Source organism: Mesoplodon mirus (assembly GCF_964341445.2).
Source record: "Mesoplodon mirus genome assembly, chromosome: 3".
Classification (NCBI taxonomy): domain Eukaryota; kingdom Metazoa; phylum Chordata; class Mammalia; order Artiodactyla; family Ziphiidae; genus Mesoplodon; species Mesoplodon mirus.
The window spans coordinates 166,829,315-166,973,493 of NC_138978.1; the positions used below are offsets into that span (position 1 = coordinate 166,829,315).

At 44.4% G+C, this 144,179-nt stretch overlaps 1 protein-coding gene across 1 annotated transcript; it reads left to right on the forward strand.

The window, feature by feature from the left end:
• Positions 1 to 14,474: 14,474 nt before the first annotated feature.
• TNR (tenascin R) lies at positions 14,475 to 92,344 on the forward strand (the record flags this gene model as incomplete). Its single annotated transcript, XM_082614388.1, has 21 exons — positions 14,475 to 14,973; positions 16,870 to 17,346; positions 25,114 to 25,377; positions 28,670 to 28,785; positions 31,000 to 31,150; positions 36,413 to 36,682; positions 42,089 to 42,274; positions 54,818 to 54,907; positions 55,989 to 56,252; positions 56,865 to 57,134; positions 58,324 to 58,443; positions 59,356 to 59,502; positions 62,053 to 62,172; positions 64,973 to 65,116; positions 65,665 to 65,795; positions 66,698 to 66,830; positions 80,093 to 80,244; positions 81,675 to 81,771; positions 86,377 to 86,538; positions 91,147 to 91,310; positions 92,225 to 92,344. 21 exons carry the CDS (start codon positions 14,475 to 14,477, stop codon positions 92,342 to 92,344), a joined length of 4,077 nt encoding a protein of 1,358 aa, XP_082470514.1.
• Positions 92,345 to 144,179: the final 51,835 nt, after the last annotated feature.

A 144,179-nucleotide genomic window follows, 5' to 3' on the forward strand; every position in this document is an offset into this window, starting at 1 on the left:
TGTATGGTTGCTGTGGGGATTGAGTTACTATGTAATGCCCTTGGATGAGTGCCTGGAGTGTCCCTGGGGTATGTAGGTATCAGTCAGAAAAAGCCACTCCTTTCCTTCATAGAACAATCCTGCACACATATTGCAATGCGGTCAATTGCACAAATCCTGGGTCATGCAGTTATGTGTGAAGGTGAAGGTGGTGGGGATTTTACCTTCCTAATCAAATGCAGCGGGTTTGGACAAACCCAGCCACCAGTCCCACATGCTCAGTCTTCAAAGAAAAGCCCAGCGATCTTGCTATTTTGGAGAAAGGCAATACATACTCATTGTTGATTTATGAAAAGACAACACTCAGAATGGGAGAAAATATTTGCAAACGAGTCAATGGACAAAGGATTAATCTCCATATATATAAACAGCTCATGCAGCTGAATATTAAAAAAACAAACAACCCAATCAAAAATGGGCAGAAGACCTAAACAGACATTTCTCCGAAGAAGACATACAGATGGCCAAGAAGTACATGAAAAGCTGCTCATCATCACTAGTTATTAGGGAAATGCAAATCAAAACTACAATGAGGTATCACCTCACACCAGTTAGAATGGGCATCATCAGAAAATCTACAAACAACAAATGCTGGAGAGGGTATGGAGAAAAGGAAACCCTCTTGCACTGTTGGTGGGAATGTAAATTGATACAGCCACTGTGGAGAACAGTATGGAGGTTCCTTAAAAAACTAAAAACAGAACTACCATACAACCCAGCAATCCCACTACTGGGCATATACCCAGAGAAAACCATAATTCAAAAAGAGTCATGTAACACAATGTTCATCACAGCTCTATTTACCATAGCCAGGAGATGGAAAGAACCTAAATGCCCATCAACAGACGAATGGATAAAGAAGATGTGGTACATATATACAATGGAATATTGCTCAGCCATAAAAAGGAACGAAATTGGGTCATTTGTAGAGACGTGGATGGACCTAGAGGCTATCATACAGAGTGAAGTAAGTCAGAAAGAGAAAAACGAATATCGTATATTAATGGCATCTATGTGGAACCTAGAAAAATGGTACAGATGAACCAGTTTGCAAGGCAGAAACAGAGACACAGATGTAGAGAACAAACGTATGGACACCAAGGGGGGAAAGCGGGGTGGGGGGTGGTGGTGGGATGAATTGGGAGATTGCGATTGACATATATACACTAATATGTATTAAATAGATAACTAATAAGAACCTGCTGTATAAAAAAATAAAATAATAAAAGAAACTTTTAAAGTTAAAAAAAAATGTGGATTCGTCTTATTGATCAAAAGTTTCATTCTAGACATTAGGCTCTAGACTAATGAAGGTATAATATTCCAGAACAGTAGGAAGGCACGTCACTGCCTACTTCAAAATTATCTTCAAATACAGGATAAAGCATGGAAAATTCTCAGAGCTGGCTTGGGAAACATGTCACCTGTGTTGGGCTTCTCATTCAGTGAATCAGGCTGGTGTCTGGCTCAGCAGGGGGAACTCTTTCATAATGATTTCCCTGCAGGAATCCTGTTTGATAATGCAAACTAGGATCAAAGGGATAGGCTTTCCCATTACAAACTCCAGAGAAAGGATTCACTCTTGAGTTGTTACTGGGGAATCTGAGAGCCCCTTGGGGTATAGTCCTCCAACCCTCAAGCAGGAGAGTTGTTGAGTAAATCCAGAGAGAAACAGAAAGGTTCCCTGTGCCCTGACCACCTTGGGCTCCTCCCTCTCTCTCCTCTGACCCTCGGCTGCCAGACCCCATCCCACCCCCAGCCCTGCAGCCAAGAGTCAATCGCTGCACCCCCAAACCCCTACTCCAGCCAAGTGCTCGTTAAAGCCCCTATATATGGCCAAAGAGTTGAAAAAGTATAAGGCTGGAACTATTTTTTAACTCAGAGAAACACATTCTTGCTGAGGAATAAATAAACCCGTGCCTTTATCATTATTATTTTTTAATGTCACCGTACTTTTCCAGTTTCCCCATCAGAAAAACAAACTCAAGAAGATGTGAGTCAAATTCCTTTTAACACTGTAAAGTTCTCAGAGACAAATTTCTCAAGTTTTCCTCAGAAAATCTGATTTCTTTAATACCAGCTTTATGGCATGTTATTCATAGGAATAAGCCTCAGTTTACTCATCTGTAATGTGGGGCAGTATACCCACCTTACATACTTTACAAAATTCATAGATCAATCGAGATTATGTTTATGAAAACGTCTTGAAAACTATAATGAGCTCTGCAGGTGCCAGGTGCTCTGTTACTCTGACTCATTTTAGTGCTTTTCAACAGGGGAAAGGTAGAAAGATCAATGTGAGAAAAAAATGTTGAAACCTTTTACAGGCAATGAATCTTATTCTCTGCTACAGCATGAAACCACACTGAACCATGTCCACCGTTAGGTTAGTTGAAGGCTGTTGTTAAAATGAAAATGTGACTGTTATTTATGGTTTAAGGCCTACCTGTTTCCAAATAGGTTTTCAGAAGGTGTTAATTTATTGCCAACACTGCATCTTGTATTACTTTGGCATTTGACTACTGAGGGAATGAGGCACAGAGGACCGGTACGTTTTAAGCAGAGTTGGGGCCAGGAGGAAATGTCTGGGGTAAACAGCCCTTCCCAGGAAGGCAGGTCCCTGTGGAGACCTGCAGGGATGAGCACTAGACAGCCACGGGTCACTCAGTGAGGACACTGCACCCAGACCATCTGGGGTTAGTAGAAGCTGAGCTGTTGCCATCCTTAAGCCCCAAAGGAGGTGAAGGGAGTTGGCAGAGAGGTTACCAAAACCTGGAAAGAGAGTCAGTCCTGTCGAGAAGGTCACCTTGAGAGAAACTACGCCCTTCAGCTGAGGGACACAATCAGTGGGTGACCTCCCAGGAAGGAAGTCAGGACCCCACTCCCCTCTGGCTGGAGCTGCAGCTCCCCTCCTGGGTATCTCCTTTAGCTGAATGGGAAGCGCGCTAGGAAGAGAGATCAGGTCCAAGAAGAAAAGGGTGGAGAGAGGGTCTGGAGGGGCAAAGGGAAAACTCCAACTGTGTGTGCAGGAGAGGAAGGCAGGCCCAGGCAGTGCGCACAGAGGCTGCGGAGGGAGGAGAGTTGCTCTGGGGAAGGAGAACTCCCATCAAAGAGAAGAGGGCGCCATGCACAAGTTATTTCAGGCATCAACCCCAGCCCAACGGGGACATTCTGAATCCTCTTTTGGGCTGTTTTGTACCCTAAACGGATCATACGTGGACTTGGGAACCCTCAAAACCGTGCTTTGCTCACCAAAGCCTGGCTATATTCAGAGCCAACTCAGTGCTGTCTGCATTCTCAATTTGTCAGAAAGGCAGCTGCTTGGAGCTAAATGGTCAATTCTTACCTTTATTCAGATTGAAAACATTTAAAAAGCCCAAAATTGTATAATACATATCCTGGATTTAGCAGTTAATAAAACAACATTTGAATTCTACTGGAGCCCCCTTTTAGCAACAATGAACAAAGATGATGCAGTATAACTTAATGGAGAGCAAAATGCATTTTGTCAAGACAGAGAGCGAGAGAAAAGGAATTTAAGAAATTATGTACCCTGAAAAACCACTCTCTAAAGTAATGAGCAAGGCTAATCCAGGCCTTACTGACTGAATAACTACAAAATAAGATAAACGACAAGCAAAAAAAAAAAAATCCTTTGAGTTTTTCAGATTAGAATTCATCTCTGGGGCCAACTGCAACTGCAGATATTAAAGGATTTCTTTAATCATGTCACGCCCTGCTTAAAAAACACTGAGGCTCCACCAGCCCACAGAATACAGAGGAAATTTCTAAAGATGCCAATCAAGGCTCTCTGACGTCTTCTTAGTCCCCTCAACCCTGAATACACACAAACACCCCAGGAACTGTGCCCTTCGTCCTCACTCACTTTACTGCCCTTTTCCCTGTCTCCTCCTTTCAAAATCTTTCTAATTCTTCAAGACCCAGCTCAAAGGCTACATCGATGGAAAACATCACAATTTCTCTAGAGAGTCTTGCAGTTGAAATGATTCCTTCTGCTAGGCTCCCAGAAGAATTTCTCCATACCTGGGATATGCTACTTATCATGGTTTGCTATTTATCCTTGTTATGTAAATACCTTCCTCCTAGTTATACAGGGAGTTACCTGAGATTTCTCTAGCTCACCCCTGACATCTCGAATGGAACCTAGCCCAGTTCCTGGCATGCAATCAGTGTGCATCTGCATTTAATTAAACAGGCTGTGCTCCATATACCAGTACCCTTGGAGCTTCCTCAAATTTCAAAATGCTATTTCATGCACTAGAAAATAGAATTCATCTGTGTGTAGTCTTTGGGTCAGAGTGGTGCTCTTTCATGCTCGAAAACACATATTGATAATTTGCACAATAAAGTAAATAACTCCTCTAGACCTCTAGAGCTAAACGTTCATAAGTTGCCACCTCCAACATACATGTTATCTGGAGAAGTTAATGGATATCAGATATTAAAGCAATTATTCAGTTCCTGATAGAAGGACCAAATCCAATGTAGTTATGTCATATAATTGGAAACAGCATGAATCTGATATTTGAACCTGTCATTAGGTATTTTTTAGAGCAGATGAATTATCTGGTCTTCTGGATGTGGGTGAATATAATTTCTACAGGTAACTACACCCAAGATTTGTTTGTTTCTAAAGAGTTTCAATGTCCAAGTAATCAAGCAAACAGTTCCTACATTTATAGTTATAATTAATTAGAAGTTCTGAGCCCAGGTTTATAAATTGTCCTGGCCCCGAGTCGGCCTCCTGGACATAAAGCCCTGGAAGCACTACTAAGACATGACCAGCTCCCTTACCTTAGGCACACACAGGGCATGTAGGGATTATTTTCATACATTTTCATAACATAGTTTTAATTGATTTTAAACCTTCGTGAAGACTGAAGATAGTCCCTTCAGAGGCAGAACTTCCTTGCACTTGGCCTTGATACTTCAATCAACCCTGCTTATGCTGTGCCCTTTTCCCCCCTCCTCACCCACTCCTCACAACTCATATCCACCTTTCCAACACCACCCCTCCATGCGGACTGGGACGCCACCTCTTCAGGAAGCCTCTTCTGGTCACCTGTCCCACACTGTGAGGGGCATCTATTAAACTTAAAGTAAGTGACTAATAATACAAAAGGACAGCCTTGCCTTGTCGTTCAGTTTCACGTGTATGAGTCTAGTCTTCTCAGCTAGATTATAAGCCCCATGAGGGCAGAGACCATTTTTTATATTCTAAAGCAATTTCTCCGTCTGTTCTAATGAGTATCGTGGGCAAGGAAAAAAAAAAAAAGCATCGATTTGGGCTGCAGTCTGAGTGGTCATCTTTCTTAGAAGAGACTTTGCTTTGCAGTTGTATTAAATGTAAAGAAAAGAAAGATGAAAAGCAGGATGATGACTGTTCAAGAAGAGTGATTGAACAGCAAACGGTGACATGCTGTTCTCCCAGCTTGAGAAACACAGATGAAAAATAGATATTAATGATAGCAAAAGGTCAGGCTCTTAGAAGAATTTGTGAACCAAAATGGTGGAGATTAATTAGGAATTCATTTTTTATATCCTACCTACTTCCAAAGGACAAAGGTGGCTGATGGAGGGAGGTTGTGGCATCTACGAATGAACTGAGAGTCTGGAAATATGACTCAGGATTTAGTTTGGCTCTAACTCACTGTGTGTAACTGGGCAAATCACTCCCGTACTTTGAGCCTTGTCTATAAAACTGGAATAATCCCATTGCCCATTATGAGGATTAAATAGGGCTTTGTATATATGACTCCCCCACCTCTGTCTCTCTCTCTCTCTCTCTCTATATATATATATATATATACACACACACACACACATATATAACTATATATATATATATATATATATATATACGTGGTTATATATATATGTATGTATATAGTCAAATGCTCTACAGATGTTAAGAATTCTCTGGGATCTATAGACATTGGATAAATTCTCACCTAAATGGGATCTCTATTTACCAAAAATCATGGGGAAACCTGGAGGTAGACTGTCAACCTTAGCTGCCGCAAAAGGAAGCGGAGGCCCCCAGCAGTAACACTTGCCCAGCCTCTCCCCTTAGACTGTAAAGCAGGAATTCAAACCTGGATGGCCTCACACTCACTTCCAATAGAAAGATTTTATTACTCCTTTGGTATTATTCTCTTGATGGATCTTGAGGACCCCACTTTTCAGATGAAGAAGGAACTGCTCTGAGAGGCCAGGTCAGTTGGAATTCTCGCAGACAGCACACGACAGAGCCAGAGGACAAGACCAGGAGCCAGATTCCTCCACCCAGCCAATGCGGTTTCTCTATCCTGCAGGGACACACACACAAATATACTGGGCTGACCCACTTGTGCCAAAAAATGAGTGTGGCTCCATCACATTCTGAACCAAAGACCCTTCCTGCAGATCCCACCTGGAGGCACGTCAAGGGATGTGGTCCCGGAGTGGGGGTGAGGCGGCCAGTCCTTGGGGGAGGCGACTCCCCAGCCTGGCCTTGCATCTCCTCTGACACTACGCCGCATGTCCCTCTTGACAGCTCTGGGCCAGCCACCGAGTCCTGTCTGCAGGGAGTTTTCTGCCCTCGGGTTCTTTTCAGAAACCTGACATGCCCAATAAAGGCCTGGGGCTGATGGAGACAAGCGGGCCCTGAGTCCTCCCAGCAGCCCTGACGCTGCCTCCGCTGACACAATGGGGCCGGCAGTGATCACATTACACCCTCGTCTTTCATAATTACCCTCTTTCTCCAAGTGACAGAGCATCCCAACGGCAGGCGGGGAACTATTTTTAAACTAATTCTAACTAAAAAAAAAAAAAAAGAGTGTCATTTTTTTCACAGATATGGTTCTGGTTTATAAATCAGCCCCAGGGACAGTGTGGGGTGTAAGGTTGGCAGAAGCTAGAAAATCTAAACAAAGCACTGGCTGCTCACCTCTCCTTGCCCGCACGACAACCTAGACACTCATTTTTTTCTTTCTTTTTCTTTTTTTTTTCTGAAGCTCCTCTACCTGTGTTTGTCTCTTTCACTCCCTCTCTGGCTCTAAGAGAAAATAAAAAGGAGAAAACACAAAGGCAGAGCTTCAACGTGAGTGACTTGTGGCTCTTTCTGTCCCTCGTCGTCCCCCTCCTCCCTCCCGCCCCACATCCCACCTTCCTGAGACCACTCCTCCCCTCCTCCCAGCCTGTGTAAAGGTGATGGCTCCCAGAACATTTTTCTGTAACAGTAGCAAAGCCCTTCAACGTGAAGAAACAAAGCCAGGAGAAGGCATGTGGAGGCGGGCAAGGGAAAGAAAAGCCACTGAAGGACAACTTTAGCTGGGGCAAGACTTGGCCGAGCCCGGGTGACCCGCACTCTGCCCGCAGGCCACCCGGGGGACGAGCACAGACCCCAGCAGCACGGCACCACCCGTCCAGCTGTCCACTCGCCTCTTACACATGACCCGGAGACCCCTGTGGTGCCCGCCATGATAATTATATTGATAAGGAGCCTGGAGTGGAGGAAATGACTCAATGGTACTGCACGGATTTCCTGAGGATCGATCTATCGAATTGCTGCAACTTGCTTGCACTCTCATTTGGAGGGTCATTAGCTAATACCTGTCTTGCTTACAACTGTTAGTGTATCATCGAACCCTGAGTGTATTATCTGTCCCTCAGGTTTATGTTTTCTCCCTCTACCTGTAGAACTCTGTCTGTTGCTCTCGCCAGCCTGGCACTCTGGCATATTTTTCTTCTCCATCTTAGCTTTCTCCTCCTCTTCCCCTCTCTCACCACCACTTCATCCTCTGACTGGCCTGTTTTGCTTCTATCCTGGAGTCTTACAGCTCTGGTCGGATGACTCATCTGAGAAACAGGAAGAGAGTGAGGGAGGAGAGGGCTCTGCTGGTCCCCTCCAGCCTCCAACGTTGCTTTTGGTGACAGAGATTTTGCATCTAGCTTAGAGGTGCAGCCACCACTTCACACCAAAGCCAGACCACGGGTCTCAGAGCAAGCAGGACCCCTCTAAAGGCGACAAACACATCAATGTAGCGTTCTAGGATATGCCACAGGATTAGAACAGGCCTTCCTCATAGGAAGTTGCAAAAATCTGCCCAGCAGCATCGCTGAAGAGTGCCACGGAAAGGGGCCACCTGCAGAACAGTCGGTATTCTTTGTGATCCAGAGGAACAGGTGGTGGAGGTAGAGAATGAAGCCCGAAAGGGAAGCTTCCAGGGACACAAGAAAGAAAAGCCACTTTGAAATAATTATTAAGTGACATGAGCTTAGCAAAACTAACAGCACATTTATGAAGTAGGCATTAAATAAGCATGAGTTTCATTCCCCTCCCCCCTCCAGCAGGCTTCAGATGAAATGAGAAAAATGAAGCCTCCCATGCCATTCATCCCACCCCCTCTCACTGCCTGCCTTCAGAAAGCAACCTCAGCCATATGCAAATGGAGAGAAGCAGAGAGGTCAGCGGTGTGGTTAACAATGGCTTGTGACTGAGCCTGCTGGGGACCAGCCAAAGGGAGCTCAGGGAAGTGAATGAAGCTGGCAGGGGCCAGGGCAAGCCCTGGTTTTCTGTAGCTGCTGGCTGGAGGGGAACTGTCCTAGGAAAGGACAAGTGTAAAAAATGTCTCCTGACCCCTCTAGGATCAAAGTTTACTTGCTGAGCGTTGTTCTCGACTCTCTGGGACACAGTGGAGGCTGGGCACTTTTAAATAAAAAGCCAGCAGACAAGCCTTTCCTCCAGGGTAAGAGGCTAAAGCAATATCTGGGGTAGTAGCCGGGATTGGTGGAGAAAACATTAAGGGAAAAGTCATCGCTGTCAGGAAGTCCTAAATCTGATCCAGGGGGAGGAGAGTGTTGATTTGTAAGAGCTCTAAGTCTTTTCATGAGAGTGCTATGTGGCTGCTAATTAAAGCTGGCTGAAAAGCAGCAGTTAAGAGGACAGACTATGGTCAGCAAGATCTGGGTTCAGTCCTGGCTCCTGTGCTCATTAGCTGTGCAATCTTGGTCACGTTCCTTGGCCTTTCCTGAAGCTCATTTGCCTTGTCTCCAATAATGGAACTTGAAAGAGGACCTACCATCATGGTGAAATCACCACAGAGCCCTGCTGGTTGTCTACAGCAGGTCTGATTGAAGGATGCCCCCTTCTGATTGGTTGCTGCCTGAGCCATACCAGTTGCTAAATATCTTGACTCCTAAATATCACTCCTCTTAGCTTATAGGGTTGCTGTCAGGAATGAACGAAGTACTATAAGGAAAATGCTTAGCTTGGTACCTGGCAAATACTCAGTTTGCTATTGGTAAGTATTGTGGATTGAATTGTGTCCCACAAAGAAGATAATGTTGACGTTCTAACCCCCGGTACCTCAGAATGTGACCTTATTTGGAAATAAGGTCATCGTAGATGTAATTAGTTAAGATGAGGTCATATTGGCGTGATGGGCCCCTAATCCAAGATGACTGATGTCCTTGAAGGAAGATGGCCCCGTGAAGACACAGAGACACAGGCAGAGTGCAATGTGAGGATGGAGGCAGAGACTGGAGTGATGCATCTACTAGCCAAGGAATGCCAAGCATTGCCCGCCATCACCAGAAGCTAGGAGAGAGGTATGAAATAGATTTTCCTTTAGAGCCTCAGAAGGGATTAACCCTGATGACATCTTGGTTTTGGCCTTCTATTACACTCTCCAGAACTGTGAGAATAGAATTCTATAGTTTTAAGCTACCCAGTTTGTGGTAACTTGTTATGGCAGCCCTAGGAAACTAATACAATATTATAGTGGGTAGACTCCTCAAAGGACACATAAGACCCTGAATTCATAAAGTAACAGGAAAGAGAAAACCTTAATGTTCATTTTAATCCACTCTCTGAGGTGACGCTTGAAAGCCCATCTTCAACATTCTCACTAAGTAGTCTTGTGGCTTGTGCTTGAACACCTCCAGCGACCAGGAACTCAGTACCTACCATGACAACCCAATAGCTCTATTATAAACGCTGTTCTTTACATGGAGCCAAAATCTGTTTCCCTGTAGATTCCCCCATTTGGGGGAAATTCCCTCCCTTGGACCTTTTGCTGTATAAAAGTCCAATCCCATAGCATTTAACAGCCCTTCAAATACTTGAATTCCTTGAATAAGCCATATTCGTGCACATGTCAGAGTTTTAGCAAATGCAATTTCTTTTGTCTATAATGAACTTCTGTCTTCTCTACTTAAAGAGTCATCTATTAAAACCTAGTTCAGTATTATCTTCTGATAGACTAGGTTATGCTGTAGGAAAAAGCAATACCAACATCTGTGCTTCAAAACCAAAAGTTTATTTCTCTCTCATGCACTACACACCTACTGTACACAGCCAGGGCACCCTTTATCATGGTCACTCAGGGACCCAGACTGAGAAAGCAGCCACCATCTTGAACATTGCCAGTCACCATCGATGGGAAAGAGAAAGCTCTGGGGGTTCTCCCGTCAGCAATGAATGCCCCCTCCCAGAAGTCACCCACATCACTTCCTCTCACAACCATCGGCCAGTACTAGTGACATGGCCTCACCTAACCAACAGGGGGCCGGAAAACACAGCCCTGGAAAATGTAGTCCTACCACACGTCTGGAAAGCCAGGCCAGAAATACTTGGCAAACAGCACTGACGATTACCCCACACTCTCTGCGTAGCTTCCCCCTGCTGCCCCAGGCAAAGTTGCTGGGTCACCTCCAGCCCTCTAGGGACATTTTGTGTGTTTTTTGGTTATGATAATGATCACATTGCATTGTCATTATATTTACTTTTGTTTCCATCTCTTTCATGAGGTGAGAGTTTCTCAATGACAAGAACTAGATCATCATAAACATTTAATATGTGGATGCATTTGAGAGCAATGACTGTAGAGCCACAGTAAGAGCCCAAGTCCTTACAGTGGTTCACAGGCCTTCTCTGACCTGGCCCCCACTCCTTCTCTGCCCTCATCTCCCCACATCTGCTCCCTCATTCACTCGCCTCCAGTCTCACTGTCACTCAAACTCACCAGGCCGGCTCCTGCCTCAGAGCCCTCACCCTTGCCATTCCCTGTGCCTGGAATGCACTTCCTCAGCTGTCTGCTAAGCTCACTCCTCACTTCCTTCAGGTCTCTGCTTAGTGGTCACCTCATTAGACAAGCTTTCCCCGGCTGGGCTCTACAAAATATCCATGTGACTTCCCTGTCCTGGTACCTCCTCCGCTCCCTTCTTTTCTTTTCCTCCACAGCAGTTACCACCTGCTGACACAACACACACAAATGAATGTTACATCGTCATATATTAAATACCATATAATATGCATTATATCATACATTATATATGACATACAGAATTATTGCGGGTATTTATGTATTGTATGTCCTCCCCCTCCCACCCTCTCCCCCCACACACACACACTTAAATATAACTTCTGTGAATAAAGGAACCAGCATATAGTAGGTACTCAATAAATATCTGTCAAAGGAATGAATGATAAAGGAACGATAGCTCTGGGGTTGTCACTTCTCTGGACAAAAATGCTAAGTTCCTCCCTCTCCTACAACAAGATTTTGAGTACCTTCAGCATCCTCTCCACCCAGAAGTAATCAATGACAAGTGCAGTACAGAGCAAAACAGTCCCCTGCGCATCCTAGGCTATGATTTCAATTAATAAAGCCTGAGTCTGTAAATCAACTATACTTCAATCAATCAATCAGTCAATCAGTCAATAAATCCTGAGTCTAAATAAGGCTTTGGAGGTTACAAAAATCTCACTGTTGACTAATTCATAGTCAGTCTGGTTATTGACTAAAATCTTGTGTTTTTCACACATAAAGCTATACTTTTCTCTCCACATATAATTTTATAGTTGTTGCTTTGGACTGGTGTGGAACCTAACATTATTCCCTTTTAAGTTTCCTGTCACTTGTCTTCCTTTTCATTTATAATGTCATTTATTCTTTTACTTATTTATTGAGTGCCTTTTCTGTGCAAAAAGTTCTGTTAAGTACTATGGGTGCTACATGATAATTTTATGATTCCCAGAAAAAAAAAACAACTATTCAGCAATATCAACATGGATCAGACAAACCAACTTTAGTTTAGCAAATGAGATGGCTAAGGCTCCTTAGCCTTCAATGTAAATGTAAGTGTAAATGACTTATGTCAGAGCCATTCCTGGGAAACTTTCAATGATATAAGGGCAGCGTGCCACTCCAAGGATGAAATGCCTAGAGCAGCTGAAAATGGGAAGGCAAGTAATACCTCAGATAGAGGGGCTTGGAAAGAGCTTACAGTCATGAGAGAACTTTGGTTCAGACATGTCACTCCCTGTGTCCCCAAGGTTGATTTACCTCATCTGATGTAGCCAGTGGATCACCACCTCTCCCATCACTCCATGAACCTCACCCTTCTTTGAATAAGGGTATGCTAAGGTAGGGCTTTCCGGCTGTCAAATGATGGAAGAGATGTCTCACATGTGCCAGTGATTTCAGGGTAGTCCTGGGATAGGGGAAGAACCAGGCAGTCTGGCTCCAGAGTCCAGAATCTTAATAGCTCTACTCTGTTCTGCTTCTTCTTCATATTGGAAACAAAGATTTTAGTCCAATATATAATATAAAGACTGAGTCATAAGGCATGGTTTCCAAAATAGTCACTAATATAGATTACTCCTAATAAAATCATCCCTCAGAAATTGTCGAATTGAACTGAAATTGAAGAAAATAGTGAATATCTTGAGGATAATGGAAAGAGATTAAATGAGTTGGAGAATGATTCAACCTTTTGCTCGCAGGGCATTTACTCATTAGTTCATCTGTTTATCCATCCTTCCATGTATCTACTCACTTATTCATTCAACAGCCACAGTCCAGAACACTTTTGCTGTCCTAGACACACATCAAATACTGTGAATAAGATGTGGTCTGACCTAAATTGACTTAGCAGTTCGGGGCCAGTGTGGGGGGGGATGGCAGGAGCAGACAAAGGAAACCCAGAGTCTAGTGTGGCAAATGCTGTCAGAGGGGCTTTATAAGGAGTGAGGGATAAACTTAGCCTGTGCTGGGGATGCTCCTTAGCCTCCTGAGGGAACAGGAAGAAAAAGATGAGAGGAGAATGCTTCGTGCAGGAAGGAACATTGGATCTGGCCCTAGCAAAATTTTCTAATCTCAGTATTCTTGGGAAGATCCTATAACTAACACAATTTCCATCAGAGACAACAGAACATTGAACATGCTTATCAAGACAAGCACTGGGGCATAGCAGTTAAGAACACAGGTTTTGGAGTCAGACCTGCATTCAAATCTTAAGTTTTCTATGCAGAATTCACTCCATTACAAGATAGGGATAATCATAACATCCCATCATAGGTTTGTTCTAAGGGTCAAGTAAGATCCCACATGAGGTGCACAGCACAGTCTGTACACAGTACACATTCAGTTGATGTTAGCTGTTGCTTATTGCCTTCTTCCCAAATTCACATTTACTCTCACTCTGTTCCTTTGTCCTTAATCTTCTTAGCTCTGACATTACCTTTAGAACCAAAATTTGTAAGCCTCTTTTCTCTTTTACACAGGGAATATAGAAGAAATATAATTTCTGTAAAACTGATTTGCATTACAGGAAATTTATCGTTCTCCATGGTTCTTGGTGACTAGGTAACCAGTAGAGGAGCTAATACCTTATTTTAGCAATTTAAACAGGACCTTGGAAGAAAGGCACCCTGTGATCACAAAGCACTGGGACTATACTAATGAGAACATTAAAAGAAAGTTCGGCTCACACAGTCCCAGATAATCACAAATGTACCTAAGGATTATTAACAACCTCAGTTACCTGGAACTATATTATCTGCCTGGTTGGTTATTCTAAAGTCAACTGGTATTTGAACAGATGAGCTTAGAGGAGTTAATAAGTTACTTTGAAGTGGCTGGTGGGACCCCTTCATTGTAAATATCTGGCGAAATATGAGGGTATGCCTAAGGCTCCATGGTACCCTTCATCCTAATTCTCACTCAGAAGTGAAAGGATGCTCTGAGTTCTCCTTGGAGGACTAGCCTAGCCACAGTGCCCCTTCCCCGAGTCCTCACATGTCTTCTTTGTTGGAACCATTTGTCCACTGTGGAGGCCAGACTCATGTATTCTAGATGAGCCTTTTGGGAAATCAAAATGCCCTTCTGCAGAAGCAGTGTCCATTTTCAGGGGTTCATTCCTCTAGGGAACAAAAAGCTCTGGGCTTTCATGACCCTGGTAGCCACTTCCCAACCTTCCCCTTGAAATCCTCACTGCTATCCTTTAGCTTTGCAGGACCATGCATAGCGTGGTGCCCAAGCACAGGTCTCAGAGGCCATCTCGTTCGTTCCTTGGTTTCTCTCGCAAATTTCCACAACTCCATGCTTTCTGCTGCAGGCCGGTCTTGAACCCAGCGCTCTGCTGAGAGGATGGGGGCAGACGGAGAAACGGTGGTCTTGAAGAACATGCTCATTGGCGTCAACCTGATCCTTCTGGGCTCCATGCTTAAGCCCTCAGAGTGCCAGCTGGAGGTCACCACGGAAAGGGTCCAGAGACAGCCGGTGGAGGAGGAAGGAGGTGCTGACAGCTACAACACATCTGGCAAAGAGCAGCCGGTGGTCTTCAACCACGTGTACAACATTAATGTGCCCCTGGACAGCCTCTGCTCCTCGGGGCTGGAGGCCTCGGCCGAGCAGGAGGTGAGTGCCGAAGATGAGGTGCTGACAGAGTACACGGGCCAGACCTCGGACCACGAGAGCCAGGTCACCTTCACCCACAGGATCAACCTCCCCAAAAAGGCCTGCCCATGCGCCAGCTCTGCCCAGCTGCTGCAGGAGCTGCTGAGCCGAATCGAGATGCTGGAGAGGGAGGTGTCAGTGCTTCGGGACCAGTGCACCAGCAACTGCTGCCAGGAAAGTGCGGCCACAGGTAGAGTCTGGGAGTTTGCAGCCGGTCTCAGGAGGGAGGGAGGGCGCTGAGCAGAGAGGGAGAGTGAATGAGGGTGAGCCACCACTCCCCTCAAAATCTGGCACCTCTTCACACAGAGGGAAAGAAGTACCCTAGTCTGTAGCTCTCTGTTCAGACGTCTCTAAGATCTAAATGTGGTCCTTCCCGGGGGATTTGGTGTAGGGATCCTCTACAGCACTTAGTCAGTTTGAAATACATTAACCCGATTTTGGGGGGATGAGTCAGGTAATGATACATCGGTTCAGCACAGCAGCTTCTGTGGTGAGCAGGGAATTTGAGGTCTGTCTTCATTCATCTTTGGTTTTCACAGGCTGTTGAATTGATATCTATCCATGTTAACCTGAGGGACTAGAGAATTCAGGCGCCCTGTTCACTCCATCTCAGTCTTTCTTCCATCTGAGTAAATGATAGCCATTATAGTCTCAGAGGACCTGGCCCCATCTTCTCCAGCAAGGTGGAAGTTTCAGCCCCTGCCCCCTCCACAAACGCACGTGGGTGTACATGCACGTGCACACACACACCCACTCACAGAGCTTATTACAACCCCCTCCCCTCCAAAGGCTGAGTATCCAGGACTTGTACCTCTAGTCTCACCCACCCCCTGACTAGTAACACTTACCAATGACTATCTTGTCCTCTCTGGGAGAAGTCAGAGCCAGACTTCCTGACTTCAAATCCTAGCTCTGCTACTTACTAGCTTGTGACTTAAGCAAGTTACATAACCCATGACTTCCTTTCTCCATTGACAAATGGTGACAGACTAGAACATCAGGAGTTATTAAATATAAAAATAAAAGCCTCCATTCAGATGAAAGCCTGGCTTCTACTAGGGACCCCATGTGCAATAGCTGTTATCAGCTGACCCCCAATGAGCAGAAAGTGTGTCCCTTTTTGTGCCCAGCTCCTCTCACCCAAAAGGTACCTTCAACCCATGAAATTCATTCTTTAACAAGAGGACTGTGTCTTCCTTACAATCTTGGGTTCAAGCTTTTACCTTTTATAGTGGTTTAAATGAACCACTATAGTTATAGCATGGTAAGGGCTAGGGCAGGAGATATGCATAGAATCCTAAAAAGATCACAGCAGACAGTCACCAAATGAGACAAGTTCTGGGAAGCCTTGGAAGTGACCATAGTGCTAAGCTGTGATGAATGAGCAGAGTTAGTTAGATGGCGGGAAGGAGAGGGAGTGGGATGTGGCTGCAGCGCATGTGACCTTGTCCTGTATCACAGGCCTGGCACTCAGCATACAAGCCCTCAGATCCCCTTCCGTCCCCATAGCCAGCACCTGGGCGTCTTGGTCAGGGGCTGTCCTTGGGCTGTAGGAACCTCTTTGGCCTGCCCCAGGGAGACAATGGACATTTACACCCTCCAAGGACAGCCTTTCATCCCAGTTGAGGTGTGGCTTACACTGTGTCCAGAAGTCCCTGCAGGACTGCACCCAAGTGACACCCCCAGGACTTTGCCTGATAATGTGTCTGGCTTGGGCTCCAACCTCCTGAGTCTCCCCTTCTCCCTGACCGGTTTTTCCCGGGAGCACTTCCCAGTAAGTCAGTCTCATCTGACTTCTCATCTAAAGTCTGCTTCTAGGGAACCCAAGCCAAGACACACAGAAGGTGAGCCCCTGAAGGACGAGGGACCCGATCTCACTCATCGTGGCCCCCAGTGCTGTGCCAGACACAGCCCCTATTAGATGAAAACATTCATGAAGTCGATGCTGTACCAAACTAGCTTGAGCTTAATTCTCAGCAACACAAATCTGATCAGAGAGTGAGGAGAGGTCTCTGCCCACCCCTCCCATACCCCATTTACAGGAGGTTCCACTGCTGCCCTTTGACCTTCTCCTTGGCCGTTCCAGGACAACTGGATTATATCCCTCACTGCAGTGGCCACGGCAACTTCAGCCTCGAGTCCTGTGGCTGCATCTGCGATCAAGGCTGGTTTGGCAAGAACTGTTCGGAGCCCTACTGCCCCCTAGGCTGCTCCAGTCGGGGCGTGTGTGTGGATGGTCAGTGCCTCTGTGACAGCGAGTACAGCGGCGACGACTGCTCAGAGCTCCGGTGCCCAACAGACTGCAGCTCCCGGGGGCTGTGCGTGGACGGGGAGTGTGTCTGTGAAGAGGCCTACACTGGCGAGGGTTGCAGCGAGCTGAGGTGCCCTGGGGACTGTTCGGGGAAGGGGAGATGTACCAACGGTACCTGCCTGTGCCAGGAGGGCTACGCTGGTGAGGACTGCGGCCAGCAGCGGTGTCTGAACGCCTGCAGTGGGCGAGGACACTGCCAGGAGGGGCTCTGCTTCTGTGAAGAGGGCTACCAGGGCCCTGACTGCTCGGCAGGTAGGGAGGGGAGCTCGGCGGGGCCTTTGTCAAGGGTGGTCCAGCAAACTGGCTGGAGGTGGGAAGAGAGATGGGAGGGAAGGTGAATTTTAGGCCGAAGAATTCCCAACTGGGTCATGCACACTTGCTTTCCAAGACAGCTGATTTCTTGAGTCAATCACAATTGACGAGGCAGATTTAAGCGGGGAAGGGTGGAAACCAGAAAAGGTCAAGTTCAGGATGAAAGCTGAATCTTACCCCAAGACTGGAACAAAGTCAATGGTAATAATGGTGACAGCATTTCACTGTCCTTGAGATGGAAGAAAGCAGAGAGTCAGACCATGGCACCACCTTAGGCAAGGGACCACTCTAACTCAGCGGGCTTCCCAGAGCTCCACCTGCTCCAAAATATCCCCCTTGCCTGTTGCCATATTCTGGGGACACTTCCTTTCACAGTGCGAGGGCATGCGATGGCGCTTAGTCTGTGATAACCAGACTGGCAGGGCACTCTGGCACTCTGGCTATTTTGGAGCTTACATATTGCAAAGTGTTATTAATTTTTGAAATGATCTAGTGTCCACATGGATAAAAGTATTTATAGGCAAGGAATTACTTGAAACCAGGAATAAACTACTAAAGGCATTGAGCAACAACTCACATTCTAACTATTAGTACAGCATATTAAAAGGTCACGAGTTGCTTTGTTCCAGATGACATAGCAAATTGGAACCAACCCCATATGTGTCTGCACCATGGAAACCAATACAAAGGTGATGTCCCAAAAGGCAGACCTAAATCTATCAGTGGGAAAACACCAATATCTCACTGGAGATCATTTTCTTTTGCCTAAAATCAGATTATTGTCATTATCTCACTGTTATTGCTCATCTTCTGACTAAATCAGTGACTCTCACTGATACATATGTGTTTTAAACAGTACAGATTGAGCGACTGATCTTGATCTTTTCCATTTGTAGTTCAGTCTGTAACAGTGGGCTCAGAGTGCTCATTGGGAAAAGTTAAAATAAAAATTAACAACAAACGAACATTTTTAAGCTTTCTGATGGGTTGATTCTAGGAATTTTCTGATCAACCTTCTGACCTTGGTTTAAGGGGGAAATCCTGGGAGGCCAGCTTCACCAGCCTTTTATTCTTGAGCATCATCAATGATTCCCACCTAGGTACCAGACCAGTCAGACAAGTCTCCTGCACCTGCAACTTCAACTTAAAAGTTTTTAAAAGGTCGATGGCAACAACTAAAAGATAAATGACAACCTGCTGCTTAGGAAAAAAAAAATTTCATGTTCTTCCATTTTTTTCCATAGTCGATGATTTCATTTAGCCTAATTTTGTGTACTGAATATCTTACTGAAAATATAAATAGTTGTTATACCAATTGTTCAGAAGGAAAAGTCAAGCAGAAGTTAAGCTTCATCATTTCTGAATCCAAAGTCCTAGGTAATTGCTGGGAAGAGGAGGCTGAAGCATGATCCTTGTTCCCACCCACAGGATGAGGCTCCATGAGGTCCCATCAGAGGATGCTAAGGGTCCATTTGGGCCCTTTTCTATGTACGGCTATTCTGTAGTTCACATTCTTCTTAATAAAATTGATCTCTGTTGGGTGGTACATACTTCTCATGTTCTTGACCCTCCTTTTCCACAGGGATGGGTTCATTTGCAAACAGAATCTTAATCTGATCCAGGGTCCAAACTGAACCAGAGATAAGCCCTTCTGGTCACTCAGGGAAGACTCAGCAGCTGCTAGCATAACTACAGCTGGGTTGAGCCCAAACCATAAGCACATGTTACCTCCAACACGTTACCTCTGTGCTGTTTGAGGAAGACTTCTGGACGCCCAGATAAATTACTTTACAGGTTCCCAAAGCATATGAGGAGGGACAGTTGCATAATCTCCATCTGTTTCTATAGCAACCATGGAGCCACCACTGATTGCAGCAGGTGCTGCTCTCAAGGCTTTCTTGTCTTTTAAACCAAATGCCATGGGTCTTTTCCAGAGAAGTAACTAGGTCATTATCTAAAGTGCTACTTCACTTGCTCTTTGTGAGAAGGCTCTAGGAGAGGGGCTGCTTATCCACTGTTTGACTTTTCTGGCCAGATGCACCCACTCCAGCATTACTGCTCCCCTCGCCAACAGCAGTGAGGAGAGGAAAGAAGAGAATGGGTAAGGTGAAAACATGGAGAGCCACAAAATGCACTTCTCCACAGGTCATTCTTTTCTCTCTGGCAAGGGCATGGAAAATGGCTGCCCATTGTGTGGACTTCATTCTGAGGCTCCTTAGGCCGCTAGAGCATAAATGCAATTGAATAGGGTTGACAAGGCCACTCTATTTGACTCCCAGCCTTGATCTTTCTCATAGTGGGCCATGGGACCAGATCTCAACCTTTCTGCCTCTGTTCTCTGGCCCGGTAAAGATAATAGAACAAAAAAAATTCATGAATATGAGCACTTAAAACAGGCTTTGAAAGAAGCTACTCTGGGCTTCTCATTTTACAAATTGTAAAAAGCAGCAGCCCTGAGAGACAGGAAGATTTTTCCACAGCCAGACAGCTAATTAATGGCAGAGCAAGAATAAGAACGCTGGTCTCCTACCAACTTCTAGCACTCTTTAATCCTCCCTGGGATGCTAAGTAGAGTGGAATCGGAAAATAAAAATTTTGAAAGCCACATACACAAAGAAATAGTCTTTTGATATGAAAGCTGAGCTCTGTCAAATGATAAAAAATATTAGGTGTTGGAGACGGGGTAAGGAAGCACATCCAACCATTTGTCCACGCCTGCCCCCAGGGAAGGAGGTTTGGCCACAACTCCCTGCAAAGCAACAGGATGAAAGAACAACCAGAGCAGGAGCTTGAAACAATCCAGAAAGCCGTTCCCTGGACTTCAGTCAGACCTGCAGAGATTCATCACCATCAGCCTCTGCGTCTGCCAGCACTGCGGCCAGCCCAACCTTTGGCACCTGAAATCACTCGCTCCTCCGAGCGAGACACTTCATGGAACTAATTCCAACTGCTCTCGCCACATATGTGCAAAATTGATGCGAGATCTAAAAAGTAAACAGCATGGCATCTTTGCAGATAAGCAACTCCAATTCCTCAAGCTGCAGTTTACTCCTTTTTAACTGCCTGCTCTTCCCCAAGTTCCCAAGTTGGAGCCCCAAAGAAAGTAAGACTAAGAATAATTCGCAGCCCACCACACACACTAAATTCCTTGAATCAAGGCATACGGCTCTTTTACGGTTTGCTTTCTAGCAATACCGTCTCATTTTATAAGAATTACTGACACCCAATGTACACAGCTGCTACTAAGTTATAGGGTGAAAGGTGATGGTCTCCTCCTTGGAGCCACCGCTCTCAAGAATGCTTCTTCCACAGTCGACACCATTGCTTCTTTCTCATCATTACCACCACCAGGCTCAGGTCTCAAGATAAAAAACTTGCCAAGTTAAGTTGTCAAGATGAAAAAATCCTTCTGTTTTTTACTTTAAAATCCCCAAATGCTCTGCTTGGATCATTCTCCTTCGTCGTGATTAGCTTTATTTTCTGGAGAAAGGCACTAAAAATGAATACACGGACTTGTCCCAAATGCCCTAAGAATTGTTGGTGACTTGAAATTTGGAATGGCTGTTTCTGTCACCATAACAGGAGGAGCCCCACACAGGAAACTTGGAATCAGCGTGTTGAATAACAAAAGGCAGGTCCTAGAGAATCTTTCTTTCTTTCTTTTTCTTGTTGTTGTGCTTTTGTTTTATTTTTTATTTTTTAACATCTTTATTGGAGTATAATTGCTTTACATCGTTGTGTTAGTTGCTGCTCTATAACAAAGTGAATCAGCTATATGTATACATATATCCCCATATCCACTCCCTCTTGCGCCTCTCTCCCACCCTCCCTATCCCACCCCTCTAGGTGGTCACATGCACCGACCTGATCTCCCTGTGCTATGTGGCTGCTTCCCACTAGCTATCTATTTTACATTTGGTAGTGTATATATGTCCATGCCACTCTCTCACTTCGTCCCAGCTTACCCTATCCCCTCCCCGTCCTCAGGTCCATTATTTACGTCTGTGTCTTTATTCCTGTCCTGCCCCTAGGTTCTTCAGAACCTTTTTTTTTTTTGTAGATTCCATATATGTGTGTTAGCAAACGGTATTTGTTTTTCTCTTTCTGACTTACTTCACTCTTTATGATAGACTCTAGGTCCATCCACCTCACTACAAATAATTCAATTTTGTTTCTTTTTATGGCTGAGTAATATTCCATTGTATATGTGTGCCACATCTTCTTTATCCATTCATCAGATGATGGACACTTAGGTTGTTTCCCTCTTCGGGCTATTGTAAATAGAGCTGCAATGAACATTTTGGTACATGTCTCTTTTTGAATGATGGTTTTCTCAGGGTATATGCCTAGTAGTGGGATTGCTGGGTCATATGGTAGTTCTATTTTTAGTTTTTTAAGGAACCTCCATACTGTTCTCCACAGTGGCTGTATCAATTTACATTCCCACCAACAGTGCAAGAGTGTTCCCTTTTCTCCCCACCCTCTCCAGCATTTATTGTTTCTAGATTTTTTGAGGATGGCCATTCTGACTGGTGTGAGATGACATCTCATTGTAGTTTTGATTTGTATTTCTCTAATGATTAGTGATGTTGAGCATCCTTTCATGTGTTTGTTGGCAATCTGTATATCTTCTTTGGAAAAATGTCTATTTAGGTCTTCTGCCCATTTTTGGATTGGGTTGTTTGTTTTTTGATATTGAGCTGCATGAGCTGCTTGTATATTTTGGAGATTAATCCTTTGTCAGTTGCTTCATTTGCAAATATTTTTTCCCATTCTGAGGGTTGTCTTTTCATCTTGTTTATGGTTTCCTTTGCTGTGCAAAAGCTTTTATGTTTCATTAGGTCCCCTTTGTTTATTTTTGTTTTTATTTCCATTTCTCTAAGAGGTGGGTCAAAAAGAATCTTGTTGTGATTTATGTCATAGAATGTTCTGCCTATGTTTTCCTCTAAGAGTTTTATAGTGTCTGCCCTTACATTTAGGTCTTTAATCCATTTTGAGTTTATTTTTGTGTATGGTGTTAGGGAGTGTTCTAATTTCATTCTTTTACATGTAGCTGTCCAGTTTTCCCAGCACCACTTATTGAAGAGGCTGTCTTTTCTCCATTGTATATTCTTGCTTCCTTTATCAGAGATAAGGTGACCGTATTTGCGTGGGTTTATCTCTGGGCTTTCTATCCTGTTCCATTGATCTATATTTCTGTTTTTGTGCCAGTACCATACTGTCTTGATTACTGTAGGTTTGTATACAGTCTGAGTCAGGGAGCCTGATTCCTCCAGCTCCGTTTTTCTTTCTCAAGATAGCTTTGGCTATTTGGAGTCTTTTGTGTTTCCATACAAGTTGTGAAATTTTAGAGAATCCTTCTTAAAAGAAGTTTCTTACCTCTAGGATAAGCACCAGTCTGGAATTGGCATCCTACATGATAGTCTGAATTATTCACTGATGTAGTTTATTTTTAAGGGCTGTGTATAAATGAAGGAAAGCATCTGGTACAATCAGTAACCCATCCTACAAATTGTAGGGGAAAGAACACACTACGTATAGATCTTGGTTTGATAATCAGTTCAGCTATGACCCAACTCCCTTACTTTTGGCAAGTCCTTTAGCCTGGGTCTCAGTTTCTCCATTTGTAAAGTTGGGATAATTATATCTACCCAATCTACCTCATAGAGCTGCTATTAAAGGATTTTTTTTAAAAGTCTAGTTAGATAGTTTATCTAAACATGTTTTATAGACTGAAATGCTATGCAAATGTAAAGTGGTATTGTACACTGGCTTAGAGATTCTAGAAGCATTGTGCCTGGGTTCAAATCCTAGCTTCTGTGTTTGCTGACTCTGTGACTCAGTTTTCTTCTCTATAAAACCGGGGTAAAAATAATACCAATTCCATAGTGTTGGTGAGAGGATGAAATAAAAAAATCTATGTCAGGATGTTTAGCATTGTCCTTGGTGCATAATAAATGCTCTATATAACCATGCAAAATACTGACAGGTTCTATATACCAACCCCTCTTTCCCTGGTCCAGGAGTCATTTGGTATGCATTATACAGGATACCCCAAAGATCTTAGTGCAATTCAAAGCTTTCATCATGCCAGGGTTAGAAATGATATATGCTTATAAACTATCATTTGAAAGTTTGATTATTTAAATTTCATTTACATTCATCTAGTTTTATAAATTTAAAAAAATTAAATTTAAAATATTTTTGTTTTGGTCAACATTTGCCATCTTTAATCAGAGGAAGCTCTGCTATCTAGATTGTTTTATACCATTCACAGTTTGGGGCAAAAGCAATTAAAGCAAATGCCCAGCATTGTAAATATATGTTCCTAATTTCCACCTTATGAGTCCTCATTTACACCTCTGCCAAGGATTTGAGGCTGAGCACCACAGGGAGCGCAGGCACCTTCTTTTCACATGGCCCTGTGACTAGCAGCTGCCTCAGTCCTCTGCTCTTGTAAAGGTGAAAGAGAATTCTCAGAGGAGAAATTCAACACCAATGACAACTTTTAAACTAACCAAAGCCTCCACTGCATATAAATTTATAAGTTAATTATGACTATTTAAATACTGGCCTGATCTTCGAGTTAATCTATGGGCAGGTCCAATTACAGGTATACTGGCGTTAACTTCCTAATTGATCTTAAAGTTTCAGTCATTTAATACCCCCACTACTGGAGAATCTTCACTTCCCAAGGGAACCATACATGAAAGGCTATTTCAATGAGGTTTAATTTTTGGTGATTCTCTGAATAGCATTTGAAAAGTAGAACAAGAGAGAAAAGCAAAGCCCTCAAGAATGCTCCTTTCTCATCATCCCCAAAATCAAGGCTAATAAAAATTTGTTTAACACGAGTTCCATTTCTTTCAAAACTTAAACAGTCTCCTTTTAACAGGGAAAATAAAGTGTTATTGAATGTCTTCATCAGTCCATGGTATCTAGGATTTACTGTTTTGGCTTGTATTTTGCAAGATAACCAGGAATAAGCCTTTATTTCCACTTGCCAAATCAAATACTGGCTCTCAGGGTAATCTGGTAACAATAATTTATTAAACTACCAAAAATATTAGCCAATGTATGCTGTTAAATATCTAACAACTAGATCTCTGAGGGAAAAAATAAAAAGCCCTGCTTTGTAGCATTTGCCAACTTCCATGGTGTAAATACTCCCTCTGTGGCCAATTTCAAACTACCAACATGAAGTCACTAAATGCATAGTTGGAAACAGCTGTGCATTAGCACACAATTACATAGTATTTCTACCAGAGAGATACAACACATGTAAATTGACCCAAGGGCATAGATAATAGTAAAATGTAGTGAAGTAATTTGCCAGTGATGAGTTTGGAGTATTCATAATTTTGTTTTTAAGATAATTTACTTAATTGTAAGTTAATATTGAATACAATTTAATCTTTAATAATGACTATTTAAAACTGTCTTGCAAAATTCGACAATCAACTTTCCTGAGCCAGTAGAAGCCGGCTCCAGCACACCACTAACTCATGGCCCTATAGGGATGGGAGTACTGAGCACAGAAAAGATAAGAACATGCTTGCAAAGGGAATTACCAATCACTCAAAGGCAATGAGCTGAGCAGAATATACAGACAGGGCATGTGGGGTGAGATGTGAGGAAGGAAGTTGGGTCCAGGATGGGGAAGGCAGTCCTCTGAGCTCATGCTATTTGTGTATTGCCTCCTGGTAGTTGCCCCTCCAGAGGACTTGCGAGTGGCTGGTATCAGCGACAGGTCCATTGAGCTGGAATGGGACGGGCCGATGGCAGTGACGGAATATGTGATCTCTTACCAGCCGACGGCCCCGGGGGGCCTCCAGCTCCAGCAGCGGGTGCCTGGAGATTGGAGTGGTGTCACCATCTCGGAGCTGGAGCCAGGTCTCACCTACAACATCAGCGTCTACGCTGTCATTAGCAACATCCTCAGCCTTCCCATCACGGCCAAGGTGGCCACCCGTACGTACCATTTCCCCATCCTGTTTCATTCTTCTTTTCTCCTACATGAGATCATGGGCATTCGTGATAGTAGTGTCTTTTCTTAATTCTTCAGGGATGCCTGCAATAATCATTGCTCTTGAGGGGAAGGGCTTCCAATGTGACCCACTTAGGAAAGGGTACCTCATTAAAAAGGCACTTCCAAAAAAGAGTTTCCAAATCCAGGCAAACCCTATCAATTATAGAACCAAAAGGACAAAGAGTATTTTAATTATTGAGTTCTGACTTGTTATAAGCTAGTCTGATTAGAAGTCAAGGAAAGTATGGGCCTTATATAGACTTCAAATCTAGTTAGAGACTAGAAACCAGGAGATATAAAATAGGATGTATAATAAGCAAGTGCTAAATGGTACGTTACAGATGGTAAGTGTATAACAGAGTGGAAAAAAAAATCTTATTTAAAACCACAACTGAAAACACCCACCTCTCCTCATAGCATTATTTCTTCGTGACTGTTTATTTAGTAAAATATCCTGATAGTCCATTTTGATGATAAACGTTGAGGCTCTAAAGCGTTGTCTAGAAAGACAACGGGGCAAAAGAGAGACAGTCAGACACAGAGAGCAAGCTAAACTCTTCTCCATGAGAAATGGAAGTGTTCTATTTATAACAGAGAAACTGCTATAGGTATGTATCTATATTTTGTATGTTTATTTAAGCACAGAAGATTTTTAAAAAATTGCATGCCAACTATTAACATTGACTACATCAAAGAACAGAATAAGAAAGAGATGGGAAGGGGCTGTTATTTAGTTTTCTTTATACACCTCCGAATTCTTCAATTATCTTTCTAACACCATTTGTCCAGCTCTCAAATGCCAGCTGGGTGTCCAACAATCCAGTTCAATTCAGTTCAATATCTATCCACCTGGAGTTAGCATCAGATCCCACAAGCTAAGTCCTCAGTCTCACAGGGCCTCCACGTCAGTTGCCATCACAAGTCCCAGGTTGACACCAGGACTTCTGACTGACCAGCTATAAATTTAAGGTTTTCCCACAACCCCTGCTTACTTTTGGTAATTCCTTAGAACTCACAGAGCTTTACTCTCTATTACCAGTTTCTTATAAAGGATACAACTCAGGAACAACGAAATGGAAGACATGCATAGCGTGAAGTATGGGGTGTGGAGTTTCCACGTTCTTTCTGGACAAGCACCCTTCTCAGTACTTCCATGTGTTCACCAACCCGGCAGCCCTCTGAACCCCGTCGTTTAGGGGTTTTTTTTATAGAGGTTTCATTACACAGGCATGATTGACGAAACCACTAGCCATTGGTGATTAACTCAAGTCAGCCCCTTTCCCCTCCCTGGAGGTTGGGAGGTAGGGCTGAATGTTCCAACCCTCTCTCTAAATCATGCCTGGGTTTTTCTGCAGACCAGCTATCTAGGAGGTCCCAGCTACCAGTTATCTCATAATCATACAAAAGATACTCTTATCATTCTGGGAATTCCTAGGGTTTTGGGAGCTGTGTGCCAGGACAAAGACCAAATACTTATTTTTTATTATATAATGCAGAGAATTTAGCAGTAGCAGGAAACGGGAACAAGACGTGACAATGAAACATAAGCCCCTGGGTTGGTAAATGGGACTTATCACCAAATATGGGATGAGAGATCTGAGCCCATTTTATGTAGCTCTTAAATGACAAGATGGTATCTGGGTAACAAATGTCATGAAAGTTCAGAATAAGAAGAGGTTGAAGTAGGAAGAGTTGGCTTTGAAGTCTTCATGGAGGCCCAAGGACTTGAGTTGTGCTTTGAAGGATGTAAGCATAGGGGCAAGCAGAGGGAAAAGGATTTAAGAAGTCATTTTGTCCCCTTGCTTTTCAGGTGACAAAGACCCTGTTATAATATTGGACTCCCCCTATGAATGCTGCCTTTTTTTTAATATGCCTGTAATTATCTCTGTTTATATTTGACCTTTTTCTTCAACTCCTCTCGTGCCTGAGAACTAGTTTAAAATATCTGCAATGATTGTGTAGAGAGGCAGGTCATCACCTGCCGCTTTTCCCACCTTGCTCCAGGATGGGTCACCTCAGCAAGAGCCTGGCCCGACTCCCAGGCATCTCTTCTCTGATCCACGTGCACATGCTGTGATGAGGTTTCCATCTTGCATGGCCTTTATTACACCAATTCAGGGCATCCCCTCAGGCAAGCTCCCAGGTGACAAGGACAGAATCATGTAAGCTCCCCTGACACGCCTTCAAGTGAGCTCAGAATCAGCCCTGCCTTTCACCGAGAAGCATGAGGAAGCTTCCAAACAGGAAGGATAAGAATCTGTCGATTTTCCAATGGGAATATCCCAGGAGAGGCACAGCTAAAATGGGAGCAGGCTCACTGGAGAACTGAGAAAAGTCGTGCTGTCGTATTTCAGGGCTGGTAATGGGAACTCCATTAGGACAAGCATACTTCCACCTGTGCGTGTGCGTGTGTGTGTGTGTGTGTGTGTGTGTGTGTGTGTTGGGGAGGCGGCGGGGGGGAGGGTGTAGGGAATGGAAAAAGAGGGAGATAAGCAGAGGAACTAAAATTGAGATACATGAGGCAAAGGTGAGTGAAGGAGAGAAGGGAGAGGGAATGAAGGAACAGCTGGAGAAAAGAAGAAGCTAGTGGAGTGAGAGTGAAAACCCCAGTATCTGCTGTCCCTCGATTATGCCCTTGCTTTGCTTGTATACATGAAATGGAAATTTCAGACCATCCTAGACGTGCGATTTGAGCTAAACAAGATATTCTTAGGGCACATCACGTGATCAAGAAAAGCATTCCAGACTATATTCTGAAGTTGGCTTCCTCCACGTCTTTCATTACTCTCTCTGTGCCACGGTTTCCTGGGTGTGAAATGGAAACAGTGATGTTAGCCTTTATATTGTCTCTCGGGAACCCTTAAAGCCTCTGAAGACAGTGTTCAGTTTCTCTGAAAAGCATCATGTTAAATGACAAGATTCACCACCTTAGTAAGGAAAGGAAAGTGTGGGTTTTTTTATTTTAATAGTAACCTATTATGTAACAGAAAGCATAAAAAAGTATTTATTAGGTTATGTTTGTTAACTTTATTCATATATTCACCCACTCTGAGTGCCAAGACCACAGTGGCATGGGCTGATCCCTTACCTGGAACCCACCACCTGTGTAATGAGATTGGGATAGCCTGCCCATCACACGCCATCGCACCCATGGCGTGGAGGGAGCCCCAGGTAATGCTCTCTGCCCCTGCCAGGGAGAGCCATGACATGGTCACCCACATTGCTGTGTTCCAGATCTCTCCACTCCTCAAGGGCTACGATTCAAGACGATCACAGAGACCACCGTGGAGGTGCAGTGGGAGCCCTTCTCGTTCTCCTTCGATGGGTGGGAGATCAGCTTCATTCCAAAGGTAACCCCCACCTGTCAGACTGCTGAACAGCCTTATTTGGGGTATTCATACCCTCAACTTGGAATCGGGGCAGCAAAGAAGACACTCCCCCCCAATCTCTCTCTCCATGCCATTAGGACACAAAGGGGCATTTTGTGGGTACATGGGCTACAGAACATTTCTTTTATAAAGGCATGGTAAGGACTGAGTAATGGCCCTGAGCCTGGCACCTGAGCCTTGGATGACAGGAGAATGCGGAAGCAGCCACCAGCCCCAGCTCTCTGCTCAGAAAGCTCTAGGGTTTAGCAAGCCTGTAATTTTAGCAAGTCTGAAAACTGAGACCTTCAAAAAGTTGGGGCATCTCTTTAGGACATAAGAAAAGCCAAACTGAATCGGTCTTATAATCAACCCACAGCTTCCTTCTGTGCAGACAGATGCCCCAAAAGTCAGCTTGCATGGCTTCAGTCTCTAAAGGTCCGAGATGTAACACAAAAACACCTTTCATAACCTATTCATTGAGAAAATTTTTCCTTAAGCAAATTATATTATTAGTCTTTGAGTTAAAAATTATCCTAAGATTCCTTTCCATTCATCAAAGCAGTATTTTATTTTATTAACCCTAAAACTACTTTTCTAAGTTGCCAGAGGCACCTGACTAGTTCTAGTTTTGCAGGATTTATTAATGCCACTGATGTTTTCCCTAACTATACCACTCATAAGGGTATAATGTTTAATCATAGTCCTTTCCTCTGTCTTCATCTTTCAATATCAAAGAGGATTTTTTCAGTCATTCATCAGACTTAATGACAGATGACACATTTTTGGCCAATGAGACTATGATTTCACCATTGTTTTACTTCAAAATTCTTAGAGGCATGGACTGTTGGAACTGATGACCCTTCACTTTATATCTAGTTTGTTTAGTTTATAGAAACTAAGACTCAGTGAACTTAAATGATATCAGACAGCTAGTTGGTGGCAGGCTTAAAAGAAGAATTGGGTCTCCACTTCCTATTCCAGGGCTCTGTCCACTTCTCTTATGTGGATATGGTCACGTCATGGCAAGCTAAATACATCGAAGCAGACATTCTATACACATACATTCTTATATGTCTTATCTGCATTAAAATGGCCAGTAAAGTATGGTGGGCAATTGGACTTATAACAGGGCAGAGAGAATCATGTCACACTGCCACTCAGGCAGGAAAAAACCAATGCCAGGTTTGCCTGTTTTACATCCAATATGTAAAACTCTAAGAGTGGGGCTAGCCAGGGCATGCCAAGGTCAAATATACAGCCACAGAACAGCTGTATGATCTGTAGGTTGAGGCCAGTGGGAGGTCATGTTGATTTATAAAAGTGTGGCTATAAATTACATAATGGGGCACTCCAGGTGACATGAACAGAGACCAAAGAATAGTGGAGAAGGGCAGTGCCACAAAAAAGAGCCCTCTTGTCACCTCCATTTCCAGAGGCACACAGAGAAAATGTATAATAATAGGCAAACAGACAGACAGATAGGAGGGTAGAAAGATACAAAATCCTGGACCCAGCATCATCAAGTTGATCTTTTTCATTTCCTCTTCCGCTAACTTGTCTCTTTCTTCTCTCCTTTGTATTATTCTTTGTTCTACCCCTTTTCTCTTCCTTGTACTTCACAGTTAGTTGTGTCACGGATTCCTAACTCATCTGGGTAATAAGACAATGACAGATTTGCAGCCAGTGTAACACCATGAGAAACTCCAGATACAGCAAAATAATAGCTCCGGCTCATTAAAAAACTGGGAATGTCTTAGTTTGAAACATGTTGTCATGTACATAAAGATGTTTACACACATACATACACAACTAGACTCTTCTAGCTAGCCAAGGGCATGCTCACCATGATAAATGCCAAAAAATCTGATAGATGGTAAGCATCAGACATTTCATTTTTGGCAAGAGCCAATCTACATCACCTCATGACTAATTTTTATTGGCAAACTCAGTAGACCCAGGAGAGGCCAAAGAAATGTTCTTGAAAATTGGTTCTCCGTTTGCCAAATCCTCATAGAGTGGTGGCATTCTTCTTGATCCTGCTGGGAGTCATTCCTGGCCCCAGACCCTCAGCTGTCAGCCTGGAGGGCAGAGAAGTGGTCCCCATCTTTAATTCACAGTCAGTGTCCCACACATTTCCCTCCCATTGATTTCCTCTTTTGCTTTCTCTGCTTCTCCCTCCCCCCCACCACCCTGCAGAACAATGAAGGAGGGGTGATTGCCCAGCTCCCCAGTGACGTTACATCCTTCAACCAGACGGGATTAAAGCCTGGGGAGGAATATACTGTCAATGTGGTGGCTCTGAAAGAGCAAGCCCGGAGCCCCCCTACCTCGGCCAGCGTCTCCACTGGTGAGTGCCCCCCCACCTTTCACTTCATGGCTACCCATTAGGTCATTCAGGAAAAACTGCAGACTCACCCAGGAAGTAGAGAGACAAAGGGATACTAGGATGTCTCCCACAGCTGAGATTAATTTGGGTACCTGGAGATGGAGCTACTCGACCAGATGTTTAGCTGAACATCTTCCTTATCCTTGCAAGCACAAAACTCTGGAAGAGTATTCTACGGGGAAATTCTTTGTTAGGATCTCGGTGTATGTCTTCTGATCTTACTCATTAAGAGGCCTTGTGTGTCAGCCCCTAGTACCTTGAGCTTTGGAACCAGCAAGAGCTAATTCACTCTTATTTATTGTGAGATTTGCAGAAAGTCATTTGACCTTCCCAAACCTCGATTCATTTGACAATGATGAACTTCATAGAAATGACATGAGGATTAAATCAGATAAAGCACACAAAGTGATTAGCACTGTGTCAATGACAGTGAGTGCTCAATACCTTGTGTGTATACATATGCTCAGAGAACACTTTTAATAGTGAGAGCGGGAAACATCATTCAAAACCAGTAATTGTGGGTTGGGTCACTGTTCAAGGTGATGACTTAAGTTGATTATTATTTCATCCCCACAGTTCCTCTCATGCAAGACCATTATATTTCTAGGTTTGATTAATTAACTGTATCGCATTTTGCTTTATTGTTTCCTTAGCTAACAAAGGATGCTGTAAATTAACAATTATGATGCTGTGTGTGTGCCCTCACCAAGAATTTCTCAAAAGTTATAAATAGCTTCTGGTATCATTTTTGGTTCTCATTTTATTGACGGGAGAGTTGAAACTCGAAGGTTAAGCAACGTTCCCTGTTAGTAACAGAGACTGAGGTAGGCGAATATTGGTACAGCTTTATTTTTCATAAACAGAAACTGACACCTAAGAAAACCAGTCATGAGTGCAGGACAAAGGCCAAGTTGGCCAGAAAAGGGAATCACAACACTATATAATGAGCCCATGTTTATGGATTAGTGATTCATACCTTGTTAACTGGATCCAAACTAAACAGCATCAGGTGCTGAGGCTTATGCTCAGTCTAGAAAACACTGGTTTAAAACTATTGTGGCATTAGATTATGCTCCATTAGAGCACCAGTTTTCCATGGCCATGCCTCAAGGCAAGGAGGAAGTGGAGATGCAGGTCTCTAATTACTCCCACTCCCATGACCCTCACACCCTCCAACCGAGGCAGCTCCACTTTTGTCTGTTCTATATTCTGTACAATCATTTAAGATTTTGTTCTTTTAAAAAAGAATATTAGCCCCCTCCTCCCCAAAAGGCTTTAAAACCACTATACTAATCCAAATACATTTTAGAAGAAACTCTATAGCCATAAAGTCTAAAAGTACTCTGGAGGGATCTCTCCAGACACCAGTGGCCGGACTTTTTCCCCAGTTCTGTTTCCCAAGGTTATGCTGGACCCTGAAGAGTTGATTTGGTAACACGTGTAGATTCTCCTCTTCTGATGTGGAATGTTTCAGGGTTGCCAAATCACTTCTGTGATTTGATATTAAGAAAGTATTAGTAGGAAAAAAAAAAAAGCTAGAAGGAGATGGTTCATAAGAGGGCAGAGAAGAACATTACAGATGTAGGATGCTTTTCTTCCAAAGTACTGACAGCACTTAGAGAAGATAGTCCAACTCTGCTTTAGTCTTCTACTTAAACCACATTTTGACAAAATTTGCAGTATTTTTTGGTTTGGAATTTCCTTAAGATTAAAATTAAAAGTTCCAGATCTAGTCATCTGTGGTAAAGCCAGGCAGAATTTTTTTCAATTAAGAAAAAAAATCCTAGTTCATATTTTGGGATTGTGTACAGAATTACGAAGAAATGGAAAGAAAAATATTTATTCCAGTTTACTTTTTGAGTAGGATGTGTGTTTGTTTAAAAATTAGGGCCTAAGTTGAAAGTAAGCTGATACCTCCTTGACTGGAATGGGACATGGCTACCCAATGGCCAACTGAAGGGCCGAATCCAAGGACGGCTGCAGAAAAGATGTTTGGCTCTCAGCCCTGTCTGCTGTTTTTAAGAAACAATTGTTTAATTATTTCCTTCTGCTAACGTCTGACCCAAACCAACCCCTCCTGCGAAGCTCTGAGTCCTCATCAGGCACGCAGGCTGGCTTCTTCCAGGCAGGCCATTTTGGGAATTCAAATTACAAGACCTCCTGCAGCCAGAGCCCTTGGTGCTACACAGTCACATTTTAATATGAGCAATCATTATGATTAGGATCTGGGGACTTAAAGAGCTGATGGACAAAAGCCTTACATGGTCATTTGAGTTTTGGTGACATCTTTTTTTTTTTTTTTTCAAGAAGCTCCAATTCATTGAAATGCTTCACTTTCTTTCTTATGCATATAGAGAGTCATCTATTTATTTCATTTACTCAACACCCATTTACTGAGTGTCTACTATGTTTCAAGCACTATGCTTATTCAGCAGTTAGGAGATCATTTCCTCCATCTCATTATTAAATTAAATGAAATTTAAAAGGCCCACGTTACTTAAAACCACTAAATACAGTGTGCAGAAAAGAAAACATCTGGATATATTCTGTTGAATCTCATTATTACTCCAAATATGAAAAACAGAACTTCACTTTCACTCCAAACCAGGTGGCACCAAAACCAAAATGGTCTGGTGATTTTCATTTTGGCTGGTGCCAGACCAAAAATCCTAAGCTGCTTAATAGAGAACAGGACTGGGCTAGACCCAGAAAGAGGGTGGGGTACCCAGCGAAAGGCCCAACTCGGAAAGATTAAGAGGCTCCAAGTCAGGCTGAGACAGTCCTGAGGGAGACACTCCATTCTGGAGACAGATGAGGAGGTGGTCCAGTGCAGACTGGTTAAAAAAAAACAGAAAACAGTCTTTGTCAAGACTCTCTGGTAACAAGGGAAAAAAACTTTCTTAAACTAGCTGTAGCAAAAAAGATAATTTACTGGAAGGACACAGAGTGTCTTATGAAACCCCAGGGCCAGAAATGCATCTGAGTCTCACAAAAGACTTGAACCAAAAAATGGACAGTCAAGAACCGAGTTATTCTCTATACCTTTCTAGAAGCGCCACAAGGTCACTCATTTCTGCTTCTCTCTGTGTATTTGCTCCTAAAATTCTGCACCCAATTCCAGTATGTGTGTGACTGGGGGAGGGGTTCCCCATACCAAGCAATTCTCTGCAACACCAGCTGGGTGTCCTACCACTCAACTCAATTCCAACACATCTACCTGGAGAGAGCATCAGATTCCACAGGTTGGAGGGCTCAGTCCCACAAGACTACCCTCCACTTCAGATGCCAATCACGAGTCCAGGTTGTCACCCATGCTTCTGACTGACCAGCTACAGATTGGAGGTTCCTATGACCCCTCCTTGGGTTTGATTAATTTGCTAGAGCAGCTCATATAACTCATGAGGAAACTCATTTTCTCACTGAATTACTGGTTTATCACAAAGGATATTAAAGGATACAAATCAACAGCCAGATGAAGAGATACATAGGTGAGGTCCTGAACAAAGGAGCTTCTGCTCCTGTGGAATTTGGGGCCCATGACAGTGGCACAGGGAAGCATTCTGGTTCCCCAACCTGGAAGCTCTCCAAACCCAGTCCTTTTGGGTTTTTATGGAGGCTTCATTACATAGGCATGATTGATGGACTGACCAGATGTCAGGGGTGGGACTGAAAGTTCCAACCCTCTAATCACCTGGTTGGGTCCCTTGGCAACCAGCTTTCTCCCTCGCTTCATTAACATAACAAAAGACAACTTGATCACTCTCATCACTTAGAAAATTCCCAGGGTTTTAGGAGCTCTGCGCTAAGAAGGGGAAACCAAATAGGTATTTATTAAAAATCACCTTTTCCCCTTTCTCCTCTTCTCTCTCTCTCTCTCTCTCTCTCTCTCTCTCTCTCTCTCTCTCTCTCGCTCTCGCTCTCGCTCTCGCTCTCTCTCGCTCTCGCTCTCTCTCGCTCTCGCTCTCTCTCTCTCCCCAGATCAGATGTTTTCTATTTATTTGTGAATATGGTAGAGAATGGCCAGACCAGCCCTGGCTCTACATGGTCCAAAACCAGCTAACCAGAGAGCCAGTCTGTGGTTCCAGTTCCAAATCCTTGAAGAATATTAATATTAACGTTAATCAGCCCCAGCTAGAGGGGTGTAGTCCATAATAAATGCAAACATGGAAGCCGGGCCAGCTCTTTTTAGAAGGTAATGAGTAATTCAAAGGAGGGTACGTCAGCCATCCAGACACACCATGAGGAGTTGAGAACACCATTTTCTATTCTACTCACTAAGCCCTTTCTATTTCCCTTCTACATTCTCTCGCCTTGCCCCACCACCACCATCATCTAATTCAATATGAACAGGACCCCAAGTGGGTGCTGGAACCAGGGTGGTAGGACCCCTAGGAAACCAACTAGCTTTTCCTAGGTAACACCATCCCACAATGGTGTTCCCTTCAGGTACTCAGTGCCAGAGGCCAGGACTCACGAGGGACACATGCTGAATAACCTGGAGGGACTGTGTGTGACTGCAGTGCCCTCCTGGCTCAGGAATACAAAAGAACCGGTGGGGAAAAAATAGCCCACAAGAGGCTGTTCCAAAACCGAGATCCTTGTTTTCACAGAAGAGCAAGTTTCCCCAGAAGGCATATTTCATATCCACAAATACAAATGTCTGTTGGGTTTTTGACTGTCTTAGCAGCTGGTTGACTGAGTTGTTGGTACAGCTGAGCAGGGACATCTTCTGGATACTTGTGATGCCCTCATTGGCAACCAAGTTGGAAGTCTCAGATGTTTAGATAGGGCTGCTAATGTCACAGATCTTTCCTTGGGGCTCACAGAATGTGAGAGCTGGGCAGCTGGGCACACACGAGAAACACAGTTCTCTGTTGTCTGTCCCATAACCTCCTGACAGAACAGTGCTGGCCCTCTCAAGCCAGGAAGTGCCCTTCCCCTGCCTAAACTGGGAAGTGCCAATCCTAAAACCCACAGCCGCGTGACAGCAAGATTCAGGGGATCTAAGATCCAGTGTCTGTTCCCCCATTGAAAAACCATGTGTCCTCAGGAAAGAGATTTTATCTCACTGTGTCTCAATTTCCCCATCTGTAAAATGGGATAATAATACCTATTCTCTCTCTGACCGACCAGGCTAATGTAAGGAGGAAAGGAAAGGAAAGAGCTTAAGTCAGAGGCTCACGTCTCAAACTTTTTTTTTTCTATTGGATCCTTCTCATTCAGTCATTGATGGGCCCACGCACATCCTGGTTCGAGATGTCTCCGACACTGTAGCCTTCGTGGAGTGGACCCCACCTCGGGCCAAAGTCGATTTCATTCTCCTGAAGTACGGCTTGGTGGGCGGGGAAGGCGGGAAGACCACCTTCCGACTGCAGCCTCCCCTGAGCCAGTACTCGGTACAGGCCCTGCGGCCCGGCTCCCAGTACGAGGTGTGGGTCAGTGCAGTCCGTGGAACCAACGAGAGTGAGTCCACCACCACCCAGTTCACAACAGGTGAGGCTGTAGGTGGGGTGGGGCGGGGGGGAGCAGAGTCTGAGGAGGGGAGAGGGCGCTGAGCCAGCTGGTATCCTCATGGCAAGAGGGGCATCCAGGGAGAGAGATGACGTGCGCTTGGGCATCCACGTATCACAGACACTGCAAGAAGGAAGCGAAAGGTTTCAGGGCATCCCGGTGAGGTCACATCTCAGGGCAGAGAAGCGCACAGCACCAGTGCATGGGAGAGCTGGGTTCCTGTCCTGCCTCTGCTACCAGCCAGATCTGACTTGACAGAAGTCTCTTCCCCTCGGGTTTCAGGTTTCTCCTTTATAAAAGGAAAAGCTTGTCCTGAAGTCACTTGACATCCCCATCGCTAGCCCAAAGGGAAATTTTGTGAGGGTTCAGTACCCCTTCCTGGAGTCACTTCATTGCAATTTGCCAGAAATGGCTGTAATGATTCCATAAGTCCACAGTGAGCACACCAGCACGATGGCGCCCCTTGGAGTTGTGCAAAGCTGGGCCTGCATGCCTGGAAGCAGGCCTTCCACCTGAGAGTCTGTGACTCATCCTGCCGTTTGTGAGCACCGGCAAGAAGGCTAATGTAGACCCGGCTCCAATAGTCGGGAAAGGCCAGACCTCACGACCTGCTCCCTGGCTCTCTAGGAGCCCATCAGGCCGACCAGCCAGTGGACAAGTAGGTCAGGCACCATCCAAAGACAGGCTCCCTGGCACTCTCACTGGGTGATCGGGGGCTGTGATCTGACAGTGAGTCTCTATCTAACCCAGATACCCAGTCTCCGCCTCTCTGCCCTGGCGGGCAGCAGGGGGGTGGTCACACATTAAGGAATGTCTCTGACAACTCCCCAGTTGTTGCAGAGATCAAAGAAAACTGCCAGCTTCTGTAAGATCTAAGAACCGGCATCTCCTGATAGGGTAAAGTAGGAAAATCACTAATTCAGGCATCCTACATTGAGTGGTGGCCTAAGAGTCTGTTATGGGATGGGGTAAGCCAGCCAAGGGGCTGCAGGGAGGTTCAATAAACAGCACCATTACCCTCCACCTGTGTTTAAAATCAGCTGATAAATAAGGCAAAGAGTAAGCCAGATGGAGCCCAAAATATCTCCTAGATTGGAGCATGTAGCTTAGTGTTGGATGGGCTTGCCAACGGATGGACCCTGTGGACCTGGGCAAGACCCCCATCTGGCGGAAGCTGTGGGGCTACGCAGGTTAGGGCTTACAGCACAGAGGAACAAGCAGAGGCCGATCCCCATGTGCAGACGGCTCCCATGAGAGAGGGTAGCAGGAGGGCCGTGCCCCGGCCTGCTACAAAACTCACCATTGCAGCAAGTCCATCTTCCCCAGCAGAAGAAAGAGGGAGGCCGGGAATCTCATAATGGGTTTCCCTCCACCCCAAAGGAAACATTCCCTGTTACAAGGGAGCAAGCATGGACACTGATGAAACGGAGAAGGCAGCTTGATTCTGAAAGAGGCCCTCTCAGGTTTGCTCTCCAGCCCCTGTGCTAGACTCCACCCCAGCCAGGGGTCGCTGGTCAGATGTTTTACTGAACACATGTTGGGATCCCCAGTGACTGTGCATATGTCTTTAAAATAAAGGGACTACATTCTGCCCATTTCTCTTGCCTTCTTTTCCCTCACTGAACCAAAACTGCTCAGGGCCTCACACACAAGCTCCCTTCTTGGTGAATTCAAGGTCAGCCCTGCCCACCCCCCAGCCTTCGCACCCCCAGGACACGGTCTGCTCCGGTGCTGGGACCTCCTGAGGGCCATGAGTCCTGCATTCTTTTTTAATTTCAACACAGTTTTTGTGCGCAAAGTGGTTTCTTTGTGCTCAGATAAGGAGTTTGAAGAGGCAGAAAAGGAGACGAGAGCTCTCCAGCGGCAGGACGGAAAGCATAATTCTTGATGTTTACGTCAACGAGATGGAAGCAGGACTGGCTGGTGGCCCAGGAAAATTCCAATCAAGACAATTACATTCTGCCTCCTAGAAGCTCCCCCTGAGTTTCCGTTCGTTGTGTGATTCTCTGTTTGCGGTTGCCTGGAGGATGGTCAGCTGCTAGGTGGCTACCTTCTGCAGGCAGCAGCAGCTCGTACCTCCAAGCTGGCCCCCTCTGCCCGAAGCGGATGAGGGGGCAACAGGGGTGGGGTGGGTTGCCGCGGACAGCTTTGCAGCCCAGCTCTCAAGGCCTGGGGTTGGCAGGTGCTGGCTGAATGAGGAGAAGATGCCTGGACCCTCACGGCAGGGCCCTCAGTCATTTCAGAACTCTGCTTAAATTCAAATTAGCCAAAGTGCTTTTCCAGGTGATGGCTTCGACGCTAGGAGCACACTAATTGCACAGGCAATTAAAACGGGGATTTGCTTCCTGCGTGGTGAGCAGGACATTTGTCTGGGTCGTAGAGCCGCTCGGAAAAAGGAAAGCACCAATGGAAGCCCACTGAGGCCAATGGTTAGAGAGAAGGCAGCCCAGGGAAACCGGGAGACCAGTCTCCCGAGCCTCCCTGCCCTCCGGAGCTCTGGTTGCAGTTGCCCTCATAGGGGCATTCCCGGGACTCTTTTGGTGGATCCTTCCGCAAACCACTGGAGAGAAGCACGGAACAGATTCTCCCTCACAGCCCTTGGAAGGGAGCCAACACGTTGATCTCAGACTTCCAATTTGTGAGACAATACATTTCTATCGTTGAAGCCACCCAGTGTGTGGCCCTTGGTGGCGGCAGCCCCAGGAAATGCATACAAAGGCCCAAGTCACAACAGCTGGAGCTCCCACCTGCTGGGCAGGGACTGTACTCCGGGATTCTCCAGGAAATGCCTCCACAAGTTCAACCTGGATGGCCCTTGTCAGCCAGCCAAGACCAGCTGCCCTCAGTCAAAGCTGTTCTTTTCCCTGTACCAGCCCCAAGCATCCTCAAAGTCCCCAGCTGGAATATTTAACAAGACTTTTCCAAAGGCTTTGAGGGAGCAGACAAGACAGAGAACTGACAGTATTCATTCAGCCACTTCACATGTGCTTAATGAACACCTAGTAGGTGCCAAGCACTGTCCTAGGCAGTGAGGATGCAGAATAAACAAGATAGACAAGATCCCAGTTCACATGAATTACATTCCAGGGGGGGAAACTAAATAAGGAAGAAGAAAAGAAACATATGGGATCATTTCAATCACGAGGATTATGCTAAAAAAAATGAAATGGATGATATAGAGGGAGCAGTCAGAAAGGCCTCTCTGCGGTGCTAAAGTTTTAACCAAGACCTAAGTGACCTCAGTCATGTGAGGATCTGGGGAAGAGCGTTCCAGGCAAAAGTACCAGCCAGTGCAAAAGCCCTGGGGTGAGAATAAGCTTGCTGTGATTCAGGAGTAGGAGAAAGGCAGTGCAGCTGGAGCACAGTGAGTAAGGGTAGAATGTTCCAAGGTGCCACCTGAGAAGCAGGCAGGGCCAGATCACGTAGAGCCCTGCGGGCCACAATTAGGAGTTCGTAATAGGAAGCAGCGGAAAGTTTTCAGCAGGAGAACTGCTTGATTTAATTTATGTTTTAGAGGTGAGAGTCTACAGCCGCAGCCTCTCCACAGGGCCCCCACTGGACACCTGGCTTTACCTTGCCCCTAGCTTGCTGGTGTGTTGCAGAGACCAGCACAGCTCCCACTTGCCAGGGTGCCCTTCAGCTGCCCCTCCTAGAGGTCAGGCTTCAAGACCTAGGGGGAGCAAACCATTTCACTCCACCCCAGTCCTAAGACACCTGCCTTCTCCAGCCCTCATTCTCAGGATTGATCTCCTTGGGGATCATTGACATTGGAAATGTCCAGTCCCTTCAGAGGAAACACTGCCGCCTATCCACAGGGCACAGGTCCTAAGGCCAAAAAAGCAAAAGACAAATCCATAGTCTAACAAACATTTCCCAGGTCTGGGGTCTTTAGTTGTGAAGAGCAGTAGGTAAATATAAGACTCAACCTGAACCTTAAGTGAATCTCTTTTTGCTCCAGTTCCATTCAGGCCACACACACCCAAGCCCCGCCCAGTCCTTTGCCAGCCTCTCCTCCCACGTGAGATTTAGGGATCTGCAGCCCAGAGCATTCCTCCTACATACCCCTCTACTCAAGCTCCTCTTTCCATCCAACGGCTCGAGAAATCCCACACACAGCACGTGGATAACGCACAGTTTCCAGCATGCTAAACCCACACTGAGTAAGGAAATGTTTCTCAGAAAAATAAGCTGCAGAGGCATAAATCTGCTAAAAGATTCACCCAATTTACATCACTAAACAGAACACTTCTCACTCTGCAGCAGCTGCACTCAGATTGATTCACAACAGTCCCATCTTCTGAAAGAACAATCGGTGGAGACTTGCCTGGCATTTGCAAATTAAAACAGTCCACTTGAGGTTTTCCCAGAACAAATGGCTGGTCCACTCCAAAGTTAAATTCAAGTCTCAAAGTCAAGACCTATTTGGAACTTTTTAAGTGGCAGTTTGTCAAGACAGCACATTCTTATCCTGTAAGTTGTTTATGTTGTTTCTGCCCAAATAAGCCTGAAGAGATGACCAGTCCTGGAAGAGAGAACCAGCACAATTGCGGAAAAGACCCCAGTGCCGATGGTCTTTTCATTGTTGTGGAATTCTTGGAACCCCAAGGAGCAAGCACTGGGGGCGCCAGATTGTTGGAACTCAGGGAGAGCTTTGGAGGCACCAGGAAGCCAGCCCAGGGCTTGGGCACCTAATTTTGTACCAGGCACCATGATACTCACTTCTACATGCATTGTCTAATTTGTACAACTCCCTGAAAAGGCAGTATTATTAGCCCATTTTACAGATGTGGCCATCAAGGCCCAGTGAGATGAAGACTTGCCCACGGTCCCATTACAGTAAGAGTCGGATGTGGGGCTCAAACTGAGACCTGACTCTAAAGCTGACTGATTTCCAATACATCACATCCCCTCCCTATATGCAAAACTTTCAGCAGTGTCTATGCAAGTAAATCCAGGGGAAGACATTTTATACTTCAAAATCTTGCAGTCAATCCTCTGCCTTTTGCTCAGTGATCAAATTTGAAATTATTTCATCTTAATCACTTGGATGCCATCTCTGTTTCCGCTTTCCCGGGTTTCTCTTGCTTAGTCTCAACCTTATGATACTAACTGGTTCATTCTTCAATTTCTAGAACACCACTAGAACTCCTGAATGGGAATGGGGAACATATGAAGTGTGTGATATCCTGAGTAAACCTCTCCAACCTGCCCACGTAATCTGTCATGGCCAACCTGGCAGACCAAAAGCCGAGGGGCAGGCGGCCCCTGGGTTCACTCAAACGTGAGGCAGAGGGTCATGCGCTCTCACCCCAAAGCCTGTTCAAGTTCAAGACGCATGACAAATGCACATTATCCTGTGTGATGTTGGTGACGTCTGGATTTTTTTAGAGATGGACGCCCCCAAGAACCTGCGGCTTGGTTCCCGCACAGCAACCAGCCTTGACCTTGAGTGGGACAACAGTGAAGCAGAGGTTCAGGAGTACAAGATTGTGTACAGCACCTTGGCAGGCGAGCAGTACCATGAGCTGTTGGTCCCCAAGAGCATCGGTCCAACCAGCAGAGCCACGCTCACAGGTAAGTAAGCTCCTGGGGGCATGGCAGTTCCTGAGTCCACACCCTCCCAGCTCTCTCCCCGGCCATCCAACCCCACATCCAACCGTCGCCAAACCCCATTGACTTAATCCCTCAAGCACCTATCACATATGTCTGCTGTTCTCCATTGCACTGCCATCACCTGGTCTAAGCTACTACCATATCTTGTCTTCGCCACTGCGATAACCTCTCCCACTTTCTCTCCCCTCTGCTCTCCTCTTCACTCCATCAGTTATCTTTTCAAAATACATTTCTGATTATGCCATCCCATTTTGCAGCCATTTCAGGGACTCCGACTGCTCTTGGGATAAACTCCAAACCCTCGCACGGCCTTGGTTTCCTTACCATCTTCTCCAGTCTCCTCTCCCTCCCGCGTCCCCTGGTGCTCCCTGTGCTCCAGGCGCACAGGACTACTTTTTTTTTTTTTTAGCGGTACGCGGGCCTCTCACTGTTGTGGCCTCTCCCGTTGCGGAGCACAGGCTCCGGACGCACAGGCTCAGTGGCCATGGCTCACGGGCCCAGCCGCTCCGTGGCATGTGGGATCTTCCCGGACCAGGGTATGAACCCGTGTCCCCTGCATCGGCAGGCGGACTCTCAACCACTGCGCCACCAGGGAAGCCCAGGTCTACTTTTTTCAGTTCCTCAAACACCTTCTCCCTCCTGCCACAGGGCTTGGCACATGCTGTTCCCTCTGCCTGCCAGCCTCTCCCACCACCCTCTTTACCTCGTGACATCTGCTTCCCTTCCAGCTCTCAGTTCACCTGTCACTTCTCTGGAACCCTGCCTGGTCCCCAGGCGAGGCCAGGTCATCCTGTCTGGCAGCCTCATCTTACTGGTTACCACTCACAGCACTCCTCAAGTTATCTTTGTACGCTTGTGGGTGTGATTATTGGATTGTCAGTCTCCATCTTAGACTAAACTCTGTGAAAGGAGGACCATATTTGGTTTTGCTCATCATGACTCCCCAGCGTTCAGCACGGCATCTAGCACTTACAGGTCCTGGATGAGTGATGAACGAATGAATAAACACATGCATGAATGATGAGAGAAACTGCACATATTCACTATGACTGGGGCATAGGCTACAAGAGGCTAGTGATAAGGTAAGGGCCTGGTTATGCCTTATGTACCCTATAAAGAGTGTGAGTGGAGGGTTGTTGAAAGGTCTTAAATAAGATGATGCAATGACCAGATTTGGGCAGCTACAGTGTGGAGAACAGACGGGAGGAGGACAAGGCCAAAGGCAGGGAGAGGTCAGGAGGCTGCACGGAGTCAAAGAGAGAGATAATGGTGGTATGAACTAAGACGATAGCCCAGGTCACCATGACGCTTGGCTGGGGAGCATTCCCTGTCCCCATGAGGATGTGGCACCCAACCAGCGCTCCTCCTGGGGCCTTAGACACACCCGCCAGGAAAACCTACCTGCTGGACTTTGCTGAAAGGTAGATGGCTGGAAATGTGGGGCACAGTTTTCAGATGGAGACTGTGCAAAGCAGCCATGGACCAGGGGCCACCAGTGTGCTCGAAGAGACTTTGTTTATCCTGTGTCTTGGCTTCTTGCGAAAGCATTAGTAGACAAGGGATCCACACAAAAGAGTGCATACAGTAAACAAGGGCAGTATAATCAAATCTGTTTTCCTCCTGAACTGAAATCCCAGACCACCTTGCCAAATGAGGCCAGTTAAAGTAAATATAATAAATGTTTTTTCCAAACAGACGCACTCCTGAAACACAGCAAGGAGATGGAAAGATATGCTGACCAAGCAGGTTAATGGGGGTGAATTAAACATAGCAGAAACAGACCATCTGGCACAGAGCCTTTACAGAGAGCTGGAGACATTCACAAAAATTAAGCTAAACAAAAAAAACCTGCAGTGATACAGGAGGGAACAGCCCATCTCTGCTAGGCGCAGCCCATCTCTGCTCAGAGCCGCAGGCTGCTCTGGCAATTAGCAATTTTACAAAGATGATGACTAGTTGTTTGGATGGAGGACACACTTTAAAATCATGAGATATAGAGAAGAACTCAGTCACATCCTACTAATAATCATCCTATTATTTCCCATTACCGGTGGGGAGGGGTGGCGGGGAAGAAGATTCTACATCCATTTGATCATCTCTGTTATTCCAGGCACCTTCACATAGTTTTAGCTTATTTAATCTTCACAACAACAACTCATGAGGGACAGGAGAAATAAAATACTGCCTGCTGTATCAGTAAACAAAGGATGTCACAGCCATCAGCCATCACATTACAGGTGCCCCAGTCAGCATCTCCATTTTACGGATGAGGAAATTGAGACTCAGGGATTTCGGAAACTTGCCCGAGTTCACAAAGCTAGAAAGGGGGCTGTGACTCAAAGGCAGTTCTGAATCCTAGTCAAAAGTCCCCATCCGGGCTTCCCTGGTGGTGCAGTGGTTGAGAGTCTGTCTGCCAATGTAGGGCACACGGGTTCGTGCCCCGGTCCGGGAAGATCCCACATGCCGCGGAGCGGCTGGGCCCGTGAGCCATGGCCGATGAGCCTGCGCGTCCGGAGCCTGTGCTCCGCAACGGGAGAGGCCACAACAGTGAGAGGCCCGCGTACCGCAAAAAAAAAAAAAAAAAAAAAAAAAAGTCCCCATCCCTTTTCATGGCTGCTCCTACTAAAGAAGTAACATGGAAGGAACAGTCAAATCTTGCAAACTTACAAGGAATGGAAAGGTTATTAGTAAGGAGTGAGCTCAGATAGGTTGATTTTTTTTATTTGAATTGGGCTTACGAAATAAAATTATAAATATATATTACACATAATTATCCCAGGGAGCTCACTGCTGGGAAGATTTATAAAGGCAAATAGCCTTATGTGAGTTAAAAAGGGATTATAGGAATGTAAGGAAATCAAGTATATCTGTACTTGCTGAGATGCAGATTACAAGGATTGCTGGCACTCTTGCTGTGGTAGCTGGGGAAAAAGAAGGAAGGACCTGGAAGGAAGGAAGGCAAAAAGAGCGAGAAGTTTGATCCCAGCTCTAAATACTTGTGTTTTCTCCCTCACTCTCCAACTGGGATGCTAAAGAGGAGACTTTTTTCAGCTTCCGAGACTTGTTTTTGTTTTGGGGGGTTTTGTTTGTTTGTTTTTAGTTCCAAACAAGTTATTTGCTTGTATATAAAAAACAAGACCCTGGACTCCGTGGGAAGGGCATTCCAGGCTCATCTGAAGCAATTCCTCCCTGGCCAGAAAGAGTATGAAGGACTAGAAGGACTAGAAACTTCAGCTGTCCCCACCCTCCTTATCCCCAGTCAAAAATAATTGCAGCCCTAACAGAAGGTACCATTCTCTCTTGTCTTCAGTTTTATTTGAATGCTTGGTTCTGCGGGACATGTTAAGAGCTGGGACTCTAGACTCTGTATCTAGGCCCGGTTACTCACTGTGTGATTTGGAGCCTTTCTAAGCCTCTGTTTCATCATTGGTAAAAGGGGAATAATGCCACTTACCTCATAGTGTTTGAGGGGGCTTTAATGAGATCAGGTATCGAAGGAGTTTAAGACCATTCTTCTAACATAGCAAAGTACTCAATACGTGGATGATGGTGGTGATGATCGGGGGGCAAGGAGGTGGGGGAGAGGAGGAGGAATAAGGAGGCAGAGGAGGAGGTCTGTGAGCTAACGGATGGTTTGGGACGATCCCCTGTAATAAGTGTGGCACAGAGTGGAGACCCTGCTGCTCAAAGTGGGGTCTAGCGGCAAGGGCATCACCCCAGGAGATGTCAGAGCCCTCTCCCCCTAGACCTGTGGAATCAGAGCCTGCATTTTACAAGCCCCTCGGGGGATTTGTGTGCACATTAATGGTCAAAAAGCACTCACTTAGAGCATGGTTTCTGAAGTCACCCACTCAGCCTTGAGACCAACTTCACTGATGTGCATCTTTGGGCAAATTTCTTCAATTTCTGTGCTTCCGCTTCCTGGTCTGAAGGACATCATGTCTACCTCATAGGTTGTTGGGAGGATTCAATGAACTCATATATATTTATATATCTGAGCACTGGTACATAGAAAACCTTCAATAGCCATTTGACCTTTTATTGTTTTTAATTCCTTCAAAACTCAGACTGGATCTCTGGCCACCTGGCCTCTCCCAGGCAGAAGTTCACATACCCTTTATTCTCACAGCCAGCTGACTCCAAGTCCTTCAAGTCCTACGGCATCTGTACTGGATACTCCTTGCAGAAGCCCTTGTCTCTGCAGCCACCACTTACCCCTTTGCTGTGGAATGCAAGCCCTTCCTGACTCTGGGGCTCAGAGTCACACGGCGGGCTCACAGCACCCCCCTGCATCCTCCATCATATACCTCCCCCTTTGCAACACAGAGACCAGGCTGGGGCACAGAATACCAAACATTTCTTTTCCATTATTCTCTCTAGGCAATGCCCAGCAAACTCCCTCTGGAGTGTGAATTTGTTTCTCAACAACAGACTCGGTGTCTGCAATGATTTTTTTCTCTGCTCTGGTGGCTTCTGCGTCCTTAATGATAAGTCTTTTTTTAGGCTCAGCCTCTCAGCCTGGACCATATCTGCTTGGCCTGTGAACCATACCTGGAGTCCCAAAGGGGTCCCCGAGTGTTATGTATCTTACAGGCTCACCAAGGTCCCTCTAGGTTAGAACCAGAAGCATGTACCAGGGACTGGCACCATCACTGTTTTCTGAGTAGCAGTGAAAAACCATAAACCATACAGAAAACTCCTAGTGGAGGGAGAGGGAGAGGGGGAGGAAGGGAGGAAGGGAGGGAGGAGGAAAGGAAGGAAATTTTCATTCTTTGACTGGAATTTGATTAAAAAAACAAAAAACAAACAAAATACCAAAACCCTGCCTGTGACCAATGCAAATTATAAATACTGCTCTAGTCTCTGTCTGAGGGGACTCCACTAACCTGTCATCAGAAAAGCCTGTGGCTTCGGTGTTTCGTGAACAGGGGAAAGGGGTTCGTCTTCAGTCATCTACAGTCTCTTGCCTGGTCCTCCCTCAGGAACAGGAGCCCAAACTTGAGGACCCCTGTGGTCAGGAGAAGGGCAAAAGGAACTGGCCCGTATGGCCACGGGAGCACTGGGCTCTAACCCCGCTCCGGGGCCCGGTCATCACGTCCCTCACCCACTCGATGGGGCACCCCCTACACACCTCTTGATGATGCTTCCCAACCAGCTGCCTCTCTGCACTGCGACTACCCGGATCTCCAGTCAACAAGGTGCTAATCAGAAAAATCATCACCAGGGCTTAGGAAGCCCAGAGGCTTGAAGATTCCTACAGACTTCATGGTGCAACAATGGATCGCAAGAAAACAAAGACCTGCAGCCAGCCACACACGACACCCCCCACACACACACTCTCTCTCTCTCACACACACACACACACACACTTGCACAAGGCTGATGTGTGCAAGCATGCCCCAGTCAGGCCCTGTGAATTGCCGCCTTCCAGGCCTCTGGTTGCTGGGGACAGGAAACCGAGGCCTCTACCAAATCCCTCACTGTCTCCTTGGGGCTCAAATGGAGATCTCGTGGTGAGAAGGTGGGCTCCGCGAGGTGCTTGTCCACAGGAAGATTTTCCATGAAGAAATCCGAGACCCCCAGAGGAGTCAAGCTAGCAAATCAGCGCTGACCGAGGCACTTGACGTTCACTTCACCCTGTCTGCACTCCCTGACATGCCAGGGCACAAGCCCCAGACCGAGTGCCAGACCTTCAATGCCCTGCAGGCTCCTCTGAGAAGGAGGAGTCAGGCAATGGGCCCGGGGCCTGGGCCAGATGGTGCTCATCCTGCTTTGGGCGAAGTCACAGTGACCCCAAGTGGTCACTTTGGTAAGGCACCCTCTGAGCACAGCGCCACCTTCCAGGGGCTGCAGAGACCCAAGCAGAAGAGAGGAGATAAGGGGCGGAGGCTTCCACACCGCCCTCCTCCTCACAGCTGGCATGTAAGGGCATCTGTCCCCTTATTTGCATTAAAGGGCTGGTGCAAGGGAACCAAGAGTAAAGCCAGGTGGGAATGTTTCCGTTTCTGCTTTGACTTCTTCAGCAGCGAATGCTTGTTTACAGTAAAGACCCAGACATGGGATGTGCCTGTAGGACAGGGGGTGAAGACCCATGTTCCTCATTAACCCCACTGGCAACAAGAAAGTTGCATCTGAGAACAGTGCTTGGTGTTATGATTTTCTTTTTAAATATAAGTTTGTAGAACCAGTCCCTTCCTTAAAGTCAGCATAGAGTCTTCTCTTGATGCTCAAACATCATCCACACCCAAAAAGCGGGGAGATGTCCTCCAAAGCCTGACTCATGCGGGGAACCTTGGAGAAGCATCTGCCATTCCCCAAGAATGTCAGAATGCGGAGCCTGGGAGCTTACATCTCAGTACGTTGAAAAGTAGTTTGTTGCCTATCTGGTATGATTTTAGGGGTTCCCAGAAGATCCTCTGTCTCCAAATACCTCCCCATCTATGAAATACCTGGTACCCAAATTCCCTGCTGGAAATTTCCCTATGAGGGGCCCTACATTAGGTCCCTGGTTTTCATGAGTTCTTTTACCAGATATACCTTTGCATATGTTATTCCCTCAGCCTGCCCTTTCCCCAACCAAATGTCCCCTGATCCTTCAAAATCCAGCTCAGATATTCTCTCATAGAAGTCTTCCCAACACCACCCTTGCCCCCACCATGCTGCTTCTATGCATCATATATTTTTTTCACTATACTACACACTGAATTAAAATATTAAAAAAATCAAATCCCTTGACCCAAAGACCTAAGAGTCTACTGAGGAGACCAGCAAGAAAACTAACAATAACAACATAATAGCATGATTGTGATAAAAACTAAGAGACTGACTGCAAGCTCCTTGGGGACAGGGTCATCAGTTTGCCCCTCCCTTTGAAGGCAGATGTCCTTCAAATGCACTGGAGCAGCGGTCCCCAACCTTTTTGGCACCAGGGACCAGTTTCGTGGAAGGCAATTTTTCCAAGGACGGGGGGTGGGTGGGGGGGATGGTTCAGGCAGTAATGCGAGCAATGGGGAGAGATAGGGAGACGCAGATGATGCTTCGCTGGCTCGCCCGCCGCTCACCTCCTGCTGTGCGGCCCAGTTCCTAACAGGCCGCGGACCGGTAGGGGTCTGCAGCCCAGGGGTTGGGGACCCCTGCACTAGAGACAACCAAATCCCCAACCCCAGTTTGGTAGACTTGCACTTCACAGATATTCTGGAGATGAGTCCAGGGATTCAGAGACGGAAAGGGTCCATCTTTCTGCCTGGCCATCTGAACCTAATCAAGCCTGCAGACCCCAGGTGTCTTATTCATGTTTCTGCTGGCAAGACACAGCAATCTCAGTTTCCTGGGCCTCCTTCTCCCACTGTCTTCCTGCTAGCAGCAGGAAGCGTGAAGAATAGGTTTCCTAACAGAGGGAAGTGAGTCATCCTGTCTTTGTCACCCACCCACAGTCCTTGCAGTGCAGGGAGAATCTGCTAGTTCCTCTTGCTCTCTAGCTCTAATTAATCTCTTCCCGCTCACTAGGTCCCATCCTGCCGATCAGAAAATTCCACACCTCTGTCGTCCCTCAACCTTTCCTAACCTTGGCTAGCTTTCCAGGTTCAAGTCCCTTCTCTAGAAAGCCTTCTCTGGCTACTCCAGCCCATGCTGATCTCATCCTCACTCTGAAATGGTTTTCTTAGTTAGCAGCCCATGGTGTAGTGCCAAATCACCTTCAAATTCCAACGTGCTTACTCCACTCCCCTCTGCTAGCCTGTAAGACTCTTAGGGACAGGGATCATGCTATGATGGGTCAGAAGGAACAATGAACCTGGGTTCTAAACCCTGTTTTATTGTATATTATCTTTGTGACCTTGGTCAAGAAATGGACTTCTCTGATCCTCTGTTTACCCATGAGTACGGCCCTCCTGGCAGAGCTGCAGGGGAAAACGAGGTAACAGGTATGAATCGCTAAGAGACTAAAGTTAATAATAGACCTCCTGGCCACCAGACACTTAAAATTCTCTTTTGATTTTTATCCTTCCTTTCTTCCCTCTCTTTTTTATTCATTATTCTTCTAGATTACTGCATGCAGCTCATTGCTTGGCATATTATGGGTGCTCAGTAAGTAATTAATTTCCTTCTTCAGTACAGATTTCTTTTTATCTCATTAAGGACAAGGGTGATTCCATTCAGCTCACCCTGGTATCCCCAGTATACAGCCCTGTGCCTGGCACAAAGGGCACTCTCAGTAATGTTTGTTGAGTGAATGAACTGTGTGCTTTGGGAATTCAAAGAAGAATGGATATGCCATGAAAGAGTTGAGAAAAGCATCACCCTCTAAGCTGAACAAAGGAAGTTTTATAAGGGATGCAGAGTGGTGGTTTCCTATGAGATGAATTTTCTAAGCTATTGTTAAGAAAGGGAACAGAGCCATTCATATGCTACTACTTGCAGGAGCTGGATGGAAAGATAAAGTGAGCATTGGTAGAGAGCAAGGGGTCTTTAAAAAGTGAGAAATCCCTAGGAGTCCTCCAAGTGCTGATATATAAGTGTACTGGGTATGCCTCAGATACGCATTTTCTTTTCCAGCAGAGGTGTACTTTACCTGCTGGCAAAGAGCAACAATTCACTTGTAGCACAGGAAGAAAGCTGCTGAAAATCAAAGGAAGCGGCAGGCAGGAACCTATAAGCAAGTCTCACTTCCACATCACCTAGACAGAAAGCCTGGGAAGAGAGTCCTTTAAATTCTACTCTGCACTTTTCTGGGAGAAGATGATTCTGTTGTAAATTATTGAACATTTCATTTAAGCTTCATAAATAAGAAACTTGGATGAAAACGTTACATGGTAGATCCGTTTGGCAACATGTAATTTCTGTCTTCCTCCCTCGATCTGTCACCCTTCATCTACGTCGGAGAATTTCTACTTCATCATAGGCAATTGAAGGTCTCAATCAGTTGTCTGAGAAAAGCAGTTTATGTCCCAAAGGTAATCTAATTTCTCCAACCAAGGATGTACCTGGGACTCGCTGAACATACTGACAGATATAAATGTGTTCTGTGAATGGATCTGGGGTTGCAATTACCCAACTCATTCTAGTGATAGGTACTCGGCCCAGCCAGGGGCCAGCTCCTCACTGACACCGGGACTCCCTAAATCACTGGTTTCATCAGAACCAACAGGCTAAGCTTCAGCAAACTGCCAAGAAGTGTGCCGAGGACCAACCTGTACCTTCCTGGGGCTCACCAAAAAACAGCTCAAAATCCTGGAATAGTTCTCTGAGCAAGGTAATAATACTATGAGCTACTATCACAATGGGTCAGGCACTGTTCTTCACACACATTGGTTCACTTAATCCTCACAATGACCCTCTGAGACAGATACTATTATTCTTCCCATTCTACAGAAATTGAAGCTCAAAGATGTGATGTAATCAGTTACACGTGTAGAAAGTGGCAGAGCCTGAATATTAATGTAAGTACGGCAGACCTCAAAGTCAAAGTTTACCTCCACCAGTATTGACACCTTAGAGAAAGAAAGAACTAAAGGTTAGGAAATGAATGGAGCTGGTTTGAGAAGGGGAAAAGAGGGCTGATTCTAACATATTCTGTCCAGAGAGCCTGGTCAGTAAGGCCTGGTAGGTTCTGCCGTACTGGAGCACGAGGGATTCACCGCACAGGCTGTACTGAAAGCCACAATGAGGAGGGAGTGCAGAACCCTCTGGCTCCCAGGCAGCATTCACCTTCCTTAATCCAAGCTGCTGTTAAGGAAAGGTTGTTCAATGCATTTCCTGTCAAAATCATTCCTATCAGGGCTTCCCTGGTGGCGCAATGGTTGAGAGTCCGCCTGCCGATGCAGGGGACACGGGTTCGTGCCCCGGTCCGGGAAGATCCCACATGCCGTGGAGCGGCTGGGCCCGTGAGCCATGGCCGCTGAGCCTGCGCGTCCAGAGCCTGTGTTCCGCAATGGGAGAGGCCACAACAGTGAGAGGCCCGCGTATCGAAAAAAAAAAAAAAATCATTCCTATTACCTCAGGGCTCCTGGGGAAGTCACAGCTGCTCCCGGGAGGGGATGAAATGAAGGGAAGGATAAGGCATTCAGTCCTAAAAGCCCTGAACCCTGAGGCCAGAAGCCTGAGGATCATCTCCAGCTGGTCACAGACTTACGCTCTGCCATTGTTTCTTTTTATAAAGAAATAACTACTAATTTGAATAGTGTCCCCCCCACCTCCAACCCCCTCCCCCCAAAAATCCATTTCCACCTGAAACCTGTGAAATGTGACCTTATTCGGAAAGAGGATCTTTACAGATGAAATCAAGTTAAGATGAGGGTGGGCCCTAAATACAATGTGACCAGTGTCTTCAAAAGATTAGGAGAAGACACAGATACACAGGGAGAATGCCATGTGTTATGGACTAAACGTTTGTGTCCCTGCCCGCAAATTCGTATATTGTAATCCTCATTCCCAATGTGAAATGGGGGCCTATGGGAGGTGACTAGGTCATGAGGGTGGAGCCCTCATAAATGGGACTAGTGACCTTATAAAAGAGACCTCAGAGAGTTTTCTTGCTCCTTCATTGTATGAGAACACAGTGAGAAGATGGTCTATGAACCAGGAAGCTGGGGCTCAACAGACATCAAGTCTGCTGGTGCCTTGATCTTGAACTTCTCAGCCTCCAGAACTGTGGGGAACAAATATTTATTGTTTAAGTTGCCTGGCCTATAGCAGCCCAAACAGACTAAGACACCACGTATCAACAGAGGAGAGGCAGAGACTGGAGTGATGCAGCTGTAAGCCAAGAAATACCAAGGATTGCCAGCAACTACCAGAAGCTAGGAAGAGGCAAGGAAAGATTCCCCCCATAAAGTCTTTGGAAGGAGCACGGGCTTACCAACACCTTGATTTTGGCCCTCTAGACACCAGAACTGTGAGAGAATACATTTCTGTTGTTTTAAGCCACCCAGCTTGTCATCCTTTGTCATGGCAGCCACAGGAAATTAATGCAGATGGTGAAAAGGATCCCCAACCCACTTTCCTCACAAGGTTGTGAGGAAACAACAGTCAAAATACAGTCAGGTATTTTGAAAAGAACAAATGTTATATAAATGCAGAACAGCATGATCATAGGGCCTTGGTTCGGTGGAGCCCACAAAGGGCCCCAAAAAGAGCCTCCCAGAGGGACTCAGGCGGACAATGAGGGGCCCTACAGGTGATAATCTGATCTTGTTGCATATTCCTGTAGCTCCAGTCCTAATAAATGAGGGTGAGTTTGATGCGGGTTTGGTACTAGAATAAAGGCCCCCAAAGATGCCCACATTCTACTCCCTGGAACGTGTGACTATGTCATCTTACATGGCAAAAAGGAAAGTACAGATGTAATTAGGTTAAGGATCTTAAGATGGGGAGAACAGCCTGTCCTATCCAGGTGGGGCCAATGTAATTACCAGGGTCCTTATAAGACGGAGGAGAAGATGGGACCATGGAAGCAGAGCTCAGAGAGAAAAACAGATTTGAAAATGTTACACCGCTGACTTTGAAGATGGGTTATGGGGACACAAACCAAGGGATGCAGGCACCCTCTAGAAGCTACAAAAGGCGAAGAAACAAATTCTTTCCTAGAGCTTCCAGAAGGAACACAGCCCTGCTGAACCATTTCAGACTTCAGACCTCCTAAACTATAAAATAATAGATGTGTGTTGTTTTGAGCCACTGGGTTGTGGTAATTTGTTGCAACAGAAATAGGAAATTAATATACCAGTCAAATCAGTTAATCTGAAAATGAATGTGGGAGAGGGTAGGGAGACACCCCAAATAATTCTAGGTCCTTTATATTGAACCCTAATGAATTTCCCCCTGTAGTTGGGCAGTTTTTTTCATTTTCTCCAGCTTCCTCAGGTCCCCCAGAAGTCATCCTAACATTGAATCCACAGCTTTGAGTGCCCTTGGTAGGGAGCCCACAGCAATAGGGCTTCTGCGTGCCCCTACATTAAAGGCCTGACAGCCCTGTGCTCAGCGGGACAGTCCATCCACATTTGCTCCCCAGAAAGGATGCAAACGTCCCCACATGGCCTCAGTCCCTATCTATAAAAGGTACAGCTTGGTCTTCATCCACAATGTTCAACAAATGCTTTAAAGGCTTATGTCCACACAGTCCTTCTCGATTATGCACTCCCCCGATTCACAATGTAAGCAAGAAATCCCTTCACCAGTTGTAGCCAACCTGAGACTCTAAGTACCTCAGGGAGACCTTCCACAGCAGAGCACAGTTCTGAAGGTCACTGACAAGGGCAGCCTCACTGCCCTCCCGAGGAGACCAGCAGCAAGAAGGAAGCTCTGCACTGATCACTTCGTCCTGTTGACTTGGTATGGATTTCCTAAGTGGTGAAATTGGGATTTCCTAATAGGTAAAAATAGGAGTGGATTCGGGAAGGATTAAACACAAGATCTGAACAAGAACCTAAGGTCATTTGCTTCCCTCCATCCAGGCTTCCCCATCCCTGACACACAAGGAATAATGTTTGTTTCTGCATCTACCCACAGATCTAGTGCCTGGCACTGAGTATGGAATTGGAATATCCGCCATCATGAACTCACAGCAAAGCGTACCAGCCACCATGAATGCCAGGACTGGTGAGTAGGAAGATTGCTGTGGAAGGAGACCAGGACAGTCTGCAAGCCTGAGGGGCCACGGAAGCTTAGCCCAGCAAGGACTGGTCAGAAGGCAATGCCCCATAGTGAACAGGTCCCTGGGTGATGATTATCAGTCAAAGAACACCATCTACCGGCAGCTTTTTGATTCCCTGTGCCTACTCTCTGACATCTGACGTGCAGGATGGACTCCCACCCTCTCCCCACAGATCTGCACGTGGTCCCCCACAGTCTGAAGGGCTGCCCACAGCTGTGGAGAGCAGAGGTGGAAAACCCCAAATAAGTGGGAGTTGTAGCAAGTCATATTCCCTTCTAGATCACCCTACAGCAGGCAGAATGTGGTACTCCTCACCGTGTAGGACAGAAGCCCTCAGAAAAGCCACAGGCTGAAGGTCTAGACATGGAAACAACCCATTCAATCTAAGGGCAATGGAGAAGTCCACTGAGACCCAGCAGTTTTGCTTCCAAATCCTGGGCAAATTCCAAAGTCACTTTAGTGACTTAAGTACAAGCAGCCTGGGCTGGGCTGGGGATTTTGAACCCATCCCTGTCCCAAGGTTGTCCAGCATAGACCACCTCTCTAGAGAACCACATGGACATGGGTCCCCAGGAGTCCTCAGATCTTGTTGCCTGCACAACCATGGCCAGGTCAGTCAAAATGGCACCAGGAACAGAGGTAGCTACAGTTGCCAGGAACGGCATATCCCTACTTGATGGTGGTACCTGTTTTGCCCTGGTTGGTTTACTGAGAAAGGCTGGGAGAAAATGATTACGGAGAGCTTTAAAATCAGCAGCCAGCTTTGTCCCAGAGGTGGGTGTATTCCAGTGGTGTTAGAGTTACTAATGCCTTCCTGCAGATTGTTCATCTATATGCCAAGCCCCCAGCCATCTTTCAAAGGAAAGGTGCTTAACAAAGTGTGAGATAAGTGTCAGCAATGACAAGCCAATGTTCATGGTCAGCAGACTCACTGATAGCTTAGAAATCCACAGGGGGTCCAATTCCAATAAATACTGGCCCTCGTGTGGAACTTATGTAAAATAGGCCACTTATGTTGATCCACAGAACTTGACAGTCCTCGAGACCTCATGGTGACAGCCTCCTCAGAAACCTCCATCTCCCTCATCTGGACCAAGGCCAGTGGCCCCATTGACCACTACCGAATTACATTCACCCCATCCTCTGGGATCGCCTCTGAAGTCACTGTGCCCAAGGACAGGACCTCGTACACACTGACAGATCTAGAGCCCGGGGCAGAGTACATCATTTCAATCACAGCTGAGAGGGGTCGGCAGCAGAGCTTGGAGTCCACGGTGGATGCCTTCACAGGTACCAGGACAGCAGAAATCTCGGCTGGGTTCAGGGATCAACGGATCTTAGTGTGAGAAGGTCATCTAGGCAACCCACTCTTCCAATGCCCCATATCCTTTAGAGAAAGGAAGAATGTAGGTAGAGAAAGAAGAGATAGAGGAGAAACTAATAAATACCTCAAGAGGGAATGGTTGGAGGTAAAGGGGGTGATGAACAAGGCTACCTGCATGCCTGAAATTTTGTATCTGGTTTCCTATAGGCTGCACATAGTGGTTGATCCTGTTCATAATTCCCTGCCTGCACAAAATCAGTGGGCATTCTGAGGATCCATGGGATCATGTTAAATTCCTTCCAGGATAGAGGTTTTAAATCCTAGATCAGTTTTATGAATAACTCAGAGGTAATGCTGGTTTTATACTGCTGAGGGCATTCATTTTTCAGTATATGGCTTAGAGAAAGGAGAGTAGACAGGACAGGAGAGTGAGGATGTGGAAGCTCTGGGTCAACAGGTGAAGGTGTAGTCCTTTTCTGCGAGGAAAGGGGGATCTCTTCAGTCAGATGCCTCTTTTATCCCAGTGGCCCCACAACCTCATGTGGATTTCAGAACCATCCATGTCCTCTGCTTTGCAGGGTTCCGCCCCATCTCCCATTTGCACTTTTCTCACGTGACCTCCTCCAGTGTGAACATCACCTGGAGTGACCCATCCCCTCCAGCAGACAGACTCATTCTGAACTACAGCCCCCGGGATGAAGAGGAAGAGATGATGGAGGTCTCTCTGGATGCCACCAAGAGGCATGCTGTCCTGATGGGCCTTCAGCCAGCCACCGAGTACATTGTGAACTTGGTGGCAGTCCATGGCACAGTGACCTCTGAGCCCATCATGGGCTCCATCACCACAGGTGAGGCTGGAGGACTTGGCAGCAGGTGGTGAGGGGGGTTCCCACAGTAGCCTTCAACGAGTCAATGAAATGTACAAGGAGAAACACCCAAGGAGTAAGAGACCACCTCATTTATCAAGAGAGCATCTATGAGTCGTTCTGAAACAGCCACCTCTTCCAGGGCCGCACAAAATGTATAAGATGGGAAACTTCCATTTAGAAGGTAGGATGGATTCAATGTCTTGAGGAGGCCAGGCCTTTATTGCATTGGTCCAGATGTCTTCCCACTACCAACTTAGGAGAAAGCCCTGGAGAGAGCTAGTCTCCAAGAGGAAACCCTTCTACAGTGAGGAGACATCTGTTCCTATTCTGGTGTGCCATCTCTTGACTGCCCAGTAAGTTCACTGATGTGAATGATGCTTCCTCAGGATCATATGCGACTAGCATGCAACCATACAGGGACCTGGTACTCTGAGAATGGGGTGATCTGCATGTTGTTTGGAAAACACAGGTACTCTCAGCTGAATTGGATCACTTGTATCTCATCCTTCTCATATATAATCACAAATATGAGTGTGCATGTGGGTGAGGACATGTGTGTTTGGGTGGTTCCTTACATACTTACAAGAATTCATAAACTGAACAAGTGGATTAAACACTCAGCTGGTTTTGACCCTGCAATCTTCCAGTAGTCAAAAAAACAAAGTATATAGTATAAATAAAATAAAATTTAGGGAAGTGGATTTGTTCTGGACTTGTGCTCTGAAATCCCTCTACAGTCAAGAGCAGTTTTTCCAAATTGAACAAAAGGCGGCTGCTTAACAGAGATAGAGAGAGAGTTGGGTTTGTCCAAGAGAAGGTGCCCCAGAGAGGATGACCATTACTCCCAGTTCAAAATAAAACATACAAACTTAAAGGAAATTTCCCAGTTGGCCTACAGATAGGTAATAGTTGCTGCACAGGCACAGACCTTGACAGCTTGACTTCATGTTGTTAAAATATTCTCCAGGAGCATGATGCTGGCCACTCCTATGAGGTTTCAAGTGAGACTTCAGCCTGATCACGGTTTTAAGGTTGTCCTAGCATAAAGTAAGGTCTTGTCTGCCTCTGGGACACGATTAGCTCTTGGTCCACATAAAACCAAAAATAGGAATTTGTTTTTCACACTGTGCTTCCTGTCTTTTTCCCATAACCACCCGGGGCCTTGTAGGAATTGATCCCCCCAAAGACATCACAATCAGCAATGTGACCAAGGACTCAGTTATGGTCTCCTGGAGCCCTCCTGTTGCATCTTTTGATTACTACCGAGTATCATATCGGCCAACACAAGGTAATAAGGTTTCTTGGTTTCTCAAAGATGAATGGGATTTGGAGCTGGATGAAGATTGTTATGGGAGAACTAGTGTATCCCAGGGGATATCACCCTCCTGCCTGCAATTTCCTTCCTCTCTGCAGCATGCTGCGTCAGAATGAGAGTGGGTTGATGAGGAGCAGCCCAGGAATCCAGAACTTACCAACTTCTCTCACAAAAGGCTTGATTACATTCACTCAAAAAGCAGGCCCTTCACCAGTAGAGTGAACCATGGTAATCGGTCACCATTATCCAGACAGTGTAGCGAGAAACAAAGAACTCTAAAAGAATCTACCAAGAGCCAGGGTCACATGCACTTTTCTGAGAGAATTAAAGTCCAAGGCTAAACACCCCAGGGGATGCCTAAAGACACCACAGAGCCAGATGGAGCCTTGGAGGGAACCACAGTGACGGTGGTCCTATTACGGCCACTCCAGCCAAGTTATGAGTCAGAAGAAGTTGGCCCAGACCTCACCTGCATCCTAACAGTTCTTGCTGGTGCATATAGAATTGTTAATGAAGTAGAGGGTACAATCACTTCCAGTGAGGGGGTGGGATAATTTTCCAGACTACCCTGTCTCTGGGCTGCATGGACCACTCTTTTCTGCCCTTCCCTCTATACTGCTTTAAGACAAGTTTGTTAGAAAACCACCTAATAAATAGGTGTTTTTTCCTTTGCTCCTGGGATCCTATATAATGAGGGGGTGGGATCAGCATGCAAGGTCTCTTCAAGTTCCAACGTTCCCAGCCTCCCCGTCCCCCAGCTGGGTGCTGAGCCTTGCACCCATATTGGCTTCATGAAAAAAAGAGTGCCACCAGGAGCTCCTGTATTATGAGCTGCGTATATATGGGATCCACTGAACTTGACCTGTGGCTTCTGTTCTTCCTTAGTGGGACGACTGGACAGCTCAGTGGTGCCCAACACAGTGACAGAATTCACCATCAGCAAGCTGTACCCAGCTACCGAATATGAAATCAGCCTCAACAGCGTGCGGGGCAGGGAGGAGAGTGAGCGGATCTGCACTCTTGTGCACACAGGTGGGCATGTCTCCCTATCGTGGGCCAAGTCGGGACCCTGGCTGAGGACCTGCGACCAACAAAAGAGGGAAAGAGTGAAGTTGTCCCGGCTAATGCAGAGGGCACTGACCCTGGAATCTCAGGCTCCTCTCCTAGGTGCTCCTCTGACTCACATTGTTATGTAAAACAGTTTGCAATGTTCTCCCCTTTGACCTCCTCTGTAACACTAGGAGTTTAGAGAGACACCTTCTAAGAGTCTTACTGGTTTAGGTCAGACATTTTCATGGAACTTCCAGTATGAAAAGGAACCTTCCAAAGACTCATGACAGAATGAATTCCAGAACAGACATCTGATTCATCCCGTCTAATTGTTAAAAAGACTCAGACAAGGAAACTTTACCTTAGAGAAAAAACAAAAGGGGTCTGTTATTCCAGTAATGACCCTTGGGGTCATGAAACTCCTCATCCTATGTGACCAGAAACCACCAAGTAGCTGCATTTGTTCTTGCTTTATGCTCAAGGGAGGAGGAAGGAAGTGCTTTTCTGTGGAAAAATGATGGGCCAGAGGACAGGGCTCTGGCAGCAGCTTCCCTGCTCTCCTTCTCTGACCCCTCAGCCAGCCCATCATGCAACACTAGGAAAGATTTGCTGTAGAAGACACAAGAGGGAACAGCCAAAGTTTCCTGTTGCAACCCCAGACCTAACTCTCCATGAGGCTATCATTCCTGTAGCACACAAGCTGGAAAACATCCAGCTTGCCTCATGAGGAGAACGCCTGCATTTCCTGAGGCTGCTTACTTCCCTCAGAGAATCGTATTTTCTGAATGAAGGCAACTTGGAATTCCTCACTGCTTTTGTAGATACACTCACTAGCCCAGAAAGAATATCCCTATGGCCATGGCCAAAGAAACATTCCTTCAGAAACTCAAACATCTAAAGACACCACAGGATGTTCTAATCTTCCCTAATCTCCTTCCATGCCTATGACTACAGATAATGCAGCCATGTTTTTGGTTTAACCTTACTCTTTCTATCAAGTTATCTATGACCATTGAAGTATCAACTGATATTGACCTGAAGTGATGTCCAATGAGTAAAAAGAAGCCCCTCCCCACCCCCCATACTTTCCTCAAAGTCTTAGAAATCATGTTAAAGAAATTAGGGTTTTTCTCAGTGAGGACAATAAAATGGACTTCTAGAGCCTCCTACCCCGGAAGTAAAGGAGAACAACAATTCAGGTCAAAACCTCATTCCTTGGGTTCTTGGTCATAAGCAAGTCTCTCTAAAGCAGGTATTCAGTAGTGCACCAACCCAAACTGCCCTCCTTCAAGTTTAGGCAGAGCTATTTTGGCAACTCCCAATGACCAGATTACTCACAGAAATGTTTTATTTGTTGTTTAATATGATGTCTATGATTTTATAACTTTTGGCAATGAGTACTCCTCAGAGTCTCACGGTCAGTCTCAGAGAGGTCAAGCTCATTGTAGTCTCATAAGACTTTTCTTCTTTGTTTCTTTTCAATAAGGTTGCATTCGAAGACCTTGTTCAAGGCACAGATTATGGATACAATTCAGATGTGAAAATTGTAAACATACTTTATGGTTGTTTCTTTGAAATAAAAGACATAGACAAGCGATAAGAACCTTCAGTTAGAGAACAGGACCAAATCAACAGCATATCTTGGTCCCCAAAAGTAAATTCCATGACACGTAGGGTGAGCTGATGCCTAAACTACTGTAATAACCTGCATTTCTAAGATAAATCCCAACTTTATGGAAGGGAGGCACAGTTAGGAAACAAACGCTTGGAGCATAGGCAAGTGAGAATAAGAACGTGGTGCTATGATGAGCAACCTCTGTTCCTCAACAGGCACTCCTGGCTTTAAGCCTGGACGAAGTCCCTTGACTCTCTATGCCACAAAAAGGATCCCCAGGACTCAGTACAGAGTCAGCCTCGTAAGTAGCAAAGCAAGAATTCAGTAATCAGATCTGACTTTAAAGGCAACCTGAGTCCCATTCTTCATTCCACAAGTATTTACTGAGTAACTTCTAAGTTCCAGGTGCTGGGGTTACTCTCTGACTTCATGGAACTCCCACCATACTTCCTGACATTCATCAACAGAGACTGTTCCACAAGGCATGCCCCTTGTATTTATCAAAGAACAAAGAGCCTGGGAAGCACATTAGCTCATTAACTAGAAATATAATAGTTTCTATAGCATGTTCTTAGTTTCTCCATCTAGGTTTAAATATCTAAAACACAACATCCATACCTTGGACAACCCCGTAACACCTGACAGCCCTCTGCACACAAGAAGTTAATGAATGAATTAAAAAGGAAGATCTGAGGGCAATTAGGGGAGCACGGGGTGCTTGAGAGGAAGGAGGAATGGGAGAAGGGGAAGGGGCTGATGGAATCAGAAGGGGAGAAAGGAAAGAGGTCCTCACTCACTTCATTATTTTGTATAGTTCAGCAGCAGACATGCATCCTGGGTGAAACTATAGGAGACGGTTCTCTGCTCATCCTTCAGTTCCTCTTACCTTTACCTGATATTTTCCTGTACTGTTTCAGCCATGGACAATCCTGTGGATCTGACTGCTACCAACATCACTCCAACAGAAGCTCTGCTGCGGTGGAAGGCACCAGTGAGTGAAGTGGAGAACTATGTCATTGTTCTCACACAGTTTGCAGGTGGGTGTCTGCGGTTCTATGCATCAGGGGGGAACGGCGGGGATTGGGGCTGAAGGCTAGTGTGAAAGTGAAAAAAAACCAAAACATTTTATCCATCTGAGAGAAAATTGGAAATTTTCCTGCTTTAATTTCACCATAAAGCCCTCAAGATAGCTCCCAAACTCTGTGAACTGTATCAACTATGAGAACTGAGAAAGCTGAATCTAAAAGGTATAAGAAGGGCATGTAACCAAGAGGAAAACAAAAACAGAAATAGCACTTGGAAGACAAAACTCAGAACTTGCCCCAAAATGCTGCAGGCAAGAAAGCTGACTTTTCTAGATATTTACAAAGTGAACAAAACACTAAAGGACCATCCATGGTAACAGGTGACAAAGGATTCAGAACTACTAAGCTCTTCTGTTGCTTTGATCTTCTCTACTCATATCCATCCCAAAAGGTTGAGCCAACATGAAATCTTTCTTTTCTTTTCTTTTTTTTTTTTTTGTGGTACGCGGGCCTCTCACTGTTGTGGCCTCTCCCGTTGCGGAGCACAGGCTCTGGACGCGCAGGCTGAGCGGCCATGGCTCACGGACCCAGCCGCTCCACGGCATGTGGGATCTTTCCGGACCGGGGCACGAACCCGTGTCCCCTGCATCGGCAGGCGGACTCTCAACCACTGCGCCACCAGGGAAGCCCACCAATGTGAAACCTTGAGTTGCAACGTCTTCTTCACCATACTTGTTCACCTTAAAGCTATTTGAAGTTGAACAGAGAAGCGCAAAGCAAAATAGTGTTGAGTAATTCAAGTTCCTAAGCCAAGGAAAATTATTTCCCTGCCTAAATTATACATGTGCTCACAGAATATTGTGGGTTATAGGCAGGAATCCAGAGAACAAAGATACCAGAAGAGAGAAGGCAGGCAGATGTCTTAATTTTCAAAAATGACAGATTAAGTCAATTCTGTAAGCTGAAAAGTAAACTGATTGTCAAAGCTTGGGAAAGTAAAAACCAAAACAGACTATTAAATAAGCTGGAAGGGAATCAGTGATTACTACATACCAGCACAGGTTCACTAAGCATGAGTTTTACCAAAACCACTTTATGTCCTTTTTTTTAATTGGCAAGTCTGAGAGCACATTAGTATCTCAGCAAGGCATTAAAAAGACCCACTTACCACTTAGATGGAAAAATACATGGTGGACCACATTTGGAGTTACATAGCTGATTGAATGATTGACCCTCCTCAGAGAATGAATATCATTACTATGGATACATCTTAATCTCCCTGTGTGCATGCAAAAGCCACTTCAACCCCTACCACTCCTCCTTGCACATTATGACCCTGCATTTCTTAATTCTCACCTGCCTTCTCAAACCACCGTGCACATGCTCTTTCCTCTACCAGGAAACGCTCTCCCTACTTATCTGCCTAGTAAACCCATCCTTTAAGCCTTAGTTTAACACTATCTGCATTATTCCCTTAAGGCAGTCAGATGCACCTGCTCACAGATACGAAGCACAGAGCTCCATCATAGCCATTAATTTCCATTCATTCAACAACTACTTTTGCTGCCCTCCCATGTGCCAAGCACTCTCTAAGGCTATAATGATTCAGAAACCAAACATGAGTTTTTGTCTTTGCAGAACTCACTTCTGGTGATGATGCAGACAAGTAAAGACTTACAACCCAACGTGGGCAGTGTCATGATTTGGGCAAGCACAAAACACCAGTGTGCCACCTCTGATGGGCCACTGTGATTTGGGATGAAGGTGTTGAGGGGAAGAAAGAAGGCAGATCTTAGATAAGGTTAAAGACAAAGAGAATAGGAGAAGAAGGGGCGTTCCAAGAAAAACAGTACCCTGTATGGAGAGAGAGAGTGGGGAGTTTGAGGAACTGCTGTAGTTAATGCGGCTGGGGAGCTGACTGTTGGCAGCATATGCAAAGGAAGATATTAAAGAAATAGAGCCATTATGTGAGCTCTTCCAAAAGGCAAAACTGTGAACAATAGAAGCCAAATTCACATACATTTTAATAAACTGAAACAGTGGCCCAAAACTCAGTCAACAAGGCAAAATGCAGTAGAAATGAATGCAAAGCTCTTCCCATGGGTGCAAAAAATCAACTACACAAGGTAAGGCAGGGGAGTGGGTTATAAACAAGATCTCTGATGAATAATAATCTCAGCATGTGATAACAATATCCCATGACTGTCTCAAAACCTATGGATTAATATACATAATTGGCACAAATAGAAGCAGAGACTGACCCTGTTTCTTTCACTGTCAGTACAATGAAAACTGACAATGTACTGACATTACAATGTATTGTAATGAAACAATCTCAATGATTGTTTTCAATTCTCTTCTGAGTTTTGTATTTCAGCAGGGACACTGATAGACTGCTACTCGTTTAGAGAAAGGTAGCCAGGATTGTGACAGTTTTAGAATCATCACATACATATAATGGGAATTGGGAGCTGAATTTTCTCAGTCTAGAAGAGAGAAGACTTGACTAGGAAGGGTGGGGGGCAGGAAGAGGTCAGGTAGACAAAGGATTTGGTTTATTCTTGTAACTCCAGAGACCCGAGTAGAAGTTATACAAAAGACAATTTGGCCTCCAAATAATTCCTCAATTAAGATGCAAAGCAAGATGAGAGGGGAGCTTTGTATGGAATAAAATGCTAAGCTCAATAACCTCTAAAAGATTTTTTCCCAAATTCTCTAATATTGCATCTTTATGAAATGCCTTTGGATTTGATAGGTCTTTCCTAAGTTGAAGAGCCTTATTCATTCCTTATCCATAACCATCTGATTTCAGCTGCTGGAGAGACCATCCTGGTTGATGGAGACAGTGAGGAATTCCAGCTTGTTGACCTGCTTCCCAGGACCCACTATACCGTCACTATGTATGCTGCCAGTGGGCCTCTCACCAGTGGCACAATCATCACCAACTTCTCTACCCGTGAGTACACGGTCAGCTACACATCTAGTATCCTGGGAGGCTTTTGTCGATCCTGAAAATGATCGGTTTCCATGTGCTCGACTAGATTATAGTCTATAGGTTTTGGACAATGCAGCTATGAGCTGTTCTTATTTTAGTTAACTGCAGCCCAAATGCCAGTGAAAGTGAGTTGCAGCTCTCTTCCTGGGTCTGGCTGACAGCAGTAGAACCAGGCCAACAGAGGCCAGTACTGAGAATGCATCTGGCCCGGAAAAATCTGATAGATGTTAAAGGGCTTAATATTGGGGAGGGAGTTGCTGGGTACGGTCACGGCCAGGAGAACAGTAGACAAAGGTATAGATGTGGGAATGTTATATGTTCAATGATCATGACATGACGATTATCTTCTGACCCAGGAGTGCCTTTTATGCTCCTGTCCAAGCTAGAACTGGGGTTAGCATGTGAGCAGCCCAGAGACCACATAGATAGACAGACTGATCTACATGCCTGGAATCAAAGAGGAAGGAGATAGAGGGGCAGGCACTACTGGCATTTTCTCCTCTCTGCAGTCCTGGATGCTCCTGCAAATCTGACAGCAAGTGAAGTCACCAGACAAAGTGCCCTGATCTCCTGGCAGCCTCCCAGAGCAGAGACTGAGAATTACATCTTGACCTACAAATCCACTGATGGAAGCCGCAAGGTGAGGTTTTTCTGGAAGGGTGAAAGACCGTTGCTGTCCAGCAATCCACAAGGGAACAAGCTAGGTTTGCCACTATGGATACCTAGCGTGCTATTGAGGAAAGAGCCCTCATCTGCAAGCCAGCGATTTGGGTGCTAGTCTTGCCTCCACTATTACTCTCCATACAAGTTGAGGCAAAGCACTCAACCTCTCTGAGCCTCAGTTTCTTCTCTAGGTAATGGGGGCATCTACCCTGCAACTTCACTTAGTTGTGGTGATGCGACCAATATGATGACACACCAGCTTCCAAGCCAATATAAGTACACAGTATTGGAACGGTTTTTCACTAACAGGGCCAAGCAAATATGAGCTGGATACCAAATTGGACAGTCTCATATGCCTCTAGATAAGCATTATAAAGGCTACATCTATATAGCCCACAGTAGACATGACAAATTTCGGTTTTAGGTGACCAGTTGAAACAGCTCACCTAGAGCACTGGTTGTCAAATTTTTGTTAACAGTGGAATCCTTTTTTAAAGTGAAATCATATTCAGAAGCCAAATACACAGAATAGATTTAAGTAGAGCTAGTCTGTTGGATGTGGAAGAGGGAAGCCTAGGTTCCTGCATCCTCAGGGCTCCAGGAGGCCCTGTGTAATCCGAAAACCACTGGGTTCAATAATCCCGGGCCTAAGTGTCTCCTAGTGTGCATCCATGAGATAGGAGCTGGCCTCAGTCTCACACAGGAGCTGTTTTTTCCCTGCTTATTGGAACGGTTTCCTTCTTACATAATGTGGGATGGAGAGGATAAAAATGGCCACTGCAATACCGGCCTTGGGGCCTGAACTTCCCTTCCCCACTGCCCTCCATGGTGACCCCTCTGCTCACCCCCTTCCACCTCCCTCCTCCGCTTATCCCGCAGGAGCTGATTGTGGATGCGGAGGACACGTGGATCCGACTGGAGGGCCTGTCTGAGAGCACAGACTACACGGTGCTCCTGCAGGCGGCCCAGGACACCGAGCGGAGCAGCATCACCTCCACTGCCTTCACCACAGGTGAGAGATTTCCTGCTGCTCTGATGCCTTCTCCTCCCCTGCATGGCGTCTGGCTCCTTGGCTACCTCTGCTGAGACTTGACCGGGGAGGAGCCCATCAGAGAAACTCAACTGCCTCTTCCTGCAAAGGAAAATAATTATTCCCTCCACTCCTGCCTTCCAAGGCCCTGCCAGGAACCTCTCACCACCAAGGCAACCACAGGAACCAGCAGTGCAAAGTCCTGGTCCACCTGCACCAACTAAATGCACCAAGTAAGAGAGCAGGCTCCTGTTGAGATTTTCTGCAAGGGTCTTTCCAGCACAGTTTGTCCTTCCCTCCTTCCTTCCTCTGCTGCCTGTAATCAGATTCACCTAGTAAAAGTCACAGGAGTAAAGCCCCAATATTAAAACTGTGGTTCTTCTCCACACACAAAGCACTTTTGCATTTCTATGGTCTCAACTCATCCTTATAACAACTGGTGAGAAGGGCCTTATTATCCCCATTTCATCTCAGATGATGAAACTCAGGTTCATGGAGATCAAATAACTTACATGGTAGTAAGTGACTGGGTCAGAACTTGAACCAAGGTCTTCTCCTTCTAAATCCAGCATTCTTCCTGCCTTCCCTCATTTAAGTATCAGCAGAAGATACTGGAAATGCCCTTAAGGGATAAGGGTGTCCTAATGTGTATAACAGGAAATAAACTAACACCTGACCTTTGAGGGCTATCTGACAGGCACTGCTGTTCTAACTGCATTACGTGTACTATTTAATTCTCATGACAGCCTGTGAGGTATGTTCTAGTATCCTTATTTACAGATGAGGAAATCGGGCCACAGAGAGGTGGGGTAACTCACCCAAGATCCCATAGCTCTCAAGTAGGAGACCTGGGATTGACCCCCATTTGTTCTGCCTCTGGGGTCTGTGCTGTTAACAACCCTTTCTAACACTTCCCACGGTACTTCTCTACAGTCTTTAATGTGGGACTGCCCAGTCCAGACCTTGAATTCTCTCCCCCTCCCATATTCGGAGGGGGTTGGCTCTACACAGTGTTGGGCAAGTGTAGGCATGTTCCTTATCCCTAGACACACTTCTGCCTGCCATCTTAGAGCACCAGGATGATTGGATTGTTGTCCACACCCCAGAGCCCATCCTCCCATCACCAGAGAGAGGTGACAGAAATTCCCCCATCCCTACCCAGGTGCCTCCCCCACTAGACTTGTTCTGAATAACAAAGCAGGACACTGGATCAAATACATTAAAACATCGCTAGTGATTCTTTAGGGTAGTGAGATTATGAATGAGTCCCCTTTTTCTTTCTGTTTTATATTTTTCAATATCTTGCAAAGTGTTGACAATGAGCACATTAATCAGAAAAACAATTTTTTATTAAAAAATAAAAATAAACCTTGCTCACACAACCAAGACATGAATCCAAGATGGGTCCTTGACAAGTGGAATTTGGAGGACACTTGACCTCTTTTATGGGCTGAAGTCAGTTACGCTCACCCTCCATGACCTTTCTAGGGGTATCTTATCTCAGAACCAAGGCATCACCCTCTTCTTGGTCAAGCTCTTCCCTGCACATTCACAGGTTAATTAAAGGGTCCTCTAGGGTTTCCTTTCCCAAGCCACCACTCTAAGACCCATGGATTGGAGCTTTTTCACTGAATTAAAATTTTCCTTCCCCTAAAAAGAATACAGATGACAGAAACATAAACAGAGCCCCTGATCTGCATATTTATTAGGTCTAAACTAATCATTTCATTCCAAAAATCCATGGGTTTCAAGGCTTGCTCAGTGTAGTATGAGCTTTCAATTCCCATCCTGGTAATGCCACAGCTAGTGGTTGTGAGCAGGATGACAATATGCCTGAGGTTTCTGCAGTATCTTGCAGCTGTGCCTTGCTCCAGGTCTGCCTGGGCTGTAAAAGTATGCCAGCTTCTGTGCCCACCGCTGGCCTCTCTTAGATGAAGCTGCCCCCAGCGGGTGTACAATAGTTAGAATCCCAAATCCAGCTGGGGGCCCAGCAAGATCCAATAAACAGAGGGTTGACAATTCGTGGAAATCTGGGGAAGAGACCAGGGTAGTGGCTTTGTTAGGAGGACAGCACAGGGGGACCATCAGGATGTATTTAGGCATTTCTTCGTTTGTTTGTATGAGACTTCAACTGACACTGGTCGACTGCAGCATGACCAATACCCCTCGGGAAGGAGAACACTGAAGAGCCCACTTGCCTGTACCATCAATGTAAGTTACTGCCTGAGTTGCTCCAAGCAGTTTGGGGAATCAGAGAAGGACTTGCTACTACAACTACAGTGGTACATGGCAAAGATGGGTCCACGTTTAGAAGTTTTCACAGACTTTTACTGGAAAGCTCAAATTTAAATCTCAATCACTGATGCATACCAAACCCTGCTGGCTTTGTCTTGGAGATTTATCAGAAACCCCTGAAATGACTAGTTACAGAATGAAAAGTTCAGGGACAGAAGTAATGCATGTGACATCACGTTGCACAAAGCCTGGCACATAGCAGACATAATAAATGGTGGTTGAGTGGAAGAGTTAAATCCCAGCTGCAGAGCACAGAAGAGGGGTTTCTGGTTAAAGAGAGCTCTAGGAGGAGAGGATTCTCAGTATCCTTCAAAGGGAAGACACAGGCAAAAAGGTACTGCCTGCAGAGTATGCTGCCCAGCGTCCCTCAGATTGCAGGCTCTTTCTGCCACCCCACATGCAAATTTCCCTGAATAAATTACACAAAGCCTACAGAGTCATTTGCATGTCAATATTAATGAGTCCTCATTGCCTGTGCCACGCCCTCCCCCTTTTCTACCCCCATCCTCCAATTCCCCCAACAAAAAAGCAAATTTTATTAAAGAAGAAGAGAGTACAAGGGTACCAGCTTCCTAAGTATGGGGGTGGAGATGTTCTCAAGAAGAGAAGGATTGGGGTTTACTTGATAGGTGGCATGAGCTAGACTCCTTTACAAGGAGTCTGGGAAAAGAAAGGCCTCCGTCACCTGGGCGCCCAGGTGTTTCTCATCCCAGAGATGCCCTGAGAGTGGGCCTCCTCTGGGAAGAGAGGTTGGGGCAGCAGCCCCTCAGGTCTGATTCTGCTCTTCTCTGAGCACCCCCAACACTCAGCACATCCCAAACCATCCTCTTCCTGCCCCTCCATCAGGACCAGTGCTTATTCCCCTCACACCTCCGAAGCCACATAGTGTACCCTGCAAGCTCCATCTGCAGGATCCTGTCACTTGCTTAAAAAAGAGAGAGAGAGAGAGAGAGAGAGAGAGAAAGGGAAAGAAACAAAAACAAAGAGCAGAGTACCTTCACTTACTCGAAAGATTGGAGGCCTGCTGGCCTGAACCCCATGAATCACTCCTGCTGGGCAAGAGGGCTGAGGAACACCAGAGCATCCTATGTTATGGCAAACGAGGGCTGATGGATTTAGAGGCTAATTTCATTCTAATAACTGGCATCCTTTCTGACTTCACTGACAGTACCTGAGCTTTCCACTTAGCAGCATCCTATTCTTAGGACAGGCTGATCTCAGCTGATCTTTCTAAGCGTTTTTTATGCTGTGTTAGGGAACAAAAGAGCTTAAAGCTGGACCCCAAAGTGGCCTCCATCCATTGACAAGCCCTCATCTTGTCCTGGGTGGACCAAGTAAAGAGACTCATTTCAAGCAGATGCCTACTTAAGGGTCTAGAAAAAAGTTGAGATGTTCAAAAAAAAATAAAATAAAAATAAAAGAGAGAGCTACAAAAGGGAAGAACTGGCTCCCACAAAACCTCAAAAAACTCCTTTGATCAAGATGTCTCCCCTTGTTGCATTCCTGCCCATAACATAAGCCCATTTCATTCTTTCCGTCATGTTAATAGCTTCCTGTCCTCTTGTCTCTGGTGTTTGCACAAGACTCTGGGGGGAATTAAATACAAGTAGTATGGAAGAGAAAAAAAAATATGGACACATTATTTATAATTTACTGTCACCTGAAATTTCATTCAAGGTCTATTTGTCTTTTAGAGACATGAATATAAATGAGGAAAAAATATTCCCCGCAGAGCAACAGGGACTTTGTGAAATGATCTTCTGAGAAGCCAATTTCATTGTCTATTTTAATACTATAAGAAGCAAACAAGGCGCTCACTAAAGCTTGTCCTCTGAGACAGTGAACACAATAAAACTGGTTGTCTTGACCTTGAGGTTAAGCGAAGACAATTGTTTTAGTGAAGCACCCAGAGATGGGTAATGAGAAGTTTTCTTTAGTGCCTTTGCTTCCGTCCCTGCTCTTCCAAAGCCAGGCTGAGCTGCTCTCTGGGGCTTTTAAGGAAAACTCCGAGAGTGTACTCTAACACAAGCTTCAGTTTTTGAGGTTGTGAAAATTAAGGAAAATGGGCAAACCCTAGGTTCTGGAACAACAGATGGTGGATCATGCAAGTCCACATAGTTATCAATGGGCAAGGAAAGCCTGATGACCACTATTCATTGCGATCTACTCCTATATATGCCACACATCCCCACACCGGAGTAGGGAACTGAAGGGGCTTCTCTCCGCTCCACTACTTAGAAACAGCTCTGAGTAGAGCTGAGTAAACAGTTCTGAGTAAACTTCACTGAGACAAGCAAACCCCTAAAAGGAGAGGCCCACCTTCTCCTTTGTCCATCAGGGTTCCTGTGCTAGATAAGTATTAGCTATTATTATTTGAACTTTTGAAGTCTTTCTTAAAAAAATATTTCCCTTGCCTGTAGGACACAAACATATTTTTCTATATATCCTTCTATTAACTTACTGGATTTATTTTTATATCTAGTCTATTTTGTACACAGTATTAAGTAGGGATACAGTGAGCCAATTTCCTCAGCATCTTCTACTGAATAGTCCATCTATTCTCCATTGATTCGTGGTGCTGTACTGCATATTAAATTCCCATATATACATGGCTCTCTCTCTGAACTCCTATTCTATTCCATGCTCTATTTTTCTGTTCTTTTGAACACTACATTGTGTTTTTTTAACCTCCCCCAACATTTAATGTTTTTGACATCATATTCTACATCTTTTTGTTTTGTGTATCCCTTAACTACTTATTGTGAATATAGGTGATTTTACTACTTTTGTCTTTTAAACTTCCTACTAGCTTTATAAGTGGTTGATCTACTACCTTTACTGTATGTTTGCCTTTACCAGTGAGATTTTTCCTTTCATAATTTTCATGTTTCTGATAATGGTCTTTTCCTTTCCACTTAAAGAAGTCTCTTAACATGTCCTGTAATGCCAGTTTAGTGGTGCTGAACTCTTTTAGCTTTTGTTTGTCCATAAAATTCTTTATCTCTCCTTCAAATCAGTAAGATAGGCCTGCTGGGTAGACTATGGTTGTAGGTTCTTTCCTTTTATCACTTTGAATATATCATGCTACACCCTCTGGCCTGAAAAGCTTCTACTGAAAAGTCAGCTGAACGTCTCACGGGAGTCCCCTTGTATGAAACTAGTTGCTTTTCACTTGCTGCTTTTAAAATTCTTTCTCTTTAATTTTTGCCATTTTAATTATAAAGTGTCTTGATGTGGATCTTTGGGCTCATCTTGTTTGGGACCCTGTCCTTCCTGAACTTGGATGTCTCTTTCCTTTCCCAGGTTAGGAAAGTTTTCAACTATTGTTTCTTCAAATAAGTTCTGTGCCCCCTTTTCTCTCTCTTCTCCTTCTGGGACCCCAATAACGTGAATGTTAGTACACTTAATGTTGTTCCAGAGGTCTCTTAAACTATCCTCATTTTCTTAAGTTATTTTTCTTTTTTCTGTTCAGCTTGGGTAATTTCCACTACTCTGTCTTCCAGTTCTCTGATCTGTTCCTCTGTATCATCTAATCCACGGTTGATTTCTTTTAGTGTTTTTTTTTTTTTTTAAATTCAGTTATTGTATTCTTTAGTTCTGTTTGGGTCTTCTTTATATTTTCTAACTCTTTGTCAAACTCCTCACTGCATTCATTCATTCTTCTCCTGAGTTCATCAACCATCTTTATGATTGTTACTTTGAACTCTACTGGGTAGATTGCTTATCTCCACTTTGTTTAGTTCTTTTGAGGTTTTGTCTTGTTCTTTCATTGGAACATATTCCTATGTCTTCTCATTTTGCCTCATTCTCTATTTTTATTTCTACATATTAAGTAAGTCAGTTATGTTTCCCCATCTCAGATTGGTAGCCTTATATAGGAGACGTCCTATGGGGCCCAGCAGCACACTGCTCTCTGGTCACCAGAGCTATATACTCTAGAAGTTCCCCCTACGTGTGCTGTGTGGGCCCTTCTGTTGTGGCAGGGCTGACTATTGTAGGTATGCTCGTAGGTGGGACAGGCCTCTGGCCTGGTTGGCTGCCTGGTCCTGACCCATGTGGCGGTTGCTGGCCCATGGTGGACAGGGCCAGGTTCTGGCAAGGCTACCTGTGTAATCCAGGGGATATGAGGCTAGGGCTAAACCACTGGTGGGTAGGTAAGCCCCTGGTGCTAATAGGCTAGAAGGAGGATTCCAAAATGGCACTTGCCAGCACCAGTGTCCTTGTTGTAGGACAAGCCCCCCAAAATGCCTGCCACCAACATCTATGTCCCCAGGGGGCATCCCAATTGCCTCCTGCCTCTTTGGGAGGCTCTCCAAGATAAGCAAGTGGGTCTGATCCAGGCTTTATTCAAATTCCTGCCTCTGCACTGGGACTCACTTGCCACTATCTCCCCTCATCGCAGACCCTGGCCTCAACTAGGGTGGTCAGGAAAGGCCTCTCTTTGAGCTGAGACATTTCAGCCAGGAGTTGAAAGATGAGAGTGAATCACACAAGAAAAGCATTCCAAGCCTAGAGAAGAGTAATTACTACAACTCGAGGGAGGAATAACTTTGCCATGTTCAACAGATTAAAAGAAAGCCAGGAAAATAGTTCAAGATGGCAGAGTAGAAGGACGTGCTCTCAGTCCCTCTTGCGAGAGCAGTGGAACCACAACTAACTCTGAACAATCATCTACAGGAAGACACTGGAACTCACCATGAAAGATACCCCACATCCAAAGACAAAGGAGAAGCCACAATGAGATGGTAGGAGGGGCGCAATCACAATAAAATCAAATCCCATAACTGCTGGGTGGGTGACTCACAAACTGGAGAACAATTTTACCACAGAAGTCCACCCACTGGATTGAAGGTTCTGAGCCCCACGTCAGGCTTCCCAATCTCGGGTTTTGGCAACGGGAGGAGGATTCCCAGAGAATCAGACTTTGAAGGCTAGCGGGATTTGCTTGCAGGACTTAGACTGGACTGGGGGAAACAGAGACTCCACTCTTGGAGGGCATACTCAAAGTACTGTGCACAGCAGGACCAAGGGGGAAGGAGCAGTGACCCCATAGGAGACTGAACCAGATCTACCAGCTAGTGTTGGAGGGTCTCCTGCAGAAGCAGGGGGTGGCTGTGGCTCATCAAGGGACAAGGACACTGGCAGCAGAAGCTCTGGGAAGAACTCCTTGGCATGAGCCCTCCTGGAGTCCGCCATTAGTCCCACCAAAGAGCCTGTAGCTTCCAGTGCTGGGTCGCCTCAGGCCAAACAACCAACAGGGAGGGAACTCAGCCCCACCCATCAGCAGACAAGCAGATTAAAGTTTTACTGAGCTCTGTCTACCAGAGCAACACCCAGCTCTACCCATCACCAGTCCCTCCCATCAGGAAGCTTGCATAATAAGCCTCTTAAATAGCCTCATCCACCAGAGGGCAGACAGCAGAAGCAAGAAGAACTACAATCCTGCAGTCTGTGGAATGAAAACCACATTCACAGAAATATAGACAAAATGAAAAGGCAGAGGACGATGTACTAGATGAAGGAACAAGATAAAACCCCAGAAAAAAAGAACTAAATGAAGTGGAGGTAGGCAGCCTTCCAGAAAATGAATTCAGAATAGTGAAGATGATCCAGGACCTCGGAAAAAGAATGGAGGCAAAGATTGAGAAGATGCAAGAAATGTTTAACAAAGACCTAGAAGAATTAAAGAAGAAACACCTAGAAGAATTAAACAACAAACAAACAGAGATGAACAATACAATAAATGAAATGAAAGATACACTAGAAGGAATCAATAGCAGAATAACTGAGGCAGAAGAACAGATAAGTGGCCTGGAAGACAGAATGACGGAATTCACTGCAGCAGAACAAAATAAAGAAAACAGAATGAAAAGAAGTGAAGACAGCATAACAGACCTCTGGGACAACATTAAATGCACCAACATTCGCATTATAGGTGTTCCAGAAGGAGAAGAGAGAGAGAAAAGACCCAAGAAAATATTTGAAGAGATTATAGTTGAAAACTTCCCTAACATGGGAAAGGAAATAGCCACCCAAGTCCAGGAAGCACAGAGAGTCCCAGGTGGGATAAACCCAAGGAGAAACATGCCGAGACACATAGTAATCAAATTGAACAAAATTAAAGACAAAGAAAAATTATTAAAAGCAACAGGGAAAAATGACAAATAACATACAAGAGAACTCCCATAATGTTGACAGCTGATTTCTCGGCAGAAACTCTCCAAGACAGAAGGGAGTGGCACAATATATTTAAAGTGATGAAAGGGAAGAATCTACAACCAAAATTACTCTACCTGGCAAGGATCTCATTCAGATTTGATGGAGAAATCAAAAGCTTTACAGACAAGCAAAAGCTAAGAGAATTCAGCACCACCAAACCAGCTCTACAGCAAATGCTAAAGGAATTTCTCTAAGTGGGAAACACAAGAGAAGAAAAGGACCTACAAAAACAAACCCAAAACAATTAAGAAAATGGTAATAGGAATATACATATTGATAATTACCTTAAATGTGAATGCATTAAATGCTCCAACCAAAAGACACAGGCTTGCTGAATGGATACAAAAACAAGACCCATACATATGTTGTCTACAAGAGACCCACTTCAGACCTAGGGACACATACAGACTGAAAGTGAGGGGATGGAAAAGGATATTCCATGCAAATAGAAATCAAAAGAAAGCTGGAGTAGCAATACTCATATCAGATAAAATAGACTTTAAAATACTGTTACAAGAGACAAGGAAGGACACTAAATAATGATCAAGGGATCAATCCAAGAAGATATAACAATTATAAATATATATATATATATATATATATGTACACCCAAATTAGGAGCACCTCAATACATACGGCAAATGCTAACATATAAAAGAGGATATCTATAGTAACACAATAATAGTAGGGGACTTTAACACCTCACTTACACCAATGGACAGATCATCCAGACAGAAAAGTAATAAGGAAACAAAAGCCTTAAATGACACAATAGACCAGATAGATTTAATTGATATTTATAGGACATTCCATCCAAAAACAGCAGATTACACTTCCGTCTCAAGTGCACATGGAACATTCTCCAGGATAGATCACATCTTGGATCACAAATCAAGCCTTGGTAAAATTAAGAAATTTGAAATCATATCAAAGATCTTTTCCAACCACAACGCTATGAGATTAGAAATAAATTACAGGGAAAAAAACGTAAAAAACACAAACATGTGGAGGCTAAACAATACGTTACTAAATAACCAAGAGACCACTGAAGAAATCAAAGAGGAAATCAAAACATACCTAGAGACTAAGCCCGTGCACCAAAACTACTGAGCCTGTGTTCTAGAGCCTGTGAGCCACAGCAATTGAGCCCGTGCGCCTAGAGCCTGTGCTCCGCCACAAGAGAAGCCACAGCAATGAGAAGCCTGCGCACAGCAACAAAGACCCAACGCAGCCAAAGGACAATGAAAACACAATGATCCAAAACCTATGGGATGCAGCAAAAGCAGTTCAAAGGGGAAGGTTATAGCAATACAATCCTACCTCAATAAACACCTCAAATAAACAATCTAACCTTACACCTAAGAAACTAGGGAAAGAAGAACAAACAAAACCAATCATGGATTGGTGGTATGAGGTAAAACTTTTACAGTCTTAAGGGTCAGAGGCGGGTGGAGAAGGGTGGTTTCACGATAAGTGTCGTCTCCAAGTTCCCAAGATGTGAATATTGCCGCTGCGGATATTCTGCATAAGAAAAATGCTTTTGATTATCTTTCCATTAATGCCACAGACTAAATTATGATAAGTGGAATCTCTAAACCACCAGGTGGCCTTGCCATTTGTCAAAGGTAAGGCAAGCACACCCAGCAACTATGAATCAGTCCCACACACATCTGGTGAGTGCCTCCACCGACCAGTCCAATGTGAAGGCTCAGAAGGAAGAAAACACGACCCCTCTCCTCTCCCAAAGTGCACTCCGAGACCTTCATCCCGTCAGAACTTTTTTTGTGTGTGTGTGGTACGCGGGCCTCTCACTGTTGTGGCCTCTCCCGTTGCGGAGCCCAGGCTCCAGACACGCAGGCTCAGCGGCCATGGCTCACGGGCCCTGCCGCTCCACGGCATATGAGATCTTCCCGGACCAGGGCACGAACCCGTATCCCCTGCATCGGCAGGTGGACTCTCAACCACTGCATCACCAGGGAAGCCCCCATCAGAACTTTTGACACTCCTTAGTTCACAATTTTTTCTTAAGTTGATTTTATTCCTCTTTCCTGACTTTATAAAAATGGATCCCTGTTTAAAAAAAAATGTTTTTTATTCAGGTACAGTTGCTTTACAATGTTGTGTTAGTTTCTGCTGTACAGTGAAGTGAATCAGCTATATGTGTACAAGTTGCTTTACAATGTTGTGTTAGTTTCTGCTGTACAGTGAAGTGAATCAGCTATATGTGTACAAGTTGCTTTACAATGTTGTGTTAGTTTCTGCTGTACAGTGAAGTGAATCAGCTATGTGTGTACATATATCCCCTCCCTCTTGGACCTCCCACCCTCCCCCATCCCACCCATCTCGGTCACCACGGAGCACAGAGCTGAGCTCCCGGCACTATACAGCAGGTTCCCACTGGCTACCTAGTTTACACATGGCATATGACCACCCTTCAGATATTTAAAAACTTCTCTCCTCCAGAGCAAACCATCTCATTTTCCTATATTTGTTTTTGGTAGTTCTACCTTTAAAGCAACTAACATGTTTGAGCCTTTTGAAAGTATCTGTAATAGAAAAATTAAATAATTGATCTTATCAATGTGAAGAAGCCTGTATAAGATTATTGATTTGTCTGTTCTAAAGTTTCATTTGGTTTTGTACGTGTATTTGGATGAGGTTGTCGTTTTGAGGTTTGGGAGAAGATGTTCTGTGGGGGACATGTTGGACGTTGGGAAGAAATTTGGGGTTCTGGCCCCTTTAAGGCGCTGAGTTGATTCATTCAGGAGAAAGGGCTATTAGCGCATAAGGTAGGAGTGAGCTGAAGACCAAGCATGTTTTGTATTGATCTAAAATGAGAAACTCAGGCAGTGAGAAAAGAGGGGAGAAAGGAAGGCAGACAGGATGGTTGCTTCAAAGATCCACTAGAGAATGGCCTGGAAGCCAGGAAATAATCACTATGCTCCCAAAGCAACAGGGAGAGAGAAGGCACTCACCCACACCTACCCCTGAAACGTAATTGGACCCTCTAGGAACAGGTGGGATCAGGAACCCTACCGAGATCTAGGACAGGCTGGAGATGAAAGTTAAGAGCTTTTCTGCAGCTATTAAGGAAATACGTTTTGAGAGGGTTAAGATATTTAATGTGAACATAGAACTTTTTGAGGTAACTTTAACCTCTGGGGCTTTATATGCTTATAAGATAAATATAGATTTTAGTTAATTATTTGCTATCTGGACAGATATAGATCTAGTAAACGGTATCATATGTTATATCCCCTGCTTTAGTAGAGTTCAAGGAGCACTTGACTCGGGGTCTGAAAACTTGAGTTCAAGTGAATGGAGGAAGTCATGCGATCCTTCTGAGTACAGTTTCCTTCCCTGTAAAGTAAGACTTCAATCTATAACAATCTGCCTTCCTCTTGCGTTTCTTGCAAGAATTAAATGGAAGTAAAAGCACACTTGGTAAAATACTAGTTCTATAGGAATATATTGTTATTCCCTGGTGTATGCCTGAAGCAGGCGGTGCCTTGTTCTAAACTACCTTAAATGCGAGCGACCCTTGACCATGGTGTGGAAGCAAGCTGGACAGTCCTTGTGCAAGAGGAGTTAACACATCTCCGAGAGGGGCCTTGAATAAAGTCTACCGAACCCCTAACAGGATGCTTCAGTGAGGTTGCTATGTTACCTCCCTTGTGTGGCATTATGCTGCCACTTGCTCTGGCCCACCGGCTGACTCCAAGGGGCCCCTCTGTCACACCTGCAGTGCATGAGTTCTGCCACTAGGAGGCACTGTAGGTCCCATGAAGTCCCTACCCCACCTCTCTTCCTAGCTCTGCTACCCTTCAAGGATGCAGAACCACATCAACTGCACCACACTTTCCATTGACCCAGAGGTCATATATTTACAGAACACCCAAACCACTTTTCCTCCTGTGCCAAGCTCTGCCTTTAACTTGTTCCATCAGCTCCTGCAGCCCAGTACAGCTCCTCCTATGGGACCTCTGCTTTCTGGCTTGCCTGTTAAACATTAAAATCTGCCCTGAAGCTAAGCCCCTCAAGACACATGATTTCAGCTTTTCTTTCAGCTAATTAAATATTGTTCTACAAATAGGGCTGTTCTCTCTGAAAGATGAGCAGCAATTTATTTCCTCTGCCCTCTCCTTAAGCTTAAACTGAACTGTAAAACACGGCCATTTGATTAAGTGCAATCAGGAGATTATTTTGCAGGAGGAATAGATATCCATCTTCTTGCTAACGCTAAGCTTGTTTGGGCATTCCTTACTGGCTACTGTGAAGACGGGGGACAGCTGTGCTTTATCCCTCTTGTTCTTTTGAAGGGTGGACTCTGCAGTGTTTTATTGTGCTCCATGCTTCTGTAATCATCGCCTAAGTAACCAATTACTTCACCCTTGGTGGAGGACTTTTTTTATTATTCCCATCTTTCTGATAAAAAAGATGATGCCAGGAAGTCAGGCTATTTGCCTAAGCTAAACAAGTAGGTGAACGGGGCAGCCACACAGTGAACACAGCTCTTTGGTCCTCAGATCCCGTAAAACTGTGTACTGTCTGATAAATCCAACATCAGTTGAAAAGAGGGAATGCAAGATTCATACACAGATTCAGTGAGGATTCCTTACAGCTCTTGATGAAGTACCGTGAGACCTTTTAAACTGTTCTCTGATCCAAGGGGCTCTTATGCATAGTGGGAGGAAGGACCCTTTCCGGAAATTGCCTCTTTTCTTGTGCAGGGGGCCGGGTCTTCCCTCATCCTCAAGACTGTGCCCAGCATTTGATGAACGGAGACACTCTGAGCGGGGTTTACACCATCTTCCTCAATGGAGAGCTAAGCCGGAAGTTACAGGTGTACTGCGATATGACAACCGACGGGGGTGGCTGGATTGTGAGTACCTGCGGCTGTTCTCCATGCCCACCAGCATTGTTGATGCTTCAGTCCACCTGGCTCAGCACCCATCCATCCACGCTTCACCATCCTCTGGCCATCCTTTCACCCACTCCCCTCATGCCCAACCTGGGGCTTTGCATTGTCCTCAGGGCCTTGCTCAGCAGCCCATAGGTTTGGTGAGGCAGAGGAAGGAATAAGAATACCGAGACTGCAGTGGCCCAGCCCAGTGAGGGAGCCCCAGGAAAACAGCTCCTTCTGTGGGGATAGTTCATGCAGGAGGGAAAGGGAGTAGTGGCTCAGAGAGGCCCAAGGGTCTTGCCTGATGAAGACTGCGGAAATAATAAAGAAATAGAGGAGATGAGTCCCCTGCAGGAGGAGGTGAGTCTCTATGGGGAGATGATTAGGATCTTTCTATTGGAGAATTGCATATGGCGGAGCAGATGAGGGGCAGAACCCGGAGAGCCCCCTCTAGTTACAAAGGCCACCCCTGTCCCCATCCTTCCCTGGCCTCTCTGGTTCTTACCCAGAGCTGTCATAGCCTTCAGGGAGGAGAAGTGGTGGGGAAAAGAGAGACACCATTTCCTGTTACCACCCTCCTCCCATGTCTGATAGGGCAGTACAGAGAGAAGAGGAAGGACAGCCTGGCGAATGGCCTCACACATCAGTACAGGCCACTACGCAGGTGGGCGAGTTCCGGCAGCCTGGCCTGAAAGCAGAGCAGCATTAGCTCAGTCAGGGCAGATGGAAACCCAGCCCCTCCACCCACCCTCCTCCTGCGGATCCCTCCTCTAGCACCAACACACAGCGCTGGATTTTTCACAGTGCAAAATGGATAGTTGTTGAATGGAGTTACATGGTGGCTGTGCTCGTAACAGCCACTCTTGGGAAGCATTTTCTTTTATGTTTCTGACATATTTGTGCCTTCTTCTTAAAGCATAATTGGAAATTGAAGTCGAGGCTGATGTATTGGAGGGTAAATGAAATTAGCACTTAAACAGCTCGGAAAGTGAATGATATGCAATTGCTTTGCCTGAAATAGGATGATGACAGTTCCTAGCTGATCTGAAGTTGGTCCCATTCTTTTGGTGAGGAATGCTTTCTATTGCATTCTGTGGTGCAAAAAGATTAATTTGAGAGCCAAGCCTATTTCCCTTGACTAGTTGGGGGCTTCATATCCTTTCTACATTGCAGGGGTGCAAGTAAGTGTCAACATTACACCCTGGCCTATTCATCAAGTGCCCCTGCGCATCAGAGAAGGGCTCTGAGCATCTCCTACGACTGCTGTGCAAATACCAAGCTCCGTACTGCAGTGGTGGCTTATCTGATAATCTTTGTCACTGCAGATATAAAACCCAGTTATAGCAGTTTTACTCGTTAGAGTTTATTTTCCTTAGCATTTTCTTCATTTCCCCTCTTTCTCTTCACAGGTATTCCAGAGGCGGCAGAATGGCCAAACTGACTTTTTCCGGAAATGGGCTGAGTACCGCGTTGGCTTCGGGAACCTGGAGGATGAGTTTTGGCTGGGTAACGCCTCCTTTTTGTTTCCCTTGGAATGCAGCTCCGGCTCTCTGTCCATCTTTCTCCTTTCTGTGTCCATCTGGGATTATCAGAAACACTGTGTCCCTTGAGAAGCCGACAGCTCGTGAATTGCTTTCAGTACCTCTTGCTCTGTTAGGCTCCACTATTGATCTGTTTCTATCTTGTTGTGGTGTTTTCCTCTTTGCTCCGTCTCTTCCCATCCTCATTAATAGTCTCTTATGCTGATGGGTCTTGACATGAGGCAACTTTTACAAAGGGAGAGAGCTGCCTGGTGAGGGGAGGGGGCAAAGGGAGCAACAGGATGGCTGGTCATCTCTCAGAAGCCAGGCACCAGCCAGCCAGCCTGCAGGTCAGAAGAGAAATGAGGCAGTCACTCGGCTCTAGGTCCTTGGAAGAATGTTATTACTGACTTGGGACGGGAAGGGAAAAAATGAAAATGACATTAGAGGTGACCGGCAATTTCCTAGAGGTCTGACATAAGCAGGAGGTGTAGATTGAGAACTGAACTGGTGTGAGAAGGTAAACACACACATGACCCAGGCAGATGGCAGTGGAGCCAATCCTAGAGAGCAGTGAATTTATTTTTCCCTGCATCTCCCTCTTGGTTGGATTTTCACAGTGATTATAAAGGGAGACAGGGGAAAGGTGGATAATTGTGTTCTGTGTTCGTGGCCTCCTCTCTCTCTCCCCTGTCACTATCCTGCTTAGCCTCAACATCTTTCTCCTGGACGCTCATATAACAACCCCTCACTGGCCTTCCTGCCTCCTGGACCACCCATTATCCACATGGCCAGGAGAATCATCTCCCTCACGCCAAAATCTGAGCAACGGCTAACCCCATATGTAGAGCTTTTAAGCCACTCCCCATCACCAGCACGTGAAGACTAAACACCTTGGCTGTGGTACAAGGCCCTCGTCTTGGGCCTGTGCCCCACCACCAAGAGCACTGCTCCTCTTCCCTGCACCCCCCAACCAACACCAGACCCCAAGCTCTTTTTTAATGGAAGTATAGTTGATTTACAATGTTTCAGGTGTAGAGCAAAGTGACTCAGTTTTTTTTATATATATATATATATATATATATATATATATATATATATATATATATATACATATATATATACACACACACATACTTTTTAAGATTCTTTTCCATTATAGGTTATTACAAGATATTGAATATAGTTCCCTGTGCTATAAGTAAGTCCTGTTGTTTATCTATTTATATATAGTAGTGTGTATCTGTTAATCCCAAACTCCCAGTTTATCCCTCCCCACCCCAAACGCCAAACCCTTACAATCACTAATGTTTCCTCTGCAAGGAACGCTCTGCCATCCAACTCTCCCCCTCCCCCATACACCTTGCTGTGCTCTGTGCATATTCAAAGGCCCAGCTAACCTCTTCTTCCTCCATAGGACCTATCCTACCCATTTTTCTCACCCTTTGCCTGTGGGAGAATTAGCTACTTTCTCTTCTGTGGTCCAAGTCAGTGTCCATTTTCCTTTCTGTCTCTCTTGACTATACTATGTAAACTTCTTTCAGGGCTGGGACCAAACCATATTCATTTTTAACCTCATTATCTATCACAGTGGCTGGGCATAGTAGGTACCTAAAGTGTAGATAACAATCAATCAATCAATCAATTGATAAGAATTTATTGAGTGCCTATTAGATGCCCAGATCTGTATTTGCTGTTGAACACAATAAAAAATATAAGGTAAAAATCACATAAAAACATTGAAAGAGAAGTCAAGTAAATAGGAAAATATCCTTACCGTCTAAGAATTTACAGACAGTTTAGGAGATAAGTATAAAGCACAGGAATCAATGCATCCATAGCAGACAGTGTTCATGTTTCCCAAACCTCAGCTACCATACACCATGTTCACAATTTTTACCATATCTGGGAAATATCTGAACTATCACGCACTTGAATTTTCTATATCTTGCTTGTTTTTTTAAAGAAATCTACTGTTTTGTGAAAGAAACTTTACAGCAGCGTCAAAAATGGAAAGCTAGTAGTCATCATGTGCCATAAATAAAAGGGAGTCTCAAAAATAAATTCAATGAAAAGAAAACAGTATATAATTATTAAATGCCAGTTGTTGCTGTATTGGTGGTACTAAAAATGGAGATTAGAAAGTGTTGGGTATAAACCACAAAGTACAAGATCCAAACTGAGAGTTACCGTTAGGATCAGGATTAAGGTTTCCCCTTAATCTATTAAGAAAAAGAGAGAATTTGGAAATATCTTTCTCCCTACATGTTCAAAGTTATTTAGTCCTTATTTCCCAAATACTTCTCATATCATCAGAGATGCCCTCCCACATTGGGAAACACTGTTCTAATCTATGAGCTACTGACAAGAAGGCTGCAGATATTCAGAGAAAGAAGAGTCAGTTTCCTGGAGAAGGCATTGAGGGATGAGTAAGAAGAATGCAGGAGGGAAGCACACAAGAAAAGAGGGAAGGCAGGGATCCTTTTGACATGTGCAAACAGGACAATGGAAAAACCATCCAACCAGAGCAAAGATGCAGCTCAGGGAAAGAAGAAAATGAGGTAAGGTGCATTGAACAAAGGCATGTTGTGGTACCTAAAGTGGGGAAGAGAAGGTTTGAATCAATGCCATAAGTAATAGGGAGCCGGGGAGGGCTCTTAAATAGAAGCACGGCCTGGTGATGTGTAGTTCGGTGACAATACTCAGGTTAGGGGTAACACTCTGACCCATGGTTTATGTTGTAAGTTGGGTTCCCTAGAAGCAAAACCTGAGACAGGGATTCTTGTTCAGGTGATTTATCAGGGGAGCACTCTCAGAAGGGGAATGAGGGAAATAGCATAGAGCAGGGGGGGAAATGTGTGATCTTGGTGGGAGATTAGCTTCAGTCTGATCCTCAGGCAAGCTCTGGAGCATGAATTGCTCCTCAGATTGGTCCCCAGTGGGACAAGGGGGCTGGGATTTGGTACCTCCACATCAGGTATTGATGGAGGTCTGCCCCAAGACGTGGGGGAGGGAGCAGGTAACTTCCAGAGTAGAGCAACTCCTGTTCGGTCAAGGGCAATGATCCAAGAAGGAGGCAGCTGTGAGTTGTTAGCAGCTGGGGGCTATGTCCACTGTCCAATTAAAGGGCATCTGGACTGTGATCTAACCAAATTCTGCAGATGTGTGTTGGCTCCTATTTCGACGTGCCTTTGAAGGACCATTTTTCCCCCTCTGACAATTCTCTCTTCTCTCTATTTCATTGAATTTTCCCCTATACATCTTATACTAGAAAACATTCTGTAACATCTCCCTCCTTCAAAATAAAAACAGTACAAAATAAAAAATAAAGGGCATCCGGGCAGGGCACCGCCAGGATCTGCCATATCCACACAAGCACAAGCCTAGGGTAACAGCAACCTGGCACACAGCAAATAGCAAACAGCTTTCAACATATAACTAACATAAAGCTTGAACTCTCAAACAGGATAGGGAAACAGAAAGATCGAGGTGACCCTCAGCCAGTCACTTCACTTCTCTGGACTTCAGCCTCCTTTTTCCACAACACAAACAGACTAGCCTAAGTAATCTCTAGATTCCCTTCCATCTCTGCAATTTTTTTAATTCTAAGTCATGGTGTACTCTGATAGATATCAAATGTCACAGTAAAGCAAGAGGACCCCAGTTCAGTAAGCAGGTAGAAATCAGGAGGACTCAAAGATCACCAGCAATGCAAGGGGAGTGGTTCAAAGTCTGGGCAGGTAGTCAAAATCAGAAAGTCCCAGAGCACAGCCATCCAGGGCAGAGAGATAAGAAAATACATATGAGAAAATATCACCAAGGAAGAGCTGGGCTCTGCCTAACTCTGGACTCACGGGGTCTGCACCTTACAAGGATCTATTAGACCAAGGCCTGGGAAGCTTAGAGGCCAAGGAGAGAGTGGGTGAGGGAGCGTAACTGCCCAGAAAGACTAGTGAAGATGTAGCAGTGCAAGGTATAGCAAGTAGATTAGAGAGAAAAGAACTGGAGTTAGGAGACAGGTGACAATATTCTCTGACCCAGTTATGGGAGCCTCAGGAGGGCTGGAGGCTGAGAGAACAAGGGGCAGTGTAATTAAGGGTGGACAGAACCCCCTCCCAGGCTCCTAGGAGATGGTAGGACATCCTGGACCCCGAGGGCCTACTGTGAATTACTCTGATCAGTGTTTCTACTTCTTGCTTCCTATCACTCACACCAAAGAATTCACACCCATGTGATGCCTCTTGTCATCTTCAACTAACATCATGGTTTGGAGTGGGAGGTGGCGGGGGACAGGGCCCGGAATCCTGAGGCTCAGGGGCGTGTCCGGTACTGGGTCATGACTAGATGGTAGGACCCCTGAGCTGACCTGCGGTGGGAACTCATCAGCAGAACTGGTCTGGTCTTTTTGCAGGAGGAAATTCAGTCTGGTAGGGTCTGTTTGATAACAACCTGGGAAGGACTGAAGGCAAAAGCAATCCCAGTACCCCTCCTCTTTCCCAGAACATCTGTTTTGAGGCCACAGTCACATTTTGCTTCCCATTTCCAAAGCCACTGAGGCCAGGCTGACTGCGTTCTCTGCTCTTCCCCACAGGGCTGGACAACATACATTGGATCACGTCCCAGGGCCGCTACGAGCTGCGCGTGGACATGCGTGACGGCCAGGACGCCGCCTTCGCCTACTACGACAAGTTCTCTGTCGAGGGCAGCAGAAGCCTGTACAAACTCCGCATAGGAGGCTACAATGGCACCGCAGGTACCTTGGCCCCGAGCAGCTCCCGAGAACAGTGGGCGTGCAGCAGGACTGGGCCCCACGTTCTAGGCCTGAGCTGCAGAATTCCCCGCTAGCCAAGGAGGAGGGCAGAGGGCTGGCACACTGCCTCTGGTCCACGCTGCCCCTCACCACTCAGGTGACCTGAAATCAATTTCTCAGGACTTCAGTTTCCTCATCTGGAAAATCTTAATAATGATGCCTGTCCTAGTTCACAGAGCAGTCAGGAAAAAAATGTGATAAATAGAGCCAAAGTGCTTTTAAAGTTAACCAAAAAGAGTACAATGTGAGGGTGAAGGATTATCTTTCTTGTCTAGATTAATCAATATAGGCTCTTATCCAGTGACAGCATAATCATCTATTGTCTGGTAGAAATCTCCCCTGTAATGACATCTAGGAAAACCATCTTTGAACTAATAAAAAGAAGACAGGTCCCCCCATTCTGAGCTCTACTGCCCTCCATCAGCAGTCACCATAACACCTCCATCAGGGAACACACAACAGCTCCTAAATGTTCCCCATGGGCCTCATTCCTTTTCATTCCTCCACGAGAACCCCATACATGGTCACATTTTCTGTACAGATTTTTATGGCACTTCCACTAAGTAGACCAAAACCATCTCTATAAGCTCTGTTGCATTAATAGTTTTATCAGAACATAATATCCAGTCTGCTTCTTAGGCTTTGCCAATCTATTTCCAGGGTTCTCTTATAGCACATTTCCTAAAACCTGTTTTGCCAAATATTCCACTATTTGGTACATGGAGTTATTGGTCCTTTCATTAACTCCAATTATAGGCTAAATGCTAGGATATAAATTTAGCAACATTTTTATAACTCTTGGAATTAAGAAGATCATCCAAGTGTTGCCTCTTCAACAACTGCATCTGCTCAGTTATTTCTCTGCTCAGCCAGGTACTGTTACTCCAAAGAGAAGACACACTTTCCCTTGTTGTTTTTCATATGGGAGATCATTCCCAATGGCAATCAGACCTGACCAAAGTGCCCCAACAAAAGATCCAACTTACCACACTTTGGGCATAAAATAGCCATTGAAATGGAGTGTATTAACAAAATATCAGACTAAATCATTGCAAAAATAACCTGATACCAACCACTCCCTAAGATTAGAATCGTGCCTGCAGAAAAGCAGTTCTTATTTCTCCCACAGAAAGAGAAGCAAGCCCTCCCACTTCCTTACATGGCCTCCCTCCCTCCCTCCACCTCACCTGCTCCAGGCCTATGCTCTTACCTGTCTAACTTGGGCCCAGCTGCTGCAGCCTCTGTTGCAGCTCTATCTCGCTACCGGGCCCCATGGAGGTCATAACTGTTGGACTGCATTCTACTGTCATGTCTCAGAGGCAAGTCCCACCAACAATTTGGCCAATCATCATAAATTAATTGCAGTCTGACCTCTTATGTCATATATTCAGTTCATCTTCTTCAAAAGATGAGAAACTAGGCTTATGTAGGCTGCCCCCTTCTCTGGGCAACTTCACACAATGGTTGTTCTTTCCAGGTTGGAAGGTCTCCAGGGAGGAAAAGCCCATCCTCTCTCTGGCATTTACTATTGCCCAAGTTCCCTGGCCTTTATCTTATATGTTGCTCATTTTTACTGGCCCTTCTGGCAACAATCCATCCCCATGGCCTCCAATTCCAAGTTCAGCCCCTTCTCCCATCTCCATTGTTCTCAAGGCTACAAAAATCCAAGTCTCTAACCAGGACTCTAATTGGATTAGAACTGAAAATTCCAAGTTAAGTTATCAATAAAAGGTTGTTGAGCAACCCCTAAAAGTTCATTGTGTGAATTGTGAGGACTCAAAAGAAGCATAAGACATGACCTCTGCAAGAACTAAACATCCATTTATGAAAACAGACCATTAAGAAGCAACTCACCACAAAATGAATGGTACTCACCCACAGTTTACCGGGCATTCAGAGAAGGGGGTTCTGGGTGGTTGAAAAAGGCTTCATGAAGGCAGTGGCATTTGACTGGATCCTGATGGTAAAGGAAACATTCCAGGGAAGGAAAATCCTGGGAGAAAAATCACAAAAGGAGCAGTTACCATGGAGGGAGGGAAAGTGCAAAGGGCCTGGCTGTCCAGGACAGGGTGTGAGTTCAGAAAGAATAAAAAGAAAATAGGTGGAGCCAGGCCCTGAAGAGCCTTAAAACAGAGGGGGCAGAGGAATTCTGTCATAATATGGTGGGCAGTGGGGAGCCACGGTGGGTCCTGAGAGACACAATGGATGTGGGGTTTTAGGAAGATCAAAGTGACAGCCGTAAGTAGCATAAAGTAAATCTGAGTAAAGAACAGAGACCCGCAGGAGCTGCTGCATTAATCCTGGTAGGAGATTATAGGAGACCTGACTGATGTTAGAAATTAAGAGAAAAGTACAAATCTGAACAGCAGTTTGAGAGAGAAAAACCAAGACTTAGATAATGTACTGAATATATGAGGTGGATATACGAAGCAGAAATGGGAGGGGGAGCCAGATTTGGGAAGGGGACAAAGACCAACATCAGGATCATATCTGAGAAAGCAGAAAGCAACATCAGAGTGGAAGTGGGAGAGAACTGTTCCAAGGGAGTAATGAGGTCAGCTTCTAGATTACAGGGAGACAAGCAGGAGATGAGAAGGTAGGAACATGGGTAGAGACAACATAGGGAATTGATGGTAAAGAAAGGGTCTTTAGAGAGTAGGATTAATTCAAGATTTTTTAAGACAAAGGATATGAGTATGAGTTAGGGTGAGAGGAGATGAAAACCCTTATATATATAAGGAAAAAATAAGAAATCTCTTCTTCCTTCTCCAGGACCTGGAAGACATGGGAAAGAATGAGTTGCAGGTAGTGGGATTAGCTCTGGGTGGACACAAAACCTGGTTTTTTAGAGACTAGGAGGGGGAAATGAAAAAGATGGGATAGAAATAATGACACATGGACTTAGGGACCCAACTGGCCTGAAGGAATCAGGCTTCCCCATAAAACAAAGATCATCTTCCTAAGAGTTAAGCTGTGGCCAGAAGCACTTGGAGGCACTGAGTGGCCACTGTGAGTGTGGACTCGGAAGCCACAGGATCAGAACTATGACCTATCCTGGCTTAAAGTGACCTCAGAAGCATCTAAGACAACACTCATTCAGTAGTGTGAGCCCCTTCACAACATTTCTAACCACAAATCCTGTCAAAAGTTTGGCCAGTAGGTATAAATTAATTATGGTTTGATACCTCACCTCAAATACTCAATTCATATGAGTCCCCTGCATAACATCCCAACAAGAGAATACCCAGCCTCTAAGAATAGAGATCTCTCCATATCTCCAAATAGTACATACCATTTATAAACAGCTCTAATATTTAGCTAATTTCTCCTCATATATTTAGCCCAAATATGCCACCTGCAGTCTCTACCTACTGACCCTCATACTTTCCCAAAGAGTTTTTGTTTTGGTGGGGGGAATTGTTTGTTTGTTTACTCAATAGTCCATCAAATATTTGGAGTCAGTGATAATGGAAACTGTCTCCCCCTTCAAGCCTGCTCTTCCCCAAGATACAGCCCTGGTTTCCCCAACCACTTCTCCTATGACATGGTTAGGATTTTCTTACCATCCTGTTTCCTATGGACAGGAACTCTAGTTAGCTAATGTCCCTCTTCACATGTGGCCCCAAGTTCTGAACAGGGGGATACTGGGTGTGAGCTGACTGGGCCTGATGAGCCATGGAGAAAGCCAGGCTGTACGGTGGTGACCTGGACTGGCCCAGGTCACCATGGCTCATCACTGTGTCCTCTGAGACAAAAGGAGCCGCGAATGTCTGTGTCCCAGTGCTGGCCTGAAAGAAACAGACAGGGATGGTGAGGTGGAGCTGAGTGGACAGAGTTCTGAGCAGAAGGCCAGGGCAGTGAGGCACAGTAAGTCCACTACAGACAAACGAGTTCCGTTCCGAGAGCGCATTCGTAACTCCCATTTGTTCGTTAAGTCCAACAAAGTTAGCCTAGGTACCCAACTAACACAATCGGCTATACAGTACTGTACTATAACAGGTTTATAATACTTTTCACACAAATAATACATAAAAAACAAACACAAAAATAAACATTTTTAATTTTATAGTACAGTACCTTGAAAAGTACAGTAGTACAGTACAACAGCTGGCATACAGGGGCTGGCATCGAGTGAACAGGCAAGAAATAAAGATACTGTACTACCGTACCCTATACAGTACAAAGTACACAAAAGCACAACTACTTGGAGAGGATGCACGTGCGTGACAATGTACGCCAGACATGTGAACTAACTTACGTGATTGGACGTGCAAACACAGGTTCGCATCTTTGAAAGTTTGTAACTTGAAGGTTCATATGTAGGGGACTTACTGTAATGAGCTGGGTAGAGCAGCACGGAAGTAGTGGACCCAAGGGGTAGGTGGAGTAAGAGCTCAGTGCAGCCAGGCTGAGGAGCCAGATAGGAACAGAGAGGTGAGTGGAAGGTCTCTTAAGCGGATGCCAGGTTTGTTGGGCATGGGTCAAATGTCCAGAACATCCTGACAAAAGAACAACAGGTTGGACGGCCTCATGAATGTGTCTTTTTTCCAGGGGACTCCCTCAGCTATCATCAGGGCCGCCCTTTCTCCACAGAGGACAGAGACAATGATGTTGCAGTTACCAACTGTGCCATGTCATACAAGGGGGCTTGGTGGTATAAGAACTGCCACCGGACCAACCTCAATGGGAAATACGGGGAGTCCAGGCACAGCCAGGTGGGTGAAGCTCTGCCGCTGCATGAATGACCCAGAGCCGTGCAGCCCACATCCCTTGGCTTTATGTTCTAAGTACACAGGTGGGTCTTATATTTCCCTTTTAAAAAGATACACTCAGAGTGTTGAGAAAGGACTCTCATAAAGAGGAAAGTAATGCAGACACTGGGATAAGAGCAGGACAGAGTCGAAGCCAGAGGAAGAAAAGGGAGGCACCTGGACTCAGGAGCTGGAACTCACCCAGAGAAGCCTTTGACAACCAGTCAAGTCCCATTTCATTTCCTCATCCAGCCTATCCCATGAAAAGCTTATCAAGTTCAGGGACAGCTTCAGAGGCTCAGCTTCATCCAAAGAAGTGTCCTAGGAAGGGAGAGATCAGAAATAGCAGTGTAAACGGGACTGTCTTTCCCCATTAGAGACCACAAGTGGGCCAACTGGGACCTCTCCAATTTTAGCACTGAAAGGCTAGCAGCCAGGGCACCCCTTAGTCCTGGGCAAACCAAGATGGTTGGTCACCTGATAGGTGGAAACCACCTGGCTCTCCCATCAGGAGTGAGCAGTCAAACACAGTTATGCTCTTCAAAATGCTTCTATATTGTTGGGAACTTGAAATTCAACACTAGTTACTGGTGTGTGCAAATCCTGAAAGCCAAAACCAAAAAGCCAGCAATAAGGAATGACCTGCAACTCATTCCCATTATAGACCCAGGCTACTGGCAATGTCTAAAGAGAAAAGCTAGAAAAAAATCTCTGCTCTTTTGCCCTTCTTGGGAACTCAGCCTCAAGCTTCATGTTAATGGAAAATGACTAAACGCACATCTTGGATTCTCCACTCTCATCATCCCCTATCTTTTCAAGCTGGCAGTTCCGTTGAGGGGGTAGGGGTGATCTGACATGCTTATCTTTCTCTTTCCCAGGGGATCAACTGGTACCATTGGAAAGGCCACGAGTTCTCCATCCCCTTCGTGGAAATGAAGATGCGCCCCTACAGCCACCGTCTCATGGCGGGGAGGAAACGGCGGTCCTTGCAGTTCTAAGCAGTGGGCGGCTGCGAGCCAACTGACCTTTTCTGTCATTTGTTTGTATTTTATAATATGAAACAAGGGGTGGGGGACATAGTAATGCTTTGCAACATATTAAGAGCGTTTGAAGGAAGCAGGATGTAGCAGGAATCAGCTGAGAATCAGCAGCTCATGGTTTCTGCTGCCCCCGGGCCTGACCCTCTATCTCCATGCTCCCTCCTACCCAGTCATCCTTAACCTACCCCTCTTTTCCCACCAAGGAGGAAAAGTGAGACATTTTCTTAAAAGACCAATTCAAAGGCAAATCCTGGAGTCAGACTCTGTGACAGTGACAGGCATGTGCCTTCTTTCCTGCCCTCCTTCTGAGATGCCCTTCACTTCCAGGTATTGTGCTCTGGTCACTGCCTTGGATGGCCAGGTTCTCACCCCAGCCCAGAGAAGAGGCCTCAGCAAGAAAGCTTTGCCAACAAGTCCCCTTAAAAGGAAACAGATGAACCTCAGCCCATCCCAACAACCCAAGGCCTTTCTAACGGGCCAAAGATTCTCATCTGACACTCTTACTCTTACCAGCCAAATGTCCTCTGTCACCTTTCAAGAGTAGTGGCCTCTTTTCCAGCCAACCCATCCTTTGCCCACTTCCATCCTAACCCTTAGACCCCCTACGGCCCCACAAGCGCAACCACTGTTTTGGATTCTAGCTCCCAAGGTGTTGCCTGCCTCTGGCCTGGGCTGTATAGCAGCTGTGTACCCAGGGGTCATAAGTCCCTGCCCCTCCCTTGGGTCAGAGACAGCAACTTTCTTTAAAGATGGGAGGGGGAGATAGTTGTGGTTTGTAGCACTTTGGGGTCAGGCATGGAGGAAAGGACAGAAGAAATAGAAATCAGGGCCCCCGCCATTGAGATGACCAGTTCCATGGGGAACACAGATATCACTTAGCTCCATTTTCTCTATTTCTGGTCCTATTTGTCATGGATTTTTTTTTCCTGAATTGCAAACGAAAGGCCTCATTCCTGTCTTCAGCCAGGCTCTCCTTGGTGATGGTGGTGGTGGTGGGGTGCTTAATAAGAGTCAGAAGATGTTATATGACCAGCCAGCCATTCCCCTGACTGATAATCCTTGGGAAGAGGTGGAATTTTAGGGTTTTGGTTGCAGTTTTCTCCTCTTTCTTGGTCCTGTGAGAAACAGGAATGACCTCCTTAATGAGGTGAGCTCATGAGAAGCCTTTCTCCATCTTCTTTTATTATTCTGCCTTTGAGAGGAAAAATGAAAAGTGCCAGTGGAAATAACATCTAGAAATCCAAAGGTGAAGAGGGGAGAAGTGCGGGTCTACCTCCCATTTTATGAGATGTGCTCTCGTCACTGGCATGATTTGATTTTTAAACCCAAGAGAGCTGGAGGCTCTAAAAGCCATGACCCTTCAACTTCTCCAATCAAATGTCAGCTGTAAGCATCCCTGCAGCATCTGCCAAAATCCATGCCCAGTCTCCCCAGCTGCCTTTTCCCTTTCCTCTCCTTTTCCTTAAGGCCCCAATTCTGTTTTTCTTAATGCCCACATTTAGTCAAACTGGGGCATCCTGGGCCTTTCCCAACGAATCACGGGATGAGCCTGAGAGCTGGAAATTTTCTAATGGAAACATCCACAATCTAACCAAGCTCTGTTAACCAGGAAAGGAGAGTCCCTCAGACTGACAACCACACTTCTGAGGTTATGAGGATGGAGCCAGCTTCCACTTGCACTCTCCCTTTAGCAGACCCTCAAGGCCTTTTGTTCACTGCCATGGTGTGGGTGTGACTGCCGGACCAGTGCTGAAAACAGAGGTTCCATTTCTCAGTTCACCATGGGCTTCAAAAAACTAAGGGAAGGAAGAAGAAACAGAAACAATCCTTTCAAGAAACCTGTTAATTAAATAAGATTTAGATAGGGAGTGGGACACCAATGAACATTAGGAAACATGTTGAAGGAGGAACCTGGCATCTCAGGAATAGGCCCAGCTCTGCCACTTTGTTGGCACTATGACATCAGGACAGTTGTTTCACCTCTCAGGGCCTCAGTTTCCTCTCCTGTTGAAAGAAAGTTTAGACTAGAATGGTTTCCCTTTCAGTTTTGACAGTCAGTAAGGCTAGTCTTTGACCTGAAAATGGAAATTGGCATTGGTGAGAGAGCAGAATTAAGTAATGAAAATTCACCAGAAGCCCTGTTTCATGAAAGACAGAAAGAGAGAGACAGACAGAGAGAAGGAAGGAAGGAAGGAAGGAAAGAAGGAAGGAAGGAAGAAAGAGAAAGAAAGGAGGGAGGAAGAATCAGAAGTCATCAGTCAAATATACACACAAGTGTGCGGCACGTGCGCACACACACACAAACACACACACACACACAAGAAAACATTGCAGAAAAGAATAATAAGTGGCTGAACTCATTTTGTCCATAAAAGCAGAACCCAGGGACCTAGTGCCAGTACAGCCCACCTCATCAAGGGAACTGAAATGGAAAAAGATTACGAGTCTCCATGATGTCAATTCAGGTGAAAGCCAAGAAACGTCAGTGGAAACCAAAATCTGTCTTTTATTGGAACCAGTTTACCCTGTGGAACATTTTTATAAATAATATCAGCAGCATTGCCTAGATTCATGTTAAAGAATTTTAAGGCTAGAAAGGAACCTCAAAGATTAGCTCACCCAAAATTCTATAAAAGGATTTATAGATTCCTTTTATTAAGTAGAATGATTTTCTCACAAATTTTCACCATTTTTAAGAGACACTGTGCCCCATTACCTCCCCAAGGCCAATGGTCAACTTGACTCAAAGCTTCATAACTAGACTCATGCATTCCTGCTTATCCTGTTCCTCCAAGTACCCGTGCTCTTCCCAAGGGTGGATCCAGTAAGCAATATTCACAAAGCACTCACCCTCACACACCAAAGTTTCCCTCAAGGGACTCAGAGGGAATAGAAGTGGACCCTGGTCAGAGGCAGTTAAACTGCAGACACATCAGGATGTATATTTAGAAAAAAAAAAAAAAAAAACTCTACCACCAATGACTGCAATACACTCACTGCCTAGACCTAAGATCCAGACAGTTTCTTCTTTTTGCATTTCCCCATCAGATAATTTCCAACGCAGTAAACTCACATTCTCCAGGCTTATATCTGGAAGGTGAAGGGGCGGGGGTAGGGAGGAGACGACAAATCTGTGGAAAATGCCTGCTGGCCTTTAGACAGATTTAACTGGAGGAGGGAGACTTGCTAAGTGTGACGACTGGGGCATTTACAAGCCCCCATCACCTCCTGACAGTGGGGTTAAGGATACCCAGTGCCTCCAGGTTTTCAGAACTCATACCAAACCAGGACCCAGGAAAACTGCCCAACTGATTTGTAAAAGAAACAACAACAAAATGGCAGCAAGAAAATGCAAAGCAAACTTCCAGAAATAGTTAAATCCACCCTACCCTTCACCTACCAGCTCCCACTCCACTCCTCATGGAGTAGCAAGATACCCAACACCTGCGCCCTCCCACCTGGGACGCAACCAGCTCTCTGCACAGTGAAGCTGTTATTTCAAAGACAAACCTGAAGAACCAAGGTTGCCAATGAGCTCAATGCCAAACCAAACAATCCTTAATCACATTTATACCTTCAAAATCCAGTCCCAGAACTAAGCTGTAGATTAAGGGACAAAAAGTCATTATGGAATTTTTTCAAAGAGCCCTTTTAAAAGTATCAGTTGAGAGAGGTTTATGAGTTCCTCTTTGTCCTCTCCTCTAGAAGATAAATGGAACCTGTGAGAACAGTGGGTGCACCAAGCTGAGGGGGTTGAAATAGACTAGCTAGTGGCCTGGATTTGCAAATACCCCTTGGGCATGAAAACATTTTTCTTTTTCTTCTTTAACCTCCACCCAGAATTTCAGGAAAGGTGGAGCCACTTAACTCAAGATATGTGATTTTCTACACTTGCTTTGTTATCACCAGACTCCTACTCAATTTAATCCCTTACTTCCATTTCTTTCCCTCCAAAGGGGGCCCTATACTTGCATCTCACTGTCCATTCTTAAAACTTTGATAAGGAACCTCAGAAAGATTCACACTTCAGTTTCAAGAATCCCAAGAGGGTGGGGTAATCTGTTTTCACTTGCCTCAAACTTGCCATGGCTGCAAGAAGGGCCCTGGGACCTCAGAGGGCCGGAGTGAATCTGTGAAGTTTAGGAGTCTGCCTCTTGCACAAAGCTCCAGAACCAAGAGCTGCTGACTCAGTTCTGCATAGCCTCCCTGGGTGGTCTGTTTTCCTCCCAGCAACAATAACAGAGAGGTTCTTTGCTCTGAGGAAAGGTGAGTCAAGGGGCTGGCTTCTGCACTGTACCTATAGCCTCTCTCTGGCTCCACCTTAGGGTCTCTTGGCCAAGACCCTGAAGATCTTTGACTAAATACTTCCCTAAACCTTTGTTTCTTCCATAACCCAGCCTCACACAGATGGGATAAGGTTTCCCTCAGCAATACTGGAACATTCTGGCACTACCAGGCCAAAGGAGTACTCACAGGCCAAATGGAAACCTCTAAAAACAAGTAAGGGAAAAACTCTAGGATAAAGAATGTGTTGGTGTAAATTCAGGTCCAATTTGAAAGAACTGGGTCTAGTTCATCCTAATTGTATCCACACTGGATTTACTTATGTCCATTCTGGGCTCTTCAAGCTTTGAGAAACAGCTGGGAAGAAAAAAATTAAATGTAAAATACAAAATAACATAAAAAAGAAGCTGATGGGTCATTGGAGACAAAAAGCAAGCTTTCTACAGATGGTCCCACAGTAAAAAAAAAAAAAAAAATACAGAGACCCAGGCATGAGGAGCCCTGGTAAAGGGACCAGCATTAGTTCCTTGAGCTCTAGCCCCCGATCTCCCCACAGAGCTCCTGTCAGTTCACCCACTTCACCAAACGAAGGCTCCAGAGGCCTTCAGGGCACAGAAATGAGAAGCGGAAGGGCTTTCTTTGCTTGCTCAACCCATCTGCCCGGACCTCGCTATTTCTTCACAGCAGCCACAAGCCCGATTTGCCATCTCCAGCATTTCTGATTCCTTTTTCAAGGTCACCCCTTGCCTGAAGCATGACTTCACTGCACCTGCAGCACGTCATTGTCCAAATGTCCTTGGCAAACCTTGCAGTGTTTGGACAGTCTTGCATTTTCTCCCCACCGGAAATCCTCCCTCCTTCCCCAAGCTTAATAGGGCTATTGCAGAGCATCCAAATAACACAGCTCTTGTTCCTCAGAAAACCCCTGTCTGCTGTTAACTTCATAAAACAGCTCCTCAGTGTTGACTGTGAAGCTGGGCTGATGCTAAATTTCCAGTTCATTTAAGCCTTCTGGTCTCATGGGCTCAGCTCTCCCAGGTACTGGCCCTGGCTCACTGGCATCAGGGGATCATGGGAGGCAGTGCAAACATCCCAGGAGGCCTGGAACACTGAAGCCACGAGAGAGGGTGTGGGCCCAGGTGCATGGCCAGGAGGCAAATGCATGGATGAGAACTATTGTTTTCTTCCCATCACTGGTTTGGCAGCCCCCAGGAAGACCCTGCGTTCTTTATTAATATCTTGTTCTTGAGACTAATAAGCTCAACACAGCCTCCAAAGGGCAAATATGGGAAACTTCAGAGCTGGAAGGGACTCTGAAAATCAACTAACCCATCCCCCTCATTTCATTCTCCAGGAAACTGAGGCCCAGAAAGGTTAGGCAACTTGCCCCAGTTCACCCAGCTAATTAGTAACAGGACTGAGATCAGATCTGGCATAGGCTTTTTCATTTCTTCTCTCCCCAAATGAAGACTAAGAGAAATGGTATTTATTGCATACCTACTATTTTCGATACTGTGCTAGGAGCTTGACATCTATTACTTTGTTAAATCTTCACCACACTGTTAAATCTTCACCACACCCTGGCTCAAGTTTAATCATTTTACAGATGAGAGAATAGAAGAACAGGAAGGTTAAGTAACATGCCCAAAGTCACACAGCTGCTAAGTAGAGCCATCATTGGAAGCTCTCTGTCTAACTAAAGTCCATGCTTTTGCTGCTTCATGAGGCTGCGGCCCTTTAAATTTATTTAGCCAAGTGGCCACCATCTTGGATTTACTAATATTCTCACAAAGGGGCTTCTAATGCCACTTCCTCTCTCCTCTCTGTCTTTTAAGAAAAGGGAGTTCTTGCATAGTTTTTGCCACATACTCCAGGGCACCTTCAACCTCACCATCAGAAGTAAGAAACATCCTGGCAACTTTTTCCTTTTCCTTTTTTTTTAATTTGGGGGGTGAAGAAGAGGGTCACAGTGGGTTGGGAGGGGAAGATAAAGACCAGAACACAAACACTATTTCCCCCACCCCACTTCTTGGAGAATATGCAGCCTCTGTCTCATCCAACATTAGAAGAGTGAGAAATTCCAGAATCATTCTTCTCAAACTGAGGCAGAAGACGTGGCCAGGATTGAGGAGGGGGATGCCCCCAGAATAAGCATGGTATGTGTTCCTGGAGTGTCAGTTTTACTCTTGAATTTGGGAGGAAAAGGATTATATTATTCATGTATTCAAAGCGATGCAGATGGCATCAAATGCAGAAATGCCAAGAATTTTTAGGCTAAAACCTGTAAGTTATAGACTGACTTGGGCTCCCTCCTTCTAGACTCTCAGGGGTACTAGGACCTTCATGGTTTTTTGCAGGGACATATCAGTGGAAACTTTTGAGGAATGAGGCTAGAAGAAGGCAGGGGACAAATTAATTTTGTTCATTCCCTGGTTTCTTTATCCTTCTCCCTTCCTGCTCCCACCTCCCAGTGGGCAGGGCGGCTCAGAGGACTCAGTAACTATAATCTCAGCTCTCTTTGCTACTTTGCAGAGCTTAGAAGGCAATTGGTACTTGGTAACTTGTATTTTTCACTGCCTGGCCCAAACTCCAGAAACGAGCCCCTGTCTCTTATTTGAACAACATTTATATGTAAAGGAATACGTGTCTTGGGAGAGATCTCTGCATTTTATGGTCCTCTCCCATGTAGGGGCTGCTTGGGCAGCAGTGACCTCTGTGTTAGATGCAGCAGACACCACAGTTTCCAAAAACATGTCAGTTAAGAAAGTGCTCCCCTGCCAACTCTCTGTCCCCACCCATGACCTCCCTGATGCCTAGACTCGCACCACAGCCCCACAGACCAAGGTTCACAAGCTATTGCTAACACACAGACTTGCCCTTCCTATCATTCTACACACCCATCCCATCATTCCAACCTCAAAGACACTCCAGGCCCACAGGAATTCCCAGGTACCCTAAGCAAGTCACCGTGACTTTGAGGGAGCTGTTATCTGGGGCTCGGCAGCTGGAACCCACCCTGGTGGTCTCTAGACTGTTGTTCTGAGAAATCATAAACACCAAATCCTCCAGTCCCTCCAAATTTGAGTTTGTCATTTTAACTTTTAACAAGCCTTTTCAGGTAAAAATAACAAAGACCAGTTTACTCACTTTGTAGCTACAATGTGCCTAGAAAAGCATTTACTTAAAAGAAAGACTGGAAGGAAGAAAAAAACAAGAAGAAATGGAGTACACACTCCTCAGGCAATGCACACTTAAATGAACTAAAATAACGTTAAAAACAGACAGAGGAAGGGAGAGGACTAACCCATTTCCCCCATCTTTCCATGGCGCTGTAGCTCAAAGACTGGAATCTCCACTTGTTAACCATTGTTAACTAGTATTTTTAGTCCTGGTTGCTTTTAGCCTCTGTATAGTTCCTTTTTTAAACACATTTTCTATACGTTAATAAAAGATCCTGAAGGAATGATGTGCTTCTGCTGAGTCCTGTGGGGAATCTCGGAGGTGCACCTTTCTTCCCAACAGGCCAGCCTCCTCCTCTGCTCTGGCTCCTCCCCCGCCCCTCAGGGTTCACCCATCACTTCCGCAGAAGTATCTTCTTTGCGTCACCCTCTTGGGTAGTGAAGGGGTTCCTGGACCCAATCCCATCGTGTATGTGGAGGCTTCCCCACACCAACAAATGATTCTCAAACACTATCGACCTGGAATAGAATCAGGTAAAGGGCTCAGTCCCGGGAGACTGCCCTCCGCTTCAGACACCAGTCTCAAGACCAGGTTGTGACCTGTGCCTCTGGTTGGCAGCTACAAATTGGAGGTTCCAAGACCCCCTCCTTGGGCTTGATTAATTTGCCAGAGCGGCTCACAGAACTCAGAGAAACATTTTCCTTACTAGATCACTGGTTTATTGTAACAGGATATAACTCAGAAACAGCCAGATGGAAGAGATGCATAGGACAAGGCATGGGGAAAGGGGTACGGAGTTTTCATGCCCTCCCCAGGCACACCGCTCTCCCCAAATCTCCACCTGTTCCCCAACCTGGAAGCTCTCCGAACCCTGTCCTTTTAGCTTTTTATTACGTAGGTATAATTGATTAAATCATTGGCCATTGGTGACTGTTCCAACCTCCAGCCTCTCTCTCTCCCCTCCCTGGAGGTCAGGGAGTGGGACTGAAATTTCCAACCCTCTAATCGTGTGGTTGGTTCTCTTGGCAACCAGCCCCCATCCTTAGGTGCTTCCAAAAGTCACCACATTCACATAACGAAAGACACCTTTATCACTTCTCAACTTTTAGGAAATCCCAAGGGTTTGGGGAGATGTGAGCCAGGAACGGTGGATGAAGACAACTATGTATTTATTATAAATCACAATAACACAGGTCGGCTGATCTCATTCCCAATGTCTTGCTACTCCATCTGTGTTTCTTGCCTCCCCTGTTCCTATTCTCTCATGATAGCCTCGTTATCTCTACCTCCTTCTCCCCATCTCCTCCTCCTCCTCTATCCTTTCTTCATCTCTCTCTCTCTTTCTTCCTTCCCTATCTCCCACTCACCTTGAATTCTCCATCTCACCCTTTGCATTTATCATCAGGAAATGTCACTGCTGGGTGGCAGCCTCTGCTGGATGCCCCAGCATCACCCGGACTGGTCCTGTCTATGATTCTGAGCCCTTGATCAGCCACAGAGACTGACTCATTATCCAGCTCCCTCAAGCCTGCAGTGCCCAGTGGTAGCCAGATCGCCAAGGCTCTAGTGCCATCTATGGGCACCAGTGGAGAACATCTAACAGGCCCAACTCACTGGGCCTGCTTCCCATTCGCTCAGTCAGTCTCCAGCTCCTCGTGACCACCTGCCTCTCAGACTTGGTTACCTGGGATAACACCGTCTCTTTCTCTCCCTTGAAGCTAGTCCCAGTGCACACTGTCAGATCAACTCTAACCTCCAGGTAACACTAGGTGAGACCCAGCAAGGTAACAGCCCCAAGAGGGGGGTCACGAGGGAAACGTCCATGCAGTTCAGTTCTACAGGCATGCAGAGCCAGGAAGTACAGAGATGACTGTGACACAGCACGGCAGGCGCCATAAACGCAGACAGGCTCTTCCCCCATAAACCCAGACAGGCAGGGACATGGGGGAGACTACCTGAGGAGGTCAGCCTGGCTGGGTCTCACGACAATAGGCATTAGCCGAGGGAAAGACGAGGAGGCAACAGAATGAATGAGAGTCAGAGGGCATGAAACAGCAGGGCCAGGAGCGGTGAGTATTCATGTTGGCCTGGCTCCCTGGGGCCCTGAACGGGAGTTTGATGACAGAGCTGCTCACAGGGACCGACTGAGCATTGTGAAATCCCAAGGCCAACAGGGAGAGACTTTTCTCCACATCCCCACATTAAAAGGGAGACATAGAGCGTCCTTTGGAAAAGGGACAGATTCCCAGCCTTGGAAATAAATTTTTTAAGTTTATTCCTCTTAGGAATAAACCTTTTCTAAGCACCAGCAGGCCTCTCCTCCACCCTGTGGCTGTGTGAGAAACACACACAAAAATCCCACCTTCCAATCACGTGACCATCTCCCACAGAAGGCACCCTACTCGAAGGGGGCGGAACACTTTTCTTAGCCTTTCCCTGTGCCTCTTTTCCTAAAAAGCAGATTTCCGTAATATCAGACAAGAGAGGCCCTTTTTCTAAAAAAAACACATTTCCTGGTCCTATTTTAAATAAGCCACCCCGAAACCCATATGTCAGGATTATGTTACCAGAGGAGTGACCTTTATAATATTCAGATAAAACCCATCCCCTGAATCTCATCCTGCGTGTATCTGGGAAAAGGAAACTAAAGGGGTATCATGGAACTCAAAGGCATTTCAGAAATTAGTATTTATTGCTGAGGTGCCTGAATGCTAACGTTATGTTCTAACTTAAATGAGTATAATTCACCCATTGCTTAAGACCTCTGGGTGCATTTACAACCATCTGAACACAGATTTAATCACTGCTGTGTTGTGGGAACGAAGAACTGCCACGGGTAAAATTAAAAGTGGATTATTAAGCAAGAGAAATGTTAACAGCATTAACAATCAGTGCGATCACCAAGAACCCGACCTAAACACAGTAGCGTCTTCTCTCCCTTCTCTTCACTCCCAGCAGTGACTTCTTTGCCAGTTAGCAGTAAGACATCATTGCAGAGTAAGAGCCCATGGGGCCTGTATCTCTCCTCTTGTGTGATATGTACAATAGTCTCCATTGCCCAGGCTTTCAAGGAACGTGCATTGGACTCGTAAATCTACACATAACTTCATCTCTCATTCCTCTTCCCGCATCTCACCATCTGCGCTCAATGGGCACCTGCTATGGACCAGACCCAACGCTGGCCCTGCATGTGCAGAGATGAAAGGGCCGCCTCTCCCTTGAAGAGATTTCACCTCTTTTTGCCTCCAATCAATGTTTCACACATATGTGAGTGAAGACCCTCGATTCAAAGATTTTAAAATAAAATAGAGCAAGTTTTCCAAATTGATGTTTATGTGTTCATGAGGAATTGGAAAGAGATATACAGAAATAGAATTCAGTCAATTAGGATGAGGGTTGTCATTTCAAAACTGACAATTTTTTTTTAACTCAGACACATTTCAAACACTAAGAAATGTGGCAATTAAGGAAAGTTCTTGAATCCAAAAAGCTAACAGAGCCTTCTCAAAGGACTGATTACTATAGAATCTTCCTTGGGAGGGGGAAGGGGGAAAAGGGCATCAGAAAATGTTCTGGTACTTTTGGATGTGGATGCCCTTTAATGCCTTAAGTAAGAATTGCTATGCTCAGAGATGACTACTAAGCACTCATTCATAGCTTGTGTAAAAGCTTTGGGTCTGCTCTTCATGACAAACAATAGCCCTTTAGAGGTTTCTGGGAAATGAGTATAAATTACAAGAAATGCAGTGGCAATTATGAAAATTCAATATGCTAGCTGTACAGGAAATTTAAAGATCCAAGGAAAACAGAACTCTGGGGGAATGTGTAAATTATGTCTGTGTGTAGGCACTACCTGGCATGATTTGTGACCCACACTCACTTGTTATGACTTTTTCCCCCACATTAATAAAACCCACAGAGTAATAACAAAAACTTGTATTTGCAACCAAAGCTACACTGAAACAATGAGCAGCAGTGACAACCTGGATTGCTATTAAAGGCAACTCAGCTGACTTACTGACTTAGATGAGCGAGGGATCACTGAAGAGGTCAAGGTGGAACCACCTGCCCTCCCCCAGCCCCATCATGTACCATTTAGAGATTCTGAGAGACATTTATATAAATCTACCTTTGACTCTTTTTTTTCCCCCCAAAGAAATGACCTGAATTTTAACTCAGTTTGAAATGCCTATGCTTGCTATAGGGCAGGGTTTCAATACAGCAATGCGATTGACATTTTGGTCAGATAATTCTTTGTTGCAGGGAACTGTCTTGTGCATTGTAGAATATTTAGCAGTATCTGTGGTCTCTACTCACCAAACTCCAGTAGGACCACCACCCCCTCCAAAAATATCTCCAGACATTGCCAAATGCCCCCTCAGGAGCAAAACATCACCTTCGGTTGACAGCCACTGTCTAGGGAGATTTATCACAAAAGATGACTTCAATCCCAGCTTCATTGAAGCAACATTTTCAGAAGCTTCAGCCAGTCCATTTCAGTCCAAAAGACAAAAGAGTCACCCAAATTGAACATTGCTGTAGATTTTCTATTGAATTTCTTTTTATATAATTTATAAATGTTTGAAATGCATATATCTGTTTTAGTTTCATTTTGTTGTAATTACTCCAGGTATTTTTGTGGTATAAGATTAGATTCCAAGGCAGCAAGTAGAATTTATAAGATGGTGTTTGATGAAAATGATAATATGACTTACAAATGGTTCAATTTGTCATGGCTCTTCAGGACTCAATTAAGTTTCAAATCTAGGGTCACTAGGAAATTAGACCTATGGCTCTGTTGCTCCACATGAAGGACAATAATAAATGGTATTGATTGTCTAAGATCCCCAGATACTTCTCAATCTAATATGTCCTGAAGGCTTCTTAAGAACAAAGAAATCAAGGGAGAGCTGGGCAGCAAAGACAGGAGGAGGGAAGGCTTTGTTCCAAAATTCTACTTAGGTCCAGGATTCTGGTCAAATAAGCAAGGAAGGATGGTATCATTGCCTATGTTCCCCCAGAAGAATGTGTAAATCAAAGTCACTTGCCGAAGAGGGTGCTCTGTGATGTTAGGGAAAGCAAAAGGCTGAGACCCCCAGCAAGGGAGAACTTTAATTGTGTCACAAGAATAGAAATGGAGCAAAAGGGAAAAATAGATAGCTGTCCATGAAAGAAATCTACTGCAGCATGTGGCAGAGAAGCACACCTACCATTAAACCCTTTCCCCAGCTCACCCCCCCAAACAAGCTCTTCCAGAACAGGAAGGTAGATGCAAGGAGGGATGTCATTTTTACTTCCAGATTTTTCAGAGGAGTCACCGTGTTGATTTTTCTTTCCTAGTGTCCCAGCCATGCCTGTAGAGCCACTTGGCCTAGTTTTGTGCTTAGAAAAAGCAGCCACCATGGTAGATCTCTGTAATGTTATGTTACTTGTAAAGGTCATCTGGGCTCAGGAGAGTATCGACATGCAAGTGTGACTAACAGCTCTCTTGGTCAAATGGGACAGGTCTGGTTCAGTCTCTCAAGAGATTCTGATGAGGTCCCTTTCCTACAGGGATGGGCACAGCCACAGAGCTCACAGCAAGGGAGGAAAATGTGGGGTTCACATCTTGGTACCAAAAGAGATGTGCTGCTCTCCATCATGGTCTTTTCCACCACAGAGTTCTCTTCCAGATCAAGAGCCACTGAAGCAGCTCAAAAAGTGCTTCTCCCACTAGGGTCTGGCTTTATCAGATTGCCAGACCATTTGTTTCTCTTCCAAGTCCAAGCCACTCTGAAGGGTCAGCCCTCCAGTTTGGTGAAGTAGAAAGCATATTTTCTTTCCAAAGGCTTGGAGGGGATTGGGAAGGGATTGGGAAAGTACCAGTGAGAAGAGTATCCCCCTCATCTGTGAGCTCCTTGAGGGAAGAGCCTGGGTTTTCCATTTCTATTCCCAAAATTTAGCCCAGCCCTCTGTATGGACTCAACATAGAATTGATGTAAATGGAATTGAATCAATCCTATCTTATGTCTATAAAAGAGACTCAATTAACAGCTTTAATTATGTTAAAATTCAGGATAGATCCTTAAAATAGCATACTTTGAGACTATTTGAGGAACAGAGGAAAGGATGCTGGATATTAGGTCAGAGGCCTATGTGATCGAACCATGTCTGCCACTTACTGGTAACATGCCCTAGGGTAAGTCCCTTTGCCTCTCTGAAGCTTAGTGTTCTTATCTCTGAAATGGGAACAAGAATAGCCGTCCTTCCTACTTCAACAGACTACTGTGAGAGGTGAACTTTAAAATGTGCAGAAAATACTTTCAAGTAGGTATCCTCACTACTGGAAATGCGATAACTTGGTGAAGGTATAACAATGGTGAAAATCATGCTTAAACCTCAAATATCTTCCCAGCAGCATTATGATCTAAACTTTCACTAACCTAGCTCCCTAAAGCAACTTATTGCCTTAAAATAATGCCCTGGGAAATATAAGAGCATCAGCTTGCTATCATGGGTGAGCCGATGGCCACCTGAGAACAGGAGGGGGCAAAAAGGTGAAAAGCCAGAGAACAAGGAACAGAGGACACAAGAGTGGAACAAAGCAGCCACAGCTGAGGTCAGCCCCACCGCTGACTCTTCAGGTGGAGAGAGGTGAAGAGGACCAGGCTACATTGAAAGCCAACCCAGTATGTTCCAGAGCTACTGCTTAAGGACAGTCTGGTTCCATCTCATTCCCCCACCAGACGCTACCCTGGGACATAGAATCAGGACCAGGGAGACCCTAGCAGGCACTCAGCAGTCACCAGAGATGCTTAATAGCACTCTTTTGGATGTGTGGGTGAGGGCTGCTCACTGAGACCCTGTATTTATCAAAACTCCTCCCAGGAGACCACACCTGGTTGTGGTTGAAACCTGCTGGGCTCAAGCATTAGGCCCCCAAAGGGCGTGCTTCACTAGCACAGATGATGACTTCTAGGGAGGGGGCTCCTGTCTGGCTTCTGAGGAGCTGTGGACTTCAGTTTCATTGAGTGAGGAGTCTGGGGCTAGAGCTGAAATACTCAAGAGACAGAGAGGCTAAGCACAGCCGTCAGCCCCACTACGTTCCCCCAACATGGGGGTCAGACCCTTAGCCGCTCTCCTACATAAACATGAAACACATGTTTGAAGAATATTCACTTGAAAAGGCCATTATTCTGGATGCCCATGTCTCAACCCAGCCTTGCCCTCAACTTTGCTAAGAAACCTCACATAGGACTTCCCTGGCGGTCCAGTGGTAAAGACTCTGTGCTCCCAACGCAGGGGTATAGGTTCAATCCCTGGTCAGGGAAGTTCCACATGCTGCACGGCGCAGCACAAAAAAAAAAAAAAAAAAAAAAAAGAAAGAAAGAAACCCCACACAGGAAAGAGTATGTGTTTCTGCTCCTCGGAATGGACCCCAAACTTCCCACTGACAGAAGCTTGGTCTCTCAGAGAAAGCCTTTGCCTAACCCTTGTCCCCACCCACCCCAGGAGCTGGGCACTCATCTCTCCCCCACTTCCCCCTCCAGCTATGGAATGGGGACCACAGCTTGTCACAACCCAGCTCTGATTCTGCCTGGTGCTATAGGGCAGCAGTCCCCAACCTTTTTGGCACCAGGGACCAGTTTCATGGAAGACAATTTTTCCACAGACGATGGGGAGCCACAGATGAAGCTTCACTCGCTTGCCTGCAGCTCACCTCCTGCTGTGCAGCCCGGTTCCTAACAGGCCGAGGACCAGTACCGGTCCGTGGCCCCGGGGGTTGGGGACCCCTGCTATGGGGACAAAGGGCTCAGAGCCACCTTCAGAGCCACTCATCTGTCCCAGGTCCTGACTTAAAAAAAGAAGAGGAACAGAAATTATCACGTTCATGCTGAGTCCTCAGTTTCCGCTTACACCCAGCGGCACAGACAAATTTGTAGTTCATCAAGCCAGTTGTTTTCACTCTGGTGGTGTCATATGGACTGTGACAGATATGCTGAGGCACTGGAGCCTTCTGCTACCATTTACCCCCGTCAATGCACGGTATTGCATGTTGATAGCAAGAGCACGTCTCCCCAGGCAGAGAGCCCACTGCCCATGAGACCCCACAGGGACCCGTGTCCTTCAGTGCAGTTTCTCATCTGAGTCCTCCCAAGCATGCCTCACCTAGAGCATTCATTCACTCTTTCTTTCACTTGTTTGTGTATTCATTCATTCACTCATTCAACAAAGAGTCATTGAACACTCCCTGTCTGCCCTCACTGTGCAAGGAACTGGTGGAAAGCCAGGGCCGCTGCAGCTCAGATGGGTGGCGAGTGGGTAACACAGATGCAGCTGTGAAGGAGGGCAGGACCTCACCAGACAGAGCCTTGCAAGACACACGGGAATTATGATCTATTTTATGAGTAGTGGGAAGCCACGGGGGTGGGGGGGGGAGTTCTAAACAGGAGAGTGAGATGATCATACATGCGTTTAAAAGAGTTGGCTGTGGGCTTCCCAGCTCTCACTTTCCTCCCACCCAGTTCCCAGAGCTCGGGGGCCAGGCAGGGATGGGGCCGAGACGCTCCAGCCGGGCCAGCCTGACCCTTCTCTCTCAGAGCCCTGGCATCCCTGCCTCAGCCTGCTTGAAGCAACTGTCTCCTTTGAGAACACTTGAAAAAGCCCCTTGCCCGTCAGAAGCTTTTCCTGTCAACAGCTTTTCCTTCCTGGCATGGAACTCATCGCAGTCTCCTTCACAATCCTCTGAGGTCGGAGGCTGTACTGAACAGCAAAGAAAAACACTACCTGATGCAATGAAGGCTCTCAATAGATATTTGTTGAATAAATAAATGAATGGGGGACTTCCCTGGTGGCACAGTGGTTAAGAATCCGCCTGCCAATGCAGGGGACATGGGTTCGATCCCTGGTCCGTGAAGATCCCACATGCTGTGGAGCAACTAAGCCCGTGCATCACAACTACTGAGCCTGCGCTCTAGAGCCCATGTGCCACAACTCCTGAAGCCCGCACACTTAGAGACCGTGCTCAGCAACAAGAGAGGCCACCGCAATGAGAAGCCTGCACACTGCAACGAAGAGTAGCCCCTGCTTGCCGTAACTAGAGAAAGCCCACGTGCAGCAACAAAGACCCAACGCAGCCAAAAACAAACAAATAAATAAATAAATTTATTTTAAAAAATAAAATAAATGAATGGTTCAGGCTACAAGTGCTCTAGTTCTTCAGAAAAAGAGAGCCTTCATTATGTGCTGGGTATAGGTGACCACGAAAATACAACCTAACTGGTCCCCGAAGGATGGTCAAGTGTATTCTATAAGCCACTCCTGCAAAACAGCTTTCAGCTTTCTTCTGAAGTTGGTTGTTTTGCCAATCATTTATCTTCCTTTCCTATTTTATTGTGCCAATTCCTAAGTCTTAAAAGGTAGAAAAGTGTCTTGACCAAGTTGTTGTTTGACTCAGAAGCCTGTTTCTCTACTTAATAAATCAGCTCAAGACCAAAAAATAATAATAAAAAAAATAAAAGAGTTGGCTGTGGCTGTCATATAAATGACTAGGGGATGCCCAAGATTTGGGGGGGAAAGTCAGGAGCGGTTCAGATGAGAAATTAGGATAGCTTGGGCTCATGCGGCTTTAGCAGAGTTGGGGAGATAGACATATTCAAGAGATGTTTAGGGTGTAAATTGACAGAACTGAAACAGGTGGATGAGGGACACTGAGGTCACAAAGATGGCCTAAAAGATTCTGGATGGCATGACTGGATGGGCAGTGGCCACGCAGGAAGGGAGAATTCACTAGGTGAGAGCCAAAGGCAGGAACTCCATTTTGCATGTCAGATAGAGGTGCTCTGAGATATCCAAGCAAGAGGGCAGCACCATGTATAGGCCTACAGTTCAAGGAGAGGCCTGATTTAGAGATATTTGGGGATCACATATTCAGGGCCAGCTTCATGGGCATGTGACCTATGCAGTCACACAAGGCCCTACACTTAGAAGAGCCCCATTCTTGGTCTAATGCTCTGCTGTCATCATCTTGAAATTTTGAACAAGGGGATCCACATTTTTATTTTGCATAAAGTCCAGCAAGTTGTAGAGCTGGTCCTGAACATGTATCATGATATCAAGAAGGATACTGAGAGTAATTGAAGCTGTAGACATGGATTCATTTGTTCATTGCACAAATATGTACTGAGAACTCAGTGTGTTCCAGGTATTGTTCTGTGCACTGGGGATACAGCAGAGAACAAAAGAGACAAAAAATATCTGCCCTCCTGGACCTTACAGCATGGTAGATGGAGAAAATCAGCAAACAAGATAAATTAGTATAATACATAGTATGTGAAATGGTACTAAGTCTCTGAAGATAAAGAAATAAATAAGGGGGATATATTAGTCTTCTCACACTGCCATGGCAAAATATCACAGGCTGGGTGGCTTAAATAACAGAAATTTATTTTCCATTAAAAAATAAATACATAAGGCTGGGGAGAGCCTCAATGAGAAAATGACATTTGAATAACGTCCCATGAAGAAGGTGAGGGAGCAAGCCATGAGGATATCTGGAAATACAGTGTTCCAAGCGGAAAGAGTGGCAAACACAAAGACCCTGAGGTCTTTGCTCACGTTCTAGATGCACCAGTGAGGCTGATGGAGGGCAGCAGGAAATGAGACCAGCTCAGCAGTGGGAGGCCATTTAGAGAACAGCCCTGGCCAAGAGAAATAGCATGAGAGCCACATCTACAGTTTTCAACTTTCTAGTGGCCTAGAGAGGTAAAATAGATTTAACAATATATTACTTAAACCAATATATCCAAAATACTATTTTTCAACATGTAAGCTAAAAGAATTTATTAAAAGATGTTCGATTCCTTTTTCTACTCTTATCTCCAAACTCTGGTGTGTGTGTATATATATATATATATATATATATATTTTTTTTTTTTTTTTTTTTTTTTTTTTTTTGGCGGTACGCGGGCCTCTCACTGTTGTGGCCTCTTCCGTTGTGGAGCACAGACTCCGGACGCACAGGCTCAGCGGCCATGGCTCATGGGCCCAGCCGCTCCGCGGCATGTGGGATCTTCCCGGACCAGGGCACGAACCTGCGTCCCCTGCATTGGCAGGTGGACTCTCAACCGCTGTGCCACCAGGGAAGCCCTCTGGTATATAGTTTACACTTACAGCACATCTCAGTTTGGATGCTAAATTTCCATCAGGCATACGTAACCTGTGTTATGGGCTGAATTATATTCCCCCCAGATTCATATGCTGAAGCCCTAACCACCAGTACTTGTTAGGGCGGGGCGAGGGAGCAGGCTGTCCTGTGCATTGTAGCATTTTGGGATATTTAGCGCCAGCCCTGGCCTCTAGCCACTAGATACCAGTTGCGCACATACACGCATGCACACATCCCAGTTTTGACAACCAAAACTGTCCCCTTGGGGCAAAATCATCCCCTGCCCCTTGAAAATCACTGCTCTAAGGACAGGGCACAGTGGTTCAGGCCTAAGCCAAGCGGCACAACCCTATCCCGGCCCACAGTTAGTGGTTCATGGTGAACACAGTCCCAATTCAGTTCCAGAAAATTGGGACAAACATTTTTTGGCAGCTTCCCGGAATAAAACTCTCATTCTCTCTGAATTATGGGGTATATGGATGAAATTCTTGGGACCAGTGCATCCTTTTTCTCTCCATGAAAAAAGTCAGGCTCAGAATGAACCTAACACCACGAGGCTAAACAGAGACTGAAAGAAACTGGGTTCTGATTACACAGTTAAGTTTCAGAATCCAGTCTGACCTGGATTTGTGAATACATCCTCTTTTTTTCAGTTTCAGTTGGGTTTTCTGTTATTTGATACTAAAAGAATCTTAACCTATAAAATATGGTAAGTAGGTTCGTGACATTTAGGCCCCAGCAAATTTTTTTTTAATTTCTTTTATTTATTTATTTTTGGCTGTGTTGGGTCTTCGTTGCTGTGCACGGGCTTTCTCTAGTTGCGGTGAGTGGGGGCCACCCTTCATTGAGGTGTGCAGGCTTCTCATTGCAGTGGCTTCTCTTGTTGCGGAGTACGGGCTCTAGGTATGCGGGCTTCAGCAGTTGTGACACACGGGTTCAGTAGTTGTGGCACACAGGCTTAGTTGCTCTGCGGCATGTGGGATCTTCCCAGACCAGGGCTCGAACCGTGTACCCTGCATTGGCAGGTGGATTCTTAACCACTGTGCCACCAGGGAAGCCCCCCAGCAAATTTTTAACTCAGTCTAAAAAATACCTACCATCACTTCAGTTTTGAAAAAAAATTTAGAAAAGTTGAAATTGCCTCTTTCCATGTTTGACCTCAACTACATCTATCCCCAAAGTAATGTCAGTTGTATACTCAAATGGATAATGTCAAAAGAGTTCCATCAGCTAGCCTCCATCAAAATGTCCTGGATTCCCAGCTCATTCAGATGGTCCTGAGAGACCCCCATATAGCAGAAAAGAAAGACAACTGGACACTGAAATTCTAGATGTTTATATTATTGCCTTGCTGTCAACATTGGGGAAATCACCCATTCAGGGCAACTGTTGTCAAAACTGTAGTCCACAGATCCTCAAGTGTCCATGAGACCTTTTCAGGGGACCCTAAACATCCAAACTCTTTTTATAAGAAAACTAAGATAATATTTACCTTTTTCATTGCACTGACATTTGCACTGATGGTGGTAAAACCGCAGGTGCCTTAGCACAAATCAAGGCAATGGCAACAAACTATACTCATAGCTGTATTTTTTCCTCACAGTAAAAAAAAGAGAACTCACTTTCACTTAAGAATGTCCTTGACGGGGACTTCCCTGGTGGCGCAGTGGTTAAGAATCTGCCTGCCAATGCAGGGGACACAGGTTCGAGCCCTGGTCTGGGAAGATCCCACGTGCTGTGGAGCAACTAAAGCCATGCACCACAACTACTGAGCCTGTGCTCTAGAGCCCACAAAACACAACTGCTGAGCTTGCGTGCCACAACTACTGAAACCTGAGCACCTAGAGCCCGTGCTCTGCAATGAGAGGCCACTGCAATGAGAAGCCCATGCACCACAACGAAGAGTAGCCCCTGCTCACCACAACTAGAGAAAGCCTGCACACAGCAATGAAGACCCAACGCAGCCAAAAATAATAAATAAATTTAAAAAAAAGAATGTCCTTGACGAAAAAATAAAAATTATTAATTTTATTGCACCTTGATCCTCAGTGCATGTCTTTTTAATTCTGTGACTAAATGGGAAGAATTCTTAAAGCACTTCTGCAGCACACCCAAGTACAATAACTGTCTCAAAGAAAAGAACTTGTGCAATTGTTTGAGTCGCCAGCTGAACTACTTGTTTTTTTTCACGGAATGCCATTTTTACTTGAAAGAACATCTGACAGACCAACTACAGAATTTCAGACTTTGGCAGAACTTTACTTAAAAATGAGCCAAGGGGGCCTCCCTGGTGGCGCAGTGGTTGAGAGTCCGCCTGCCGATGCAGGGGATACGGGTTCGTGCCCCGGTCTGGGAGGATCCCATATGCCGCGGAGCGGCTGGGCCCGTGAGCCATGGCCGCTGAGCCTGTGCGTCCGGAGCCTGTGCTCCGCAACGGGAGAGGCCACAACAGTGAGAGGCCCGCGTACAGCAAAAAAAAAAAATGAGCCAAGGGAGCCTGTCATTTTGAGGAAAACAATTGACAGTATTAGTAGCTAGTGATAAAAATTGAGCTCTCAAGAGAAAATCAGAATTTTGAAAAACTTGTATCCACCATGCTGAGCTTGACAGCTTCCCAATACTTAAGAACATTGCAGATGAGATCAGCGGTGATGTTTAAAAATGTGATTGTTTGATTTTGTATAATAAAATATGTCAAATTTGAAATATCTCCATAACTCATTGAATGGTTTTTCTATTATATTTATGTTTTCTATTATGTTTTTTTCCTATTGATCTTAGAAGTTATTTTTATGTATTCTAGATAGTAAGCATTTGTCAGTTACGTGCATTTCAAACATCGTCTTGCACTCCATCGCTTGTTTTTCCACTCATTTATGGTGCCTTTGATAAAGAGAGTTTCTGATTTCAATGTAATCGGATTTATCAATCTTTCCCTTAATAGTTAATGGTTGTTGGTCTTGTTTTCTGAGACATGAATATATTTTCCTGTGTTATCTGTGGTTTTATCTTTTACATTTAGGTTTTTAATCTACCTGGAATTTTTTATTAGGTAGAATTATATGAAATTGCCTATGTTTGACTTTTTCACCTACAAAATAATAGTTCTCTATGGCTCAACACAATATATGATATGAGGGAGGGGTATATTTTCATTTTTTTCCATATGAATAAAAATTTTCCCAGTACTATGTATTTAAGAGTCTATCCTTGCCCACTGATCTGCACCCTTCTAATACAGGACTTTCTAATACAGGACTTTTTGTCTATCCCAGACCCAATACCACATCATCTCAATTACTATGGCTTTAAAATAACTTGATATTGGGCCTCCCTGGTGGCGCAGTGGTTGAGAGTCCGCCTGCCGATGCAGGGGATACGGGTTCGTGCCCCGGTCTGGGAGGATCCCATGTGCCGCGGAGCGGCTGGGCCCGTGAGCCATGGCCGCTGGGCCTGTGCGTCCGGAGCCTGTGCTCCGCAACGGGAGAGGCCACAGCAGTGAGAGGCCCGCGTACAGCAAAAAAAAAAAAAAAAAAAAAAAAAAAAACTTGATATCTGTAGAGCAAGACCTCTCACCTTGTTCCTTTTCTTCAATAGACTTTGGTTATTCTTGACTTTTTGCACTTCCAAATAAACTTTAGGAGCAGTTTGTCAACTTCCACCAAAAAATCGATATTTTTCTTGGAATTACATTGACTCTACACATTAATTTGGAAGAATGGGCCTCTTCACAGGTTGAGTTCTCTAGCCAGTGGACACAGAATATCTCTCAACTTATTATATCTTCTTTAATGTCTCTCAGTAAAGGATTATAATTTTCTTCTTAAGAGGTTTTACACATCTTTCATTGGATTTACTGCCAGGTACCTTTTGGCTCTGAGATTTGATTTCACTGTACTTACAAGCTAATGTTGGCCTATTATTGTTTCATGAATGCTGATAGAAGACAGGAGACTCCTGTAGAAATGAAAACTCCTATTACTCCCAACAAGAAGCATGTGAATTGGTTTTCCTTAATCCAAGTCCCATGAAGGAGCCCACATGGGAGTCTATCCATGTAGTGGGTTTGCCTTATGGTTAAGGATCACTGAGTTTGAGAAACCCATTATTTTATTGTAAGCAATAAGCAAGCTTGCTCTTTGTCCCAAAGGAAGACATTATTTCATCCCTCAAGAACTCTTGATGCAAAAACAACCTTAAGATCAGGCTCATGTAAGAGTTGTTAGGACAATGCATTCTTGACATATCCAACAAAACATGCAGGAGTATGAAAGACTCCTGGAGGAGGATCTCCCAACAGTATTTCCCATAACCTTGTAAAAATTTCATTTTTTGTCTGTGGCCGATATAGAGAAATATAATTGAATTTTGCACATTAATTTACTATCTAACAATCTTACTGAACTCATTAATTCTAATAACTTATCCTTGGATTCTAGAGGATTTTTACAAATAAAATCATAGTATGTTTGAATAATGAAATGTTTTCTTTTGATTCAAACTTTGTATCTTTTATTCTTTTCTTTTTTCCTGCTGTATGTCACTGGCTAAGATGTTTCACTGGCTAAACTAGAGTGATGTTGAGAGAAGTGATGATGGTACTCTTATCTCATTCTTTATCTCAAAGACAAAGCTTTTAATGTTTTACCATTATAAGTGATGCTCTCTCTAGTCCTCTTCCCCTATCTCTGCCAATATCCTTTATTAAATAATTTCTTTCTATTTCCAGGCTGCTGAGCATTTATAATAAATGGATAACAATTTTCTGCATCTATTAAAATTATTGCATGATTTCCCTCCATCCATCTAGTAATGTTATAACAAATTTAATTTTCTAATGTTAAAACCTTGCTTTATTGAGATAAACTCAACTTTGTCTTTATATATTATCATTTTTATACACTGTTAATTTTGATTTAGCCTTTCTTTTTGCTTATGTTGGCATTTGAAGTATAAACTCTCCAAGTACTGCTTTAGCTTCACCTTTTGATTGGCAGTACTTTTTATTATCATTCAGTTTAAAATATTCTCTAATTTCTATAAACATTTCTTCTTTGAACCAATTATTTAGCAGTGTGTTTTCCTATTCTAAACATACTTTTAAAATTACCATTTTATCATTGATTCCTTCTTAATTGGATTGAACTGAGAAGACCCAATCTACGTTATTCAGCCCTTTTAAATTTGTTAAGGTTTGCTTTATGGCTCAGCATACAGCCAATGTTTTGGTAAATATTCTGTATATTTTGAAAAAATGCATATCCCAGTCAAGTCAATTATACGTGTCTGTTAAATCAAATTTTTTTCATCATGTTGTTCAAATATTCTATATTCCTACTGATGTTTTTTATCTGCTTGGTCAATCAATTACTGAGAAAGGGGAATTAAAATGACCCACTATGATTGTGGATCTGCCTATTTCTCCTTATGGTTATTATTACTTGCCTGAATATTTACAAGTTTTGTTATTAAGGTACACATAATTTTAAATTATACCCTTTTGGTGAATTAAACTTTTTTGTGTGAAGTAATCATCCATAACACTAGTAAGGATTTGGGCTTAAAGTCTATATTTTCTGATCTTAAAATAATTGCACTAGCTTCCTTTTGGTTAGATTTTGGCCAATATATTTTTTTCACTCTTTTTTTCTGTTCACTCTTTCTACATCTTTTTATTTTAGATGTTTCTTTTATTAATAGAACATAGTTGTTTTTGTATTTCACTCAATCAGACCACCTTTTTTCTCTTAACTGTAGCACTTATTCCTTTTTACGTTATTAATAGACTTTATTTTTTTTAAAGTTTTAGATTTACAGAAAAATTGCAAAGATCCTGCAGAGAGTTTTCATATATCCCACACCCAGTTGCCCCTATTGTTAACACTGGTACATCTTACATTCATGTGGTACACTTGTTATAATTGATGAACCAATATTGATAGATTATTATTAACTAAAGTCAGATTTCCTTAGTTTTTACCTAACACCTTTTTTCTGTTCCAGGATACCATCCAGGATACCACATTACATTTCGTTATAATTTTTTCTCAGCTTCTCTTCGTTGTGATGGTTTCTCAGGCTTGTCCTACTTTTGATGACCTTGACAGTGTTGATAAGTACTGATCTAGAGTTTTGTAGAATGTCTCTCAATTGGGATTTGTATGATGTTTTTCTCATGATTATCCTGGGGTAGTTTGTTTTGGAGAGGAATACCACAGAGGTAAAGTGCCATTTTTTATCACATCAGAACAAGGGTACATACTATCAACATGACTTATTACTGTTGATTTTTACCTCGATCACTTGACTGAGACAATTTAATCAGATTTCTCCAGTATAAAGTTACTCTTCCCCCACACACACCCCCATCTATACTGTATTCTTTGGAAGGAAGTCACTATGTGCCATCCATGCTTAAGGAGTAGAGACTCATGTGTCACCTCCTTGAGGGTAGAGTATCTACATAAATTATTTAAAATGTTCCTGTAAAGGAGAAATCTCTCTTCTATCCCATTTATTTATTTATTCTATCCTTTTTTTATGTCAATACAGACTCGTGGATATTTGTTTATAGTTTGGGTTATAAACCAATATTACTTTATTTCTTGCTCAAATTGCTCCAGCTTTGGCCACCGGGAGCTCTTTCAGTTGACTCCTGTGCCCTTTTGATCTATGTACATCAGTATGAGGTGTTTGTTTGCTTGTCCGTTTTTTGAGCATTTCCTTACTTTCTGGCACTGTAAGATAATCCCAGCTCATCTTCTAGATTTCCTTCCCCAGTCCTAGAATCAACCATTTCTCCAAGGAGTCTGCTTCCTTTTATTGGATTAATGGTATTACAAACCAAATCTGGGCACTAGGCATGCTCATTACTACTAGGGTGTCATTTCTTTTAAGCCCTTTCAGCTGATAAAACAAAGAAATATACCGTTTATGTGTGTATTTTAACCAGTGTTAATGGTATGTCACCATTTGTATTTATATTAGGTTAGAAATTAATTCTTACTAATGTCTTCAACTCTAATCCATTACCAAGTGAATGATTCTAGCCTCCTCCCCATGCTTATTGGTAAACTCCTATCTCACCAGTGAGAAACCAGGCTCCTACCATCTGCTATCATTTACTTAATCCTTCAATTCCAGCATGCACGTATAGCAGTATCAGAATTTCTTTTATTTGTTTGTTTGTTTGTTTGTTTGTTTGTTTGTTTATGGCTGAGTTGGGTCTTCGTTGCTGCGTGCAGGCTTTCTCTAGTTGCAGCGAGCTGGGGCTACTCTTCCTTGCAATGTGCAGGCTTCTCATTGCGGTGGCTTCTCTTATTGCGGGGCACAGGCTCTAGGTGCGCGGGCTTCAAAAGTTGTGGCACATGGGCTCAGTAGTCGTGGCTTGCGGGCTGTAGAGCTCAGGCTCAGTAGTTGTGGCACACAGGCCCAGCTGCTCCGCAACATGTGGGATCTTCCCAGGCCAGGGATCGAACCCACGTACCCTGCATTGGCAGGCAGACTCTCAACCACTGCACCACCAGGGAAGTCCCAGCAGTATCAGAATTTCTAAACTGTACCTCCATGGGAAGCAACTTTATCAACTAAAATACAGTGCTTACGTTCAGTTGCTTTTGCCTTTAGTCTTACAGATTCCACTCATTTCCAAAGTGACTTAGGTCAGCACATTTTCCCCCATCCTCTTCAGTGAGATCATTTTAAATACCCTTGTGATACAGTTATATTCTATTGCCATAGTTTGGATTATTTCCTGGGATCCCCCAGACTCCTAAATGATTTTTTTTAATTTGCAGGCATTGAGATTCAGTGCTTATGTTGTAAAGTTCTATGGGTTTTGATAAATGAATAAAGTTATGTATCCACCATTACAGTGTCATACAGATAGTTTCACTTGCCTAAAAAATTCTCCTGGGCTTCACCTATCCCCTCACTCTGCTCCCAATTCCCTGGAAACCACTGACCTTTTTACTGTTTCAAGAGTTTTACCTTTTTCAGAAGTCATATACTTAGAATCATACAGTATGTAGACTTTTAAGACTGACTTCTTTTATGTAGCAATATGCATGTAGAATTTTTCTAAGTCTTTTTGTGGTTTGATAGCCCATTTCTCTTTATCACCAAATAATATTCTATTGCATGGATGTACCAGTTTGTTTATCCATTCGCCTACTGAGGGACATTCCAGTTGCCTCCAGTGTTGGGTAACATACATAAGTTTTCAACTCAGTTGGCAAATACATAGGAATATGATTGCTGTAATATGGTAAGACTATGTTTAGATTTTTAAGAAGCTGCTCAACTATCTTCCAAATTGGCTGTACCATTTTGCGTTACCACCAGCAATGAATGAGGGGTTCCTGCTCTTCTGCATCTTAGCTAGTATTTGATACTGTCAGTTTCTTTGGATTTTGGCCATTTTCATTGGTTTGCAGTTGTATCTCATTGTTGTTTTAATTTCAAATTCACCAATGACAAAAAATGGTGGGGATTTTTTCATATGCTTATTTGCCATCTGTTTAACTTCTTTGTTGAGGTGTCCATTCACATCTTTTGCCCATTTTTAATTGACTTATTTTTCTTATTGTTGAATTGTAACTGTTCTTTATGTATTTCACTTATTCCTTTTACATTTAATAAAATAACTGATATATTTCTATATGCATTCCTTCACTTTATTTTGTGCTATTTGTTCCACTATGTTTCTCCCTCTCTTTCTCTGTCTCTCTCTCTCTCGTCAAAGCTTAAATTTAAACAGTACCTTTACTCTTCATCTAGACGATACAAAGACTTTATAACACCTTAATACCATTTATCATTCTCCAGAATTACTATTTCAATTAAAGTAGTTTATTTTTATCTTATTTAAAAAAATAAAATGCCACACAAGATGTTATTGGTATTGTTTTATGAGTATTTAAATTTACCCATGTATTTACCATCCTCTCACTCTTCGTTCCTTTTTTGATTGTAAGCCTTCTATCTGGAATTGCTTTCCTTTTGCTTGCAATTCATCCTTTAGAAATTTCCTTTTGAGAGGTTCTCCTGGCAGCAAATTCTCTTGGTTTTGGTTTTCTGAAAATGTTTTGATTTTGTTCTTAGTCTTGAAATATAGTTTTCCTGGGTACAGAATTCCAGGTTATTTTCTTCCTTAGCACACTGAAGATTTGATTCTGGGCTTCTATTATTTCTTTTGAAAAACAGCTTTCTGTCTGACTACTGTTCTTTAAAGGTAATATACATTTTACCTTCTGGTTGCTCTTCAGTTTTCTCTTTGTTGTTCATGTCCTGATGTCTCACTGCAGTGTGCCCAGATGTACATTTATTTTTATTTAATCTTTTTAGGATTTGTGAGAATTGTTGAATCTGTGTGTTTTAGTCTTTAACAGTTATCAAAAAGTCTCAATTATTACCTCTGAGCACTTTCCTTATCCCATTCTCATCTCTCCTTCTGAACTCCAATTAAATTTTTGTTAGATCTTTACATTCCATGATCTAAGTCTCTTGAGATCTCTGTCATATCTTCTATTTTGTGTGTCTCTACGCTACATTCTAAGTAATTTATTTGACCTATCTTCTAGTTCACCGATTCTCTCTTCACCTCCATCTAATTTGATATTAAACTCATCCACTGAGTTTTAAAATTTTATTATTATAATTTTCATTTCAATAAATTATATTTGGTTCTTCTTCAAATCTGCATTAAATTAATTAAACAAGGAGCTCATTAAACTGAGGTGGTTCTAATGCCATGGCAGCCTATGGAAACAAACCAAAATCTAAGCCTGTAAATGCCTCAAGGTTCTGAAATCAAAACACTAAGGACAACCAATCACAAACAGGTAGCTAGGCTTTAAGCCGTAGCCAATGAAATAATTTCCTTTCTTTGCTTCCACTCTTTCTCTATATATGTCTTTCTCCTGCTTCTCTTGGTGGAGTGCCCCTAACCATTTCCAGTTTGGCACTGCCTGATTTGAATAGATTTTTGCTCAAATAAATTCTTAAAATTTGTAATACGCCTCAATTTGGATTTTAACATCTGCTTAGACCCTCATTAGTTTTGTATTTTCTACAGACATTTTAAACTTGTTTTTTATTTCTTTAAATACAGTGATCGTCTTTATCTTGGATCATGAGATTGATAATTACAATATTTGAAGTCTGTGTAGATCTGTTTCTTCTGTCAACATATTTACTAATTATTCATTGTTAGCTGCTCCTTTTCCTTTTCTTTGGGAGAATTCTTTGAGGCCTTGGATAGAAGTGGATTCCTTCAGAGAAGATTTGTGCTTGCTTTTACCAGATGATTGGGGCATTGCCATTCTGGGAATACTTTAAAATCTGACTTGAAGTTTTCTGGACCACCTGGGTCATACGAATTTGACTTACATGTCCACACAAAAGTCGGCTTAAATTTTTAATCATCAGGAAGAGTTTTATCATTATTATTATTATTATTACTGCCTGTTTTGTCTGATGCTTAGGCATCTTGCCTTGAAATTTCCTGTGTGTAGAAGGGCTGCAGTTGGGTTTCAATCTGGTTCACACTGACACTTAGTATGTGACCCATTGGGGTTCCAGGATTTGGAAACAGTTGCTGGACTTTGCTTTCTTCCCCTCCCCCCCGTCACTCACACACACACATACACACAGGCACTTGTCCTAAAAAACTATGAAAATTGAAGCTCAAGTTCATCGGGTTCAGCAACAGCCCTCAGGGTAAAAAGTTTGCTTATTTCTCTTTCTTCCTGCCTTCCCTTGGAGGTCAGACTGATAAATTCTTGCTGCTATATTTTACCAGTTCTTCAGTGCTTTTAAGGTTTTTAAAATACACATTAACCAGCATTTTTCATAGTTATTAGCAGGAAGATTGTTTCAGATACCTAGCCATTATACTACCAGAAACAAAGCTATGCATTTTCTAAATGTGCAAGTTTAGAGCAAGGAGATAATTCACAGTGAATGCCCACTAAATAGGACAATGTGGAGATCTGTGCCTTGACAATTTTTCAGTGGGAACTTAGAGAAATAGGATAGTAATTGCCTTTATACACAATATGCACCAAACTAGAGGTTTCAGGCTGGTGGGGATTAGAGGTTCAACCTCTGTCTGTGGGCCCAGCAAAACTAGCTCTTCTATAAGGAGACAGATTTCATTAATTCTACAAATATTTATAGTGCAACTAATCTACATCCTGCGGACACCGCAGTGAACAAACCAAGTTTCTCTCCTCATTGAATATAAATTCGAATGGAGATTCATGTCTGTGCCTTTGTCAGCACCGTGTTCTAACCGGCAGAGTTATATAGCACAGTTGAGATAGAGTTATCAGCGAGTGTCATATTTCCTGGGGCCAACGCGGCAGGTGTAAAAAAATAATATAGTGAAAAGGGTTTTTTTTTTTTCCTTTTTTCCTTTAACAGCCAGTGGCATACAGATGATCCATTATTTTTCTTTCCTCTAAGTTTTCTTAAATCTCTGCCCTTTCCACAGCGGGCATAATTGGGAGCAACAAGGATACTCTGAGTCATTTGCATGACAAACCCTGTTGCAGTCGGTCTGTTGCACCTGGAGTTTCTTCCTTTGAGGAAAATCAGATTTTCTTTTGTCCTTTATAGTCTGTGTCAAATCACCGTGCGAGGTTTATGTCTAGGGAGTGGAAGTTGGATATGCTCTTTAGTGAGCTGGAAATGCCCAAATAAATTCAGTTTATTTCAGGATTAGGTCTTGACCCTAATTTCAAGTCCTGACAACCTGCTTCTACCAGAATACACATGAGCAGAGACTAAGTACTCAAGGCAGGGGTTCCCACCTTTTCATCTGCTGGGTGATCTCAGGTTCATACTTAGAGACCCCAGAGACAAAAAGAGAGAAGCTTCTTCCATGCAAAGTTTTGCCCTCAAAGCCCCTATGATACGATCTTGAAGAAAGCAGGGCATAAAATTACAAGTGCCCTCTGACTACCACTGTGTAGATGGCTTGCGTGTCAGGAAAGAGCATAAGGCAGCATTTTGCAGCATGTGCTCCTCAAAATCCTTGGAACATTCCCGGCGGGGGGGGGGGGGGGGAATGTAATTGCCTATCTCTTTCCTGAATCTTCTCAAAGGTTACTTACATACTAAAAATTTTGAGAAGCTACATATTGAAGTAAAGAAAACTGTATTATCAAGACATTTTCCAAATTTCCAAAATCATTTGATGGACACTTTTTCTGCCCATACGACATCTAGTGCTCTGTGGAAACACTTCGGGAAAGTGTCTCAAGGAAAACTTAGGTGTCATCATTGCTGTGTTAAAGTGACAGGATTATGAGTGCCTTTTCTTCGTCTTTTCAAACCTTTTGTAATATAAATTTTGCTTGTTTGTTTGTTTGGGTGTCAAGGTTCATAGGTGCAAGCTCAGTGATTGAGGCAGAAAGGGAATAAGTAAAAGATATTGAGCTGCTCATGGAGGCTCCAGGAGGATCAGAATCAGGCTTAAATGTCACCCGTCCAAGAAAAGCACACAAAATTCTCTTGTGGAACTGATTCTGTAAAGACATAATTGTTGCTTCTACTGGACACAGACCCAACTGCTTCTTCCACTGACAACCCTGATCCTAGACACTGGCCCCTGGTGCTAGAACCATTACCACCATGACTCTGGAAACTAGATCTAGCTTCTATTGGCACCATTACCTCACCAAGATGGTGTCTGCACAGCCCCAGCTCATTTGGATTCATAGCTTCTAAGTCAAAATCCACCCTGGGTGAATCTGATTCATGAATCATTAGTCATATGCCTATGGTCTAACTGTAAGGAAAGCTGGAGTGGTAAGTGTCTAGGTTCTACAGAGACAGGAAGACTCTGCTCTCTGCCCAGGTGGAGGATGTCTCAAAGATAAAGGGGGGGAGAGGGAGGGTGGGTAGGCAGTCAAAATTAATGACAAACACCCTCTTCCCCAAGTATTTTCCATTCCCCCTGCCTTTCTTACTTCACATTCAATTATACTTTGTTCTCCCAAAATCTCACAATACACACATTCCATCTCCTCTGGTACAAACTTTACAGCAATATGAAGAGTTTCAGAGGCTAATCCACAAACAGCTGAGACTCTGCAGCAAGTCTAATAGCATGTTATTTAAAAAGCCAAGCTCACTCAAACCTATGGAGGAGCTGCCACTGCTGGCAATGACTCAGGTTTGAAAGTGCCAACCAAAACCTCCCATGGTTTTTCATATGTCCACTTCACCACCCCCAATCCCAAGTAGCCCTTCAAGGATTCTCTGTACAGCTTGCACTTATAAAGAAAATTCTATTGGTTTCCACAACACTGAAACAAAAATGTACCCCTTTTCCTACCCTCCCCCTAACTGGGAACACACAAAGCTGGCTGGGTCAGTGTGGTGAAGTGAGGCTATACCTTAGCTAAGAAGTTCTTGGGATTCCCTGAGCATGTTCAAGGAACTTCTTAACTGCCAGGAAATATTCAGGGACCCTAAAAGAGGTGTCCAGGAATAGCCCTGGTATTCTGGGAGTCTAACAGGAAAACAAAAGGATGACTGAGGTTGGTGGTAGAATGAGCCTGGGATTTGGAGAAGCAAAAGTTCCAGAGAGGTGCAGTGTGGAACCTGACACCAGGCAGCTGAACCCCTCCTAGATGAGCTGTCCACTCAAGGGAAACATGGGCTGTGGGGCAAAGAGAGACAATACTGCCGAGGTCCAATAGCTCTGCTGTCCAAAACACTTCTGAAAGAGCTGGTCAGAAGAGAAAGAGCATTTCCTAAATGACCAGAGGGAGAAGAGTTCTAGAGGCCAACAGGCCATCTGGCTGCATACACAGCATCACCGGTTGGCTGATGTCTGTGGCCAGCGGAGCACAGGGACGTCAGAGCTGCTGGCAGAGCTCTGAGAAACTGTTAGCCCCACATACATCCTGGTGAGGGTGATCCCAGGAGACCAAGGGAACAATTGAAATGCATGAACAAAATATGAGGGAGGGTCCAAAAATACTTGGAGAGGGAAACTCATGGAAACAACAGGACTTCCTGCCTGTCAAGGATGGATGGGCTCTGGGTATTGAAGTTTGGGGTACTACTATAAATCTGATTTGATGTCACAGCCACATATCTGGTTGTGCCACAATAAGATATGGATCTTCCAGTTATAAGGACTGAGGCTCCTGGTTTAAATTTTAATACACCCCTTTAAGTACCCAACAGGTCAGAAGTATCATTTTGCTCATGAACCCTCATTTATAATCCCTTTACAGGGAAGGAACATGGTAACAAACTCCAAACACAAGCTTCAGATGGAACCTCCTCTTCACCCTCCCTTTACATATGTGGCCCAGCTACTCTATCTGGAAGTAGCCCTATAGGTTGAGAGTTCACAACCCACGCAGCTCTGGAAAGACTGGGGTCACACTCAGATCAGATGAGGGGCAATGTCAAGGCAGAACTGTTGACACACTTCCTAGGAGATCCCACCTCGTTTTAGTCCTCCCATGTATGGCTGATTTGGATAGAAGACCCTCCGTAAGAATAAGGCTCCTTAGCGCTTTTAACCTTGTACTGGTGTTGTTTGGGCACAACAAATCATCCCTTTGCCTCTATTGTAAACTTCTTAAGAGCACAATCCTTATCCACTCACTGTTTTTATCTCTGTAACTCCCAGGATAGTGGTAAATATTGTAAAGGAGGGAGGGAGAGAGGGAGGGAGAGAGGAAGAAAGGAAGGGAGGGAGGGAAGGTATTTGGAGCAGAAATGCTATACCACCAGAGATTCCAGTGACATATTGATAAACCCATTAATATTATAGGGAAGCTTTTACTTTGTCAGGTGAAGAGTTCTTGGCTCATGCTGGGAAATTACTTGAAGGACAAAGTAATTCAACACACTCTTCCTCTGGTCAGTTTCAGCACTTCATCCCATTTAAGGTTTCACATTTACAAATCATAAAAATAACTAATCTGAAGAATGCAGTAATAGGATTGGCCAGGATCCATGAATCTCCAGAAATGTTCTCACAAAGTCATTGTAGAAACCCAATGTTGTGTGTCTAAGTGGTCTCCTGGGTGAAAACACAGCTCCCTCCTAAGGGATGTGACTTGGAGCATGAATGGAGTTTTAGCTTGGGTTAGATATGTGGGCACTAGTTTCAGCTGACTGATTCCTGGGCCCCAGGTACACTACAGTGTGGCTTCTGAATACCACCTACTCCAGTAAAACTGCTCCAACTAAGGTTACTGACAACTTCCTTATAGGTAAAATCAACAGCCCCCTTATAATCCTTATTTCACTTACTCTTTCTGCAACTTTTAGCACCTCCCATGTACCTCCTTCAAATCTCTTCTCTTTTAGCTTCTGAGTTTTTTAAATTTCTATTCTAGTTGCTCTTTCTTAATCTCCTTGTAGTCATCTCTTGCCCTGTCCATCCCTAACCTGTTAGTGTCCTCTAGTGATTATCCTTGGCCCTTTGCCAATTCAACCTACTCCTCTGGCAAGGGGTCCAAATTCCCACTTCCCACTCTACCACCCAGCCCTTCTCAGTTGGCTTCTATAGGGGCATTAAGCCCTAGTGCATCCATTGTATATAACTAATTAACTTCTATGTATCTAGAATGGGAGTAGCTATCAACCATCCTGGGGGAGAATTGGGAAAATAGTCACTCAAATCATTTCCTGTAGGGCTTAATTCTCTCCAAGAACCTTTACTGGGGCTGGATAGCATTGGATCCCTAGAGCCAACTGCTTAAGAGACAGCTCCACTTGGCTGTTTCACAGATTCCTCAAAGCCACACTTCAATAACAAATCTATTGCCTTCTCTCATAATTCCTCTTCTCCTGTGTTTCCTAATTTGATGAATACTGTCACTATATTACTACTTCCTGATTTTCCTATTTTTAGACATAATCTATGAACTATCTACTGTGGAAGATAAGGATAAGGTGCTTTCTCACACCCACACCCTTGTTCCCAATACACTTTCTAGTCCTTCATCTTACTTGTATTTAGAATTTTTGTAGGACAAATATTCTGCGTTTATATTATTATAACTATGTAAATACATTTCATAACTGAGCCATGTAATATATACTATAATGGCTTTTCCCTTCTGCACAACTCTCTGTTTTCCCTGGAGATAATTGTTGTCTTTTGTTTGTTTATTTGCTTATATTTCTATAAACATACCCTTAATTTTTTTTCATGTACTCATCAGTAATTCAGCTCCAAACTCTCCTCCAATTGTGTAAACATCATTAGTGTATTAGGCTTCCTGTCAATTTTACTGCCTTAAAGAAACTGCCTATAGATGGACTTCACTGTTGATATCTCACTGGCTCCCTGTGGAAGGCCTTATGTCAGTATGCTTAGATCATTTTTCTTGGGTTTGTCATATTTCCAGAGAAGGCTCTTTTCATCTGTTTCTTGAAGGATAAAGATGTGGTTGCCAAAATTCTGAGAGCCTGGTAAGAGCTGAAGAACGGGGCTGTCTCAATCTCAGTATGAAAACTTTCACCAACTCACTGTATTTTCAATAGATATTCACATACTCGACTCCATACGGTGTCCATTTTATCCCTTCAAGAGAATAACTCTCTACTCTTCTGTCAGTGTAGAAGTGGGAAGTCATTTTCTTATACAGATGGGGAAATGATTTGGGGGTCCAACTCTTTCTCTCAAGTAATTTGAACCACTTCTCCTGGTTTTATATTCTCCTTCGTTTCTACTTCCAGAGTGTCCATTACCTGTGCTTCCTGAGACTTTGAGGGGTATTTTCTGGTTCAACTCAGCTTCCTGTTTAGTTTTCCCCACTGCTTACTTAACATTAGGATTCCACTTTCTCTAGTATGTTAATCAATTACCACTCTTCCATCTATTGCCTAGCTTCTAAAATTTTGTTACTTTTGTATTTTTCCTGTTCTGTTTGTTCTTATGGTTTATATATTTATAAAAATCCCATTATCATCTCTTTAACAGAGTTTTGGCAGGGAGAAATATAATGCATGTGTTCAATTTACCTTCTTTAAATAAAAGTCCCCTAGCCTTTTAATTATACCTCTTGCTACTCTTCCAAACCCACTCTACTTGTGGGTCTTCAAATGGGCTACTTCCTCTCTCTCCCTCACACATACACACACACACATTTTCATGTTACTCTCTCTACCAGATTGGCTTTCTTACTCCCCCTTCCCCCACCTCTGCCAAGGAACTCCTGCTCACCCTTCACCAGGAGCTCTCACCTCCACCAGGACACTTCCCAGACCCCCTCCTATGACCCTATAGCTCCCTGGGCATCTGCCCACCACAGCACTTATCCTCCTGGATAATAACTGCTTATTTACCTTTCTGTTCTTACGCACCTGACTTTAAAGACACACTAACACAGGTCTCTCACAAGGCCTTCTTCCTCCCGGGATGCCTCTGGCAAATGAACAGTTCTTTCAACTAAGTGGGAAATGAGAGACTATATGAGATGCTCCCCTAAGGCAGTGTTCCTGACCAAGAACTTCAGTGCAAGTAATGAAAATTATTATTATTAAAAGTCTCTCTCGGGCCTCCCTGGTGGCGCAGTGGTTGAGAGTCCGCCTGCCGATGCAGGGGATACGGGTTCGTGCCCCGGTCTGGGAGGATCCCATATGCCGCGGAGCGGCTGGGCCCGTGAGCCATGGCCGCTGAGCCTGCACATCCGGAGCCTGTGCTCCGCAACGGGAGAGGCCACAACAGTGAGAGGCCCGCGTACGGAAAAAAAAAAAAAAAAAAAAAAAAAAGTCTCTCTCCTAGAATATTTGTCAAAGTCAGACCAAAAATTAACTGCCCAGGGGCTTCCCTGGTGGCACAGTGGTTGAGAGTCCGCCTGCCGATGCAGGGGACGGGCTCGTGCCCCGGTCCAGGAAGATCCCACATGCCGTGGAGTGGCTGGGCCTGTGAGCCATGGCCGCTGAGCCTGCACGTCTGAAGCCTGTGCTCCGCAACGGGAGAGACCACAACAGTGAGAGGCCCACGTACCGCAAAAAAAAAAAAAAAAAAAAAAAATTAACTGCCCTCAAAATTACACATAGTGCTTTTTAGTCAAAGCACTTTATCACTCATCAATTAATTGTGGTAATTTACCATCATTATTAGCTAATTAAATTTGAACTGAACCTACAGAAGAGAAAGACCAATTTGGAAATATCACTCCAGGCAGATGTCCATAGGCCCAGCTCCTAATTTCTTGACCTTCCATAAAAAACAGTGGGCTCTGGGCTGGACCTGGGCCAAGCAACCAACCCAAGGGTTCATCCTCCTCATTATGCCATCTGAGTCCCAGTTCCTCTCCTCTTCAGAGTTTCGACAGCAAACATTTCTGAAAGTGTCCTCCCAGGTGATATACCCATCAGAATCCAACATTCTAATTTTCATTCAGAAACAAAAGGTCATCTCTAACATAAATATACACAAAATGCAGAGACTCTCTGGCCCTTATTCTTGCAACAAAAGGGGGAATAAAATGGCTAGAACTACAAACCAAGCAACTCTTGAAGTGTCTGAGGACTGCTTAAAAATTGGTCTTGGGGCCTCCCTGGTGGCGCAGTGGTTGAGAGTCCGCCTGCCGATGCAGGGGATACGGGTTCGTGCCCCGGTCTGGGAGGATCCCATATGCCGCGAAGCGGCTGGGCCCGTGAGCCATGGCCGCTGGGCCTGCGCGTCCGGAGCCTGTGCTCCGCAACGGGGGAGGCCACAACAGTGAGAGGCCCGCATACCGCAAAAAAAAAAAAAAAAAAAAAAAAATTGGTCTTGTTAGTATGCCGATAAAATGGACAACCTAGGAGAAACAGACAATTTCTTAGAAAGGTAAAATCTCCCAAGACTTAACCAGGAAGAAATAGAAAATATGAACAGACAAATTACCAGACCTGAAATTGAACCAGTAATTTAAAAACTCCCAACAAACAGAAGTTCAGAACCAGATGGCTTCACAGATGAATTCTACCAAACATTCAGAGAAGAATTAACACCTACCCTTCTGAAAATATTCCAAAAAACTGCAGAGGAAGGAACACTTCTGAACTCATTCTATGAGGTCACCATCACCCTGATACCAACACCAGACAAAGATATCACACAAAAAAAGAAAATTACAGGCCAATATTACTAATGAACAGAGATGTAAAAATCCTCAACAAAATATTAGCAAACCAAATCCAACAATACATTAAAGCAATCATATACCATGATCAAGTGGGATTTATCCCAGGGATGCAAGAATTTTTCAATACTGCAAATCAATCAATGTGATATAACACATTAACAAAATGAATAATAAAAACCATATGATCATCTCAATAGGGGCAAAAAGAGCTTTTGATAAAATTCAACATCCATTTATGATCAAAACTTTCCAGAAAGTGGGCATAAAGGGAATATACTTTAACATAATGAAGGTCATATATGACAAACCACAGCTAATATCATACTCAATGGTGGAAAGCTGAAAGCATTTCTTCTAAGATCAGGAACAAGACACGGATGCCCACTCTCACCACTTTAATTCAACATAGTTTTGGAAGCCATAGCCACAGCAGTCAGAGAAGAAAAAGAAATAAAAGGAATACAAATTGGAAAGGAAGAAGTAAAACTGTCACTATTTGCAGATGACATGATACAATACATAGAAAATCCTAAAGAGGCCACCAGAAAGCTACTAGAGCTCATCAATGAATTTGATAAAGTTTCAGGATACAAAATATACAGAAATCTGTTGCATTTCTATATACTAGGAACAAAGTATCAGAAAGAGAAATTAAAGAAATAATCCCATTTACCATCACATCAAAAAGAATAAAATACCTAGGAATAAACCTACCTAAGGAGGTAAAAGACTTGTACTCGGAAAGCTGTAAGACACTGATGAAAGAAATTGAAGATGACACAAACAGATGGAAAGATATACCATGTTCTTTTTTTTTTTTTTTTTTTTTTGCGGTATGTGGGCCTCTCACTGTTGTGGCCTCTCCCGTTGCGGAGCACAGGCTCCGGACACGCAGGCTCAACGGCCATGGCTCATGGGCCAAGCCGCTCCGCGGCATGTGGGATCCTCCCAGACCGGGGCACGAACCCGTGTCCCCTGCATCGGCAGGTGGACTCTCAACCACTGCGCCACCAGGGAAGCCCTATACCATGTTCTTGAATTGGAAGAATCAATATTGTTAAAATGACAGTACTACCCAAGGCAATCTACAGATTCATCGCAATCCCTATCAAAATACCAATGACATTTTTCACAAAACTAGAAGAAAAAAATTTTTAATTTGTATGGAAACCAAAAGACCCAAAAGAATAGCCAAAATGATCTTGAGAAAGAAGAATGGAGCTGGAGGAAACATGCGCCCTGACTTCAGACTATACTACAAAGGGACGAAGTGAGAGAGTGGCATGGACACATATACACTACCAAATATATAATGGATGGCTGGTGGGGGGCAGCCACATGGCACAGGGAGATCAGCTCAGTGCTTTGTGACTGCCTAGAGGGGTGGAATAGGGAGGATGGGAGGGAAACACAAGAGGGAGGAGATATGGGGATATGTGTATATGTATAGCTGATTCACTTTGTTATAAAGCAGAAACTAACATGCCATTGTGGGGCAACTGTACTCCAATAAAGATATTTAAAAAAAAAACAAACTCAAGGTCATCAGAAAAAAAAAAAAAGAAAAATGTAAACTATGGTGAACCATAGGCAAGTCCAAAGAGACAAAGGGAAGGTCAGATTTTACTAGGGATTAGGAGAAAATTGGGGAGGGTTGTTTGAATAAAATTTATTGGACAAGAATAAAAAAAAAAGCTACATTAATCAAAACAGTATGCTACTGGCACCAAGACAGACTTATAGATCAATGGAACAGGATAGAAAGCCCAGAAATGAACCCACACACTTATAGTAAATTAACGTATGACAAAGGAGGCGATAATATACAATGGAGAAAAGACAGTCTCTTCAATAAGTGGTGCTGGGAAAACTGGACAGCTACATACATGTAAAAGAATGAAATTAGAACATTCTCTAACACCGTATTCAAAAATAAACTCAAAATGGATTAAAAACCTAAACGTAAGACTGGATACTACAAAACTCTAGAGGAAAACATAGGCAGAACCCTCTTTGACATAAGTCGCAGCAATCATTTTTTGAATCACCCCCTAAAGTAAAGGAAATAAAATAAAAAATAAACAAATGGGATCTATTTGAACTTAAAACCTTTTGCACAGCAAAGAAAACCACAAACAAGATGAAAAGACAACCCTCAGAATGAGAGAAAATATTTGCAAACAAAGCAATTGTCAAAGGATTAATCTCCAAAATATACAAGCAGCTCATGCAGCTCAATATCAAAAAAACAACCCAAACCAAAAATGGGCGGAAGACCTAAATAGACATTTTTCTAGAGAAGATATACAGATTGCCAACAAACACATGAAAGGATGCTCAATGTCACTAATCATTAGAGAAATGCAAATCAAAACCACAATGAGGCATCCCCTCACACCGATCAGAATTTTGGCCATCACCAAAAATGCTACAAACTATAAATGCTGGAGAGGGTGTGGAGAAAAGGGAACCCTCTTGCACCATTGGTGGGAATGTAAATTGATACAACCACTATGGAGAACAGTATGGAGGTTCCTTAAGAAACTAAAAATAGAACTACCATAGGACACAGCAATACCACTACTGGGCCTATACCCTGAGAAAACCATAGTTCAAAAAGAGTCATGTACCACAGTGTTCACTGCAGCTCTATTTACAATAGCCAGGACATGGAAGCAACCTAAGTGTCTATTGACAGGTGAATGGATAAAGAAGATGTGGCACATATATACAATGGAATATTACTCAGCCATAAAAAGAAATGAAGTTGAGTTATTTGTAGTGAGGTGGATGGACCTAGAGTCTGTCATACAGAGTGAAGTAAGTCAGAAAGAGAAAAACAAATACCGTTTGCTAACACATATATATGGAATCTAAAAAAAAAAAACAAAAGGTTCTGAAGAACCTAGGGGCAGGACAGGAATAAAGACGCAGACACAGAGAATGGACTTGAGGACACGGGGAGGGGGAAGGGTAAGCTGAGACGAAGTGAGAGAGTAGCATTGACATATATACACTACCAAATGTAAAACAGATAGCTAGTGGGAAGCAGCTGCATAGCACAGGGAGATCAGCTCAGTGCCTTGCGACCACCTAGAGGGGTGGGATAGGGAGGGTGGGAGGGAGGTGCAAGAGGGAGTGGATATGGGGGTATATGTATACATATAGCTGATTCACTTTGTTATACAGCAGAAACTAACACACCATTGTAAAGCACTTATACTGCAATAAAGATGTTATAAAAAAGTAAAAATTTAAAAATTTTAAGAAAAAAGAGCACATAATAAAACCATGTTCAGTTGAAGTGGAAGAGACATAGAGATCATCTATTTCCTTGCTATTCACAGTGTGGTCTGCAGATTAGCAACTGGCACCCTCTAAAGGCTTATTAGAAATGCAGACTCTCAGGCCAGCCCCAGAGGGACTGAAACAGAATCTACATTAAACAAGATCCTCAGGTCATTCATATGCATATTAAAGTTTGAGAAGTGTTGATCTAAATCAACTACCTCATTTCACTATAAGTCAAGTGACTACTCTAAGGTCTCACAGCAAATTAGTGGCTGAATTGGACTAGATCTCGGGTCTTCTGATTACTAAAACTGTACCACACTACCTCTTAAATACCACTGATTCACTTTTATATTTAGCTAGTTTATCCAGCTTTCATTTCCACATAGGATAGTAGGCACTGACATATAGTAGGCACTGACGTAAAAATACACCAGTATTTGTGTTACAAATTCACTTCTTTTACCCACTACTATGTATTATTTTGATAAGATGGATTCATTGTATTCTATACAATGATAGGCTTTCTTATCTTTCATTCCTTGAAGTAATTAACTCACCAGGACTTTCTCTGGTCCAAATAATGACATGAGTAGAGCTTCTCTTTAGTGCCTTCTACTCACCTCTTCCTTTCCCACCCCCCTTTTAGGACTCCATCAACTGGATTTACAACTAGTCTCTCTAACTAATAATATTTTATTTAAAAGTCCTATACCTACATCTATAAATGGAAATAATCTAAAGTTTTTATTTTACTTTATTTCTTGGTGAAGATCTTGAGATTAAAATTATGATTGCTTCATAAAACGAATTGGGGAGTTTGATCAATTATCTTAAAATCTGTGGATCTCCTAAATGAAGAATTTTGTGGGTCATACTCTGTGGCTCCTCTATATTTTGAACACTTTTACAAGGTCATCCTATTTGAAGGATCAAAACTAACTAAAATCAGGGCTTCCCTGGTGGCGCAGTGGTTGAGAGTCCGCCTGCCGATGCAGGGGACACGGGTTCGTGCCCCGGTCTGGGAGGATCCCACATGCCGCGGAGCGGCTGGGCCCGTGAGCCATGGCCGCTGAGCCTGCGTGTCCGGAGCCTGTGCTCCGCAACGGGAGAGGCCACAACAGTGAGGGCAGACTGGGGAAAGGACAGAGGAATGGAGAAGGAGAAATATGCCCCTCAGACCTCCCACTCCATCCCTCACTGTCTCCTACCCTGAAATAGATAGTCTCATGTATCTGTAATGCTGTTTACCCATTACCTCCACCTATGACATATCCATTAGCATTCTTCCAACTTTTTTTCCTGTATCAAGCAGCTAAAGAAACCCAGCCTAAGAGTCCTAGGTTCCATTGCAGTACCTTCTTGGGGTTTTTCCATTTCAGCGCTCTCAAAGTAGGGAAGGAACATTTGGACAGCTCACAGTCACACTCAGGCCATCTGATGAGGCATATGTCAGCAGGCATGGGAGCATCTATGGGGGACTCTGAGGCCCTCCCTGATCTAGAAAGATGTGGTCATGATTCACGTTTCTGCAGCAAATGACAAGAGAAAGAATAGAGCCTGCCACTTATTAGCAACTGTCCCTGCTGTCTTTTTTTTTTTTTTTTTTTTTTTTTAATTTATTTTATTTTATTTTTTTGCTTTATAACAAATTTAATCAGTTATACATATACATATGTTTCCATATCCCCTCCCTTTTGCGTCTCCCTCCCACCCTCCCTATCCCACCCCTCCAGGCGATCACAAAGCACCGAGCTGATCTCCCTGTGCTATGCGGCTGCTTCCCACTAGCTATCTACCTCACGTTTGGTAGTGTATATATGTCCATGCCGCTCTTTCACTTTGTCACAGCTTACCCTTCCCCCTCCCCATATCCTCAAGTCCATTCTCTAGTAGGTCTGTGTCTTTATTCCTGTCTTACCCCTATGTTCTTCATGACATTTTTTTTTTCTTAAATTCCATATATATGTGTTAGCATACAGTATTTGTCTTTCTCTTTCTGACTTACTTCACTCTGTATGACAGACTCTAGGTCTATCCACCTCATTACAAATAGCTCAATTTCATTTCTTTTTATGGCTGAGTAATATTCCATTGTATATATGTGCCACATCTTCTTTATCCATTCATCCGATGATGGACACTTAGGTTGTTTCCATCTCCGGGCTATTGTAAATAGGGCTGCTATGAACATTTTGGTACATGTCTCTTTTTGAATTATGGTTTTCTCAGGGTATATGCCCAGTAGTGGGATTGCTGGGTCATATGGTAGTTCTATTTGTAGTTTTTTAAGGAACCTCCATACCGTTCTCCATAGCGGCTGTACCAATTCACATTCCCACCAGCAGTGCAAGAGTGTTCCCTTTTTTCCACACCCTCTCCAGCATTTATTGTTTCTAGATTTTTTGATGATGGCCATTCTGACTGGTGTGAGATGATATCTCATTGTAGTTTTGATTTGCATTTCTCTAATGAGTAAAGATGTTGAGCATCCTTTCATGTGTTTGTTGGCAGTCTGTATATCTTCTGTGGAGAAATGTCTTTTTAGGTCTTCTGCCCATTTTTGGATTGGGTTGTTTGTTTTTTTGTTATTGAGCTGCATGAGCTGCTTATAAATTTTGGAGATTAATCCTTTGTCAGTTGCTTCATTTGCAAATATTTTCTCCCATTCTGAGGGTTGTCTTTTGGTCTTGTTTATGGTTTCCTTTGCTGTGCAAAAGCTTTTAAGTTTCATTAGGTCCCATGTGTTTATTTTTGTCTTTATTTCCATTTCTCTAGGAGGTGGGTCCAAAAGGATCTTGCTGTGATTTATGTCATAGAGTGTTCTGCCTATGTTTTCCTCTAAGAGTTTGATAGTGTCTGGCCTTACATTTAGGTCTTTAATCCATTTTGAGCTTATTTTTGTGTATGGTGTTAGGGAGTGATCTAATCTCATACTTTTACATGTCCCTATCCAGTTTTCCCAGCACCACTTATTGAAGAGACTGTCCTTTCTCCACTGTACATTCCTGCCTCCTTTATCAAAGATAAGGTGACCATATGTCCGTGGGTTTAACTCTGGGCTTTCTATCCTGTTCCATTGATCTATCTTTCTGTTTTTGTGCCAGTACCATACTGTCTTGATTACTGTAGCTTTGTAGTATAGTCTGAAGTCAGGGAGCCTGATTCCTCCAGCTCCATTTTTCGTTCTCAAGATTGCTTTGGCTATTCGGGGTCTTTTGTGTTTCCATACAAATTGTGAAATTTTTTGTTCTAGTTCTGTGAAAAATGCCAGTGGTAGTTTGATAGGGATTGCATTGAACCTGTAGATTGCTTTGGGTAGTAGAGTCATTTTCACAATGTTGATTCTTCCAATCCAAGAACATGGTACATCTCTCCATCTATTTGTATCATCTTTAATGTCCTTCATCAGTGTCTTATAATTTTCTGCATACAGGTCTTTTGTCTCCTTAGGTAGGTTTATTCCTAGATATTTTATTCTTTTTGTTGCAATGGTAAATGGGAGTGTTTCCTTGATTTCACTTTCAGATTTTTCATCATCAGTATATAGGAATGCCAGAGATTTCTGTGCATTAATTTTGTATCCTGCAACTTTACCAAATTCATTGATTAACTCTAGTAGTTTTCTGGTAGCATCTTTTGGATTCTCTATGTATAGTATCATGTCATCTGCAAACAGTGACAGCTTTACTTCTTCTTTTCCAATTTGGATTCCTTTTATTTCCTTTTCTTCTCTGATTGCTGTGGCTAAAACTTCCAAAACTAGGTTGAATAAGAGTGGTGAAAGTGGGCAACCTTGTCTAGTTCCTGATCTTAGTGGAAATGGTTTCAGTTTTTCACCATTGAGGACGATGCTGGCTGTGGGTTTGTCATATATGGCCTTTATTATGTTGAGGAAAGTTCCCTCTATGCCTACTTTCTGCAGGGTTTTTATCATAAATGGGTGTTGAATTTTGTCGAAAGCTTTCTCTGCATCTATTGAGATGATCATATGGTTTTTCTCCTTCAGTTTGTTAATATGGTGTATCACGTTGATTGATTTGCGTATATTGAAGAATCCTTGCATTCCTGGAATAAACCCCACTTGATCATGGTGTATGATCCTTTTAATGTGCTGTTGGATTCTGTTTGCTAGTATTTTGTTGAGGATTTTTGCATCTATGTTCATCAGTGATATTGGCCTGTAGTTTTCTTTCTTTGTGACATCCTTGCCTGGTTTTGGTATCAAGGTGATGGTGGCCTCGTAGAATGAGTTTGGGAGTGTTCCTCCCTCTGCTATATTTTGGAAGAGTTTCAGAAGGATAGGTGTTAGCTCTTCTCTAAATGCTTGATAGAATTCGCCTGTGAAGCCATCTGGTCCTGGGCTTTTGTTTGTTGGAAGATTTTTTATCACAGTTTCAATTTCAGTGCTTGTGATTGGTCTGTTCATATTTTCTATTTCTTCCTGATTCAGTCTTGGCAGGTTGTGCATTTCTAAGAATTTGTCCATTTCTTCCAGGTTGTCCATTTTATTGGCATAGAGTTGCTTATAGTAATCTCTCATGATCTTTTGTATTTCTGTAGTGTCAGTTGTTACTTCTCCTTTTTCATTTCTAATTCTATTGATTTGAGTCTTCTCCCTTTTTTTCTTGATGAGTCTGGCTAATGGTTTATCAATTTTGTTTATCTTCTCAAAGAACCAGCTTTTAGTTTTATTGATCTTTGCTATCGTTTCCTTCATTTCTTTTTCATTTATTTCTGATCTGATTTTTATGATTTCTTTCCTTCTGCTAACTTTGGGATGTTTTTGTTCTTCTTTCTCTAATTGCTTTAGGTGCAAGGTTAGGTTGTTTATTCGAGATGTTTCCTGTTTCTTAAGGTGGGATTGTATTGCTATAAACTTCCCTCTTAGAACTGCTTTTGCTGCATCCCATAGGTTTTGGGTCGTCGTGTCTCCATTGTCATTTGTTTCTAGGTATTTTTTAATTTCCTCTTTGATTTCTTCAGTGATCACTTCGTTATGAAGTAGTGTATTGTTTAGCCTCCATGTGTTTGTATTTTTTACAGCTCTTTTCCTGTAATTGATATCTAGTCTCATAGCATTGTGGTCGGAAAAGATACTTGATACAATTTCAATTTTCTTAAATTTACCAAGGCTTGATTTGTGACCCAAGATATGATCTATCCTGGAGAATGTTCCATGAGCACTTGAGAAAAATGTGTATTCTGTTGTTTTTGGATGGAATGTCCTATAAATATCAATTAAGTCCATCTTGTTTAATGTATCATTTAAAGCTTGTGTTTCCTTATTTATTTTCATTTTGGAAGATCTGTCCATTGGTGAAAGTGGGGTGTTAAAGTCCCCTACTATGAGTGTGTTACTGTCGATTTCTCCTTTTATGGCTGTTAGTATTTGCCTTATGTATTGAGGTGCTCCTATGTTTGGTGCATAAATATTTACAATTGTTATATCTTCTTCTTGGATCGATCCCTTGATCATTAGGTAGTGTCCTTCTTTGTCTCTTCTAGTAGTCCTTATTTTAAAGTCTATTTTGTCTGATATGAGAATTGCTACTCCAGCTTTCTTTTGGTTTCCATTTGCATGGAATATCTTTTTCCATCCCCTTACTTTCAGTCTGTATGTGTCTCTAGGTCTGAAGTGGGTCTCTTGTAGACAGCATATAGATGGGTCTTGTTTTTGTATCCATTCAGCCACTCTGTGTCTTTTGGTGGGAGCATTTAGTCCATTTACATTTAAGGTAATTATCGATATGTATGTTCCTATTCCCATTTTCTTAATTGTTTTGGGTTCATTATTGTAGGTCTTTTACTTCTGTTGTGTTTCTTGCCTAGAGAAGTTCCTTTAGCATTTGTTGTAAAGCTGGTTTGGTGGTGCTGAACTCTCTCAGCTTTTGCTTGTCTGTGAACGTTTTAATTTCTCCATCAAATCTGAATGAGATCCTTGCTGGGTAGAGTAATCTTGGTTGCAGGTTTTTCTCCTTCATCACTTTAATTATGTCCTGCCACTCCCTCCTGGCATGTAGAGTTTCTGCTGAGAGATCAGCTGTTATCCTGATGGGGATTCCCTTGTGTGTTATTTGTTGTTTTTGCCTTGCTGCTTTTAATAGGATTTCTTTGTGTTTAATTTTTGACAGTTTGATTAATATGTGTCTTGGCGTATTTCTCCTTGGATTTATTCTGTATGGGACTCTCTGTGCCTCCTGGACTTGATTAACTATTTCCTTTCCCATATTAGGGAAGTTTTCAACTATAATCTCTTCAAATATTTTCTCAGTCCCTTTCTTTTTCTCTTCTTCTTCTGGAACCCCTATAATTCGAATGTTGGTGCGTTTAATGTTGTCCCAGAGGTCTCTGAGACTGTCCTCTGTTCTTTTCATTCTTTTTTCTTTATTTTGCTCCGCAGCAGTTATTTCCACTATTTTATCTTCCACCTCACTTATCCGTTCTTCTGCCTCAGTTATTCTGCTATTGATCCCATCTAGAGTATTTTTTATTTCATGTATTGTGTTTTTAATCGATGCTTGATTCATCTTTAGTTCTTCTAGGTCCTTGTTAACTGTTTCTTGCATTTTGTCTATTCTATTTCCAAGATTTTGGATCTGGGAAATAGAATCTTGGATCATCTTTACCATCATTATTCTGAATTCTTTTTCAGGTAGACTGCCTATTACCTCTTCATTTGTTAGGTCTGGTGGGTTTTTATCTTGCTCCTTCTCCTGCTGTGTGTTTTTCTGTCTTCTCATTTTGCTTATGTTACTGTGTTTGGGGTCTCCTTTTTGCAGGCTGCAGGTTCGTAGTTCCTGTTGTTTTTGGTGTCTGTCCCCAGTGGCTAAGGTTGGTTTAGTGGGTTATGTAGGCTTCCTGGTGGAGGGGACTAGTGCCTGTGTTCTGGTGGATGAGGCTGGATCTTGTCTTTCTGGTGGGCAGGTCCACGTCTGGTGGTGTGTTTTGGGGTGTCTGTGGACTTTTTATTATTTTAGGCCACCTCTCTGGTAATGGGTGGCGTTGTGTTCCTGTCTTGCTAGTTGTTTGGCTCAGGGTGTCCAGCACTGTAGCCTGCTGGTCGTTGAGTGAAGCTGGGTGCTGGTGTTGAGATGGAGATCTCTGGAAGATTTTCACCGTTTGATATTATGTGGAGCTGGGAGGTCTCTTGTGGACCAGTGTCCTGAAGTTGGCTCTCCCACCTCAGAGGCACAGCACTGACTCCGGGCTCCTCAATTTGGGATGATGTGTTGTCTATTCATGTATTCCGCAGATGCAGGGTACATCAAGTTGATTGTGGAGCTTTAATCTGCTGCTTCTGAGGCTGCTGGGAGAGGTTTCCCTTTCTCTTCTTTGTTCTCACAGCTCCTGGGTCTCAGCTTTGGATTTGGCCCCGCCTCTGCGTGTAGGTCGCCGGAGGGCGTCTGTTCTTCGCTCAGATAGGACAGGGTTAAAGGAGCAGCCTCTTCGGGGACTCTGGCTCACTCAGGCCGGGAGGGCGGGAGGGGCACGGAGTGCGGGGCAAGCCTGAAGCGGCAGAGGTCGGCGTGACATTGCACCAGCCCGAGGCGCGCCGTGCGTTCTCCCAGGGAAGCCGCCCCTGGATCCCGGGACCCCGGCAGTGGCGGGCTGCACAGGCTCCCGGAAGGGCGGTGTGGGCAGTGACCTGCGCTCGCACACAGGCTTCTTGGCGGCGGCAGCAGCAGCCCCAGCGTCCCACGCCTGTCACTGGGCTCCGCGCTTTCAGTCGCGACTCGCGCCCGTCCGTGGAGCCCCTTTAAGCAGCGCTCTTAATCCCCTCTCCTCGCGCACCAGGAAACCAAGAGGGAAGAAAAAGTCTCTTGCCTCTTCGGCAGCTCCAGAGTTTTCCCGGACTCCCTCCCGGCTAGCTGTGGCACATTAGCCCCCTTCAGGCTGAGTTCTCGCCGCCAGCCCCAGTCCTCTCCCTGCGCTCTGACCGAAGCCCGAGCCTCAGCTTCCAGCGCTGCGCGCCCCGGCGGGCGAGCAGACAAGCCTTTCGGGCTGGTGAGTGCCGCTCGGCACCGATCCTCTGTGTGCGGATCTCTCCGCTTTGCCCTACCCAGGTATGTGGGGAGTTTCTTGCCTTTTGGGAGGTCTGGGGTCTTCTGCCAGCGTTCAGTAGGTGTTCTGTAGGAGTTGTTCCACGTGTAGCTGTATTTCTGGTGTATCCGTGGGGAGGAAGGTGATCTCCGCGTCTTGTCCCTGCTGTCTTTGTCCTCACATGCTGTATTTCCCAGTTTAGAATTGTCTCATAACCTCAGGAGTAGCCTGCATTTAGAATTTCCTGGGTAACAAAGAAAAACCTATAATTTTATCACTACCACTCCTGCCCCTCAGTTTTCTTTGAGAAATCTTTGTGATTGGAAGAAGCTAAGGAACATACAGGAAGTCTGAAGAGTCTTAAAACTTATTGCTCAAAGACAAATGTTTCCCTATCTTGATTAATAGGTCGAGCAGGCAATTGCTTCTGTAATGTGGTCTGAAGACATTAATCAACAAAAGGTCTGCTTACCTCATACATTTCCCTCTCTCTGGCCTGAAATTCGGCCACTAATTTGCTGATGGGAGGGCCCTCCTTCTCTTTCTGTGTTGCAGGGATGGAAGGGACATGAGACAATGCATCCGAATTCGTGTCTCCCTCAGTTTGCCCAGGACTAACCTTGCTCTGAATTTTTCACATATGTTCAGGAGGGTAGAGGGGGTTCCAGGTGTGTACTGGGGGCCATAGGGAGGAAGATGCTTGGGAGAGAGTAGGACTCACAGAGAGACAAACTTTTCTAAACTGGAAGATACCCAGCCTAATGCAATAGTCTATAAAATCCAGGAAGAAGCAAAGTTTGCAGTGACTCTCGGCCTCCTCCAGCTCCAAGAATTTCCTTCTCTTGACAAGGGAACTCTTCCCACCCAGCAACTGGGTAGGAGGATAAGGAGGTGTAGAAAAAAAAAAGAAAAGCAGCAAGCAACATTTTCTGAGGTAGCCTAAAAATTAAAAATAGCTTATTTATGTACATATTAATTTTATGCAAGTAATCCCAGAATTATACGTTGCTTTTACTATTTCCAGCATGTGGCTCTGTGGGGAAATCTTCCTATTATTCCAATACCAAAGAAGTGACCAAACAATTTGAGAATTACAATAGGAGGTAAAATATGGGAACAGTGACAAGGTGGTCTCAGAGGTATCTGTAGGCACAGTTGTTAGTTCACTCTTCACGTTCTGAGTTGAAGATACAGAGAGGCCCAATCTATACAGACAGATCCAGGAGACTGAACTCCCTAGAGAATATGTTTATTCATTCCTTCATCCATTCAACAAATACTAAGTAATTTGTAATATGAGCCTACTATGGAATGCCTACTAGGAATGCCTACTATGAGCTAGTCACTGGCAGCCCAGATATTAAAACACTGCTCTCGGCAGTAAAAAAACTGAAAATCACAATGGGATGTGGTAAACTGTAGGGGTAGAAATGGCAGGGTCTTGGGGTAGAATAAAGAAATGGCATCCAGGGCTTCCCTGGTGGCGCAGTGATTGAGAGCCCGCCTGCCAATGCAGGGGACGTGGGTTCGAGCCCTGGTCCAGGAAGATCCCACATGCTGCAGAGCGGCTGGGCCCGTGCACCATGGCTGCTGAGCCTGGGCTCTGGAGGCCGCGTGCCACAACTGCTGAGCCCGTGTGCCACAGCTACTGAGCCCACGTGCCGCAGCTGCTGAGGCCCGCGTGCCTGGAGCCCATGCTCTGCAACAAGAGAAGCCACTGCAATGAGAAGCCCGCGCACTGCGACGAAGAGTAGCCCCCGCTTGCTGCAACTAGAGGAAGCCTGCAAGCAGCAATGAAGACCCAGTGTAGCCAAAAAAAAAAAAAAAAAAAAGAAATGGCATCCAACTTAGAGAAAGTGGAGTGTGTGCGTGCGTGCCTGTGTGTGTGTGTGTGTGTTGAGGAATAACATGGCATGCACCGGGGAACAAAAGAAACTTTCTTGCTGGAGAATATACTGTGAGGAGGATGCCAGGAAATAAACCTGGAGAAGCTAGCAGGGGTCGCTCATGAAGAGCAGCGTATACCATGTTAAGGAATGTGCACTTCACCCTGCAAATAAAAACTGGGGAGCCATGGACAGAATTCAATCAAGGGCATATTATAGTCAAACTTAGTTATGAAGTGCAATCCTCTGCCAGCTGTCTGGAAGATGAGTTGAAGGAGGTAAACAGTGGAGGTAGGGAGAGCAATTAGGAGTCGTGGTTGTGGTTAGGAGAGAGGTGATAGGAGCCTGAAGTAGGGAAGTGGTTGTGGGGATGAGACAGGAATAGAATGAGAGCTCTATGGGAGGCGAAACCAGCCACATTTGGAGGTAGATTGAATGAGAAGGGCAGAAAGGGAGATGCTCAGGATGGCCCTCAAATGTCTTACTTAGGTGATTAGTAAATGGTGGGGCCACCAATCTAGCTAGAGAACAAAGGAGGAAGTTTGGTAAAAAAGATGATGAATTCAGCATAGCCGTGTTAGGTTTGTTGGGGTGAGTAGCAACCTGGTGTCGACTTCCAGCAAGTCATTCAACAGAAGGATCTGAAAGATCTCTGCAAGAGGTCTGAGATTTAGGAGTTATCAGCAGCAAGGTGATGATTTAAACCATAAAAGTGGGTGCACTGCCCCTGAGAGAATATGCAAAATGATAAGAGAGCCGAACCAACAATGTAAGCTTTAAGGAACACCAAAATGTAAGGGGTGAGAAGAGAGAGTAGTGTCCATCCACAGGAGATCTAGAGGAAG